The sequence below is a fragment of the Ambystoma mexicanum genome, chromosome 3q (assembly GCF_040938575.1).
Source record: "Ambystoma mexicanum isolate Mex_15411 chromosome 3q, UKY_AmexF1_1, whole genome shotgun sequence".
In the NCBI taxonomy this organism is placed as follows: Eukaryota; Metazoa; Chordata; class Amphibia; order Caudata; family Ambystomatidae; genus Ambystoma; species Ambystoma mexicanum.
The window spans coordinates 419730007-419874185 of record NC_090926.1 but is presented as its reverse complement, the minus strand read 5'-3'; positions in this window follow the sequence as shown (position 1 = coordinate 419874185).

Here is a 144179-nt window from a genome sequence, read left to right as displayed (position 1 = left end):
AGTGATATCAGTCAATCTGTACCCTTTCCCAATGGCAAACACTGTTCTCCATGGCCTGTCCTCGTCATCAAATCCTTCGAGAATTTTCAATTCCCCTCATACTATGGCTGCTTGTAATTCTAGGGGAAAAACCTGTGCCCCATCTTCGCCCATAGGTATCTGTGGCCCAAACAAAAATTCATCAGGGATTCTCATAATCTTGCCCACTAAACCGGGTAGCCATGTCAACATAAATGCATACCCCATAGTGAAAAAACATCTGGCTGTAACGGTATTCCTCGCAGAGCTATTTGTCCTGTATATGCCATGATAAATTTGCCCACATTTAAATAATGTATTCCTGGCTTGGAACACGCTATGCATTTGTCAGTGAAGGAAATCATCATAGTTAGCTTTGTCATTAAATCTCGGCCCAGAATATTAACGGTGTCTGTCTTGAATACAATAATGGGACAGACATAATGCTCTCCTATAGAAACTGGTAATTTCTCAGTGAAAGGAACTCTACTTGTTGCACCAGAGACCCCTTGAGCATACATGGCATTTCCTGATAACCAAAATGTTCCCTCTTGTATACATGAGCGAGTTGCCCCAGTGTCTACTAAAAAAGAAAAAGATGTGCCTCCTATGGTAACATCAACCCTTGGTTCCTCTTGAGGATTTGATGCCACCGATAGTATTGAACACATCAAGTTACCCTGTGAGATGTGGGTACCTGTAAAAGGATTCCCTCCCACGAAAGTGCCCCCCCTACTCTAGGAATCAATAACTGTCCTATGTTTGCACTTTGCTGTTTCTGCATGGGTGCGTGCTGTGATTGCCCGTGTGGTGGATTCAATGGTACTTTCTGTAGTTGTAAAAGCCTGTAGCAATGGCTGTGCTTGCCCCTGATACACTGTCTGATCTTGGGAAAACCCATCCCTACTTTGTGAGCTATATGCTGGAGGATAGATAAATTGGCCATTGTGTGCATACTCTTGGCTCCCACATGTTAATTCAATGTGCCCTGTCATTCCACATGTCCAACACACATTAGGGAGTCTTCAATTCTGTCCTCCCTGCATGCCTTGATTATCATTCTGCACATTCTGAAAACCACCATGGTTACTCTGGAAGCTTCCCTGATTATTCTGAAAGACTCCTCTTCCTCTAAAACCAGTTCCCCTGCCTCTCGGCATGAATCTTTTCCCTCCTCGATCCGACTGCGGTTGATTATCCGCCTGTGGCATCCTCGCTACTTGCTGTGTCCCCAGCCCCTCTCCGCTGGTCAACATCGCCCCTTCTATAGCATATTTCATCAGTTTCTACTGTACTTGCTTAGCTTCCTTGAGTTTCCTAGCATCTTCCCTTTTTTTATTTTTCTCCTGCAACAATCGGCAATGGTGCGCAATGGTATGCTGTATTTCTGGCCATGGCTTTGCTTCCATACCCACCAGCTTCTTGAGCTGTCTCTGTACTTGTTCTAGCAAACCCTGACTCAAAATATTATAGAATATAGGTATTTATTTCCCCCAAGGCTCTCGAGTTTTCAAACACCATTGTTCCTGAAAATTCGGAATGTAAGCACATGGATCTTTGACTTCCTGCATCTTGCATGCCATAATTGAACCCATATCTGATGTATCAGGCTATTTTACTCTAAGCGCTTCCCAGACTGTGGCTATGCAATCATTAAACAGCGCTCCATCATGTGCTGTGTTCTGTGCTGTGACACTTGCGTATCCTGCTCTTGTCCAAATGTTGTCAGTCCTTTCCCCAAGTATAGCTGCTAGAAGACACTTAATGTCCCCTATAGATAAAGTATTTCCTCTTGTCATTTTTTCCAATTCGTAGATTCATTTCCCACAGCCCGGCTGTTAAGATGGGCAATTTGCATCTTAGATTGCCCTTGTCCATCTGGGGCCATAGCATATACTGCGGTCTGGACCCTCCTTTTTCTAACAAGGGGAATTGTGTAATCCCAAAATCGCAATCAGCTCCCATCGTCTGCCTTTCCATAGTAGGGACAATGGTTCCTGATTGCCCCCTTCCTGGTAATGACCTCAGTCTGCTCACATATGGTGGCGATTCCCCCCTCTCCCTATGGGATCGTCTTTTAGGTCGCTCTGGGTATGCCATAGGTTCTGGCGTCCTTTCTTTAGGCTGGTCTAAATCTGACCACCTTACTTCGTTGTCAGTCTGAAAACATCCCTCAGGACGGCATGCACTCACTCCCTCCTCCTCAGGGAAGGTTTCCCTGTCTTCGTCTGACATATCTTGTCCCCAACTATTATGGCTACCATATTTCTCATCTCTGTTTAGAGTCAGCCTGTCCAAAGACATGGCTTTGTGTTCGAGACTAAACAAGCTTCCCTCCTTTCCTCGCAACTGGGCAATTACAGATCAATCATCTTTCCCTCTGTTTCTTGATTCAATTCTTGTCCTCTTCTCCTGATAAGCCTTCTCGATTCTGTCTCCGATACTTCCTGTCTCGAAATTCACCTCTAGGTTTACCCTGGAGGGTCCTGGCATCGCTTCTTGCAATGGGAGAAACTCCTCTATGTCTTCCCATTATACTACTGGACTTGGTTCCATTAGCTCTTTCTTGATGCAATCAATGTTGCATGCCCTCTGTCTTCTTTTTCGTTCTATTTCTTCAACAAATTCCCTTTGATTCCTTGCTTCCTCTATAACCCTTTCTTCCTGTTTTTTTCACTTCTCTCCTTTCATTTGCCCTACGCACCTCTTCGTCTCTTTGTATTTGCATTATTTATCCCTAATGTTATGTTCTTCCTCCTCTTCTCTCTTCTTTTCTAGCCTATCTCATTCTTCGATTGCATTTTGTCTATTGTCCTATCTTATTTGCTCTTCTGCTCTTTCTTCCTTTCTTAGCTGTACTTCCTGATACATCTGTTCTCGTTATTGTCTACTCTTTATTTTACACTCATCTTCTTTCAATCATTTCTCTCGTTCCCTGTCTTTTTTATCTTGCTCATCTGGATCTTTCCCTTGCCTTACTTCCTCAGTGCTCTTCCCATCAAGTTTGAGCAGTATCTGACCACCCATTTATTTGTTCTGTATGAGCGCTATCTCTTCAGCTTTGTCTATTTCTCCTTTCCATCTCTTAATTTCTGGTTCTAAGTCTAGGGCCGTACACTTCTCTCTTTGTCTCATAAGACTTTAGAGAGCACATCCTTTTCTGGAGTTCTTTCTGGGCTCTCGTCACTGCTATACACAGGTGGCTCATGAATCAGATTACTATATTCAGTTGCTGCTTTAAGTTCCCTTAATGGATTCAATCATTCATCTTTTGTACTATCACCATAGTACATATCACTTTAGGCACGGTAGGGGGAGCAGAAGGCTCAACACCCCTCTCTTTACACTGGTTAAGCAGACAGTCTTCAGGAGGTGGGTCTTCCCATTCCTCCTGGTAAATTTTCCAAAGCGCATGGCTAACTAACCTTTTCTCTAATTTCTTTCCTTTGTACGCAGAGTGCAAGTATGTGGTCATATGTTGCAAAACTGCTTTTGACAGTGATCCACCTTGTGGCCATGGAATGAACATTTTATCTGTTGTGCCCTTAACCCATTCTGCACTATATTGTTTATGCTCGGGTGCGTGTTTTGGCAGCTGTTTGCATTGGTGCATGAGCGGAGTAACATCCTCCATTGTGACAAGTCTCAATCAACTGTCAATACTTACCGTGATTTTGCAGAGATACTTCTCAGAAAAACAATGAAATATGAGCTTGCACCAATCGTCACCCCTCTAAACCTCTATGCCTCACTTTACTTCAATCTACCTATTCCATCAATGACTAAACAAATAAACATTTTCCTCTCAACCTCTTAACACAATTTATCATTTGTCGCTCTTCGACATCCCATTGTTTCCTCTATTCATAAAATGCATACAATACACAAATAGACAAACTGGTCGGCCCCAACATATATCTCTTCTCAGCGCACCATCCCATTTACTCCAATGGGAGTGTAAATTATTCCCTTTAGCAAACCTTGTTCGCTTATCACCTATTTATCCACTTGGATTTTGAAATAACTTCTTCTAAAAATCACTTGAATGTAGGATTGCGGGCTTAATCTGTGACACTCCTCATCATATATACCTCTAACTGGCGCTCTTCGTTGTTAACTAAATACCTCACCAAACCTCTGTTACTTTCTTCCCATTATCATTTTCTGCAATCAATGCTCATTCATTTTTTGTCACCTTTCTCAATCTACTCAACATTCGCTTTTCAGCTCCTGATGCTGGGATTGTCTCCTCAACCGGCCACCGTCCCCTTCGGTCCGCTCAGATCCTTGTGGAAACCAGGAGGGGATTTTATGAAAGAGGGACCCGTTCCCCCTATCTCTTTATGTCTTACAAGTACTTTTTCAGACGCTATACACAGGAAGCCTCATGGTCCTCCAGCTAAATGGCAGAGGACATCCGATATTCTGAGACCATTAAAAGCCTACTGGGTCGACAGATCTTTAACCATCCTACCTCTGCTACCACGTGAACCCTGGGATCTGGGGCCCTTTAAGACGAGGTAGCAATACTTAGAGATGGATGGGATGCAGAACTTACTCATACATCAATAATCAAACCGATTTAGGAAGTTGGCAGAGCGTAGTAATGTTTTATTAACAATTATTTAAAACAGGGAGTTACAACGGACGTTTGCTCAATTTCTCTCAACGTGTTACATTGACGTCACACTACGTGGCAAACTAAGAAAACCTACTTGGGGATTTGATAGGCTTAACAGGAACATCTAAGTATACGTTCCATACTGACAGGGGATGTGATTGGGTCTCTAAGATCAGGTGGACAACTAAGCCCTTCCCAAGTGCAAGTCATCTTCCGTGTCATACTAATATTCGACACTCTGTTGGTTACACAAACTATAGGGCTCTCTAATACGTGGCCTTCTATAATTGGTGGGCACGCTTGTACCCTTCTGGAATATTCCATTTGCTAGCAGCATGCAAGCTAGTTACCCCAGGTGCTGGTAGGGCTGGTCTGGTCATGCCTCCCCACCCAATTAGCCCAACATATATCATCACTCCTGAGGTCTGGTATTCAAATAGGCTTTGAATTTGGCCTTGCAGAGGCTCACTGAGCCTGAGAATAAAAGGGTGTGTGGCATGGTCCTATTTTCTGGTTTTGGTGTAGCTCGACCCCAAAGTCTATTTCAATCTGACCATGTGACTAGAGACAACATTTTCTAGCTCTTTCTTGCATTTAATACTATTAAATAATGAACTCTTGACTCCTTCAGGGTTTTCCATCCCACCTCACACAGAAGTTTGTTTCTTTCTCAGGTTCATGTAGCTTCTTGACAGAAAACCAGGCTCATGGTGACCTTGGCCTCGACTCTTGGTGCTAGGCCAGCCAGCCTTTCTTGAATTCTCCTTCGCCACCAGCTATTTTCCAACTGCGCCTCACTCAAGCCCTTTCTCATCACAGGGTATTAAGTTTGCTAAAGTGCATTGTGGAACATGCAGATTCTAAACATTCCTATGTATATAAATTGGTGCATCGCTGCAATCTATTCACTATGTAGCCAGCTTCAGGATTACTTTGTCTACTTGCGTTACAGCATCTGTATAAGTGTAAAATGACTTTGCATTTTCTTCAGTGTGTCTTCGCACAAGCAACTTCATTTCGATCCCGAAATGTTGCTTAACTTTGACACCCCCTCTTTAGATCTTATAGAATGCTTATATTCCTTTTTCATTTGTGTCTTTATCTAGGTGCATCGGTTCTTCTTTACGTGATGTCACCAGTCCTTTTTCTCATTCATGTTCATACTTCTTCCGGAACTCTGTCCAGAAGACCATTATTTCTTGGTGAATGCATGTAGGGTTTTCTCAATGGACACCTTGCCTCAAGAATTCTTTGCAGTATGGGAATCCTGACTGGTACAGCACGTGTTGCAATTTCCGGTTCCCAACATATAGGAAAAATGGGGGCGGAGCTTCAGGTAGGGGTATTTGGATCGTCCTCTACACTTTTTTGCCACTGCACTCTCACTGTAGCAAGCAAGATAGTGATCAATGCTATTACTGATAGTGCACATGAGATTTTGTACTGCGTAGGGAATACCTCCTGTCAGAACGCAGCATTGCGAGGTAGATCAGAGCAATGGCCTCAAGGTGCAGGGGAGGCTCAGGGCAGGGAAGGCTAATGTGTGCGTAGGCACACATACATTCCACTCACACTGCAGACAAGGCAGAGAGTGTGCCAGGAGTTTTATGCCAAAGCACACTTCCCACGGGTACTGGAAGCCATTGATTGCATGCATGTTGTGCTAAAGCCCGCCCAAGTGACTGAGTACATATACCGGAAGCATTGGTATTCAATCAATTTCCAGGTATCTGCAAAACAAAGGCTGTCATAATGCATGTCAATCGAGAACCTTTGGCAACACGTAGCTCATTAGTGACTATCAACTGTCACGAACATGCATGCAGTCACGTGACACACTGAATAGCAGATCATGACAATCAATGCTAACAACAACGATTTACACCATTTGCAGTCGACAGTGCCTATCCGCTCTCACCATTCCTACTCACTCCATTAGGGAAATATGCCACACCCACTGTGGTAAGGTAAAACACAGCAAACATAGCCACTAGGGGCATAGTGGAGCATACATTCAGGATGCTCAAGTCACGTTTCCGCTCCCTTGACCACTCTGACAGTGTATTGCTATATAACCCACGAGCAGTATGCAAAATCCTCATGGCAGATTGTGTCCTGCACAATGTTGCCACATGGCGTGGTATGACAGTAGCGATGCAGGAGGGACAACACCCTCAGCCACAGGCACCACCCATGCCCTTGGCCGGCCAATGGGCACAGGGACAGGATGCACATAATCAGCTTGTGCAAACCTACTTCACATGAATACCAGCCCCTGTGGAGCACACACATTGAAGTCATATCCATGGTGCCCTTCAATAATGAATTGGGGCCAATCCATCTTGCCCATAACAACACCCTGACAATGTGTGTCTGGGAGAGGCAAACGTCCTGTGTCCATAGCCATAAAATAAACGGCACCAACCACTGACACAGCAAAGCAAGTGGAAACAACAGTATACATGTCTCTCACACAAAAGCACACAACACAATCAACGGAATCCCCTACCACTGCCACATGCTCAACTCTAACAATTGTGCATGCAGACCCCCAGCAACACACAGGAGAACACAAGTACGAAGGAACAGCATATAATTTAAGCAGTAACTAACACGTGTGCAGACTACCTTGCCCACCGTAGGGGTGTTCCACAACAATATACAGTTGGAATGTCCACCCCATTTCCTGACAACAATTTAGCTCACAATAAACATCTACATCTAAATATTCAGACAAACTGAGAAAATGTCAAGTTCAGTTCAAGAAAGATGCCCATCTCACCTCACATATTTCCCCTTGTGAACTTGCTCCAGCTGTACCCAGGCATGTATCCTTGCTCCCCTCTGTAGGCATCCAAACCAGTTTACACTGTGAAGGTGTTACATACAGGCATACCACAGTCCTGTGTCCTTGCATAGCAGCAACCATCTCACAAGGCAGAATGCCTCAGAAAAATAATAACACAAGGTCAGAGCAGGTAACACATCTATGGACCCATTGGCATCCCACTCTGTGTCCCCTGAGTGCCATGCAACAACTGCAAGCAATGACTTGCCAATCTCCCACCACCATGTCGCCCCTGCACCCATGCAGCCGGACCTGCTCACCTCAGGTTAATGCAATGTAAAACACCCCACACAGTGACAGCATCCCCAAACACAACACCTCCACTGCCTGCCCCACTGAGTGCAATTCTGTGAAGGACCAGGTCTCGCTTACCCCTTTTACCTCTTGTTCCGATGAGGGGGCTTTGTGATCCTTCAGATCTGGCTGTTATCAGAATGACAATGACAACACTCCTGAATAGAGATCACTGAGAGCTGGGAAACATTGGATCTCCTTGGAAGCCCTCCCAATGCTACAATTCAGCTTCCCCTGATTAACGTGGCATCAGGACAGTGTAGGAAAACCTGGCAGAGAGTCGATGATGGAATGATCAAGATGAAGGAAGGCAAACTTCTCAGCAATAGCAGTGAAGACAGAGTTCTGCAAAAGGCAGCTAGGCAAACAGCCTGACACAATGTAAAACCTCCCACACAGGGAAAGCATCCCTACCCACCACACCTCCACTTCATGCACCCTGAGGGCTATTAAACAACTGCAAGCATTGACTCACCAGCCTCCCATCACCATGTCTCCCTTGCACCCATGCAGCCGGATCTGCTCACCTCAGGCCAATGCAATGAAAACACCACACACAGTGACAGCATCCCCACCCACAACAACTCCACATCATGCCCCCCTGAGTGCCATACAAAAACTGCAAGGAATGACTTGCCAGGCTCCCATCACTATGTCTCCACGACACCCATGCAGCTGGACCTACTCACCTCAGGCCAACACAAAGAAAAACACCCCACACAGTGACAGATTCCCTGGCATTAATTACACCACACCCTGTGTCCCTCTCAGTGCCTTGAACTAACCTGCACACGGTACACAACTGGCTCACATCCACAGCATTTCATCAGCAATCACATTCTCAGCGTTGAAAAGACATGTAGTGCATGAAAGTAAATAAACAGGACAGCTTTTAAATGTCCCGTATGGAACAAGGTAACCTAACAGCCATGGTCCACCCAATGTCAACAACAGGAAAGCCACATCAAAGAGGGTGAGGATCAATGAATCCAATAAAATCTGAATTCATTTACAGAGTAATCACTGAAAGTGAAGTAAAATAATTCTCACCACAGCATGTTATGCGCTCTCACTCTAGACACGGGTTAGTCTATCCTGGGATGCAGACACAAGCCTGGACATTGAATGCAGGCATGCAATTCGGGCACATCCACCATCATGTTTCCTGGGTACCTTTGGTGTACCTTTGGATGCAGGGGAGTGGAAGTACAAGTGGGGGAGCTGATGGAAGGGTGAAAGAGGGCAAGAGGGAGAGAGGAAACAGAGTGAAGAATGTGCAGCTGCGGAGCAGAGAGAGAGAGACAGATAGAGGGAGACAGAGAGAGAGACAGAGAGAAATAAAGAGAGAGAGCGAGAGAGAGAGAGCGGGAGAGAGGGGGCTTTGGGGAACAAGGAGAAGTATGCTGGTGTGGAGATGAGGAGAGATATGGGTCTGTCATAGTGGGTGAGGGCTGAGAGAAGGGGGTGAAGAGAGGAGGCTATAGACAGAAGGATAGGACAAGAAGGAAGCATGGACAGAGAGATCAGGAAGCACATTGATGTAAAAATAGCACAGGTTGGGGTGAAGAAGGACATTATTGGGTGAGCGTGAAGGGCAGACATTGAAATGAAGGCCACCTACTAAAGGGAACTCCTCAGCTTCTCATCAACAAAACAAAATGGTCAATGCATCATGGCATGCAACCCAGAAAGCGACCCAGGCCCAAAAATATCCATGAGACCCGTGTCCATTAATATCCTTGCCAATGAGGATGTAACACCCACACTCCGGACTCTACAATACACACCAATCCCCCCATTAGATTGCATGGTCCATGGGCAGATCAAAACTCTCTAGATGTTGCTTCCCCCTCAAACAGATCACACACCCTAGATGAGCCAATTCCAGAATGGCGGCAGGGATCATAGGGTATAGTGCAAAAACGTGCAGCGACAACAGCTGAAAAGAAGTTGTGTGGAGGGGATGATATTCCTCATACATGTGCCCACAATGTACAGACACATACAGTACAGTCACTCACAGTGCTGTAATTGAACAACAACTTATGGAAACAAAAGCCTGGCAATATATTGTAGATTAGAGAACATACAAAAAAACAATAATAAAAAAGTGACTTATATGGGGAACACAGGTAAAGGATATCAGGGTGCCCATGTGTAAACCAATACAGACCTAGATGTTCCAAGTGCATTAATATGGTCAGTCTGCAAGTGAGCTGATATACAGCCATTGGCTAGGATGCCCTGTCAGCCTAAACAATTCAGATTCCTGAAAAACCAACACAGCCATGACATGCAGTGCAACACTCCTAAGGGCCAGCAGGGAGACCCCAGGATGGCAACCTTGATTGGAACATTGCATGGGGTGTGACCTATGTCTTGCCTGGGGGGAGGAAAGAGCCAGGTTCCCTGTGCCTTTCAGAATTAAAGTAAGCCCATCACATGGCCGATTCTGAGTTGAGGGACTATCAGAATGCGGGAGAATTGATGGAGGAAGAGGCATTTTAAATATAACTTGAATTGAGGGAAGGAAAGTGTCTCCGGACACATGGTCTCTGTGCTCTCCTCTTTCCCTTCTTGACAATTAATGGTGGAGTCTGATGGGAAATACTCTTTGCATATTTCCCATCCTCTAGGGGCATCATTAATGTCTATCAGAATATCACTGTCATGGTCCAGGGCTCTCAACCCAACCTCCTCCTTCTTGATTGATGCCTTCCATCTCTGATGAACTTCCTCTCTTCTCCTGCAACTCCTTCTTCAGCCATCCCTCTCAGCCCGTTGCCATAACCGACAGGTGTACCACATTCCTGTATCCCTCCTCAGAAGAACTTGGCAACCAGTCCACTTAGTTACCCTCAACTCTCGCTTTGCTGTTAAAAGCTCCTCTCACATCTGCCACAACCTTGAAGAATTCAACCTTGACATCCTCTCTCTCACCATGACATGGTTCACGGCCAGCTCTATGGCTACTTTTGAAACACTCCTCCTGAAGGGCTACAAGTTCCCCTCTAAGCCAAGGCCTAACTGATCTGGGGGTGCAGTGGTCCTGATCTTCCCTGAATAGGTCCCTGCTACTATCATACCCACTCAGTCCTACTCTTCCTTCAAATGCCTCATCTGCAGGCTTGGTGTCTCTTCAATCATCTTGCTGACTCTTGCCACCAACTTCAGGACCCCTGGTACAGTCTCCTTTCTCCACTCAGAGACATCTGACCTGACATCTTCTCTCCTGGTACCCACCTTTAAGCTTCTCTTCCTCTGAGACATCAATATTCACTTTGGCTACCCTGATGCGTCCTCTGGACTCTTCAGCAGCCTCTGTGACACTATTTCCCTCACCATTATTTCCTCAGCCGGACACACCTTGGAGGCTCTCATACCAACATGAATGCCAATCTCCAACCCTGTAGCTACACCTCTCTCCTGATCTGACCATGCTCTTCTCACCTGGATATCTTGGGTCCCCCGACTAAGCCTCCGCATGCACTGACAATCTCTGTCTCTGTCATTCCACCTATGAAGTGAATGTCAGTTGCTGCTTTTGCCACCACTTTCAATCCCCCTCCCACTCTGGCCACTGACTCTAACACTAACACAGCCCTTGCTAACCTTCGCCTCTCCATCTCCAACACTCTGGACACCATTACCCCTGTCTTGAGGATGTGCATGAAGCCTCCCTCCAAGCACAACACCTGGTATGATTCTGAACTAGCTCTCTGAAAGGTAAGTGCAGAGTTGCTGAGTGGAAGTGGCAGGCTTCGAGCACCTCCTCTGAAAGACTGGCCTGCCACCTCCTCCAAAGGCAATATAGACTGTCCATCCACTCGAAGAAGAAGGCCTATATCCAAGCCCGCATTTCTGGGACCACTAGCAACATGTCTGAGCTTTTCAAAATCTGCAAGGAACACACCAATCCTATTGCAGTCTCCAATTCTCCTCTGCTATTCCTGACCCTCTGCATTGCACTGGCCTCTCACTTCATAGACAAAACTCTGGACAGCCTGTCCTCAATCTCCTCTAAACCCCTGGCTTCTCCCTCATCCGCTCTAAGGCCTCTCTTTGAATGTCTCCCCCTTCCCTCCTACTCTCCTCTTTCTCGCTGATATCATGGGACATAATCTCTAGATAAGTCCTCTCTATGAAAGCTCATCCAAAGATGGACACCTGCTCCTCCAGAACAACCAGGGACAGAATTGCCTCCCTTGCTCCAGCCTTGACTGATTTCTGCAATCACTCCTTTGCCACTGGCTCCTTCCTGACACTCCTCAAGCCCACCCTTGTGCGCCGTCTCCTCAAAAAGCCTTCTGCCGACCTCTCCTGCCTGGCTAACTACTGCTCTAGCTCCATAACCCCCTTACCAGACAAACCCTTGGAGATGATGGTCATCTCCCTGCTGATCCACCACAGTGAATCTGTAGGTTGTCTCCATGACCACCCGTTCAGGGCAGCGAAAGGCATGGAAACAGCACTCCTGAGCACTCGTGAAGACTTGCTCTCTAATATCAATGCCAACTCTCCTTCCATTCTCATCCTTTTTTACCTTTCCTCTGCCTTTGATACAGTCAGTCATGCCACCCTTTTAAACTGGCTCTGTGATACTAATGGCATCATGGACCTGGCACTGCACTAGTTGACCTCCTTCCTCTCTGACTGACCATCCCAGGTTCAACTGGGCGCCTTTCTCTCCTCCATAACACTTGGGTCACACCTGCAACTTCCCTCAGGAAGGTATCGTCTCGCTATGGCTCTTCAACAGCTACCTTGCACATCTAGCCCATTTGATTTCCGCCTTCTCTTCACACTTCTATCAAATGGAAATGGTATCTGCAACAGCATGTTAAGGATGATTGTACAGGAGTATTCAAAATGCAAGAACAAATGCTGAAAGCTGTGAATTTTGAAGAAATGCCTGAATCGAGCACTCCTGTAGCCCTGCCAGAATATCCCTTCAAAGTCAGACCTGCTTATGATACATTGTCAGATGAAGCATAGATACATGCTTGGTTCACGGACATCATTGCTCAGTAAAAAAAGGACAGAGACGCTCGCAAGCAGTTGCATTCCAACTCCATCGAGGGACACTGCTAATGAGAGAAGTAGTAGGGGGTTCAAGTCAAGATGCTAAACTGCAAAAGGTGGCTGCCGTGATTGAGCAGGTGAAAGACACAGAGACTGCATACATATACACAGACAGTTGAGCAAACTACCAAGGTCTGATTCATTGTGCACCAGCATCGCAGCAAGACGAGTGAATGATCAAAAACACTCCACTATAAGAAGGGCAAGAATTCTGGGAATAAATTTGGTGCAAGCACCCTCTGAGACTTTGCTGGCTGTGTTGCTTAATAATGAAGCAGATCAAATAGCAAAGCTGTGCTGAGTGACAACTCCTGAAGAAAATGAAGTGTTAGAAGCAATGGTAGAATGGGCACATCAATCATCAGGACATTTGGGGCAACTGGAAACTTATGAGTGGGCAAAGCAGAGACAACTACCCATTACATTGGATAATGCCAAGCAAGCTCCAGCCCAGTGCACCATGTTCTCTGAAGTAAAGCACTATAAACCAGAAAGAAAACCACAAGGCACTTTGAAGAGAGTTGAAAAAGCAGGCAGCATCTGGCAGGTCAATTACATCGGTCCTCTCTCACCAGAAAATGGAAACAACAATGTGTTGACGATGGTAGCCACATATTCATGATTGCTGTTGGCCCATCCAACCACTCATGCAGATCAGCAGGTTACGTTGCAAGGGATGGAGTATTTTAGAAAACATAATGACGTTCCAGATGAAATCCAATCTGACCAAGGTAGCCATTTTGCAGGATGCAATTTGCAAAACTGGGCTTTGTTACAAGGAATAAAATGGACACCACACATTAGCCATTATCTAGAAGCCTTTGGAATTATTGAAAAAAATGAATGGCTTAACAAAGCAACCAATAAAGAAACTGAATCAGACACAAACTCTCAAGGGGTGGTTCAAGAATCTAATACAAGTCTTGATCGAATTGAATAATTAGCCCTTAGGAAAAAAAAAAAAAAAAACAGACACCCTTTGTTAGACTGATAATTGAAAAGCAAGAGACTCAAAAATTACTGGTTGTATGCAAGACTGAAAGAGGCAGAACTTTGTGTGTTAGCCTCAGCAGGCAGTATTGCACTAGTACTCTTTACATTTGAAGATGATGTAATCCCAGCACGGCAAACCAAATCTATATTGATAGGCATTGGAATCAAGTTGCCAGCTGGCACTTAGGGACACATCGCTGCACGATCCAGTGTAGCGAAGGAATGCATTGATGTACTGGGAGGTGTCCCTGATCCTGATTACTGGGATACTGTTTATCTGCTCTTTCACAACACAGGGGCATCTGAGGTACCATTAACCAAATATGACCACATTGTACAAATGATTTGTGAAGCGGCAGTTACACCCCAGGTGAATGAAAACAAACACACTGTTAATATCACAGAGAGAAGTGAGAGTGGTTTTGATAGCACTGGCAAAACAATGGGCCCCATTACAACCCTGGCGGTCCCGTAATGAAGGGTGCCGGTAAAGGACCGGCACCCTTCATTACGGGAGCACCTATTACGAGGTTCCCTTTGAGGGACCCGGAACAGACGTCTGGTAAAATCAGACGTCCTTTCCGGATCCCGCGATGGGAAGAGGGAGCTAATAACGGGCCATTTGTAATGTGCCCATTATTACCTCCCTCCCCATTCCCATTGAGCCCTATAGGGGCTCAATGGGAATGGGGAATGGTTCCTTCAAGGAGGAATTACCGGGTCCTCCAATGTTGGAATGACCCGGTAATTTCCCATTGAAGGAACCCGGTGTTGGAGCACGGTATGGAAGCAGCCATGGCGCTAACAGCACCATTGCTACCTTCATACTCATAATGAGGCCCAATGTGTGCTCACCATCCTAATAAGAAACCTGGAGCAGGGGAAGTGTTGAGCAAAGGGGTGGGAAGACCTTATGTTGTACTTTTGCAAAATTCTCACATTCCTGTTTATATTCCTGCTACTAGGCTAACACCAAAAAAGAAACATTACTTGATGGGGATAAATGTAATCTTGCTCTGGGTGCTCCTGGCAAGCCAAGCAGATGCATTCTTAGGAAAGAACGGGTTGATGCAGGACGCTACATGGACCCTGAGAATCGCATGCACCACACCCATTGCCACAGTCTGCGCAATGATAAAAATCGCACCATAACATGTTAAAAGAGTGCAAAAGAACAATATCCATTCAGAACTGCCAGGGTGTTGATTGGCATATCATCGCACACTTGTTATTGCCGATGCACATTTCTGGAGTCTATGAAATCTTGGGTGAAAATGTGTCTGTTAATGGCTCTAACGATCTGTTTGATGTTTCATGTTTTTTTTTTTTGTCAAAAGGACTGCGGAGAATGTGACTGTCTAGACTTTGTATTATATAACCTGACTAAATCTAAAAGGAATAATTCTTTGGAGAATAAAGCACTATCTGATGTTAGCATAGTATCTGTATCCAAAACTAATAATATATATGGCAGATATGCCACTTGGAGATTGGTGTTCTTTAAAAGAAGGAGAACAGAAACAATACACATATTAGACTTTCCAGAAGTCAGACACCATTTGAATTGCAGAAATGTGGTGCATGCTTCCATTACTACTGGAGTGCAATTAGAGATAGATTGATCAAAAGACAATGTTTCACTTTTTCAACCAGCTTCTTCAAATAGAGTCATTTCTTGTGGCCAATTACTAAACTCTGTATAGCCAGGGAGCTACATTCAATATGTGCTGGGGTTTCCGGGTGGGGGAAGGGAGCACTATCGAGTGCACAATAAATGATCTAATTTGGTTTCTGACACCAGTGCTGCAATAACACACCTTTATTATAGAATGTCTGAACTACAGAAGCGTTTGGTAGGCTTGCAGCATACCATATAAGATTCCATATTGTGGAGATGTTCCAGCATTCCCTCCACACTTGGAAAAGGGGTGGAATGTAGTGTAATGAGCAAAAACATGCTTAGGTGCATAAAACCACTGAGCTAACCATACTGCATATTAGGCCTATAGCTTGCTCCTCTGCAGGATCTGTTGTAGCTTACTGAGATGGTAGACAAGGCTATACACATGAATGGAATAAGAACAGTCTCGATGGGAGAGGATAATTGCCAACATTGATGTGACTCTGTGAAGGTAGGATAGCCAAGGGAAAGATCATTCAAGCATATGGAGGTGTACATGAAAGTATCTACGAGCAGTGTCTGTAGTGTAATGAGCAAAAACATGCATTGTTGCATAAAGCCGCTAAGCTAACCATACTGCATATTAGGAATACAGCCTGCTGCATTAGGAAATAGGACTGATAGCTTATCCAAGGAGTATACTGCATGCCGGCTATCTATGAAAATGATTCCTCATAAAGTAGCTTAGTAGTGCTTAGGCACCTATTTGAGTGAGCTACCTTTAAACAGAGAATCCAAAGATGCTCATTAAGGGTTTATTGCAATAATGCTTTCAGATTACCTGACAACATTCTGTTTTCACAAGCACTACTCTGACACTCACTGAACCAGGTACACAATCGCATGACAAAAGCGGCCTTGACCCATGCATTGCTAATAAGGTACATTCCAGAGCAGCATTTCCCAAATTGTCAAGATGGGAGGGGAAAGAGCTACTGGCATCAATACAGAATTTGGGTTTTTCCAGCAGTAAACATGTTCTGGCACTGAAAGTTTAAGAACATGTACATCGCCTTAGGTGACAGACACACCCGATAAAAGATCTCCACCCCTGAAAGAGAGGGGCACTCGTCCGAAATCTTTGCTTTGTGCATGTGCAAAGCGCCCAGCATTAACAGTATTGAGGTTCCTAACCAGACACAATCCACCTCTGTGCCAGCTCCATAGAGGGGAGAGGCCAGTCCCAGGGAGAAGGGGTAGCAGGCACGAGCGTGACTTGAGTCCTTGATGTTACATTATTCCAGTGTACCTAGGAATGTAAGACTTTGTGCTCTAAGTATTTGTGATTTATAACCTATAGCCTTCCCATTGTTCTAAAATAACTGTTCATTTATATAGTCTGCTTATTGTCAAATAAATGCAAGCAAATACAATTTTTGTTTGAGTTTCTTCCAGAATGAGTTCATCATGTGTCGCATTAAGTTCGAACCTGAGAGGGGAAGGAGTGAGTCATATTGTATTTGGGCTGGTCCCAAAAGTGAGTTCACACTCTTCATAGTATAGTCTCCATGTGGTAACAGAGTGTTCATACATAGTCCATGGTGCATCACAGTTACTTCACTGAGTATAATGCCTTGGGAGTGTGGACTCGGGAGCACAGCTTGGAGGTGGCTTAGTGGAAGAGTGCAGTGTGAATGTAAACGTGATTCCGCTCCCAACAATATACATGAGGAGGTGGCTAGTAGCTGCCAGGCAGTGTTTGGAAATCTGCCTTTCCTTAGGCAAGGTTATGATGGAGAACAGCCGAGGTCTTGTTGATCTGTGAATGGATATGTGTGATATGTGTAGTTGTAGCAGGGAAGGACATGTGAGTCGATAAGGGTGGGGGGGCTCAGGCACAGGTAGAATAGAAGAGTAGACAGGGAGTATATCTCTAGAAGCCCGTAGGAGACATGGGGGAGAAGAGAAGGGTGGTAGGAAGAAGACTTGAGAATGGTCAGCGAGGCAAGAGGTAAACAATCAGATTGCAGAGTCCATGATTTACAGAGATTGGAGTCTGAAGATGAGGATGCGTTTGTTGAATGTGTCAAAGACCGCCAATAGCTCAAGGGGAATGAGTAACACACAGCCTTCTGAGTCTGCTGTCCTTTGCGGCATTGCAACCAGAAAACAAACAAACATGCGGGATGATCAAGCAGACATGCACACACAGATATGTGGGCAAACTCACATCTGCACTGACAGCCCCCATCCCAAAATGAAATCCCCCATGCAATCCCTACGTGTGCCATTGCATGCCAATATTGTGGTGCACGCTTAACCAGCCATTGACATAGTTGACAGTGCATATCCTTTAATGTCAGAAGAGCTGGCCTAATGTGATTCATTCATCACCTCCACAGAACATTTTACTTCACATTTGTGAATAGAGGGCCAGTGTCCGACGCAGTGCATGGGAACTAGGGAGGTGAAAGCATGCTGGGTGGACCTCTCTTGGAGTGTAGTTACTTGATGAGTCCGGATGCCTGCAACAACACACAACATGTGAAATTGTATTCCACCAGTTATAGGAGTAATTCATACAGACTTCACATATGTACATCAATGGTGTGTGAGCTGTATATGTAATCCTGTTGCAGTCAAGTGAACCATGGCAGTTGACACCACTGTGCATGACTGCATGTCCAGTTATTCACTCATAAAGGCCACAAAAGGACAACAACACTTCTCATACAGGTTTAATTAAAAAATAGAAAATGTCCATCTTGGACAGGGGGGAAACATGTTGTCCCTGGAGGGGTGCTGGGAGGGTCTTGTCCACATAAGTGCATACAAAATAAATCAACATTAAATCCCCCAAGAAAAAGAAAAATCATCCATGGGCTCATGGACATCAGTGCACAAATGGTAGAGTTGGCGTGGGTGGACTGGAACTGCCAATGTTTAGAGGACATTAACGACAAGCTATTTGAATCTCTGGGAGCTGCTACAGAGTCCCTAGCTCCGGTTAAGGAAAAATGCCAGGTGAAATGCAAAAGTAATCGCTGGTTCAAGGACAATCTTATGGAGCTTAAGGCTACAAAAATGTAATCTTCCTATGCATGGCAACAGTCTCGTGATTCGCCCAGTCTGCACACCTTTAAAAAAGCACCAACCACATACAAAACGGCGATTCTCGCAGCAAAAAAGGAATCACTGAATTGTAGAATAACAAATGCAATGTCTGAGAGCAAAGAGCTTTTCAAAATGTTAAAAGAACAGGAACTGACAAAGGGTCCTGAACATTATCCCATTATGAAAGATGATATTTGGTGTACAAAAATTCAGTCAGTTATGTTAAAAAAATCAGATAAGTTTAAAGAGATCATTAAATAGAAAACATTTTCCTTCAATAAAAAAGATCTTGAAGTGAATTTCTTCACCTCACCCCAAAAGGATGAATAGGTTCATACATTCAACTTCTCCCCCATTTCAGAAACAGATCTATCCATAATCATTGCTCAACTTAAAACCACCAGCTGCAAGGGAGATCCCTGCTCTGCCGTGATTATAAAGGAATGTTCTCCCATACTCATCACAGCCCTCAGGAAATTTGTCAATACCTCCTTTGCCCAAAACTGTGTCCCAAATGATCTTAAAAATGCTTGGATTACTCCATTATTGAAGAAAACAAATCTTTGCCCTCTGACCCACACTAATTATAGACCTATTTCCAATACTCCTTTTCTGCTGAAAATCCTGGACAGGGTCGCGCACAATTAGATTTCACATTATCTTAACAGCACCCAGATCCTTCATAAATATAAATCCGGATTTCGTCAAAATCATGAGACTGAGACCACCCTTTTAACCTTAAACTCCTAGATGCTCCAAATTTTGGATGGCGGTGAAACATCCCTACTTATTATTTTAGACCTCTCAGCAGCCTTTGACCTGGTGGATCATTCCATCTTGACCACCAGGTTAAAGGATACTGCCCACTTCTCAGCTCATGCCATCCAACGGGTTACATTGTTCCTGAGCGGTAGATTGGTGGGAGGGGCAAGTCAGGTAGCGGAAAAAAAAACAGCCCCTTTGCTGTATGGAGTACCTCAGGGCGCTTGCGTGTCACCATGCTTCTATAATATCTTTATGGTGCCATTCTTCCATATGCTAGAACAAGAAAGGATCATATTCGCCAACTATGTAGATGACACACAATATGTCATCCCTATCACAGGATCACATGGCGTTGATGAAATAATTAACAAAGTATATCACGCCATACCAAGCTGGATGTTTCTGAACGGCCTGGCATTGAAAAGCACAAAAAACAGAGCTCATTATTGTCGGCACTGACACCAGGTTTTTCAAACTAGATCCGATGTATAACAGTTTAAACATAGATAACTGCAAAATCAAGGACCAAAACAAAGTAAGTACCCTCGGCATTATTCGGGATAAAAACTTGAATATGAAGGTGCAAGTGAGCAGCTTGGTCTCCTCATCATCTTACTTCATCAAGCTGCTGCGCCATCTTCGCCCCCCTGATATCGGAGGAAAACTCAGAAAGGTTAGCTAGAGCCATCATTGGATCTAAAATAGATTATTGTTGCAGCCTTCTAGTTGATATTACCCAAGGTGATTTTCAACGTCTCCAGATCATCCAGAACAGGGCAGTGAGGGTTGTGAAATGCCTCAATCAGAGGGACCATGTCTCCGATTCAAGATAGAGCCTGCATTGGCTCCCCATTCAGGCTAGAGTATGCTTTAGGATGCTTCTCATTACTCATAAATGTCTTAAAGGTCTCATGCCAACATACCTAGTGGAAGCCACGGTAAAAAAGCAAAGTACTAGATCCCTAAGATCTGACAACACAAACCTTATAAAAAACACCCACAGCAAGACCAATAAAGCCTGCAATGGAGCCTTCAACATAGCAGCTTCCTTGGCTTGGAACGCCTTGCCTCCGGCCCTCAGAACCATTGATTCTATTTCTATTTTTCTATTTCTATTTTCTATTTCTATGTGTTTATAATGCGCCGACAGCCCGCAGGCATCAGGGAGCAGAGAAAACCTGAGAAGAAAGTAGCATAGAGGAACAGAAAAAACTGAGGATAGTTCAAGACGGACAGGTAGTCATATGTATACCTAGGGAAGACCCTGGAATGTCAGGAGGCTATTGAAATAGGTGAGTTTTCAGTAATTTCCTGAACTTGCTTTAATTTCCTTCGAGTCTTAGCTTCCCTGGGAGGCTATTTCAAAAGTTAGCTGCTCTGAACGGAAAAGCTCTGCCACCACCTGCTGCTCGTTTCACCCTAGGGATAACCAGGAGGCCTATGTCGGCTGATCTCAGGTTTCTCCTAGGTATGTAGAGTGAGAATTTCTCTTTAAAGTATCTTGGCGCCTTGCCATGTAGGCATCTGTGGACAATCGTCATGGCCTTGAAGTAGACTCTCTCTTCAATTCTGAGCCAATGAAGATCTTTCCTTGCAGCCGATATGTGTTTTCCATATTTAATTTTTTTAACAATGCGAACGGCCTCATTTTGCATGACCTGGCATTGTTGCAACTCTTTCTTGGTGGCATCCACCAGTAGCGCATTGCCATAATCCAGACGGGATAAGATGATCGCTCTTGCGATGTTTGCAGCGTTTGTTTCACTTATGTAAGGTCTGATGGCTCTCAACATGCGCAAGTAGTATGTGTTGTTTTTATGTAGATAATTTACTTGTGCTTCGGCCCCCACTGATGCTTCTACCAACATCCCTAGTGTTTTGACTTGGGGTAGGACTGGGATTTTGGCTTCTTTTATCATGAAATCCCTATATTGATCTCTTAGTTTAGATCTTGCATACTGAAATCCAAAGATCATGAGCTCAGTCTTGCTATTGTTGAGACACATCCAGTGCTTCTGCATCCAGATGTCAATGATTTTATAGACTTCTTCTATTTTCGCATCTATAGTGTAGTCTCCCGTCATTTCAAAAACCATCTGAGTATCATCGGCGTAGTTAGTGAAAAACACACTGATGCTTTCCAATAGTTCACATAGGCTACGCATGTAAATGTTGAAAAGCAGAGGAGACAGGCTGGCTCCCTGCGGTACTCCAAATAGGATGAGAGCTGCTTCTGAGAATGTATCTCCCCAATGGATACGTGCCTTCCTATCACTTAGGAAAGACGCTATCCAAGCCAGTGCTGTAGGAGAGCACCCTATGGTTTTATCTAGAGCCTCTTGTAGTAGTTGATGGTCCACTAGATCGAACGCTGCACTGAGATCCAGCAGCATAAGCATCCCTGACTTGCCCTGTTCTATCAGCTCTAGCATGTGGGATTGTAGGTCAAGCATAGCTGACTCCATGCTATGGGCTGTTCTAAAGCCCGATTGCTGTGTGTGCAACATCTCCAGCCTTTCCACATGTTGTTGTAGCTGATTCGTGGAATTTTGTACAGAATCCTCAGTACAAAATTGGAGTTTGTTAATGGGCGTAGGTTGCTGGGGTCTTTTGGATCTAAGCCTGGCTTTTTGACCAGAGGAGTTATAGTTACTTTTTTAATGGTATTAGATATTTTCCCTTCGGAAAACGAGGCGTTGATTATTTTGGTGAGGGTTGGTGCAAAGAGCTCTTTATTATCCAGGATAATTTTTGTGGGCAGGATGTTCTCTGCACAAGATGTTGGTTTCATTTTAGACAATACCTGGCAGAAATCATCCTCTGGTATGGCTTTGAACTGGAATCTATCACTATATCCTGGTCTGGGCTCTTCTGTGGTACAAGTTTCTACACTGGTTGACTCCCTTGCCAGTATTATATTAGTTCTGGCTTTTAAAATTTTAGCAGCAAAGGCTTCTTGTACTCTCTCGCAATCTTCTTTAGAAGGGTTATGTGGTAATGAGAGTGCTTTTGGTTTTTCGATTGACTTGAGATTTCAAAAAGTTTACTCGTTGAGTTAGCAGCTGACTCTATTTCTCTGTTATAATAATTAAGTTTCGACCAATGACATGTTCAAGAAGAAATTAAAGACGCTATTGTTCTGCTAGTTTTTTCATATAGCCTATCACTTGACAGTATGGCCCCGGACCCCCTGAGTCTATGTAACGTTTGTTCATTTTGTGCTTTGTCATGTCTTTGCACCCATAAGCCTTCGGTTACCTAGAGCGCGGTACAAATCAACAAATCAATAAACATAAACATCCTGTGGTGAATCCTCAGTTGGTGGCTGGGGTGGCAGTGCATCCTGTCCATGCAGTGCCAAACCCTGGTCTTCATTGGTCTAGGGCCACCCGTGATACAAATCAATGCACTAGCATCCCAATGGCAGATAGGTCTCTATGAACTCTCCCAAGTGGCCACAGAGTCTGCATGTGCACTCACTCGTGATGCATTAATTTTCAGGGGTAGCATCTGCCTCAAGTTGTCCATCTTCGTATGGAGTTGGGACCTTGTACCGGAAAGGTCCTCATGCAGTGAAGTCCTCAAGCTCTGCATGTCATGGCGAGTGGAGTCTCTACATGCCAACATCTCCTGCTTCAGGGCTCCTCTATGTGCCAATGCATCTTGATGCATGAAGTCCTGCAGTGACTTCAGATCAGCCAGTTGGCCCTTGAGGTTGGCCTCTACATCCAGTTTGTGGGAGAGCCTTGAGGACTGCATCTCAGCATGCATTGTCTTTGCCAGGCTGACCAACAGTCATTGCTGATGTTCCAGAGGGGCCAAATGCTGCTCATACGGATTGTCGCACGCAGCATCTGCTCCTCCCACTCCAACTCAGATACATCTGGGGGGCCGATGGTGGTGGTATGCCGCGGTCCAGACCTGTCACATTGGGACCCCTGTTCTTGGCTGCAGGTCTTCAACCCTCCATTGGAAATCAGTCGCAGAACCTGAACCCAACTCAGGTGAGGGTTATCTTGCAGCCATAACCACTGTGGATGCAGGGCTTACCACTGACCAGACCAGTGACTCCTGGCTCATCGCCTCGGATTCAATGGCCCCATCCAGACTGCCCATTGGGGCACCCTCCATGTCCCTAACGGTGTCCTCTACATCTGGTTTGGAATCTTCATTTGCAGAGTACGAAGAGTCAGAAGAGTCGGAAACCCTACTGAGGATTGTCTGCAGCACTGGTTGACTTATGGTGTATGATACTCGGGCCTACGTTGGTGGTCGGTTGTATGACCACCTCCTCTCACTCCTCCACCTATGCATCCTCTGCATCATCACCTGCACAGAGACAGACAACAATATTTCGAGGCATGAGCACTTTGCTGAACATGCATATGTGCATAGCAATGCCTACAGATTCAAAATGGCCAGACACACATGCATCACAGATTGTGAATGCACACACTGTGAGGTTACGTCAATAATGAATGGCATTCACTCACTTGTGCAGTCATGGCTGGTCATATCAGGTTGTGCAACATGGCATGGTCTGCGGGTCCCTGGGTACATACATACACCCGTAGATGAGTGGCAATGATACACATCAGTGGAAAGAGGGAGGTCAGTGCATCATCAGTGATCCCATACCCAACTCTGACATTTACGCATCGCAACATGTGAAAGTGTGACCTGCACATCTGATGACCCAAAATGTCATGCAGGCATATGTGTTGCCATGATATCCCTAACCACCTGGCAAGATACGTGGCTGGTCACAGTCCCGTACCTTGAAGACATGCGTGAGGACACTGAGATATGGAACTGACAAAGGCACACTTGCATGGCCACTGTTATATTGACACTCCATATGTGGAATGTACTGCACAGGGACAACTATTGACCATTCATTGGGAAGATGGCCTCATGCGTCTAGGAACAGAGATTGTTGCTCAATCATGTCCAGTGGCCGCCAGGGGCAGGTAATGGGTGACTGTGAAAACATGCACACAATTGCGTGTGTCATAATTGTTACACCCACTGGATGATACACATGCAAGAAACTATGAATGTGTCATATGTGTGTTGCATGCCACTGTCACACGAACAAGCTGCACCATTTAATGGGCAAGTTGGAGGTGGTGACTCCCCCAGCGAGTAGAGCTCAAGGCACACTGGGGTGGCACAGGAAGGTTCAGACCCAGACTGCTGACTGAGTACACTGCCGGTATTGAGAATACACCCACTGAGATGCTCTTGAAACACACACCCTCTGCCCTGCACCCCCCACCTGTGTCCAACCCATGTTCTTAGTGTTGACAGAGGTTTTACATCAGGAACAATTCATGACTGATGTCTCATGTAAGCAACTTTTGCTTTTAAAACCCAGGGATAAGTAATGAACATGGGGAATTTCCATTTTGAAGGCCAACACAAAGCATCAGTTAGCTGACCAAATCTACACATTCTGACAATACAACACAGTATAATCACTAAACAATGTACTTCATTTCCATGTCTTGTCATTTCACGCACACAATCTTTTCATGAATACCACTTTAATAACTACCCATGGCACATGTCTGAGAAGGTTAACTCAGATATCCTTGCCAAAGTGCTCTAGTGGCTGCTTTAGGACATGGAGTACATGCATCCCCTCTCCATTAATGTATTCTCCATTTCCTCAGCATGCCAACCACCGGCAGATGGCTCCTCAATGTGACTTTGCCTCTTGATTTGGATGGCAGGGTTCATTGAGTCACCATGCAGACTGTAGATCAATGCCATGGTATGTGTGCAGCAATGATTAGTGTGCTGCCCAAGTCATGACCCATTGTGTCAATTCCTCCATGTTCTGTTCCTATACGTAATGGCATATATGAGTGTTTCTGTCTGATTCGTCACATCAGTGGTGGCCCCACATCTACTAGCACCCTGTGTGAGATTTCTAAGGCTCGTTGGTCCCCTGCTGTTTGCTCAGCACAATTAATGAATAGGCAGTGTCGCTTTGCATTGTGTGAGTTGACAGCACCCTGTACATGACACTGTCATGTAACGTGTCTGTCAATGACTGCCTATAAGTGACTGATTGACAGTCATTGACTGACGCTTTACATAACAGTGTCATGTAATGGGTGCTGCCAGCTCACACAGTGTAAAGTGACATATTACATTGTGCGATCTGGCTGTGCCCTATATTTGCGGTGGCCCTGTTTGATCGCACCACTTGATCATCCCTTGAGCGGCTCTGTTTCACTTGTCCATACAATAGCACACTGGAATAGTTGACATATGCAGCTAGAATGAGTGTGCCATACTGTCCCCACACTTAAACATTTGAATCAATCACATATGTTCATTCAAATTGAACCTACCCTGGGCTAAACACCCTTACTACACCGCCAAACCATGATATTCACTGGCTGCAGGCCAGCACTATTAAGAGATACCAATCCCAGCTCTGTCAGACAAAGCATGGTCCTGCTCTTTTGTGTAAGAATGGCCCCTGAGGCATGCACAATGGTGAGGAGGCAGTGGCTGGGGAAATGTGGACCAAATACGGCATGTCAGAAGCTGCTTTTGTTCAAAACGCTTTATCGGCTCAATATTGGTCAGGCTAATGTTCGCAAATAGAACAAACATTCTGTACATTTGTATCTCCTGTTTGGGTTTCTATTGAGGTGCGTCAGTTTCTGGCTATGAACATTATTCACAAAACATGTTTCTGTATTGGTGAGAGGGCATGCCTAGACTGAGACTTAGCCCATCCTGATTTGCAAGTCTCCTAAAGCAAGGAGCAACAGAGCCCTTATGCCCCATCTTTCTCATAGGGTTCTACTGTTACCCCTGGCAATATTCAAGTGTGGTCATTTGAACATATTGCCTGCAACACAGGGCAGTGGTCCACGGGCACACAGACCCTTTAGGCTGGTCACACCACAGTACATCAGTACAGGCAGCTTGGAAATGCATCCTAGAAGGCCTCCCCTTAGAGCATGTGACAGAAGAAACATTCACTACAGCAGCAACAACTGTGTTTCCACATCAGTTTGTTTTCAAGTACTTTATGTACAATGCAAAGAGACTGGCTCAATTAGTTAGGAATGATTCATTGATAGAGGGGATGTTTTTTTTTTGCATGACACAGAGGAGTGGCTTGAGAGTGATATGTGCCAGTCAAGGGGGGCACATTATAGGGTTTTGCACTTGGCACCAAGTTTGCTAGAAACTGCCCTGCATACAAGTACTGGCACAGCTATAAAGGCCAGCCTATAGTGATGTGCACTGTGACACCAATATGTACCACGCATGGAAACCACACAACCACCTCCCAGAATGCAGGTCATGAGGCTGAAGTGCACACGGTAGCAAACATGCATTGGCCTTGGATGGCTGCCAGCTGCAGTCAAATGTATTACAACACATACATGGTCATGCCACCCCTTACTGTCTACATATACGACACACAAATGCCACTGACCCGAAGTGTCCACATAGGCGTCCATGCCTCCCACACCCTGCACCTGCTCACTGCTGATGAGTCCACTTGCTGCCTTTTCGAAAGGAGTTAGCTCCTCCTCCTATGGTCCCCCCACCCTCCAGTGTCATGGGCAGAGGCCACAATATCATTAATCTACTGCTTGGTCCTTCGAATTAGGTTATTCATCTGCTTTTAGACCTCTTTAGCAGTGCACCTCTCCACACTACAGTCATTAATGATTTGCGTGACCGGCTAACACTTCTCCATTCACTGGTAGGGATATTGGGTGCTGCCCACTGAGGGGTAGTGCTCAACATGGTATTCCATCACATATGTCTGAGGATTTCAAGCTCCCCATTGGTGAAGCTCTTCTTCCTTGGTGCACCCTTATCCTTTGCCTGTGTATGATCTTGGGTTGGAGCCTCTTCCTGCTCTGCAGGGTGTCCCCTCTTAAGCATAGTGGCCCTTGGTAGTGCTGGGACATCTGTAGGCTTCCCACCATGTCCACCTCCAGGTGCCAGGTCACTTGTAGGCTGAGGCCCACTATGTCCTTGTGGGGCTGGGGAACATTTGTCCTCACCAAGTCCCCGTCTTCTCCTTTTCCCTTTTGTAGCCTTCCAACTCATGGTGCTGGAAAAATGAAAGGCACACTCAAAAATATCTCACAAAAATGAATTAAACATAGATGAGGGGTTCTGCAGGGCTCCAAGGCACATCAAAACAAAAACATGTGTTACGTGATACACACAGGCACCCTAAACACAAAACAAATGCGTACGCGATACGATACTCAGATAGCTTTCAAAAAAGAAAAAAGCTTTACAACATTATGTACAGGCACCCCAAAACCAGAATAATGTGTATGTGATACTCAGAAAGCCTCACAATTAGAAAAACATACATATATGAGCAGAGGCAACCCCCACAAATATAAAATGTGGTACGCATTCCGTGAAGGCAACGGCTTGCAAAGCACCCCCAAATGCATTTCAGCAACACTCAATCTGTCTTTGTGCCTACTCGCACCCAACTAGTGATGCACTTCGCACCTCTTAAATATCCCTGTCGTTGCTGTTTACCACGTACGCCGTGTAGGCATGCTGCATGCATCATGTAGCATGTAGGTTATGTGCTAAGGCCCTTTACTCTGTTTTCCATGCTGCCTCATGTATGGATGTGACATGGCATTGCTCCTGCCTCTGTGCCATATTGTTTGCTTCCTCCTACCCTGCCTCCCACCTCAGCATCTGCTGCTGCCTGGTCGAGTGCAAGTGACTGCTGCCCACCAGCACTGTTTTGGAGTGCCAGCTGTTTTACCATTGCTCGTTCTCCTGTGTCATCCCTCGGATCATCTCATTTTACTTGTTAGAACTTCCACCTCGCCGTACCATCTCCAATACAGCTCCACAACACACTTCCATTACCCAGCTATGCCACACCTGTCTTAGCGATTGCCATGTCTGCACCATTTCCCTCATCTACATCAAGCGGCACCCCACGTCAGCGAGGCTGGGGGCTGCCAACTTTAATAGCATGGAAGTTAGCATCCTGGTGGATCAGGTCGTGGATACTTATGACACCCTCTTCAACCCAACAATGAAGCTGGGACACGATGGACATCACCGGATCTGGGAACTGATCACAGTTGCCATTCACGTGGAGGGGGTGGCAGTCCATTCGATGAAGACCATCAGGAAGTGCTGGAAGGACATCAAGACCCAGAGCCATTCCAAGGTGGTGGCAGCCTTTGAGGCGAAACCAACATGGAGGTGCACTATGTGGGATGCCACCAGATGTGACCTACTCAGCTGCGGATCCTCAAGAGGTTCTACCCACCACTTTGCACCCAGATCTGTGAGTGGCAAGGGCGTCTGGAAGCTGCAGGTGAGTACCCATGTGGTGCACTGCTCTATAGTGTATGTGTGTTGTGCATGGGCACGCAAGTAATGTAAACTGGTCTCTGGTAACGTTCCTCTCCCCGGTTGTGGTAGAGCGTGTTTGCAGCAATGTGGAGGCCTTAATAGAGCAAGGCTTTGAAATGTATGTGTTTTCCCCAGCTACCCAAAGCTGTATGCAGTATAATCCACCCATTTGGCGTTATGTAATAAGAGGTGATTTGCAAAGGAAGGCAAACCGGCACCAGCGTGCCAAGAGGGCCAATGGCAGCGGGTGTCTCGGAGGCCACGTTGAGCAGCTGCGTGGGGTAATCAGGATTCCCTGAGTTTCCAGTCTTGGAATAGTAGGGGCCACAATTCTTTACAAATAATGGCCCATTGCTTCTGCATACAGGAAAGGTGGCTTAATAAATCTTTCGAGCTTGATGGTTATTCGTTGCTATTGCATCAGGCCTCCCGGCCAGAGAGAGGGCGGCCTAAAGGCGGTCTATGCTTTGTAGTAAAAGCGGTATATAATGCATGCGAACACCGCTCACACAAAAAGGCCACATAGTAATTTCCTGGCTGTCAGCATAAAGAACGTATGGGCAGGATCATTGAGACAATTGTTAGCAACCCTGTACGACCCTCTGGGGGGTGATCTGATGTCAGAACTGACAGAAATACTGGTGGAATCTTTCAGAGAATGGCAATTCCAGTTTCCTAGGGGAACGATCATCCTGGCTGGTGACTTCAACGCGGACTGCATACAAATTCAACCAAAACAGGGAATGGTTAAGGGAAGCGGAAGTGGGGGTGAGGCTAGTGCATGATGGAGGGCCTTGGCAGAATTCAAACTTGTTGTGATGTGTCTATCTTTCCTATCTCCATGGCATGCTGTTCTGGATGTTTGTTTTCATGTATGAGGTAATTAGTGCCCAGAGTACGGGAAGCTGTGTGAGTGCGCTGCTTTCCCTGTGTTACTCTAAATTCTTTAATACACAGTTATGGACCCTACCAATGGTATCTATTATGCTAACCTCTGAATGCTGAAATGTAAATACACTCAGGCTTGACCTGTGGCCAACTTTGCACCAGACCTGCAGATGAACTGGCCTGCTTTTAAATCTCAGGTACCATTTTAACAGTTTAGTTTAGTTTAGTTTAGTTTGTTTATTTATAAAGCGCATCCGAACCCTCAGGTAACTGGGCGCATAATCATGTGTACAGCAGGGTTACATATAGTTGCACGAACATCATATAACAACAGACAGAGCGTACATTAGTCCAGGCTCTGAGTGCTTACATACAAGAGTAGAATATACCAAGAAAAGAAAAGTATGTACAGAGAATATGGGATGAGGAATAAAAGTTACAGTGGCTAATGCGGACCGGGTTACAGTAGGTAGAATAAACATTACTACAGGTGGAGAGTGGCGGCTAGCAGGTCATGACGGTGAGAATCTGGGTGTTTAGGCTAATAGCCATGATTTTACCATGGCTCTGAATGGCCAGAATGCGGCTTCCGATCTAATTGTAGTGGGGAGGGTGTTCCAATATTGTGCTGCGAGCACTGGAAAACTGGAGCCCCCTGCTGATTTTAGGTTATAATTCGGGATCTTTAGTTGGTGTAGGTAAGGTGTTCTGGTGGGTCTAATGGGGCAGTGTCTAGAAAATTTGTCAGAAAGGTACCGTGGGGCAGTGTGTGATAGGCACTTGTGGGTGATGACCAGTGTTCTTAGCTTAATTCTGTCACGGATCGGGAGCCAGTGGACTTCTTTTCTAGCCGTAGATATGTGCACCTTGCGCGGGAGGTTGAGGGCACATTTTAGTGCATTATTTTGCAGGATCTGGAGTCTATTCAAATTTTTAGTGGTAGTGCCTAAGTAGAGTGTGTTGCAATAGTCTAATTTAGACAATATCAGCGCTCTAGATAGGGTGAGGCAGCTAGAGGTAGAGATAAAAGGCCTGCAGGCATTGATCAATTTATTGGTGTATGAGGTAGCTGCGATGGTAGAGTTTATTTGTTTCTTTAGTGATAGGGTAGAGTCGAGGTATACACCTAGTGTTTTAACCTCTTTTGAGACTTTTATGATGTTGCCATCAATAGTAAAGGAATGGTACCTTTGGTCCAGTTTATTGAGGCTCGCCTGGGAGCCTACGGTAAGCAATTCTGTCTTATCGTCGTTAAGGCAAAGGCTGTGTGTGGCCATCCAGGCTTGGATTTCTAAGTAGATATCGTTAAGCTTTGCAACATCTTCCTCATAGCTACCAGTGAGCGTGATGAGGACCTGGGTGTCGTCAGCATAATTGGTGTAGCTGACACCCAAATCGTCAAGACGGTCAGTATCCACTACAGAGTGCAATTTGCTTTCTGTCTTTGAGAACATTCAGACATGTAATTCCTCTGTTTACTTTAGACAGTGAGATAGCTCAGTGTGTTGAGTGTGCGCTGCTGCAATGTGTGTGTGTGTGATTTGCAGGTTTGAATCCCGGCAAGGCCAATTCAGCCTTACATCCTTCTGAGGTTGATAAATGAGTACCAATACAGGTTGGATGATATTGTTTGTTTATTTGTTCTATATAAAGTGCTTAAGAACAAGTGCTATATAATAACACATCATTATCATTTGGCCATCTGCCTACGTGCACAGTCATGTGGTAATATGGGCACACACTGATATTATACATATAGTGATCCATTCTTGTATGACATGTATATCACATTACAGTGATATTGTGAGCATATTTTTGTAGCTTACTTAGGTACAATGCTATGTGATGCAACTTCCTGTTTTGTTAAGGGGTTGAAAGGTTGTGTGTCATCACTTCCTATGTGGTGGGGTCAACTGACATCACATGTTGTGATGACATGAGAGGTCAAAGGTTGTGCAATGTCACTTCGGCTAGGCCTGACATTTCAGTGAAATGACGTCCCTGCCATAGAGGCAAACAAACAAATAAAACAAAAAAACGACACGTTTTGGGTTATTTTATGCAAAAAACAGGACTGACTCAAAATCTCGTAGAGCTCCAGGATTGTCACTGGCCACTTACCAGCAGTGCCTACAGCGACCTAGCTTGACTTATAAACATATAGCCAGCTAGAAAGCGAATTGGACTGTGCTATGATGGTTGTGCCCTTTTGGGGAGATTAATAGTTGGGCGAAGGCGTCATGAGTGAATAAAGATCCCCTAATCCACATCTGCACACATTGAATCACAGCTGAAAGAAACCCATCCAGCAGCATACAAAACAGCCTAATATGTTTTTCAATTTACCTTCAGAAATAAATGTACTTGTACATTACAAACAATGCTTTACTTGTAATTTAAGATCCCTCTTGAGCCGTAAATGCATTCCAGGTGCCAAACCTGTGGCAGGCCTTTGGAACGTGATTTTTATTTTGGATCCGCCATTAAGGTAATTGATAGGCAAGAGGCAGTCAAAAACACAAAACAAAATTGTGGAAATGGAAAATCGGAGTGCTGGATCACACAGCGCAAGCGTCGGCCAAAGGGTGCTGTAACATTTTGTGTCAAATGACTGGCGAGGTTCTGGGAATGGTTTCAGCTCTTGACAGCTTAAAAGAGTCTGTGGGATTTACACTTTGGGTGGGTTAAGAGGATACGGCAATATTGTTCGTAATTAATCCTCGATAATACAGGAAGCCTGTCCAGGAACCGAATCAAAACTCTGAAAACGTTGTATCCAGGCAATGGAAAGAAAATTGATGAAATACACATTTTCGCCACATTTCCCTCTGGGCTCCGGAGGGCACTGAAGCTGGCCAGGCAAATGCAAAATAAGGTGCTGCCTGTCAAAATCTCCTGAATAAATTAAAAGCAGTAGAGTGGTTGGGTGGGCGGAGATCCAGGGGAGAAGTCACCTGTGAGGCCATTATTATTATTATTATTATTATTATTATTATTATTATTATTATTATTATTATTATTATTATTATTATTATGATGTGTGGAACTAGCTTTGAGAAGCAAGGCCACACTTTATAAAGATATACAACAGTGCAGATGCATAACAGAGAGCTTTTCAGAGGTAACAACAGAAGAGATCTACAGAGGGTGGGGTAGGATACAGAGGGGCACAGTGGAGGGGTACAGCTGTACCAGATGGCGGGGAGGAGAGCGATGGGAGGCGATTAGCAAGTCAGATGGCGCGAGGGGCGACATGATGACCTAGGTGTTGAGGGGGATAGATTCCTTGAAGAGGTGGGTCTTGAGTTCTTTTCTGAATTGTAGGAGCGTGGGGCGAGTCTGATGCTGATGGGGAGGAGGTTCCATAGTCTTGGGGCATAGCAGAGAAGGCTTGTTTTCTGATCCTTTCCTTTTTGCAGTGGCAGATTTCAAGTCTGCACATCTTCTGATTTCTGATGGTGCGCTGTCCACCGGATATGCTGGTTTCTCTGCGAGGTAGCTCAGTGACTTGAGGGTGACTGCTTTATAGATGATGCAGCAAGACTTGAATGTGATGTGTGCGTGCATAGGGAGCCAGTGAAGGTTGTTGAGGGCTGGGGTGATGTGGTTGTATCTGCTTAGACCCTTGATGAGGAGTGCAGCCGCATGTAGGACACTTGTAAGGTGCACAAGAGAGGATGACATTTCCCCGTCCAGTTTGGAAAGAACTAGTACTTGAACAGTGGATCTAAAGCTGTCTGGAGGGAGAAAGGGATTGACTTTCTGCAGGAGGAAGAGCTAATACCAAGCTATCTGATTTTTCTTAGCTATGTGGGTCTTGAAAGAGAGATTTTTGTCAATGTGGAACTTGAGTGACTTGGCATAGGAGGTGAGCTTAGGTGTGAAGCCCTCATTGTTCATGGTTGATAGCCAGATCTGTATGTCTGTGTGTTCTGTGTTGTTGGTGAGGAATAGGAAATTGGTCTTGCAGGGGTTGAGCTTCAAATATGCACTGAGCCTATGGATGTCCTTTATGAAGTCGATCTTGAGGTATAGCTGTGTGCCGTCATCGTATTGGTGGATGTGGATGTTGTGTGTAGCTAGGAGGGCACCCAGTGGCTCCATGTATAGATGAAAGATCACTGGGAAGAGGATGGAACCCTGCAGGACTCAACAGGTGATGGGTAGCATTGGCAATCTAGAGGAGTCCATCTGAACAAACTGCTGGTGGTTGCTGAGGTAGGACTTGAACCAGCGTAGGACAAGGTATCTGATCCCCATGCTCCATTTTACAGTGTCCATACGTGGTTGGTGGTCTACTGTGTCAATAGTAGCCGAGAGATCGAGTAGAACCAGGAGGCAGGGGTGGCCATTGTCAAGGATTTTGAGGGCATCATCGACCACCTGTATGATTGCTGTCTCCATGCTGCATCTGGGTCTGAATCCGGATTGGTAGGTTTGGAGGAGATTGTTGATGTTGATGTGTTGCAGCAGTTATGCGGCTAATGCTATATCGATGATCTTACCTAGGAAGGGAAGATGGGTGATGAGGAGATAGTTCAGTTTAGTTTTAGTTCATTTGTATAGCACAGTATCGGCCGGTGGGGATAAGAGGGCTAACAAAGATAACAAACAAGTACTGCAATACACAACAATAATTCAGAAGCCACGTAACAATGACAACAAGACATACATCACATAAAGTACAAGCACCATCCACTGACAATCAATGTCTACCAAAAAATCTGATACAAATACAATCATCCGTCAGCAACATAGTGTAAGCAGGAAACAGGACAAGTGAAAGTAAGGAGACTATTCTCAATAGTTTAAAATGTCTTAATATAAAACATCATATTCTCAAAAGAGAAATTATATCGTGAATCCTATTGCAATAAATATATGAATATTGGCCTACGCCAAGCTGCTTGAAAAGTCGCTTGCGAAAGAATCCGTGTTGCATGGTCCTGACCTTAAATCAATATAAGCCGCCATTTTAGGTCAATCCGCCATTTTAGGATTCGCTTTGTAAAAGTCACCCTGTGAGTTAAAATGGTGGACAATGTCATTCCAAAATACAAAATGGCCGTCTTTACCTCTGTACATAGCTAATTGTAACTTGCCTGCAGGCCACTTGTTGAGGTTGTGAACTGAGACCTTTTCCTTCGTTGACCTGTGTGTAAAAGGATTACTCGTGCAACGAAACTAATCCATGAGCATATGTTGAAACAATGTATTCAAATACTGAACGTAGAACACTTGTTTAACTACATTGTATTAATGTTTGAGAAGGCCTGCATGGAAAATCTTAGAATACACAGTTATTGCATAGGCTTGTTGATACATGTATTATAGGCAAACCAGTTATATGCGGTTGTTCGAGACTTGGCACAAACCCTAGATCGGTGATGTATTACATGGAATATTGACCCGAAGTGGGGCTGGACATCGTGCCCACCAAGTGAATAAAAAGTGAATGCATTCTAATGTACAACGTCTCTCACTGAACACACTGAACCACGCTGGAGTTCGTTGTGTTGTACTGAGGGCCGATAGCTATCTGATTTTGCTCTGTTTTTGTAACTGTACTCAGTATAAAATAAAGTGCTTTGTATGTTCCTTTGTAACCCGTGTTCGGTGTATTTCCTTTTGGGGTACTCAGCCTCGATATTTTGATTTCTGTTTTCACAGTTGGCGCCCGAATAGGGGCCCTCAAGATTGATGCCGGATTGTTGAAGGTTGACGCAGGCTATCGGACCGGGATTGGACGGTGTGACAAAAAGGGGCCCCACTGAATGAGATGCAACACCTCAGCAGCGCTACACGACCCGATCCCTGGACGATTAGCTTGTGGTCTGAGACGGCATCTTGACGAGGGTCCACTTATAGAGGCGGGCAGAGTTGCCAAAATCACCATACACAATCTAAGATAAGTTAGGTAAAATTCTTTGAAATCCGATTGGACCTCCTTAGGTTTGTTCAGGTGAGTCGTGACCCGACTTTTAATTCAACCCTGAAAATTTGCATTTGGCGCATTTTATCTGCAGACACAATTATTGACCAGGTAACACCAATAATTTGATATGCCTGGGAAATTGTCTACCAGCTTCAGGGCATTGTTCCGCACCAATAGACAATCTTTGGAATTTAGCTGTCCGGCACCACAGGAGGGGTCGTCGGCATGTACTATGTACTGTAAGCATGGCATTGGAAGTATAGTATTTAATGACATTTGGCACAGACAAACCAGACATGCCTCCGAACTTCAGTGGCCAATCAATGGTAGTTTCGAAATCCCTCGTATTGAGTATTTAGAGTAAATTCTATTAAAGAAAAAGGCTAGGCCTGCAGCATTTGATGTTTTGCAGAATTGGAAAAAAGAAGCGTTGCAACAACTTAAAAGTAGGTAGAAGCATGCGCGCCGTCATAAGACGAACGCCGAAAAAGCATTATTGTATGACCAAGATAAACATTCTGAATCGACTAGAAATATGGACAGGGCTTTCTCACTTGGAATTCAAAAAATATATCCGTCCAAAGACCTCCATGCTTCCGATGAATTTATAGATAAATTATTAAATTAACGAAGGCCTGGTGCCTCTGCGCCACCTCCGTATGTTCCCCGTCCTGCTGCTTTGCCTCTTCCTCCTGTTATTCCTGCTCTACCTGCTGTTGTTCCTGTTGTTCTTGCTCCTCCTAATGTTCCCCTTCCTTCAGCTCCTACACCTCTTGTTATCGCACCAGTTACAGTACCTCCATTGAATTTGCCTGCTCCGATCGAGGCGCAGGGTTAAAGGTTGTCACTCATAATACTGTACCACCGGAGAAGAAACGTGATTTAATTGCATGGGCTAAGTATTGTACGGGGAAGGATGATGAAGTTAGTGTTTTTGCCACACTTTGTAATATGGATAAATTTCCTGAGAAAAATGTTTTTATTGAAGGTTTAGGGATTCAGTTATGTGTAAAGTGGGGAAAAATTAAATAATGCAGATCTCCCGCAAGGGTTATGGGATCTAAATACTCTAGCGTTTTCTAGAGACACTGTGGAGAAGGCAAATGAGCATGTCGAGAGGTTATTTGGGTATAGAAAGGAGTTTGAAAAGTTACAGAATGAGGATGATGAGGAGGAAAGTATGTATGTACAGAAACGGTTCCTTCCTTGTCGTAAATCGATATCTGAGGAAGCACGAATTTGTATGAAGGATGCACTTAGATGGATTTCGGATATGTCGATAACTCCAGTTGAAGTATATGACACGTATAGTCAGTATACGCCAGAAATTCAGAGGAAAGTGATACAGGTAATGATAGAGTACCTACAGGATGATTGTGTAAAAATAAAGATTAGTTGTCCCACAGAGTTATTGAGTATAGAGTTATTGAGTATTTACAAGAGAGCTTTTTCACTTGACACTTCTTCGACTGCTTTAGCGCTCGATTTGGCTCTGTTGCTTAATAAGCTTATGGAGTCACCTACTTCTCAGTTGCCTATGAGAGAGGTTCCCCCGACATTTGTCCCAAAGTTTGAGGTTGCGGCCGATGCTGCATGAAATATAGTTGCTGTGAACATTCCTGCACATTAAGTATCACAGTTCGTTCACGTCCCGTTCTCAAGACAGGAAGTGAATACTATTAGGCAATCCATTCCTGATATTAGGAAAAATCCGACAGGATTCTATAAAGAAATAGAGTCCGTCTTGCAATCCTCAGTATTTACCTTAGACAATATTGATTTGATTTGTAGTTAGAACTATAGAACTATATATGACATACCAGAGTTGTGAGATACATGGGTGAATATAACTAGACTCGATGGAGAAAGGCCAGCTGGTGAAAGAGCGCCTCAGGTGATACTAACTTTGCCTGATATAATTATTGCAAAATTAAAAACTATAATTTCAGAAAAAAGAATTATATGGGACAAACTTACGGCCTGTGTCCAAGGAAAGTCTGAGGGTGCTACCGAGTTCTTTAATCGGTTCTAACAGGTTTTCTCGTATTTCAGTGGACAAGACCTAGGCACAGAGTTTGGGAAAAGGTTGTTCATGGACAAATTTGTGCGTGGATTGCTGCCTGACATCCAGTCACAAATTACATCTTCTGAGAGCGCTTGGCAGGCGAAATCACAATCAGAAGTACTGCACATGGCTCAGTACTACGAGAACCGTGTCAATAATGAAAAAGATAGGGTTGAAAAACGAAAAGGCGATTTGAAAACTAAAGTGCTACTGCAGCAAATTGTTAGAGGCCCAGGAGGGGGTAGTTCTCAGGTTAGAGGTAAGTATGTCCCGCAGGGGAATGTGCCCTTGGGTCCTGTGAACATTAACCAGTGCGCTTATTGACGTTGAGAGGGTCATTGGTGAGCAAAATGCCCCGTCCTTCAACAAAGGTCAAATAATACATTTGGAAATATGGGTAGGCGATCCAGAGGTCGCCCGTGTATGGGGGCCCTGGTAGAGGTCAGTTTGCACAGGACCCTCAGCAACCTTTCTCGCAGGACAATCAGACTCTGAGTGTGGACACCAGGAACATATTTGATCATCCTTCCGCTGCATATTTATCTGAAGAGCTTCCTTTTGATGACATTCTGTTTCGTTAGGATTGCCTGAAGCAGGGTCTGGAACCTACACCTATTCCCGTCAATCAGAAAGGTCCCTACGTTGAAATGGTGGTGGGAAATAGGAAACATCACTTTTTGATAGACACTGGAGCACAGAAGTGTTCCATTGATCATTCACAGGTTCGAAACATTCCACTGTCAGGGCAAACCAATGTTTCTGTAGGGTTTTCTGGCACACCAATTGTTTGTCCGGTTTCTATGCCAGTACCTATTTCTTTGGGTCCCTTTATGGACCACTGTCCATTTCTGTTGACTTCGGATTGCGTAGAGAACTTGCTGGGGTTGAATCTGTTAAAATAATTAGATGCAGTGATTTATTGTTCTTCTGATGGAGTACGCTTGACGATTTCACCACAGCAATTTTCTGTCTCGCAATTCTCGACTAGACCTTTGCCTCCAGTATTCAATAATGTACCAGAGAGCTTGTGGGCTGTCGACGACAATGATGTCGGTGTTTTACAGATTGAACCTGTCAAGATAGTTTTGAAACATGGAATTGAGCTGCCACGCATTCCCCAGTATAAGATTTCAGTTGAGGGCGAGAGAGCTTTGAAATGCATTGTTTCCGATTTTGTGCATCGCGGGGTGAATGAAGAAATTTCAGGAAGTTTGTGTAATAGTCCGATTTTACCCGTGTACAAAAAAGGCGATAATGCATTTCCATTCCGTTTCATAATTGATTTACGTGCCATTAATAAAGTTGTGGCTCCACAATTTCCAATTGTGCCTGATGTAATGACAATCCTAACAATGATTCCAGCTAAAGCTACTTACTTTAGTGTGGTGGATCTAAAGAATGCTTTCTTTAGTATTCGTATACACAAGGATAGTAGGTACTTGTTCGTGTTCACCTTAGGGGGACGCTCGTTCACATTTACTCGTGCACCTCAAGGGTACACAGAGAGTCCTAGCATTTATAGTAGGGCTTTGAAAGAACAACTTGATACCCTTGAATTGCCCTCTACCTGTACTTTGCTTCAGTACGTTGATGATTTGCTTTTAGCTGCTGACTCTGAGAGTGCCTGTAAGAAGGGCACTGTGTTATTGCTTATCCATCTAGCTAAGCATGGTCACAAAGCTTCACTTAAAAAATGTCAATATTGTTGTCAGGAGGTTGCCTATTTAGGCTATCTCCTGTCAAAGGAGGGAAGAAGATTGACACCTGAAAGAATAAAACACATTTCTGGCATGTCTGTCCCAAATACACAGAAGGAAGTTAGAGCCTTGATAGGTATGGCTTCTTACTGTAGGTTGTGGATCCCACATTTTTCACTAGTGATCAAACCGATGTTGGCTTTGACGAAGAAGGACATTTCTTCGCCATTGCCATGGAACGCGGAACACCAGCAATCGTTTGACTTGCTTAAGACTGCATTATGCTATGCACCAGTTTTGGGCACACCAAACTATGAAAAGGCCTTTGTGTTGTTTGTGCATGAATGTGATGGATGTGCTTTGTCTGTATTAACGCAGGAACATGGAGGGAAGAATAGGCCGTGCGGTTCCTTTTCTTCCGCCCTTGATCCTGTAGCATGCACTTTGCCAAGATGTTTGCGAGCTGTCACTGCTGCTGCGTCTGTAAAACAGAGTGAGGGAATGGTCCTAGGCCATGATCTATCCCACATGGTGCCTCATTCTGTACATTTTCTACTGAGCCGAACTCAAACGCAACACCTCACTTCTGCACGGTTGACAAGATATGAATTGATCGTGTTTGCTCCTTACATTCAAATAAGGAGGTGTTGTGTTCTTAATCCGGCTGAACTCCTACCTTTCCCGCAAGATACTGCTTGCGGTGATGAAGTGCCACATGATTGTTTGTATACGACCGAACAAGAGATAAAGGGTAGAATTGATTTGAAAGATACTCCTTTGGATAATCCGCAAGGAGAGCTGTTTTGTGATGGCTCCTGCTTCAAACTTCCGGATGGTACTTCCACAGCTGCTTATGCAATCACTACATTAAGCACGGTTGTGGAAACTAAGAGAATCACGCATAATTCTGCGCAGGCCGCCGAGATTATAGCAGTGACCCGAGCTTGTGAACTTTCCGAAGGGCTTGCAGTAAATATATATACTGATAGTCAGTATGCCTTTGGGGTGGTTCACAACTTTTGGAGACTTTGGTCAGAGAGAGGGTTCCTAACTTCACATGGCACCAAAATCCAACATGGCTCCCTAATAGTACAACTACTCTCAGCGCTTGCGCTCCCTACTCAGTTAGCAGTTATGAAATGTGCACCACATTGAAAGATTACAGATGATATAGGGAAAGGGAATGCTTTTGCTGATCAGATAGCTAGACAAACTGCTACCAATCTCCTTACGGAGATGTATGTTTCAAGGGAGACTGTAAATGCTTATGCAATGGATGAGGGTGTTGGGTCTGTACGGGATATCCAAGCTGATGCCACATTAGAAGAATGAAAAAGGTGGGCTGAAGGCTTGGGGAAACTTGATGATGATGGGTGTTGGGTGGATATAGTGGAAGGGAAATGGCTACTCCCTGATGCGTATATAATGAAGATGGTCATTATGGCTCATGGTCCTACGCATGTATGTGCCCAGAAGATGACAAAAATGTTAGAGAAAGTTTGGGTAAATGACAAGATTTCGAAAATGTTCTAGCGCTATGTCCAGGATTGCATAATTTGCCTACAACACAATGTGGGAAAGGGGACAGTAACTCCAAGGGGAAGTTTTGGCCCACCCTCTGTCCCCTTCAAAGTGATCCACTTTGACTTTATTGAAATGGAACGATGTGATAATAAGAAATAAGTGCTGGTGGTTATCTGCGCCTTTAGTAAATGGGTTGAGGCTTTCCCTGTTAAAGATGCTACAGCTATGACTACTGCAAAAATCATGTTAAGGGAATACATCCCGTGGTTCGGGCTACCAAGAGTTATCTGGTCGGACAATGGTCCACATTTTGTCGCTGCTGTAATTCTGGAGATATGTACGGCATTACGAATTGACAAACGGTTCCATTCGGCCAGACATGCTCAGAGCGGCGGACTAGTAGAAAGACACAACGGTATTATTAAGAACAAACTCGCTAAGACGTGTACCGGCACCAAACTAAAATGGCCGGACGCCTTACCGATCGTGTTGTTATCCATGCGTACAACCCCTCAAACTAAGACTGGGCTCTCTCCATTTGAGATGGTAATGGGAAGGCCTGCCAATATTTGGAACCTTCCTAAATGCAATTCATTGAGAAATGTTGAAAATGTATTACTTTCAGATTATTGTAGTCAGTTGACTAAAAACCTGTATTTGATTTATCACCAGGTACGAGAAGCTTTACCTGAGTGATACGAGGGCCCGTACAGCATACGGCCTGGAAGCTGGGTACTCGTCAAATCGTTCGAGCGCTCCTCTTGCCTCGCGCCTCGCTGGCGTGGGCCATTCCAAGTCCTGTTGGTCACCCAGACAGCGGTGCCGGTCGCTGGGAGAAAGAACTGGATACACACGTCCCACATCAAGAAACTTCCTCACCCTGTGCCACACGTTACAGAAGAAACAGAACCCCTCACTGTTATTGCAACCAACGATCCCAAAGCAGTAAGTAGCACTGAGAGTGTGTCGGAGAATCTCTCTGAGCCTGTGAGGCTTGGAGAAGCTGCCATTTTGTCTCCACACTCTCCAAAAGTTTTGCATCCGGAAACTGTTATTTCAAATTCGGCACCTTCACTTGCTTCCGCCACGTTGCTTCCAGCAGGTAGTGACAACATATTGTTTCCGGATCAATCAGTACCAGGAAAAGTAAGGTACAATCTACGTCCAAGAAAATAGACCTACGGCACGGTTTTTTTTGTGCATCTGACAGACTTACGCCACGGTTCTGCTGTGCATCTGATAAACTTACGGCACGATTCGGCTGTGCATTTGAAGAAGAAAAGGATCATCAAGGGCTTGTTGTTGCCCACATTTGAGAAAGGGGATTCTGTTGGCTAGGGTTGTGGAAGGACTAAGAAGTCGCTCGACCGGGAGGTCGCCAGCAACGAACTTTGGAGTATCCGTTTGAAGACTACAATGCCTGCTACCGCTACCGCTTGTATGGGACTTGTAAATAAGGGGGTGATCAACCGGGACAATGGACAAAATGCCTGGGCCCCGAAAATGTATTGCTGTATTTTTATAATGATATTTGGGTTTTTAATAGTCGCTGCCTTAGGATTGTGGTACCTCGAGGAAACTCATTCTTTAGAACTTTTGTTGCCTACTGAAAGTACACCTATTGTTCCTACTCCCTTTGTACATTTGCATACTCTATCCCCTAGGGATTCTCAGCACAGACAAAGGTACCACAATAACACTGTACTGCTTATCATGAATGCTACGCATGCCATTTTTAATAAATCTAACTGTTGGGTCTGCTCACATTTACCGCAACACGGGGATAAGGGGCTAGGTTGGTATATTCATACTTTACCTTTGACAACTGCTTGCTATGCTTCTCTTAGAGCACCGTTCTTTGGCCGGTGGAATGATAGCATCTCAGGGAACTTTGATGGCACCAATTTGAATAGTTTTGAGAAACGTGTTTTAACTCCCCTGGGATGCTCGCTTTTCGCAAACAGGAGTAAACCGAATGTTGCTTCTATTAGGCCTTCTGATAAATTGTCTCATCCTTTCCAATATTTAATTTCCTTTGAAATGGCTCCAATAGGCAATAAGGATGCCGTGCCTCCTTCTTACACTGTTAATCATAGCCCCGAATCAGTTTATTTTTGCATTCAAAGGAATGGAACTCAGTCAATGGGAAGTTTTCTTGGTTGTGCCAACGTTGCAAATTTGACTGGGGAAAACAGACCTTTGTACATAGGCGAACCTGTCCACTTTGTCTGCGGTATTGTAGCATTCCCATGGTTGCCCAGGGATTGGCAGGGAACCTGTTATTTAGGGATCCTGTTACCTGGGGTGTTTATAGCTAGTACAAGAGAAGTTTCAAAGGCTCGCCCACGGCGGGACGAGAATGTTGACACCCCAGCACAAATCTTGGGAGATATAGCTAAATCAGTTGTGCCATTTTGGGGGCAGATAGTGAATTCAGAAGATATCAGAAAACTAGCGAGAGTACTGGAGAGAACCATCAACCGGACCACGGACATACTCTATAATATGACGTTAGAACAAAAGGCGATAAGATTAGTAGTACTTCAAAACCGAATGGCATTAGATGTCATTCTGGCTGAGCGTCATGGAGTGTGTAAATTAGTGGGGTCCGTTTGCTGTGTTTTTGTACCAGATTCCTCCCCAACTATCTTCAAGGCAATACAGAATCTGCACGTCCTTAGTTCCGTAGTGCATGTTCCAGAGGGAAAAGTGGGATCTAAGCGCTTGGTTCTGGGACTTCTTGCGATCTTGGGGTTTGAAGGTACTTTCGGTCTTGCTAATTATTTTGGGAATCCTGTTGTTTCTTTGTTGCTGTATTCAGTGTCTACGTGGTATGTGTTCGATGCTAGGGGGATGTTGCGCACAAGCAGTAGGTTCGATAGGACATAAAGTGTATGCCCCAGATAAAATATCCAAAGAATATGTGTTGAAAGAAATTTTAGCAAATGACCTAATGGCAATAGATATTTCCGACAGTGATTCAGGGTGCATGGACGATGATGCATGGAGTTATTTGCAAGGAGATCCAAAGTAGTTTTTAGCACTTGGCATAGGCCAAAAGGAGGGTTTGTCAAAAGAGAAATGATATCGTGCCTCCTATTGTAATAAATAAATGAATATTGGCCTACGCCAAGCTGCTGGAAAAGTCGCTTGCGAAAGAATCCGTGTTGCAAGGTCCTGACCTTAAATCAATGTAAGCCACCATTTTAGGTCAATCCACCATTTTAGGATTCGCTTTGTAAAAGTCACCCTGTGAGTTAAAATGGTGGACGATGTCATTCCAAAATACAACATGGCTGTCTTGACCTAACTAATATGTAACTTGCCTGCAGGCCACTTGTTGAGGTCGTGAACGGAGACCTTGTCCTTCGTTGACCTGTGTGTAAAAGGATTACTCGTGCAACCAAAATAATCCACGAGCATAAGTTGTAACAATGTATTCAAGTACTGAACGTAGAACACTTGTTTAACTACATTGTATTAATGTTTGAGAAGACCTGCATGGAAAATCTTACAATACACAGTTATTGCATAGGCTTTATACATATATTAAAGGAAAACCAGTTATATGCAGTTGTTCGAGACTTGGCACGAACCCTAGATCGGTGATGTATTACATGGAATATTAACCCGAAGTGGGGCTGGACATCGTGCCCACCAAGTGTATAAAAAGCAAATGCATTCTAATGTACAACGTCTCTCACTGAACACACTGAACCACGCTGGAGTTCGTTGTGTTGTACTGAGGGCTGATAGGTATCTGATTTTGCTCTGTTTTTGTAACTGGATACAGTATAAAATGAAGTACTTTTTATGTTCCTTTGTAACCCGTGTTCGGTGTATTTCCTTTTGGGGTACTCAGCCTCGATATTTTGACTCTGTTTTCACAATTTAATGGTGTTTACAATCAACTTCAGTTTGGATTGGCACATTAATGTCGTTGTTACAATTATTTAAGAACAGTGGAAGGTTGCTACAACCACAGCCAACCAATATGCAGTCCCTATTTGCATGTGAACACCAGTGATTAATATTAATTATCTGCAAGACTTTGAAGTCCAAAGTTCTAATAACTTATGGATCAGTCCTTTGGCTAAGTCATGCCATAACCTTGTTCCTGAGGGATTCCTTGGGTTCAAACCCTACTGGTGCCGTAACATTAGAAATAATTACATTTATTCGATCCAAATCAGCTTCTCTCAGAGACTTATCGGATATGGGGGGCATCTGTATTTTACCAATTTGTAGACTCGTAATGGGCCTAGGTTTAGTTTAAGAATCATCACATTGGACACACAGTTTCGATATTAGGCTTGGAATCTTGGCTACACTGGGGGGTCCAGCTGTAAGGGATTTAGCTTGCCATTGTGCTACAGCAATCATCGCTGGAACTTTAGGGAGGGGGTGCTGCTGATTAGCATTTGCAACTTTTAGAAGTTTAGCCATGTTCACGGCACCCAGTTCAGTCTGAAATATTTTGTCCTCTGTGCCTATACAGTGCTTAATTGGGTCCACTGTCTGATATTGAGTATTAGGTTTGGATGCCAGATCCCCACCATCCAGCTGCAAAGTTTGGCAACTCGTATTGTCCATGTCCACATTCAGATACGGGTCAGTTTGACATGAATTATCTATCTTAACAGGGGCAGCTTCGTGGTGCGTCTGTCCCTTCGTCCGTGTCCATGAACAGATTCAGGTCAGGCTCTTCAGCCCTACTGGTGCCCGGACCCGGGAAGACCAGCATTTAGCCCTAGTCAGAGCTCACCCTACTACCAAATTGCACTGAAAAAGACTTAGGTCGAAACTTGTGAAGTTGCATTAGCAACAATTAAACAATAAGTTTTAATGCACAATTAAGAGTTTTTTCAATCTAACAATGAAACCAATCCTTAATGCAATGGCTACAAGCATGGGCCAGTGAAGCCCCCCAGCGCCCATCATCATCCACAGTTTGTCATTCCATTCATGTTACTAGCATATCTAATATTTATTGAAATCCAGGTTTTTAATATTTTCTTGAATTGTTGGCTGCAGGGTTTGTTTCTAGTATTTGCGGGCAATGTGTTCCATATTTTAGGGGCCAGTACAGGGAAGCTGTATGCCCCAGCCCTATTGAGTTGGTATTGTGGGATGAAGAGTAAAGTGTTGGTGCTAGATCTAAGGGATTTTGAATTCATCTTGCAGGCAATAACGTTGTTGAGGTGTAAAGGAGCTGTTTTCTTAAGACACTTGTGGGTGATATAAAGCGTTTTTAAGATGACTCTGGCTTTGATTGGGAGCCAGTGGGCTTCCCTTCTAATCTGTGTGATGTGCTTGGATGTTTTTATGCCCAGAGCAGCTTGCAGTGCCTTGTTATGCAAGAGTTGTAGTTTAGCAAGGTTAGTGTTTGAGGTGCCTAGCAATAGTACATTGCAGTAGTCTAATTTAGACAGTATGAGGGCCCGGGCTAGGGTTGTACAGTTTTGTGGAGTCAGGAATTGCCGGCTTAGTGCAATAAGCTTGGTAGTGTACTAAGTGGCTGATGACAGTGCATTCACATGTTTGGTCAGTGTGAGGTTGGTATCTAGGTGGACTCCTAGTGTTTTAGCCTGATTGAGTATCGGGATAGGTGTACCATTGATTGTGATAGTGGAATAATCAGAGGGGAGATATTTGATTTTGGCTGGCGAGCAAACAATGAGGATTTCTGTGTTTTCATTGTTGAGACAAAGACTATTATTTGTCATCCAGTTTTGAATAATGGCATAGATTTTATTTACTGCGATTGTGTCTTGCTCATGGTTAACAGGGATGGGGATGAGTATCTGTGTGTCATCAGCAAAATGTGTGTACATCACACCCATTGCATCTAAGGCTGCAAAGAGTAGCTTTGTGTATGTGTTATAGAAAGTGGGCAAGAGGCAAGAGCCTTGTGGCACTCATATAGGGACTGGTATGGGGTCAGCAGCATCCTTGACAATGACAACTCTTGAGGTGCGTTCTGAGAGAAACAATTTGACCCAGAGTGTGGCTTCCTGTGAAAGTTTTAAGTTGGAATGCAATGTATTACATGGTTTATCATGGTCTACCTGGTCAAAAGCGGCTGAACAGTAGTAGAATACAAAGGTTCCCCGAGTCTCTTGAGGAGTCCATTTGGATTTTTAAATCTAACAGTGCTTTTTCTGTGCAGTGATTTGGGTGGAATCCGGATTGTCTAGCGCCTAAGAGTTGGTTATGCTCCAGATACCTTTGTATTTGGGCATAGGCGATTTTGTCGATTATTTTAAGCAGGAACGTAACAGTGGTTATAGCACGGTTATTTGTGGGTACCACAGGGTCTATTGATGGTTTTTTGAGTAGTGGTGTAACCCATCCTTCTTTAATCCTGGCTGGTACGTTGCTAGAATGGAAGCAGACATTGACAAAATTGGTGATAATAGGAGTTAGTGCAGGCATGCATAGCTTTTGTCCGGAAAGCAATCTCCTTTACAGTTAGATGCTTTAAGTTTAGTAATGGTGTCTAAGACCTGTTCTTGGCTAACCTGAGAGAATGTGAATAGTGTTTCTATTTTTCCATGTTCTATGTTCTGCAGTGGTAGGGGAGAGTTTTTGCTATCTAGTGATTTTCTTTTGGCAAGTATTTTATTTTGGAGCATGTCCATTTTTGACAGCCTTGGTTGGCCAAAATCATATGTGTCAAACTGCAATAATTATTCGGACAACCTCTAGCATGCATGAAAACACATCCTACACTCTAAATCCACACACTTCAAACTCACATAACCCCACGCACATCCCACTTATCACCATCAACTTCATGCTCATTAACATGCTCTGTGCAGCTGCCCTTAAAGGTCTCTTCATTGCATGGACCTGGTTCTCCCCCTCACGACACATATCCTCATTATTCTCATTTTCAACGATTTAATTCTGTGAAGTTACAATACATAAGATGTCAACTTCTCTGGAACAACCAACTGGAGTAGGCTATGCAATCATTTGCAAGGCCACGTGGTCCACACCCACAGGAACGTTCACAATTTTACTCCTTCAAACTCCACACCTGCAACTTCCTGCTCTCACAAAAAGAGACAGCCACATTCAATATGATCTACAGATCATCCTAGAGAATCCAGAGCCAACCCGATGAGATTACTTATCTCTGGCAGATCAGATAAAGGCTTAGTTGCTGACCCGAAAATAAAAAAAAAGGGCTGCAGAATCAGCAAATACATGAATACACAGAAACAAGGCGATATCTGTGGTGTGAAGAGAAGAAACACCCTCAAATGTTATTTTATTTATTTTATGTGAATGTTTTTTAGAGCTTGAATTTCCAGATGGTCTCATATGTTACTTATGTTAAATTCTGTTATGTTATGTTACCTTGCATTTGTATAAAGACTCCAGCCATGAGTTAAAAGCAATTCCAGCAGTTACCTCCCCATTCTCGCAAAAGACTCTCTGGAAATTCAGGGCAAGCCTGGTTTGTGGACTGGACTTAATGGCTCAATGCAGGGTGTAGCTGCATGTACAACATGAAAACATTCTGTTCACTTAGGTTGAAGGCACAATCAGACAATGTACATCTGTTGACAGCCCTGAAGATGCTGCATGGTATCAAGAAAGGTGTCTTCTTAAAGGCTGACGATAGCAGAGGAGCCAAAAGGGCCATGTTCGAGAGGTTCTACGCTGGAATGAAATAGAAACAGGTTTGTGACAGGTATGCCTGAACTGTGGAGCGAAATTGCGTGGAAAACACCCCACGCACCCCTCAGAATATGCATAGCCCGCTCGCGCCAGAGAAAACGCATGGAAAACTCCCTGCGCACTCCTAGGAATATGCATAACATGCTTGCGCCAGCGAAATCGTGTATAAAACCCCCTGCACACCCCTCGGGAATACACGTACCCCGCTTGTGCCAGCGAAATCGCGTGTAAAGCTCCCCGCACACCCCTCGGAATATGCGAAACACGCTCGTGCCAGCGAAAACATTTGGAAAAAGTCCCCCCTGTGGTGCGGGCTGCCTGCGGAGCATACCCAGGGCAGATGGGCTGCCTGCGGGGCATGGTCAGGGTGGATGGGCTGCCTGTGGGGCATGCCCAGGGTGGATGGGCTGCCTGCAGGGCATGGTCAGGGTGGATGGACTGCTTGCGTGTATACTGGGGGTGCGTGGGAAGTTTTACATGTGATTTCGCTTGCGCGAGCGGGGTACGCGTATTCTGAGGGGTGCGCAGGGTGTTTTACATGCGATTTCGCTGGCGCGGGCGGCGTATGCGTATTCCGAGGGGTGGCGGGTGTTTTCCATGTGATTTCACTGGCGCGAGCGGGGTACGCATATTTTGAGAGGGGCACAGGGAGTTTTACACGCGTTTTTGCTGGCGCAAGCGTGGTACGCGTATTCCGAGGGATGCGCGGGGAGTTTGGCAGTTTGGGCCCTGCCCATACCCGCAGGCAGCCCTTCACCCCTGACCATGCCCTGCAGACAGGCCACATGTCACCATGTACTTGGGAAGCCTGACTCATGTCCCCCCAAGCCCCCACCCACCCCCATTGACGGGCACCTGCCAGCAGGCCCGACTCATAACCCCCCACCCCCTCACCCACACTCATTAACGGGCACCTGTCAGCAGTCCCCGACTCATGTACCCCCACCCCCCCACTGACCCCCATTGATGGGCACCTGCCATCAGGCCCCGACACATGGGCCACCAAACAACATGTCCTAACAAAACAGACCCATGACCCTAATGCCAACCCAAAACCCCCCTCCTCCCAGTACAAGCACGCAACCATCCACTGCACCCACTCCAAAATTATCCATGCGATGAGAGTCTTAAAAGAACCACCATGGCCATGCATAAATGCACAATAGAGCCACACAGTGGCAACACATGACTGAGGCAATGTTCATTGAGGCATGCGCAAAACCAATGATAGTACACAACACCAAACATGAAGTAAAAAGAAATGTATTAAAAAACATAATGAAATAACATAATCAAAATCAAACTTGCAAATTAAGAAATAATGAAAGCAATTCCAAAAAAAAGTAAAATCCAATGAAAAACAAAAATCCATGACATTAAAAAAGAAAAGAGGTCCATCACCAATGTCAATATGAATTAAATAATCCAAAAAAATAAAACCATTGATCCATGGGAATTGTAAAAAAAGAAAGTATGTACAAGTCTTGAACTATATACAATGCAAGTCCAAAGGGTCCATGAAACCTACAAAAAGGTCGTATGAATAAAAAACTATATACATAAAGTGGAGCAAAGTCCATGAACTCCAAAGAAATATATAAAACAAAGGAAACCTAAGCCTAAAGAACTGCGTACAAAGGTGGCGGGCAAGTCCTACGGCTCACTTTTTGATGTTCCGGGCCAGGGCATCATCGAACTCCACGTTGATGTTCCGGAGGTGGGCCTCTTCCCTGGCCTTGAGGTCTCGTAGGGATGCGTCCATGGCCTCCTTCAACTCCCTGCGAGTTGCCTCGAGCCACTCAGCCCACCTCAATGGCCTGCGCATGGAGTTCTCCGCCCTGACCATAGTGAGCTGTGCCCTCACTGCCCGCTGCCTCTCCGCATCTATTTGCCGGCCCAACCGCTGCCATATGGACGACACTCCCAGTCAGGGGTCCTCTTGACCCTCGGCCGATGCCTGCCCCCCGGGGTGTTGATGGTGTCGAGCCATGATGCCTCCCACACTGAGCCTGCTACTGCCTCCGACGCAACTGCCTCTGCCACCACGACGGCCTGCGAGCTGATGGAATCCCCCGGCACCATTGTGCACGTGCCCTGCCCGATGATGCCGGCCCCTCCTCCATCTGCTGGGGTCCAGTTGGTGGGGTGGCCACCCCTGCTGGACCTCCGACTCCCGACTGTGGCAGGGATGGGATCTCCACCAGGCTGGCTGCGTTGGTTGGGGTAGGTCCACAGGGGCCCCTGGTGGCATCTGGGCCGGAAGACGGTACAGAGAACGACTGGGATATAGTGAGCACAGAGGAGGAGAGGGCCGTAAGACTGGCCGACACATGGAGGAAACCCCCGACCATGGTCCCTCCCAACTTGGCCATGTTGGCACACAGCTCTTCGTGATGACTTGCGTGCTCCCCCCAGGAAGCACGCACGTCATCACGAATGTCACGTGTGCGCAACATGACACCAATCAGGACGGACTCAATCCAGTCACGGGTCCCAATGTCTGCAGGTAGAGGAGTGCCAGATGACGTGGACCTCCCCCCTACCTGTGGACGGGCCTGGGACGAGGCATCCCTGCTGGTGCATGGTGATGCAGTCACAGTGTCAGGGACAGTGACATGCACTGGCCCCTCAGCGGCGACCTGTGCTACCTCCTGCCCCTGGACTACACCACTTGCACCATTGGTACCACCCCTACAAGGCCCCATGTGCAGCTCTGTAGCGGCCTCCTCCTCCTCCTCCGTACACACCACCAACCTGGATGGCTCTGCACCGTCTTCCGCCGTTGAAAGCCCCTGTGGGGGTTCACCTGCCCCTTCCACTGCAGCCGTAGTGGCAGACGCGGCACCAGTCCCCTCGCTCCCGGATGATGGAATGTCCTGTGATGGTGACTGGGCCTGGTGTCGCCGGCCGGTGGAGGCATCCCTGCCGCTTTCCTCCACAACACTGCCTCCGCCCTCTTATTCACTCGCTGCTGTGTAAAGGGAGACATTGAACACAAGCATCAAGGTACTGTACAATAGTCCCCTAGACACAAAGCAATAGCACATGAGTGGCACTGTCAAACGTCACTTCAATCATTTCCCTCCATAACACATGGGTCAGTGCAGGCAACACACATGCAGGAACAGGCATGGCACATGCAACAAACATTTTCATCCATGCCCAAGGCACCGTAGAAACATCCAATGGTGGGCTGAAACTCACCTGCATCATGGGACATGCTGATCACATGCACACATATCACCGGAGGGTCATGCATCTGGCCCCGTATACCCCAAGACACAGTGGATACAAGGATGACTAGGCTGTATCAGTGGATAAACACATCACTGACATGTGTCATGCATCCATGGCATTTACCAGTCACTCACACACTACTCAGACTCACGGACATGTACACCATGCATGTCCATGACAGCAGCACCCATCTCTCATGCCCCAAACATGTCCAAGTACAGACACAGGCATGCATACACGCGTACATTCGGCATGCTGCTCCGCAAGATGCATTGTGACACATACACCATCCATGTGGGTCACGCCTGACTGCACTCACATGCAGCAACAAAATTTCCCTGCACACACACATCCATACATGACCCATGTCACACATACAGCCAAGTCGCTAACTACCACCACACTGCAACATGCACTGTTTTAAACAGGAATGCATGGGCACTTACCACTCGACTCCAGACAGGACTGCATCCTGAGAATATGGTGATGAAGCACTGGGCGAATGCACTGCAGGACCCTCACCTGCTGGGTGGTAAACAGGCCCCGGTGCCCCACTGCATCTTGAGGGTCCTGGACTTGTAGTCCTCCCAGCGCTTCTGGACGCGTTTGATGTATGATGGTGCCACCCCCTCCGCGTTGATGGAATCCACTATGTCCGTCCAGATCCTCCTCCCTCCTTCCTTGTTGGCACGCGATGGTGTGAAGAGGGCATCATAATGCCCCAGGACTTGCTCCACCAGGATGCCAACTTCATTGGCAGTGAAGCTGACAGCCCTCTGCCTCTCTGCTGGGGGGTTGCCACTGGTGCCAGATGGTCTTGCGTCGGACATGGCAACCCCCCGAGGCAGGTGTGGGTGGGCAACTGGGTCCTGAGGCTGGGCTGTGGAGTGATGAAACACCAATCAGGAGTCTTCTGTTCCAGCAGGGGTGGTCACAGCAACTGGACCCCTGCAGATGGCAGATGTGCAGGCACCAAGTGGCAGGGCACGGTGGCAGCAGGCAGGCAGGCAGGCAGGCAGCAGCAGATGGCTCGTGGGAGGCTGCTTGAGGCTCTGGAGGGCAGTAATTTGGCCTTCTGGGCAGAAGTGTGGTCCTCCGTGTGTTGTCACGTGTCTAGCTTGATATGAGTGATTTGGCACGTGAAAAACAGCATGTGAATTCCGAGGAAAGGCCCTGAGCGCGTAAGCGCGTAGGTGACGTAACATGCGCGTGGGCATTTCCCTCTGCATGGGTTAAAGTACCACGTGGGTTTTCATCGCTCTGTACATGCTTTTCGTGGAGAGCAGTGCGTGTGTTTTCCAAACGTTGGGGTTCACATGCGATTACTTCACAGTGGCTACAGTGCGCACTTCTTCTTTTGGCGTGGGTGTTGGCTACGCGTTCTTCTTCTACACGCAAGGCAGACGGTCAGTCACACCTACTATTTTTCCAAATGCGGGTGTGCCTGTTTATCGCGTACCTCTTGCTAGCCTGTGTGTTGATCACGCACGCATTTTTTGTGTTCTTGGCTGCCACATCGTACTATGTGTGTTTTTTTACATGCACATGGGCTACAGGGGTCGCGTATCTCTTTTTCTTGCTTTTTTGGAATGCCTTAGCGTTGAGTGACCTGTCATTTTACCTAAGGGGCCACAGGCAGCCTTGCAGGAGCACAGGAGTGCTGTTTGCATCACGTACCTTGCCCCCCTCACCCAAGTTGCCCAGGACAATTGTTGTGTGCAGTTCCCATTGGTACTAGTACATCTGTGCCATGGTTGGGAGGCCACAAAAGGTGATAGCGCTTCAGTTGGGCAGCCTCCACATGCCCTTTCCCCTCCCATGCGCAGCGCCTGTGCGTGTGGTTGGGGATGTGGGGGCACCACCATGTCCACCGGTACACCCCGCCGAGTTGCAACATTGCGCAGGACACATGCTGCCACAATGATCCTGCACACTACTCGGGGTGCATAGAGTAGCTTCCCGCCAGAGCGGTCAAGGGAGAAGAAGTGTGACTTGAGCACTCCAAATGTGCGCTCCACTATGGCCCAGGTTGCAATATGGGCTGCGCTGTATCTTACCTGGGGTGGGGTGGTGGGGTTCTGTATTGGCGTCATCATGTGGGTACTCAGGGGGTAGGCACTGTTCCCTGGGCAGGTGATAATGGTTGTCATTAGTTTGGTAAGTGTATTTGTCTGTGTGTGACATGCATGCATATGCACAGGCATTTGTACTCACCAATGATCCATGTGTCGCCATGCTTATCAGCTTCAAGGTCCCGGCTCAGGGCAGACATTCTGCATATGAAACTGTCATGGGTGGACCGTGGATAGTTAGCATTGACAGAGGTGATGATCCCCTGTGCATCACATACTACCTGCATGTTGATGGTATGCCAGTGCTTGCGGTTGCGGTGGATATTCTCTTTGGCCCTAGGTGGACGTAGGGCCACATGGGTGCAATCTAGGGCACCGGGCACTTTAGGGAAGTGTGCCACCCTGTTAAAGTCCTGGACCATGGCCTGCCTTTCTGAGGGTGTTCTGGGCATGTATATGTGCCTGCGCACTGAGGGTCGCGCAGTCATGATTGCCAACACCTGGTGTAGGCAGCGTGACTGCGTGCGCTGAGAGACCACCCCCACTATGGCAGTGGTCCGCTGAAATGACCCAGTGGCCAAGAAATGCAGTACATTGAGCCCCCTTTCCAAGGGGCTCAGCGCTTGGGAGCACAAGGTGGGTCATGTGAGGTCATCCTCCCACTCCTGGACCAGGTATAGGATGATATGAGGTGGAAACCTATACCTGCCATAGACCTGGTCATCACGCATCCCAAAAAGGACTGTCCTGGGCAAAAGAATGCGAGGCCTGGCTATTCTCCTCCTCCTGCGGTGTCCCATGATCAGTGCTGCGAAAAATGGGACATTCAGCGTAGCTGCATGTACGTGTTTGTTGTTTGCTTGCATTTTTATACTGTGCAGGGACGCTTCCGTCTGCCATCGTGTGGCGGACGTGTTTAGGCCTGTGCTTGTCTTTTAGCGTGCGCCATGTTTCCCCTATTTGATTCCAAGCATACGTGTAGTTCATGTGCGTGTGGGCATTCCGTGTACTTCCCAGCAGTATTTCCCCAGTTACGCCCTTATTTTCACGCATTGTTCCCCATTCCGCGTGTTCCGCCCCGTGTTCCGCCCCCTTTTTCGTGTGTGCGCTGACATTGTGCGCCTATGCAATACGAGTCACGCACAGTGTTCGGGATGTTGCAGTGAAGTGTGCCCATGTGTGCGCCACCCGCGGATTTGGCACACATCCCGGGGAAAACACGCACAGGGTCTTCCATGAATCGCACGTGTGCGCTTGCTTTTTCACGCTTGCGCCATAAATTTTGGCGCACATTTGTTCCATGAATCGCCCCCTTAATACATTGTGCGAAGGGCCTACCCTGTTTCACCCCCCACCTTTACCCAATAACGGAAAGGGATAAGGGCAGTTGGCTCCCCACGCAATTGATGGCTTTGGGGTATCTACTTACATGGGATCTCTTTGCTCAGGAGGCCAGTCAGGTTCTTAGGACCCTCGTTTGGTAGGCAGCTCACACCAGCCGTTTCCCACAGCAATGTTCCTCTCAGGTAGGACTCCCAAGTTTCCAGGCAAAGTTTACCCTGATGGTCTCGGTAGCTCTTCTTGCCTCTCTACTAGTTGTTCCTCGCTAGATTCCAGCAGCAGGCTATCTCCTCGAATAAAGTCAAAACCCATATTATGATTCAAACCTGCCTCTTATAGAGTGCATGAAACTCCAACCTTGTCATAATTCCCAAGGTCAGAAATGGCTTTCTCGCTCCCTTCACCTACTCTCACTACAACCCCTGCCTGTTGATAGGACCAGGTATTGAGAGGAGTGTATGATGTAGGCTGAGGGAGGAGAAAAAATACATCATTTCAAAAATGACAGGGATTTTTACATTTTGTTTTCTGAAACTCTATGAACCTATCAACTACCTTAACTTTTCAGATAACCAACTGAATATATGGATATTTGGCCTCTACATTTTATGGCGAGTCAGACAATACTAATTTTATTTTGGCACGCCCTTCCTCGGCAGAGCTACTTTTTTCACGATTTGCTGCTGTGCCAAAATAGCTATAAATGTGACGATTTCCAATTCAAACCTTACTTTCATGATCTATCCCTTTGCCAACTTTCCGATTTCTCAGGTGTATGGAAATGGCAGAATCATAATTGTAATCAGAATTTAAATTACATACAACACCAAAAACATTTTTTACATGACCCCGACTGGCTTTTCATCCAATTTAATTTAAACCAGGGTGGGCTCGATATGACACACAATGCTCTTTTTATTTAAGAAAAATGTGTGCAATATTTAATCAATGGCAGGGCATAGGCAGGGCATAACGTGGCCCCCAGTTTCCTTTAGATCAGACGCAAACAGTTTCCATTTCCCTTAAAACCTGTGACTAGCCATCTGATTTAGCCATGTTTATCTTAACTTTTTCTCCTGGGCTTCAAAAGGGCCATGCTCGGAGCTTAATGCACTTTGTATGTGCAGCCTGACCTTAAGGTCACTTCTGCAGAACATGTTATCAGCAACTCCCATACTTTCAATCTATTTCTTTGTATATTTTAGCATTTAACTTGACAACCAGACATTCTTCTCCTGGGGTCCTTAGCCAAAGGTTTTGTGTTCAGATTTTCAAAGGGTCTTTTGTTCAGAGCAAATGCACTTTTTATGTGAAGGTTTAACCTTAAGGTCACATCTGCTGGTTGGATTTATCTATATCACCCACAGTTTAGATCTCGGTTTTAGGCAGAATCCTGTGCAGTGCCCTTAGGGACCACTACACACAATTAAGACTACAGGTGGCAATACAAGTTTTACCTTTGGTACTATCCTGTACTACTAAGTTATAGTGGTAGCAGTAACAGAGCAGCCAGGCTTATTTCAAGAGTATATGAGCAGTAGCAGAGATTACAGAAAGGGACCACAATTACTGTGACTCATGCAAACACTGACTCAAGGTTTCAGGTAGAAAAATATAAGTACATTTATTTTTAAACCATCAGTTATAAACACAACACTTCTATTAAACTTTAAACAAAACCATGCGTTAAATATACTATAACTAACCAATTCACTGTGTACAGTATGTCTCAAGGTAAGTACCCTGTGTTTGCATGAACCGGTGTTATGAACAAAACACGATACCGCGGATACGGTTGCAATATCTTTTTGACAGTTCGGTCTACTCAATAAACGCGTATCCGTGACATGAAATGCTACCGGGGCAAAAACACACTTAGGACCTGAGATACTCAGAGGGAGTTGGAGGCAGAAATCACAGGCAATATTTAGGTTAGGCAGACAGGATCGAGAAACACTCAGAAACAGGAGTTCAAAAGTCAAAGGGTCGGAGCCAGGATTAAGTGACACCAGAGACCTGTTGCCGAAGATCACACCGTTAGACAGTTCACAATTCAACGTAGCCCAAAAGTACTTTGATATTGTCAATGTTCGGATGCAAAAGTTATAAGAAGGAGGGAAGACAAGGACAAACCTTGAGGATGAAGAAAAGGGATTCACCCAGTTTCGAGTAGAGCACAGTACCTTAATTCAACGATGCAGCTGGTGCCCTGGCAGTTGTTCCTGTTGGTTTCCCGCAGACCCACGTTTCCTAGAGCTTCGTTGGGAAGGAGGACATCTGAAGGGGGTCTGCACCACACAGGGATGAAGCCGGCAGTAGGGACAACGAATAAAAGGTGCGCTCCTTAAAAACAGGAGCGACTCAGCAGGTGGCTATCCAGACCACTACAACAGTGTGCAGCGATTTTGACCACGGCGGAGATCTCTGGTTGACGAAGATGAGCTGGTTATCCCCACCAGGCTCAAGGGAAGAAGACTCCAGACTGGATCTCCTCTTAGTCGTCAAAGGATAGATAGCTCAGGACTGCAGCAGGGCTTCACCGGGACGGGGTAGTTACAGCAGCCGTCATTCTCTCTGCTTCTCTTCGGTTCCTTGTAGTTCCAGAGGCGACTCTGACTTGAAGCCCAAGAGACCTGCCTTTTATGCGCAAAACCCCCATTCACACAGCCTGGCTGTCAATCACGCAGCAGGGGAGTTGTTCAGCCAGGACAACCACCTCAGCCAATCATGGAAAAGTGCAACTTGGGTTTCCTAGGATACCCTGCACAGAGGGTGAATACACCCCTCCCTCACATTCAGCCCACCTAGACACCAGGCGCCTTGAGGAGGGCTTCTCTGCAGAAGCCCGCCAAAATACGGTGAACAAAGAAGGCAAACCTAGTTTGCCGTGCAAAGTAAAACACAAGAAGGACTTTAACAAAAAGAAATGGCGAATAAACCCAACCGGAGCCAAAAGAAAGACAATTGGGTCAAGCGGGTTTATGTTCGAGGCTAATATAATAGCCAAGAACGGTACCAGGTTTATCTAATATAATCGCGGTAGAAAAGTTAGGGTAGATACCAGTGCCACCAGCCAAGTCTAAATGTTAAAAGAGCGAAACAATGCTCAGGGAGGTACAGACAGAAAAGGGGTACAGATTAGCCCTTTCCAGTACTCCATGTAAGATGGGATGTAATGGGTCTGTGGTAAAAAAGACTATGTAAAGTAAATGGCAACTTTACCTTTCTCTGGGGGACAGTAGTCAGCCCCAGCAAAATGGAGTCAGAGTGAAGTCTTAAAGACAACCCTGGGTTACTATACTGAGGGTGTGGTGTAACTCATACAAGAACAGGGGCACCTGGAGTGGTGTGCTCCAGTGCCTAAGTTCACACAAGGAGGAAAAACACAGGTAAGAGTGGAAAAAGGATGTACACTCTTACCAGGTGGAAAAAATAAACTCCAGAAATCCAGCAAAGCCGCTGAGGGACTCACTAGGTGAGGGAAATTAGCCCTAGAAGGAGAATTGTCCCTAACACTCGGGATTTGTATTTCTTTATATTTTTACTGAACTTACAGGCCGGTTACCTTGGTGAACCCAGCCCCAAAGGTCGGGGTCACCATTCCAGATACCCAGCATCTCAGTGGAGAAAAACAACAGCAGCAAGTTACCTGCATGGTCCTAAAGTAATAACAGTTTCCATTGGCACTGTATGTTTAACATGTTGCATTGTGGATTACATTTAGGCCGGTTGTTCATACATACAATCTTTCTTTACAAACTGTATAAACAGAAATAGGTTCACTCTATCCACACAGGTAGGCCATAGTTACACAAGGAAGCAGTATTCAAATCTACAACAAATTAAATAGGCCCTTCTTTGTCCATGATGTCATTTTATATGATGAAATGAAGTCTCATTCTTCCTGATGAATGCAATCTGTCCTTCAACTTTATTTCTTAAATGAAAAGGCATTATTCCTCCTTTTTAGCTTATAAATGAGCAACTATTTATTTTCATCCCATGTAAACTGCTGCAGTTTTTAAATCTGTCCATGTGCAATTAATTTCTTTAATATTACAGTTGAAACAACGTGAGTATCCCTTAGGTATTGTCCACGCATGGGCCATTATTTACCATGGGAAACCGATGTCCCCTTTTATACTCCAAGTAGGCCTTTCCATTTAAATGTCAGTTCATTTGTGAAAAGTAAATGTCTTTCTCCACTCTCGCACTTGTCCATTTTAGTAAATTTCAACTAAGCTCATTTCTTTCCATGTCACTAGGCCTTAAGTCGGAAAAAGAAGTATTTTGGACCGGCCTGCATTTTCTAATGGATAGCACCAGCCTGTTTCACTCTTAAAAATCAGCCTGCGCTGGCCTCTTTATTTCTGATATTCAGGGGCTATATTTTACCCTACACACAGTATAAATCAAAATATCATATTCTTAAAGCTGATCTCAAAGGATTTTAGTGCATCACATCCATTCACATTGGCTGCCACAAATAAAGAGGCAGAAAAGGGCACCATATTGTCTCTAATAATATCAGCTCTGAAACCATTGTAATGTATTTGACACAGATATGGATTACACCTGGGTTGGCTCAAATCTTTGCACTGTTATCTGGAAAAGGACTTCCAGAACGATCAGCCTAGGTTGAATCCAAGATTCATCAATCGCTGTCTCCAAACCATGGAAAACACAGATAAGAGGTCATATACCTGGATTGAATGGAGATGACAAATTTCTTCAACATGCCTCAGTCATTTGAGAATCACAGGGCCTTGCAGCAGTTCTACCTACAACTCGCTCTTCCCAACTGAAGCACAAGAAGGCTCCAATATTCTTGACACCTTCATGATTACACACAATCTCAACCGCCCAATCAGTGAGAAAAGAAGCAGCAGCCACATGAGGGTAAGTCACTTGGTGTGCGGCGCCAATACCCCAGCCCTCTGTACAATGTTTAGGTCACTTGGACAGGCTGGGTTTGATCTTTATTTTAAAGCAGCCAAGTAAGAGCGCATGCTGAGTGGAATGGGTCCTCTTTTTGCGCTCTAATGTGGCTTATGAATTTGATCCTCAGACCAATCTTGTGGCTAAGGGGGTTTGGCACATTACTCACCCTGTCCCACATGTGTGGTGTGCACATATGGAATTCTGCCTAGGTCTTTTGACCTGTTTGAGGAGACGGTGGTCTTAAAAACATTCACTCTGCTTTGCCATGGGGTAGGGGGTGAACACTTCCTGTGGGCTAGCACAACTTAAACTGGCCTCACTATGGTCCAGTAGGTGACAGATGTGGATTATCTCTGAGCTATTGCTGGTGAGGCGAATTGTCCCTAGATGGACTGTTGCTTGGATGATGCCCCATGTATTGCTGCCACCAAGCCATTCCCGGTGACTCGTGGTATGGGCAACCACCCTAGATTTAAAAGTTGCAGCACCTCTACTGCAAAATTGATGGTAAAGTTGGGGAACGCCATAGGCCAGGCAGCCACTGTGCCATGCCTAGGTCACCTTGAATGTTAGTTCAACACATATGCCTCTGTACCCCCCGCCCATGGAGAAGATGGCTATAGTTCTATGATATCACCGAAGGGTTGCAACCAAGACCCAAGGCACAGGTGTGGTGGGTCTAAGGGTCTGTAGTGGTGCTTTCTCTCATCAAAGAATTGTTCCCCCACTGTCTCTGAATGGAGTTACTCATACATCTACCTCCTTTACTCCCTCCCACTGATTAATCCACTAATTATTTTATGTATGTTAGTATTCATCTATATATCTATTTGAATGCATATTTATTCTTCATCCATAAAGTCCGTCTTCCCTGAAGTCCTTTTAATAATTCGTCATAAATCCTGTCATTGCATCCCTTGTTCATTCATTAATAACATTTAAACATTCTTGATAGAAGAACTTACATTTTGTTTGGTTTGACATTAGTGTTTTGAGAGGCAAAGAACGTCGGGGCGCTGGAACCTGTTATTCACACATGGCTTCTCTATTTGTACGACTCAAAAATACAGCCATTCTTTGTTCTGGTCTGCTGTGGCTACACTTATGAATGCCTTTCATCATGGACACATACTTTCCATCATTCCTCCAGCAAACTGGTAAAAGGCCATGATGGATTATCCAATCTCACGAGACTTCAGACTGGTGAAAAGAAAAGCAGGGAGTGACAGGCAAGTCAAATGGAGCAGAAGTCAGTACATTCCATCATTCTAAGGTCGTCTGAATAGCATTAAGCATGCAATTGTTAAAACATCCGGTAGCGAGGGCGCAGAAGTTAAATCTATAAGCATAATCAAGTGCATCAGTGATTGGCGAGTTCAATTATAAACAGAAGAAACTGAAACCTCATAATGTGCCGTTCTGCATGCAAGCCGGACTCACAACTGAAATTATGGGAACGCTTTTCAGACTCTAAAAAACGACATGGAAACTGTCTGTACACATTTAGGTGCAATGCAAGTTCTTAAAGGCAAGCACCCTCAGTACCAGCACTATTGGTGATAGTTCTGCCAATTTGGGATTCTGAATTCTGTGTAGAAGAGGGATGCAAGTCAGAAAGCCTCTGTGGATGCACGTCAATCCTGAGAAATGGTCAGAGAGGTGACTCACATTTCACAACAGTGATTCGCCAGAGTGAAGGGTGCATAGGTGGCTCTCTTGAAGGAAATACTGCTGGTTGTGATCCAGACACTAATTTATTATACCCTCCCAATGGCAATTTGAACAGATTTCAAGAAGAAGTGCCGCAAGGAGCATGTCAACCTAAAAGGTATAACCACTAAAAAAGCATTTCTATTCCTGTCTAAAGATGAACCATTGATATCCTGGTTTGAAGAACATGTACACATGGGTAACCATGATCCTTCTATGCATTGCACATCCGCGTGCACCTGTTCCAAATACTGTATGCATGGGAAAATGCTCCTGTTGGCCACACATTCCAAATCAGATCCCACAAAGTGAGCACAATGATGTGTTTCTGGCAAAGGGTTTACACAAGTAGACTGATAGTGTGAAAAACCACCAGTATCGCCCACACAAATGGATGCATTGTGCCAGTGCAGTGATACTGCAGACAAGTACGAACTACATTGAGCTGGCAGCAGAGTAAAGACACGTTTAGTGTAACGGAACTTGAAATACTGAATGTTGAAATCCCCAATGACCAGGTGGACATTTTTGTTTCTGTGCGTTAAAATACTATTTTAGAGAACAAAATGCCAAATGTAAGGTTGTTGTGGTATTATATTAAAGACAGTGTCAGTGGAAACGAGAAACATCCTAGGAAAAAGGTAGAATATCGAAAATATACAAATAAGGGACACTGTCGTTAGCTACAGCAGGGAAGTTGGGTCTAGATGAGAACCATAGAAACGAATGTTTGCTGCCCCAGTGCAGCAAAAGGCCTATGAACGCATGAATTTGCATAGCAGGAAATGAACAGAGTGACACGGTCATGGCGGATGATATTTTTTTTCCCTAACTGTGTCTGATGTTCTTCTACTTGAAATACATCAATGCCAGCGAACACACTTGTTAACAAACTCATATTAGCATCAACCCAAACAACCTCACCCAGGAGGGATTATATTTCAAATCTGGCGCCACACAGAAATTGGGCAGACATACAATGAGCTCTTTTAAGGACCACAAGCATGGAAGCAGACAGACATTTAACTACACCAAGCCTATCCAGCGTTGGCACGGTGCCAACTAGGGCCCCAACACACCATCTTGGATGTAGGAATACCACTGCCATTGTTAGGTAGGCAGCCACCAAACACAGACCCACTTTACTGTTATCTCATAGTGTGTTAAATATTTAATGTGCCGATTTTCTCTGTAATTATGTTTTTCTTCTCTTTATTTTTTAATAGTTTCCAGTTCTTTCTTTAATTCACACATGTGTTAGCATTACAATGAATATCATCAGTTTTCTTGATTGCTCTTTTATTGTGGGCATCACACTTGTGCATGCCTCCTGGCTGTTCTTTGGGAGCAATGTGCTCTTTCATAGGCAGGCATCCTACTTCTCCAAGGTGATGCATAATTCAGTAGATTTCAGCCTGGAAAGCCTTGCTGAGGCATGCCGAAGCAGGAAGCTCGCTGCAGGTTCCAGAACCGTGCTGTCGCTGTCCCACAAGTTTCACATTAGCATGTATTTCAGCTCAGCACTAGCAGCCAGTGGGGTTCTTTCTCCAACATTTAGACCGCCCCTGCTCAGGAAATCAAAACGTGTCTCAGGCATGGGGACTTTAAAAGGGGAGCTTTAAGGAGTCAACACAGCTCTGTTTGTTCTGAATACGACAGGCAATGAAAACACACAAGCGTTCTGCAGAATCAGCGAGCATTTATTTATTTATTTATTTATTTATTTATTTCATTTATAAAGCGCACAAACAACCCAGGGGCATCAAGGAACTCTTACAGTTGGAAGTTACCAGTTTAGTAAAACAGCTGTGTTTTTAGTGTTGTTCGTAATACCCAGTATAATTTTTCAGCTCTTAACTTAGTGGGGAGGGAGTTCCATTTTTGACTGCGATGTGGGGGAAACCTCTGGCTTTAGCACGTCTGACTTTAGGTAAAAGCAGGCAGTGAGCATTTGGTGTCCTGGTAGGTCTTGGTGAGTTGTCTTTGGCTATTGTCTGGGAGAAGTAGTGGGGGCTGCATTGGACAGGCACTTATGAGTGATAGACAAGGTTTTGAAAATGATGCTTTCTCAGACAGGCAGCCAACGAGCATCTCTTCTTGCCTCTGAGATGTGCTTTTTTTTTTTAGAAATGTAAAGTGCTTCTCGAAGGGCATTATTTTGTATTACTTGAAGATTCTCTATTGTTTTGGAAGAGGTGCCTGTGAAGAGGAAATTGCAGTGGTCAAGCCGCAAGCCGATGCCTGGTCGAGTGATTGTTAGGCAGTTGTCTTTGGATAGGAAAGGTCTTGCAGCTGAGGAGACAATAACATTCACTTGGCGGGGCATGGAGAGTGCAGCATTGAGATACACCCCCATGGTTTTTACAGACACAGAGACTGGGACCAAGATGTTATTAATATAGATGGTAATGTATTGTTCATGTATTGTTCATTAAGATTTTTTAGAATTGCTGGGGTTCGGACAGGCAATATTTCGGTCTTGTCCCCCTTTAGGCACAGGCGGTTTGGTGCCTTCCACGACTTAATCGTTGAGATAACTGTTGGAATCATCTGAATAGTTGCCTGTGAATGAGAGTAACATTTGGGTTTCGTAGGCATAGTTACTGCAGGCTATGCCGATAGAGTCCAGGATTTCAAAACGGTGCCTAGTCAATATGTTGTATTGGGTCAGGGATTTGCACAGGCCTTGAGGTACCGTAGATAGAATAGCGGATGGTGAGGAATTGGCATTCTCTGCAAATACTCTCATGACTCTTCCTTCAAGAAAGGAGGTGAACCAGGCGGTAACCTCAGGGGAGAAGTTGGCTGAGGTAGTGAGGTGGTGGCATAAGATTTTGTGATTGACCAGGTCGAATGCAGCAGATAGATCCAAAAAGAGGAGAAGTGCAGGCTTTCCCTTGTCCCTGATTTTGTCCAACTGTTTTTTTTACATCCAGCAAGACAGACTCTGTGCCACAGACTGGGCGGATTGCCACATAACAAGGACGTGGTTGGCTTCAAGGAGGTGCTGGACTTGCAAGTAGGCTGCTCGATCTAGGATTTTTAGCAGGAAGGGCACAGTTATGATGGGCCTGTAGTTCGTAGGAATGTTGGGGTCTAAGGAACTTCTTTCAGGAGGGCGAGTATCCGGGTTTCCTATAGGATGACAGGCACTATGCTTGTCAAGAAGGAGGAGTTTATTAATGTAGTAATGAATGGTGTTAGGGTTTCTGCGCAGTCTTTGATGTAGAGGCAGGACATATATCTCCTTTGCACCTCAATGGTTTTGGTCTTTTGATTATTGCTAGTTCTTCTATCCTTGAGATCCCTTTAAAGTGAAACTGGGGCATTACAGGGTTAGGGCAGACTGGGGAGGTAGTTGTGGCTGAGTATGGAAGTTGGCTTGATTGCTTTGATTTTTTTTTTCTCCAGGGTGTTGATTTTATTGAGCATTTCCATTTGGATGCTTGTGCACCAGGCTTCATCCTTGGTAACAGTAGAGAGAGGTGGGGTGGAGGTCTCCAATTCCCTAAAGTTCTGAAGATCTCTCTGGTATCTGACTTAGAGTTGGAAATGGTGGCATTGAAGGCAGTGGTTTTTGCAGAGACGATTGCTACCATATAGAGCTTAGTTGTTTTGGTCAATTTTCCTCTTAGGGTGTCCGATGTTTTTTTTTTTTTTGCCACATTAATTGTGCCTAGGGTTTTTTGTTGCACAGTTCCAAGAGATCAGAGGTAAAGCAGGAGTTAGCGCGTCTGACAGGTTTGGCTTTGCGAGGAGCTAGGGCAACAATGGAGTTAACAGCTATATATAGAGTTGAGGCATATACTATGGCTAATAAATTGGGGTTGTTTGAGAATGGAGGCTTAAGGCTGGGTGTGTCCAGCCACGGCAGGATGCTTTCTTTTGTGAGCTTCTGTGAGCTGTATGCGATTTCCAAAGGTACTGGTATGGCAGTGAGTTTAGGGTTCATGGGGGGAGGCATGCAGAAATAGATAATATGGTGGTCAGACCATGGGCAGGAGGAGTTTGAGCTGATCAAGACCTGGTAGTTAAGTTTGGCGATCCAGTCCAGTGTGCGGCCCTTAGCGTGGGTGGGTTTAGTGATGCAGTGTCTAAAGCCTAGGGTTGTGAGGGCATTAGAGATTGAGGAGGCTTGATCAGGTGGCACTGAGCAGGTTTTCATCTTTCAAAAATTCTTTAGAAAAGGGGTCAAGATCAACCTCAGTAGTAACAGGTGACTCAGAAAGCATACATACACGTGAGTGTATAGTGGCAGTATGCAAGTCTACATCTTTGAAAACATCTTTAGAAGGGGGTTTCACATCAACCTCCGCAGTAACAGGTGACTCAGAAGTTATACATACATGTGAGTGTATAGTGGCACTGAGCAGGTTTACATCTTTGAAAACATCTTTAGAAAGGGGGTCAACATCAACCTCTGCAGTAACAGGTGACTCACAAGGTATACATATATGTGACTGTATAGTGGAATTGAGCAGGTCTAAATATTTCAAAACATCTTTAGAAGGGGGATCAACATCAACCTCAGCAGTAACAGGTGACTCGGAAGGCATACATACATACATACACATGTATAGTGGAAGTGAGCACGTCAACAACTGTGAGGCAGGGAACATGAGTGCTGTACAATGGGAAAGATGCAAAAAGACCAAATATAAAAGAGTGAATGGGACATTTGGTTGAAAACTTCAGCCGAACGAAAATTTATAATGGCTGTAAAATGTGTCCAAATGCCCCATTTGGTGGCATAACAGTGAACAAAGGGGAGCGGGGGCTGTGCCGTTTCCCGATCACGTAAGTGGATGGGAACAAGTTTTGCAGGTACAGGGCGAGACGGCAGCACGCAGCGTAGTGTGCCACCAACTGGTACGTAGGTGGGTAGGATCGGGTTATCCGAAATGGCTGCAGGAGGAAAGACTAAATGTTCTTTTCGAACAAATAACATTCAGTCATTTCTTTCTCAGTCATTTCCGATGCAGACAATTCACCCACATTTGTAAAATGCATTAGTGGACTGGCTAGGAATGTCATTACTAAACCAGGCAGTGCTAGGTGCTTAGCGTTTACAAGCCTCACCAAAGGTGGTGTTGTCACAGTTAGCGAGGCTGTAGATACCGGCAATAGGCTATGTGCAGGTGAAGGGATTGGATGAGAAACTTGCCTTCATGCGTGCAAGGATTGAGACGCCGGCATAGTGAGCGTAGGGCCCTTTGGGTATCGTGCAGATTGAGACACCGGCATAGGGAGCGTAGGGTCCTTTGGGCATTTTGCATGCAATGGATGGGGATGCAGAATAACTCTGACACAAAATAATCAAACCAACTCAGGAAGATGGCAAAGGTTGCTGTTTTATTAACAAGTATCTAAAACAGTGAGTTACAACGGACACCAACGGATGTTTGCTCAAGCTCTTCAAAATCAAATCAAAAGCAGTTCTCATAGTGGGGAGAACCATAGTGGCCTCTGCCTGAGTGGAAGTATTAGTATGACTGAGACTGTGATTGTGAAAAGGAGGAATAGAAAGACAAAGAGAGTAATCATACAGGTGTATACTATGCACAAAAATATAGGCATCCACTTTTTACGCAATCCTGGTACTTGTTGCACTTTTTCATTCTCTAGAACCAAGCCCACCTCTACATTTCTCATTTTTAATGCAATCATCAAATATCTTTATACTTGCTACTGTAACATTTGCTCAATTATTGCAATGAGAAGCCTTCTGATCACAGGGCCATTCTTAGGATCCTGCAAAAAAGTGTGAATATCACTATCTCTTCTGACAAGAGCAGGATAAGCTTGAAGTACAAATATAAAAACAGCAAGCACAAGCCAATGCACATCACTATCAGTAAGTACCATATGTTTAACTGTTTAGAAAAACTATGCACCACAAAATGAATCTGGATACTGATCTTGTTTCCAATTTCTGATCAAGAAATGATGTTTAGGCATAACTTTGATATGTCAATGTGTTTCCAAGGTTCATTTTTGGCCTACGAAAATTCTCAGCAGGTCTTTGCACTCCTGCTAAAGTATCTTTAAGGAGTGTCCACCAAATTCAAGTCCAAGCTAAATCAGCATCAGCCACTCGTCATTGCTTTATCATCCTTCTTCTTTGTCATCAATCGAGTCTGCACACGCTGAAATTCTTCTTCATGTCTTGCTTCTGGATCATCAATGGTGGGAAGGCGGGTCTCACCTTAATAGTTTTTTCCATCCCCTAAGTGAAGCCCTTGGAATTTCACAGCTGTAGGGGTTATATTCTCAACGCTAAAGGACCATTAAGGTGATGTTCATGCCACTTTCTAGTACATTTTTTAATGAGGACTAGGTCTCCAACATATAACTTAGGTGCTGAGTTTATTGTTGAATTATCTTCTTCTGTGTTCTGAGACCAAACTCCTTTGTGCTCAACTTGATCTGATATGAGAGAAATGCTAGAGGTCATACATGTCAAATAGTTGTGTAATTCATCAAGTTTTAGCTACACACTGGGCATCACTTCTACTTCTAGATGGAGGAGGGGCGGCGTCCTCATATGCCGCCCTGTCACTAGTGGATGAGGGGTGAGGTGATGGTCTGATCCTGGCTTATTCTGAAGCGCATATAAAGTTAAAGGTAGCCAATACATCCATCCCTTCTTCAAAGTCAGTTTAATATTGGCAATTCTTTCTTTGAGGAGGCTGTTGAGTCTCTCACATATCCCGATCGCTTGCGTGTGATAAGCAGAAGAAAACTTGTGCTTTATATTCAATAGAAGCCCTATTTGCTCAAATGGCTCATTAACAAAATGTGGCCCATTGTCGGATCTCAGCAAGTCTCACACACCCCTTCTGGGGAAGACTTTTCACGCTAAAAACGTTGCTGCACAAGTGGCATCAGGGTGTGCACACGGACCTGTCTCGATCTACTTAGAGAAGGGACACACCACCACTAATAGATTCCTATTTTCTTAACAAACCTGCAGCATATCAACATAGTCAACATGTAAATGCTGAAACATACCATTGGGTCGAGGTATCACGCCTCAAATTGTTCTCAGTGTATGCCCAGCAGTAAACCTTTGACACGCAATGCCATAAATAGTGCAACATATTCCAACACATTCAGAATGAACTAGTCTTTCGCATTTGTTGCGGCAAAGCTCTCCCAAGTTAAATGCGCGGGGTAATGTAGCTATTCAAACATGATCTTTAATAACGATACTGGCATCACCGGCTTTCTAATGCTATCTTGTTGCCATAATGCTTCTGTGGGGGATAAAGAACATCCACTTAGTTTCGATAATTCCTGCACCTCCCATGAATCTCCATAGTTGTGTTATCAACAACTTATTAAACCCTTATTGCATTAACATGGTTGTAACTACTTTTTCTTTAATATTGTCAGTATCAAAACTCAAAATATCTGGGGGATATCCAAACCTTTTGACTTCTGCATCTGCAGCTACGTTCCTGCAAGAGATAAAATCTGTTTGTGTAGTGTGTGCTGTGCATTTAACAACCAGCATGGCAACTGGGAGTTGTAGTGTCTTAATAAGCCTGTCCAAAAAGGATGCCTGTTGCACTGGAGTGCTGTCCGCACAGAGGTAGCCTCTCCTTTTCCAATGTGCTAATCCTGCGTCTAGGGTTGACTTCACATCGGGGGAGTCATTGTACACTGTCACTTCCTGTCCTTTATGCTTCTCGAGCGTGACAATATGCGCTAATTCTATTACTTGTGATGAAAAGTAAGACGGTAGTCTGGCACTTGCTACAACTTCAAATTCTCCATTTAAACTGTGTCTCACTTCGGTTGCAACTTAATGCATTTCCCCACTAATCTGGTCAAACTTCGAAGAACCATCAATAAAGAGAATTTCCCCTCCCCTCTATGCATTTTCCTTCATATGGGGGATATCATCAACATAATTAGCACAGTCATGCACGTGATCACCTTCTTCTATTGGCTCAGCTACAAACGTGGCAGGATTCACTATTTTATATCTCACAATTTTAATTGTTGGGTTTGAAATCATTACCTCATAAACTGAAGCTCTTTGAGATGTAAATGTGCCTTTGGGTATCTCACAAAATAGCAAGTAGAGCATACTCCAGAAAGAGAGTCATAGAGCAGCCCATAACCATACTTGCATTCTTCTAAATTGCTAACGCCGCAGCTGCTAATGACTGTTCACAAGGAAAGTGTCCTCTCATAATTTTTACTTTACTTTACTTTACTTTATTAAATGTGTAACACGCACACATTGACCCACAGGCTTTAGGGCGCAGACTAACTCATAACAAAAACACAAAAAGAGTGCTGACTCAGTCAAAAATATAGGAAAGAACAGTGCAATTATCAGAATACATGAAAGAGATCTAAGCAAACATTAGAGTATTTAGCCTCTTTTTGAACGTATATGTAGACTCTATGCTTCTCACATCCCTGGGCCGATCATTCCATAGCCTGGGAGCGATCGCATAGAAGGCTCCCTTTAGAGCCTTCTCATATCTGCATCTAGGAGTCAACAACACATCCTGATTATTTGACCTCAGCAATCTACCGTGACTTTTTTTGGTAAGTGGGGTTTGCAGGTATGCCGGCATCTTACGCTGCCTGCACTTTTGGGTTATAAGTAAGACTCGAAACTGAATTCTGGATTCCACCGGAAGCCAACGAAGTGACCGTCTCGCCGTAGTTACATGGTCTCTGCCAAAGAGTCCTAATAAAACCCTTACTGATCCATTTTGGATTACCTGCAATTTCTTACAGATAGACTAATTGATTGCCATCAGGGGACACAAGCAATAATCAATCTTGGCTCCTATTATTGCCCTTGCTATCGTCTCTGCATTGGCCTGCGAAGTCAGGGGCCTAAGTTGGGCCAGGAGTCTAATGTAATAAGCACATGATGATACAATAGTGAGACATGAGGCTTCATGGTAAGATGCTGGTCTAGCATGACCCCCAACATATTTACTTTATTAAGAGAACCGATTTTTACATCTCCTAGATGGAAGCATTTGTATGATGTACCCATTTTTTGTAACATATTAGATGAACCAACAACTGCCCTGGCTTTTCAACCAATACCTGGCCCACTGCTTTGCCACTTTCTGCTCAAATTTCCAGTGCTATGCTGATGACACTCAACTCATTTTCAGGGTGCCCTCGGCCACCTCCTCTTCCTCTCTCATCTCTGATTGCCTAACTGCCATTAAAGATTGGTGTGCCGCCAATGATCTTTGTCTGAATGCCAGCAAGACGGAGATCCTTCGCATCAGCACTCCTCCATGATCCTGTCCCCTCACTCTCTGGCCGGCCGGCCTCCCTTGGCTCTCCTCCTACCCCCACCTGCAAGGCGAAGAACCTCGGGGTCATCCTTGACTCCACACTTTCCTTCTCTGCCCACATCTCTGCTGTCTCTAAAAAGTCAAACTTTCTACTGCACCTCCTCAGAGGTACTCTTCCTTTCCTCTCCTTCACCCAGAAGCTCATGGTCATCCAAGCTCTGGTTCTCTCTGGGTTGGACTATTGTACCAGCCTCTTTCTAAATCTTGCTGTCTATTCTCCGCCACCTGCAACTAATCCAGAACAGGACTGCAAGACTTGTCCTTGCCCTCAAGCTTTGGGATCGTATCTCTGAGCTCTGAAATCTCTCCATTGGCTCCCAGTGGATGCAAGGATTAAATTCAAAACCCTCTGCATTGTCCACAAGGCTTTCTGGGGCATGGGCCAAAATACGTTCAGCTATCCCTCCACAAATACCTCCCCTCTCGTGTTCTTTGCTCCTCTACCTCTATCTCCCTCAGGGTCAGTCGTTTCTCAAAGAAACAAGCTGGGGGTAGATCTCTGTCCTCGGCTGGGTCCTCCCTCTGGAACAGCCTCCCTACCACTCTGAAACTTGAGGAAAACCATCTCCGGTTCCGAAAGCACATCAAGACCTTCCTCTTTGCTTCTGCCTTCCCTCCCCTCTCCCCCGCTGATCTGTTCCCTCTTGGCACCGTGCACCTGGCCACCCTCTGTCCTCCTGGCCCAGGTACCTGCTCACCCTGCCCCGCCCTCACTGCCTCTGGGCTACCCCTTGCACTGGGGTCTGTATCTGTACCCATACAGCCCCCCCTTTGTTTCTTTTTCAGATCTACCCTGTCCACTGCCTTAAACCCAGCACTTGCCAATTGCTGCTGCCCTACCACTGTTTGTTGCCTTTATTTATTTATTAATTATTATGTATATTTTCTCCTTTGCTCCAAACTTTCCACTTCTCCACCCTTCCATGCACTTCTCCCCTCCCCCTCTCCCACATGTGCGTTCTCAATGTCACTGGGCCTAGTAAGAGCGTTGTTTTGTTCTCCCCTGTTCCCCTCCCTTGCCTTGTCCCGCTCTGAAACACTTGTGCATGAGCATGATAGAAATAAAATATCATATCTTATCATAACTAAAAGCTCATTCTTCCCTCTGATCAAGGCTAGTTTGGTTTGGTCTGAACCATCCATGACTCAATAAGCTGGTCATTTCTTTTTAATCAATACTTCGTCCAGGTCATGATTCACAGAGAGAGGGATGATACACTGTGTATCATCCGCGTAGTTCGTAAAAAGAACCCCCTTATGTGCTAACATTGCAAATAACTGAACAGTAGAGGAGGTTATATAAGCAAGGTGAGGTGAAAGATCCCTGAGACACCCCAAAGCTGACAATGGGGGCAGCCTCTGATTTCAGACCGAATACACAACTCTCTCAGTTGCTAAGAAAAGACAGAATCCACTGAGTCGGCTCAGGGGAGAAGTTAGCAACCTCACCCAACCTGGTGGCTAAGATGTGATGATCCACCAGGTCGAATGCTGCTGACAAATCCAACAGCATAAGAAGGGAGGCCTCCCCTTTGTCCATACAATAAAGGAGTTTAGATTTAAGTTCTAGGAGTGCTGATTCTGTGACAAATCCGGTCCTAAAACCTGACTCAAGGTCATTAAGAATGGGATATTCCTTCAAATGCTTCGATATCTGTTGATAGGCCACCTGATCTAAGATTCTCAGGAGGAACTGTGTGTTCACGATAGACCTAAAGTTATTAGGAATATAAGAGGAAAGACCTGTTTATTTTTAAATATTTGTGTGACCCAAGACCTTTTTAAATTGATGGGATGACTCCCGTCTCCAAGGAAGTATTAATAAATGTACAGATAGATGCCAATAGAGTAGGAGAACAGGTTTTGATAATCATGGTCACCGACGTATTCTTGCATTTAGTGGCCTTTAATTGATTTATAATCAGTTCCTATTCATCAACTGAGATGGTATTAAAATTAAAGATGGGAATAGAAGGGCATTTCTCAAAAACCCAATCTAAGTTCGGATTGCCGGCACCAGATAAAGTAGATGATTTCATGTCATGCATAGCCTGCTGGATACCTGAACACCAGGTCTTATCCTTGACCAATTGTTTGGAGTCCACCGTATTCATTGTTTCATGATCTTTTAAGATTTTAAATATCTCCCTAGTATCAGACTGGGCATTCCTGATCCTATTGTTAAAAAAGTTATTTTTTGTTTACAAAATGGCAGCATTATAATATCTGGCTGCCGTCTTATAGGCAGATAATGTTGACCCAGTTGGTTTTGCTTTCCAAATTTAGATGATTTTCAGAGTAGTACTCTTAAGGGATTTTAACTCTGGGGAAAACCAAAGATTATATTTGGTATTCTGTTTGTATGATTTCCTCTTTAACAGTGCAAGCATATATGCCACTGTTCGATTCTTGCAAGAATAGAGTCTGCCATGTCCTTGGGAGAGGTCAAATCCAACCATGACCCCTGAGAGGCCAGCATGGGTTCGACTCTATCCACTGAGATATGTTTGAGATCTCTGATTAAATCCCCAACTGTATTCATAACCTTCATTTTCAAGGGTAAATTTGCCAATACTGTGAATACCACAAATTAATGATCCGACCCGGGACATGGTGAAACAAGTAAATCAGTTGTATGAACCTAATGACAGGCAACCCAGTCTAGTGTATGTCCCAAACGATGGGTGGGCACATCAACAAATTGTTTCAACCCAAGATCTAGTAGTGCAGATTCTAGCTCAAGTGCGGCTGCATCACTTTTTGCCCCAACCACAAGTTAATATCCACCATAATGAGGAACTTGGAGTTGGGTTTCAACAACGGTAGAAGAAAACTGGTGAGTCCTGCCTGGAAGTCTGCGGCCATACTAGGTGGCCTATAAACCACAAGAATGTTATTGATCGCCTCAGCATTCAAACCAATTTTAATCAGAATAGATTCCACCCCGTCCACAATAAAGCCCTTAGACTCACAGATCGACAGGGACAGTATATAGATAATCGCTACTCCCCCCCTACCCTCCACCCTATCACATCTGAACATCCCATATCCAGGGGGATGGCCAGATGCAAAGATGGCACTGCAGCTGCGTGCGCCCAGCTTTCAGTAATGGCACAAATATCAGTGGAGTTAGCCTCAATATGTGTGGCTACTTCCACTCCGTGCTTCAAAAAGGATATGGTATTCCGCATGAGTATTTTCAGTTTGGGGATGGGGTTATCATAGGTCTGCTCACTAGAGTCACTGCATCCTTATCCATCACAGACTAAGGGGAATGTGAAGTTATTAACTCCGGTAAGCTTGCATCCAATGACCAAGTTTCCTCCTCCATGTGCAGATTTCCTTCAGTCTTTGCCCCATCAGTCTCAGAATTCTGCATGATGGGGATCAAGACCGGGCTGACAGGTAATAATATTTTGATCACACAACCAGCCTCATCATGTGCGGAGGGGGTCACACATTTGGGCAATACAACAGAACAGACAGTACCTTTGAATGGAATCTTGGGCGACTGGCATCCTACAATAGACATGTTGTTTCTGAAGATTCCTCTTGCTGACTCATTTGCAGCAAGCACCTCCACAATACCATCTGACAAAGGGTTCAGCTTCCAGCCCTTCCTGCCCAGCACGGACCGGTACAGACCGGCTTGCAAACACAGGCTTGTTTGCTCTGCCGGGTTTTAATGGAAGAGCGTGCTGAAACTACAGCTCCTGATGGGAGTTGTAGTTTAGAAGTATGTGCTTAATATACAATGAGACTCTGATTCAAACCGCACTTTTCTTAAAAAATACAGAAGTCTGACATAAAGCCAAATAAGAGGTATGTCAGTTAAAATGAGGCAACAACAAAGTTAAAAAGAAAATAAGGGTGCAAACATAGAAATAAGCACAGTAGCAGCAATCAAACTAAAATCCAGGGGGTGGAGCGGAGGAGGGAACGAGGCCCTTAAATGCCTTGCACAGACTGGATTAACCCGGTTTGAATGGAAGAGTGCGCTGAAACTACAGCTCCTGATGGGAGTTGTAGTTTAGAAGTGTGTGCAGAGTATACATTGAGACTCTGATTCAAACCACACCTTTCTTATAAAATAGAGAAGTCTGACAGTAATAACAGTTCAATAAGAGGTCTGTCAGTTAAAATGAGGCAACAACAAAGTTAAAACAAAATAAGCTAAAAGTGTCTGACTGGGTAACTAAAGTAATACGCTAAAGGCTTGTACCCAAAAGTAGTTCTCTGCATAAGCACTGCGGTCATGAATGTCCCATTTGTGTATGAAAACAAATAAAATTCCTTGGCATAATTGGAATGTGTACAAATTGATTTTTTCAATTCCTCAAACCCTTCCTCCATTTCTTCAGTACTATCTATTTTTATTTTATCCACTTGCGCTTTCATTAAAGCTTGCAAAAGCAGTCTTGTGTATGTACTGTAATCAAACACCCAGGCTCTAACATAGTTGCATAACCCCAAAAACTGTTGCATCTGTTTCACTGTATTTGGCTTCAAGATTTTCATAATTGCCTCAGCTCTTTATGGTGTCACCTCCTTTCCTTCATGTGATATCAACTGCCTTACATATAACACCTGTTCTTGGCAGTATTGTAACTTCTCCTTGTCTACCTTATATCCCTTGTCTGCTAGAATAGTAATCAACTGAATACAATATTGTCTGCACTCATCTTCTTTCGTGCTTCAAATTAAAATGTCATCCACATATGTATCACAGCACTCTTAAGATCAATATTGCCTAAATTCATCTGTAGGATTCTGTTAAAATTCGATGGAGACTCACAGTATCCGTGGGGCAAACAAGTCTGTTTCAGTCAAGTTTGGCAGAATGTAAAGGAAGTCAAGTCTTGTGAGTCCTTGTGCAACAGGATCGATAAAAGTGCATCCTTCAAATCGATCAACGTGAAATATCGAGCTTCCACTAGGATACTGCATTGTATGATCGCCAGATTAGGAATTACAGCAAACTCTGCATCTACAATCTGGTTAATCAGTCTCATATCTTGTATAAATCTCCACGACCCTCCTTTAGATTTTTTAATTGGATACACAGCAGTATTACACAACGATTCTGATGGTACCAGAATCCCTTGTTTCATCAGTGCTGAAATCGTCTGAAATATACCTTCATCATCCTCTTGAGACAAGGGGTACTATTTTGCTCACAGTAAAATCGCTCCTGGCTTCAGTTTTATTTTAACTTCTGCTATTCCCTTTGATAAATCTACATCATAAGGGCCTGTGGTCCAAAGCACGCTTGGCACATTTTCCAACTCTTCCTGAAAAATGCTGGACGCTGCCGCATTATCACCATTCACTGTGGGACTTCCGTCTTCTATATTCTTATCCAATATGTGATGCTCATAAAGAACACCGCTTCATCTTCTATTTTGTCTTTTTCTGAACATTTTATTGATTTATTTATTTAATTTCCATTTTTAAAGCGCTCACACAGCCCGCGGGCATCAAGATGCTGTTACAGGAAATGTTTGTTTGTTGCATAATAGTTTTTTTTGTTGTTTTTTGCTTTAGTTGCATATTTATAACGCACTTAAATACCCAGAGGTTTCTAAGCGCGGACCCGGGGATCGAACCTGTGTCGCTTCGTGTCGTCTTGCTTCCAAGGCGAACACTTTGCCGCTGAGCTATCCTCCCGGGACAACATATCGTCATCAGTGATGTCAGTCAATCTGTAGCCTTCCTCGAGAGCTATTACTGTCCTCGATGGTCTACCCTCATCATCTACTCCTTTGAGCATTGCCATTTCCATTTGTACTATGGCTGCGTCTCATTATATAGGATTAGTCTGTCCTCCCTCTTCGTCCAGAGGCGTTCGTGGTCTAAAAAAAAACTCACTATGTAGCCTTACAATTGTTCTCACTAAACCAGGTAGCCATGTCAGGAGAAAGCTCTCTCCATACAGAGAAATCTCTGGATCTACTCGAACGCCTCACAGCGCCACTTGCCCTGTGAACGCCAGTATACATTTGCACATGTTTAAATAGTATATTCCTGGAGTGGAGTGGAGCACACTATCCCTTGATCAGTAAATGAAATTGTCATGTTATGTTTTGTCATTAAATCTCTTCCCAAAGGTTAACTCTTGTCTGTCATGAATATGACAAAAAAACAGGCATGTCACACTCTCCTGTAGAGACTGGCAATTCATTAGTAAAAGGAACTTGACTCGCAGCTCCAGAGAACCCTTGAGCATTCGTGGCAATTCCCGAAATTGGATATTTTCCCTCTCGTATGCATGAACAAGTAGCTCAAGTTTCTACTAGAAAAGAAAAAGATGTGCCTCCTATCGTCACATCAAACCCTGGTTCCTCTTAGAGGTCTGGTGTCACAGATAGTACTGAACACATCAAGTCACCCTGTGAGCTATCCTATTGTGGGTACAGCCTCATCCCGTCCCTGTGAAAGGATTTCCTCCTACCACAGTGACACCCCCTATTCTGGGTGTCAGCACTTGTCCTGTGTTTGCATACTGCTGTGTCTGCACAGCGGCTTGTTGCGACTGAACTTGTGGTGGATTCATTTGTACTCACTCTTGCTGCTGTACCTGCTGTACTTGCAGTGCTTGTGTCTGATCCTGGACAAACCTTGCTTTAGTCTGTGTGCTATATGGTGGAGGATGAACTGTACCCCTTCTTGAAAATGGGAAATTCTGTCCATTACCTTGGCTTCCACATACGCGTGCAAAATGACCTGTCATCCACAGGTCCAACATACTGGGGGTGCCCGCCTGAAAAGTTCCCCTTGGTTATAACCTCCCTGGATACAATGAATCTCACTCTGTGTATTCTGAAACCCACCTTGAATATTTTGGAATCCTCCTCCTCTTCCTCTATATCCCATAGCTTTGCCTCGTGGCACAAACCCATATTTACCTTGGTCCATTGGGTGCTGATTACTTGCCTGTGATGTACTCACTGCTTCCTGCATTCCCAATCCGTCTCTGCTGTCAATACCACCCCTTCTATTAAAAATGTTGACATTTTTTTCTGAATTAACTTGGCTTCCTCAATTTTCCTAGCCTCATCCTTCTTCATATTTTTCTCCTGTAGCAACCAACAGTGATTCATTATCGGCAGCTGTATCTCAGCCCACGGTTTCACTTCCATTCCCACTTGTTTCTTCATCTGCCTCTGTACTGGCTCAGGTAACCCCTGGCATAAGATGTGGTAAAATAATGCCACAGTTTTTCCCCATGTGTTGCGAGTTTCAAGTTGCCCTTTTTCTTGAATATCCTGCATGTAATCAATAGGGTCTTCATGTTCCTTCATCTTCATCTTATGTGTCATAATTGCGACCATTTCTGATGTATCGGGATACTGTAAACTGAGTGCCTCTAAAAGTCTGCTCTGCAATTATGAAACAGCTCTCCGTCATGTGCTGTGTTTCGTGCTGTCACACTTCAATATCCTGCTCTCCTACATATGTCATTAGCCCTTTCCACACAAATAGCTGCCAGGAGACCTTGTATGTCTCCTATGGCCAATGTGTTTCCTCCTGGCATTTTTTCGAACTCCTATATCCATTTCCCAGTACCCAAAGTCAAACTTGGGAGCTTAAACCTTAAATTATCTGTGTCCATCTGCAGCCATGGAATATACTGTGATCCTGCTCCCCCCCTTTTACAATAAGGGAAACTGCGTAAACACCAACCCACAGTCAGCCCCCATTGTTAGTCTATTGATAGTAAGGACGATCGTCTCTGTCCGCCTGCTTGTCAGTAGCAACCTTAACGTGCTCACATATGGTGGTGATTCTCCTTTCTCACTATACGATCGTCCTCTGGGATGCTATGGATATGCTATGGGATACAGCATCCTATCCTTAGGTTGTTCCAGATCCGACAATCTTACTTCTTTATCTATTTCCATGCTTCCTTTGGAGATACACGCGCTCCCTCCTCCTACCTCGAGGATGGACTCTCTTTCCTCATCTGACATGTGGAGTCCTCAACTAGTGTGACTATCATCCCCTTCACCTTTGTCTAAGTTCAGTCTGATTAAGGACAGTGCTCTATGTTCATGACTGTACGGAATTTCTTCTGAGACTCTAGGGACTGATCCCTCCTCCCTCGACTTCCATACTTGCTACCGTCCTTTAATTCTTGATAGGCCTTATCAATCTTATCTCCGATGCTCTCTGCATCAAAGTTTTCTTCTTCCAATGCTACTGTATGTGCCCCCGATGTTGCTTGCTTTATCGGAAGGAATTCTTCTTCTCTATCCCATGATATTTCTGGGCTTGGCCCTACTGGTTCCTTATGAATAAGACTGATATCAAAATCCTGCTATCTTCTTCTTCATTCTAGTTCTTCATCTACTTCTCTTTGTTTTTTTGCATCCCTAATTCTGCCTTCTTGTTGCCTTTGTTCTTCTCTCCTTACTCCTTCCCTTCTTTCCTCTTCTTCCCTTCATCTCTGTATCCTTTTGTCCCATAGTTGTTGCACTTCCTTCTTTTCTATTTTCCTTTCTCTTCTATTTCTGTCTTCTATCACTCTCTCTCTATGGTCATACTGTCTTTGTTCTTCTGTCTGTTCTTTTTTCTCTTGCTCCTCCTGATACAGCTGTTCTCGTTGCACCCTGTTCTTCCTTTTCTGCTCGTCTTCTTTCAATCTCTTCTCTCGTTCCTTGTCTCTTTTATCTTGTCTCTTCTATCTTGACCCCCTGGCCCCCTTTAGCTGACTCACACCCTGACACGGCCCTCTCCATGTTCCACTCTGCCATATCTGATACCCTTGATGTTCTTGCCCATGTCATAAGGATCCGCTGGAAGCCCAAAGCCAAGTGCAATTGCTGGTACAATTCAGACCTCACCACCCTAAAATGCAAGTGCAGGGTGTCTGAGAGGAAATTGGGTGCTTCCGGTACATACTCTGACAAACTGGCCTGTCACCTGCTCCATAGGCAATACAGGCTCTCTGACCAAACCAAGAAGAGAGCCCACATCCAAGTCTGCGTCTCTGCAGCATCTAACAACTCGGCCGAGCTCTTTAAAATCTGAAAGGAGCTGGCCAATCCTGCTGCAGTCTCTACCTCTCCTGTCCCCTCCTAGGCCCTCTGCACGGCCATGGCCTCTAATTTTATCTCTAAAGCTCAGGACATATTGTCCTCTCTCTCTCTTCCTCTCCCCCTGCCCCCTCTACTCCCTGCTCTTCCTTCGCCCCTTCTTCAGCTGCCTCTCCTCCCTCCTTCTCTGTCTTTCCCTTGTTCTCTATTGATGAAGTTTCTAGACAAATCTGATCTATGAAAGTCTCGTCAAAGCAGGTTCACTCCTGACCCTCCAAAACCATCAAGGACCACATTGACATTTTGGCCCCTGCTCTGGCTGACTTCTGCAACCACTAGTTTGCCACTGGTGTCTTCCCTTCCCTTCCAAAGCACTCACTTGTGCTCCCTTTTCTTAAAAAACCCACAGCTCTCCCCTCCTGCCCAGCTAACTAACACCCAATCTCCATCACTCCTTTCCTGGGCCATCTCCCAGCTATATCTTCACATTGAATCTGTTGGTTGTTTCCATGACCATCAGTCTGGCTTCAGAGCTGTCAGAAGCAAGGAAACTGTTCCCCTGAACATCCGTGAAGACCTGCTCTACAACCTTGATTCTAATACCCCTTGTGTCCTCATCTTATTTGATCTCTCTTCTGCCTTTGACATGGTCAACCATGCTATCCTGCTCAACCGTTTCTGTGATAACCTGGGTATTACCAATCAGGTCCTAGTTTTGCTGACCTCTTTCCTCTCTGATCGACCCTCCCAGGTCCAACTTGGGACCTTCCTCTCCTCTATCTCTATCTCTACCTGTGGTGTTCCCCAGGGGTCTAACCTCTCTCCTTGGCTGTTCAATCAATACCTGGCCTTCTTGACCTATGCATTGCTGCTCTCTGCCCCAACTTTCAGTGCTATGCGGATGGCACTCAACTCATTTTCAGTCTCCCTTCTGCCACTTCTTCTCCTTCTCTCATCTGACTGTATGCTATCCAGGAGTGGTGTTCTGCCAATGATCTCTGCCTTACTGCCAGTAAGACTGAGATTCTCCTCATTTCCTGACACTCACTGGCAGGCCTCTCTAGGCCCTCTTCCTGCTCCCACCTGTGAGGCTAAAAACCTCAGATTTATTTTCAACTCCACACTCTCCTTCTCTCCTCACATCTCTGACATCACTAAGAAGTCACACTACCAGCTTCACCTCCTCTGAGGTATTCTTCTTTTCTTCTCCTTCCCCCAGAAGCTCACTGTCGTCAGACCTCTGGTTCTCTCTAGGCTGTACTACTGCAACAGCCTCTTTCTAAATCTGCCTTATTCTACTCTCCACCCTCTGCAACTCATCCAGAACAGGAATGCGAGACATGCTCAAGCCCAGGGATCTCTGCACTGGCTCCCAGTGGCTGTGAGGATTAAGTTAAAAACCTTCTGCATTGTCCAAATGGCCTTCTGGGGCCTGGGGCTTTCATACCTTCGAATCTCTCTCTTCCTAAGTATCTTCCCTCTTGAGCTCTTCGCTCATCCGCCTCAAACTCCCTCAGGGTCAGTCTCTTCTCCAAGCAACGGGTTGGTGGTAGATCTCCTTCTTCAGCTGGGGCCTCCCTCTGGAACAGCCTCCCTGTCTCCCTGAAACATGAGGAGAACCATCTCCGGTTCCGGTAGCACCTCAAAACCTTCGTCTATGCTTTAGCTTTCTCTCCTCCTCTCCCCTGCTGAACTCCTGGCTGAAACTGCTCTGGTTACTTGGCTACCCTCTTATCTCGGGCCGGGTCCCCTCCCCCGCCAGTTGCACCCCTGCACTGCCTCTCTGGCATCCCCCACACTTGTGTCTGTTTTCTGTATCCCTACAGCGCCTTATCAGCACTTGACATCTGATGTCTGCACTTACCCTTGCACTTGCCATCAGCTGGCCGCACTTTTTACTTCTTGCTTTATTTATTCTATTTATTTTACTGTTGTTCCCATCTACTGCACTATCCACTCCCCCTTCCCCTCACACTTTCCTACTCCTCCCCTCCCCTGCACTTGCACAATCTCAATGTCACCTGGCTTAGTAAGATTGTTGTCTCTGTCTTCCCTCTGTTGCGCCTCCCTTGCCTCGTTGTGCCATGCAACACTTGTGTATTGGCCTGTTATAGATGCCATATCATATCATATCATTATCTTCACTTTGTCTAACTTCCTCAATGCTTGTCCCATCATTTGATTAAGTAATATCAGTCCTCCCATCCATTCGTTCTGCATGAGCACTAGCTCGTCAGCTTTATCCTTCTCTCCTTTCCATCTCTTAATCTCCCTGTCTATTTCTGTCGAAATATTCGACCACTCACTCTTTTCTTCTTTGTCTTGTAGGTTCTTATATATCTCTTTGTTTCTCTTATTTTCCTCTGGACTATCATCATTGCTATAAGTGGGAGGTTCGTATATTGGATTACTTTACCCTATAAACACTTTCAACTCCTTTAAAGTATATAACCCTACTTCTTTCGTTCTAGCACCCTTTTATTCAGGTGAGGTAAGGGGAGCCAAAGGCTCAACACCTTCCTTCTTACACTGTTTAAGCATCCACTCCTTAGGAGCTCTAGGATCTTTTCTCTAATTTCTTCCCTGTGTACGCAGCTTGCAAGCATGTTGTCATGTGTTGCAATAATGCTTTTGACAACGTTTCCCTTTGTGGCCACGGCATCAACATTTTTTCTGCTGTGCCTTTAACCCATTCCACACTATTCTGTTTGAGCTTGGGCATGTGCTTTGGTAATGTCTTACATAAGTGCATCAGAGGAGTATCTCCCATTATGACACATCTCAATTGACTGTCAATACTTACCCATCTTATGAAATAACCTTCATACTTTTGCTTAAATCACCACTTTTTCAATGTGTTTAAAACATCAAATATGAACATGCACTATCAATTGCTGATCAAGCCTCTAATTTCTCAATGAGCTATCTCTACCTTTGGATTGGTACCAACCACTTTGCTAGGTTTGATCACTATTGCTCCTCAACTGTTTCTCAATTACTTCACAAGTTCTTATCACTCTTCAATATTTTTACTCAACAAACAACATACAGACTAGTCGACTTTTCACAGTAATAAACACTGTAATCACCTTTTGGTCTCTCACCTTTACTCTGTACCCTGTACAGGATTTAAGACGTCACCTTACACAAACCTGTTCACGGGTATATATTTCTGTTCTACCCCTGCTGGGAAATGAAACATCTTCTTCTGAAACTCCCTTGAGCCAGGACTCTAGGCGCTATCTCTTGTTCACACACTATTTCATGTTACTCAAAAACGATCACATCCCCATCCCCTTGATTTGACATTCCCCTTAGTCTACTTCGGTATTGAGTCCTCCACCAATCTGACCACTTTGCCTTTCATCCACAGAACCCCCGTGGAAACTGGGCAGGGATTTCATCAAAGGGGGACCTGCCCTCCATCTTGGTTCTTCTTGCAAGGTTATTTCTATCAGCTGCTCTCTTCAGGAAAACCTGTGATCTTCCAACTAATGGTGGATGATACTCAATCATCCAAAACTCTGGAGACAAACTAGTTTGGATCTTTTCCAACCATACACAGTGCTACCACATGAGCATAGAGCCCTTGCACTATCTTTCATGCAATGGATGGGGATGCAGAATAACTCCAATACCAAATAATGGAACCAACTCAGGAAGTTGGCAAACGTTGCTGTTGTATAAACAGTTATCTAAAACAGGGAGTAACAACTGATGTTCGCTCTAGCTCTCAGTGAATTTCTCATAAAAACATCCTTTTATATAATAAATACATCAGACGTCATGTCACACTGTGTGGCAAATAAGAAAAATATACAAGGGGTTGTGAAAGGTTCCAGGGGAACATCTAAGTATATTTTCAATAAACAGTGGGATTGTGATCAGTTATCTACTGTCATGTGGACAATTTATGCCTACCTCTCAAATATGTCATCTTCAACACAATTAAGTTCATGGTTTATCATTGGCTCTCAAACTATAAAGCCCTTCGTTATATGGCCCTTTACAATTGGTTGGCATGCTTGTGTCATGTCTGGAACATTTGGTTCATTTAGCAGCATGCAAGCTCAGACCCAGGTGCTAGGAGGTGGACTTGACTTTATCTCTCCACCCAATTAGACCATCATATCTCATCACCCATGCCTTCTGCCATGAAGATTGCCTTTGAACTTGGCCTTGAAAGTATCCTTCCCTCTGGAAATATAAGGATTACAAGTTTTCACTATTGCTGTTCTAGAAATCCAATCTCAACTCTATTTCCATCCTTGGCTCACGTGACTGGAGACCACGATTTGGCCTATTTTGCAGCATTTAAATGGCTTAAATTAATAAAACTTGGCACGCTTGGTGTTCTTTCCTTGCACCTTAACAAGGGATGATTCAGCTTCTCATGTTCACCCCCTTCAAGCATAGGCAACCGACCTTGGCTGCTTCAGCTTTGACGCCACGCCAGACAGCCTCGCCATTTGGGTCTGCGATCTCGGCTTATTCTTGCTGCGACACAGCTCTCTGCCTTTCTCTCGATGGGACTGGTTTTACTAAATTCATAACACTGATGTCCAGTTTCCATACAATGGTGGATTTGCCTGCAGTATAATCACTATGTAAAGGCAGCTTCTAAGATTACTTAATCTGACTCTGTTACAGCATCTGTACAGTTATTGAATGGCTTGTCTTTTCTGCAGTGCTTCTCACATGTGCAATCTTCTTTTTGCATATAAAAGTTTACTCAATTCTTAACTTTGTCATAATTATCTGTAAGATCCATGCATTTTCTTCAAGCAGCATTCTCTGGGTGTCACACTTGTCTATTGTGACGTCACCAACTCCTCTTTCACTCTTTTTCATATTGTTTCGGGAGTTGCACCTTCAGATTGTCGTCTCCTCAGGGATACATTTTAGAGGGCTTTCTTAGAGGGTTCCTTCTTTCGACTCTTCGCCATTGTATGGTCACAGCTGCTGGTTTCAAGCATGGCACAATCTCAGGCTTCCAACATACAGTCAGTAGGGGAGCCGGATTTCCTGCAGAGGCATGCAGCTGCTCCTCTACAGCAGGCTTCAGCAGAAGGTCAATATCCAGTTGGTGGCAGACGTGGGTGCCAGGAGGCATAGCTCTCAGTTCTGCTGTGTTCGCAGCGGCTGAGGTGGCTGCCACGAGGGAGGGGCAGTGTTAGAACTCGGGGGCACCATGTTGTTGTGGTGGGTGCTCGGAAAGGGACTCAGTGCAAAATCGTAGGCGGGAATACAAACACTGGATGGGAGGGGGTATACAGAATACAGCATAGCCCAGGTGCGCACCCTGAGCCTGTGGTTCAGAGATTTGTGCAGCAGAGAGGGTAGTGAGTAGGAAGGTTGACAGATGACCAAGGAGGTCCGCTTAAGGACGGGGAATAGCATAGTGTCTTTATCAGAAGCTTGACTCACTTGGTGAAATTGAATCTTTAAGAGAGACGTCACATCAGCGTGCAGACAGACTGCAGGCGTTGGTGTGCGCCGCAGTAATCAGATGAATGAATGCCACCTCGAAGAAGCGGTATCTGAATAATGCACTATTTGCACTGCTCGAACCTTTACTGTGCTGGAGTGTATCAGTTCAGTGTAAGGCTGATGTTTTACAAGCTGTGCATGCAGTCCAGGTGGGTCTGCTGGGAGATAAAGTTTATTAGCCTCAACAGGATGCAGATAGTAGGGGTCGAATGATTAAGTGGATATTGCAGGCGTGTGGATTGGGGAGGGGGTGGAATAGATATGATTACCACACATGTTAGGTTTACTGATCCAGGTGGATCATATGATTACGGTAATTGGAGATTTTTGGGGCGATGCCAAGCAATAGGCATACCTGCATCCTGTGATATTGTATTAAGGGAAGATTGAAGTGCTGCAGAGTGAACTGTGAGGTTGGCTGCATCACGGCTTCGCCGGCTGGGACCGGCAAAGACAAATGGCTGTGGCCTTAAACATAGTTCTTGATAACAGGCGGCTTCGCCTACCTGGTTTGAAGGGGGGGGGGGTGACCAGGGCACCAGCCAATCAGCTCCAATCAGCTTCTAGCATGGAGGGCATATATGAGTATCTTGCATGCTGCAGTCAGAGGTGGACTGGGAACCAAAAGAGGCCCTAGAAATAATTAAGTGCCCCATATTACACATTTTCAGAAAGTCCAGTCCTTTTCCTATGAGAACAGGGTGCAGCGGCCTACCGGGAAATCTCCAGAGTTCCCTATAGGCCAATTCACCCCTGGCTGCAGCTAAAGGCATTGCATGGCCAGGAGATAACCCATCAATATACACAAATGTAAAGTCACTGGCTGAATGCCTATATGAAGTCAAGACCTACCTCCTTGCTCTCTCTCCTCAAGCCCTCTGTTCAACATGTTTCCCTTTATATAAGCACTGCTCCCTTTGACAGCCATTACCTTCAGTCCCACACTCCTGATCTCCATATCTACAGTAAGTAGCCCCTTGGTGTATCACCACAGCAATTGACTATGCCAATTCCACATTAAACAACTATTTGATCTCATCATCCCTCTTGACTTGCACTTGCACAAGCTCTCCTTTAGACTCCAAATCATGCCCTTCCTTCCTCATACCCAATGCTCTCCTCTCTCTCTAGGAATGCCTGTACACCTTTATTTGTCTACTAAACACTCTGACTTCCGTACTAAAGCTCCATTCCACCACTTTCCTCTAAGTACCCTCTGCTATCCCTACTTCTTTCTGTCCTCAGGTCCCATTACTGGACCTCAGAAATGGAGTTCACACCCCATTGGCAGGTAATAAACCTGGACCTCCTTTTGATTCCTTTGCACCTAGGTCAATCAAAGACCTTGCCACCATCACTTCTTTCTGCTACTCATCTCTCTTCAAATGTTTTCCTACCATTTCCCCAAAAGCCCTCTGCTGATCCAACAACCCTCCCAACTATCAGTCTGTCACTCTCCTCCCTCATAACTCCAAAAGCTTTGAGCACATTGTGTTCAACAGAGTCACTGACCACCTGGAGACTATGACACTCCCTCCAATCTGTATTTTCACAATAGCCACATCACAAAGTAAGGACTGACACATTTCCTGCTTTACTCACTTCTCTCAACATTCACAACTCTCCTTTACACCCATCCACTTTGATCTTTTGAATCTTTGAGGTCATGGGTGTTAGTCCTTGCAGTGCACAGTGGTAGCACGAATTATGGTTGCATGCGTTACCATAACTGGCAAATTTCTGGTGTTTTTCGGTTTTACCTGTAACTATAACGTCGCTGTAAGAACGTTTTTCCAATGAATTTCATAGGTTTTTTAATAGTGCAACTTAACCATAACTTCCCTTTAACAATGTTTTTTGTTGGTGAATTTCATAGGTTTTTAGCAGGGCACTGTAAGGGAAACATTGCTTAAGCATAGTGGTTTCAGTAAAAGTGATATGTTTGTAGTACCCCACCTTCACCATAAGCAATATTTGTTGTTACTTATTTGCATATGTTTTTAGTAGGACATTGTAACCGGAACATTCCTTTTTCATATTGTTCTCTATAAATGTAATATGTATTCGGTGCCACAATTAAACCATAACGTCCGTTAAAAACGTTTTGTCACTGATAGCTTGGCTGGCATCCTCACAAACCTTTCGAAAGGCCAAATTGCCCTGTGTATTTATTCATTTGTGCTACCCCTTCCCTTGCCTAATAGTGTCGGTGTATCATACAAATAAAAGTTGTGCATGTTAAGTGTTGGTGACACTGAGAGTGGTGGTTTTCTTTGTATTAACATAGCATGGTGAATGTGTGCCGTACATTACTAGCCGAGATAGCTGCATGTAATTAATGTGGAGGTTTCCTATGCACACTGCACATGGCCGGAGTATATGCAATCACAATGCAGGTATCCGTAGGACTGCAGTACTAGACACATGGCTGCATGTTAAAAAGCTCTTTTATGTACATATGGGAGCGCACGACTATCTGTTTTAGAACTATGTTCATGCTTTGGGCATCTTCTGAGTGCTGGTAAGAGCTCCTCTGTTGCCAGCCCTATGGATTGATATGGTAGGCTACCTAATTTCAACCTCTAGTCACAACTATGTGGGTTGCTCTACCAACCTACCAATTTGTTGTTGCACCACGCCTGCCTGTATAAGGCCCACTGGAAAACAGGGAACAGCAACCTCAAATGCACAGTGGGTGTGCTAATGTCACAATGGTTTAATGAATATGCGGCTGGCCTTTTCATGACCCGTAAAACAGACACACTGTCTCTGCAATGAGAACTATGCCGGAAAGTATGAAGGGTTCCCCTGTGGGTCGTAGAGTTGGAGACAACATTTCACTGCAGGTGTGACATTTTGTAGCGAGTCTGTGAAAAGCCAAAGTTGGTGCAGCTTCGTCGCTAACATAGAGCAAACAACAGAATCTTTGGAGAGTAAATAATAGCACTGGTGGTTAGAACAATACTATAGCCGCATGGGTCGCGCTTAATAAATATCTTCCTGCTGCACATACTGAAGCTGCGTTTCTCCTTGCTGTAAGCATTGTTGCATTTCACAATTCATTCAGTTCCGTGCATGCTAGTCCTACGGCTAATGGCGCACTATGAACGGTCCATACCACATGTGAGGAGAACAGCAATGCAAGGATAAGGGACCAGTTGGCAGGGTATTACATTGACAAAAATGCAGTAGGATAATTTCACGTACAGCATTCTCCACATAGACTGGGCACTCCTGTACGGCACCGGAGCGATAAAAGACCCTTGTACACCATATGCTGCGCTAATGATCCTTGCCTGCCAAAGGGCATCGTAGTGCGCATGTACTGCAACCCAGTACTCTACAGAGGGAAGCTACTTTAAAGTGCTTGTGAAAAGTCAGTCTGGCAGCATGACAATGAGTGCCGGTTATTTAAGTGAGGGCCACCCAACATTACCCTCTCTGTGCATGTCCCCTACGATGTCCCTGTAGGTGGTGGCCCTTCCGTACCGGCCCTTGCCCATCGGTGGCATGTGTTACAAGACCAAAAGAAATGCTAATGAACTGGAAAAGAAGAAAAGGTAAGTAAAGAAACCTCCTTTCAGAGTGCAACAATGTAAGTGCCAATGAAGGGAGCCAGGGAGGCAAGCATCATATACCCTCCACAGATTGTGTGCTAAATAGAAGGAACCCTGCTACCGTGGAAAACACTACAGTCAAAACAGGAAGAAATGGGTGACTATTGAAAGAGATGGTTTTACGTGGTGCAGTATGTATTCACAACCGCAAGTGTGCAATACCTACCACAAACATTATTCTTATACTCCCAAAAAGGGCAGCAAAGCAATTTGTGTAGGGTGAGCAGAAAAAAGAAAGGCAGTAATGTTAAGAGCAACACTATTTGTGGGGAAAACTCTTCGTGCTGTGAACTGTCAGATTCCCAAGTACGACATTGGCACAAATACACTTCTTCATAATGTGCCGCGCTCTCTCCATTTCCGGACCAAATGAAAAATAACGCGCCGACATGGGTGTCTGCGTACTGGGATAAAAAATTATGCAGGAGATCAGAAAGAGACGCATGATCTGGCCAAGTGCCTCCTATATAGCAAACGGCACTGAAAATCATGTTAGATGTTGTAAAATTTTCCCTCCACAGTGAACAACAACAATATCACCAAGATCGCGCGTCACCAATGTGTCACACAGACAAACCAAAATCAATCACTTCATTGTAGGTACTTCATACTCATAAAAATCCACATGATACACATGATACAATTCGCAATCAGCTCCCACTGGACTCTCCCACAAAGCATACACTGTGGCTCATGCAACACACAGCCATAAGCTCACCCTCTGCATTCTACACCACAAATATACTGTGTACCACAGTTTGTGCAGGCACTTCACACCCAGAAATCTTATTGACCAATCCCATGGCCTCCAGAGGCCCAACTGTATGGCAGCCATGTACAAAAGAGGCGTATGTCACACGTGCAACCCTGCAACTGTTGCAATGTCCGACGACTTTTCCAAAGTGTGCTCACGTGAGGTTCGGGGAATAAATGTCAACCATGGTTATGGATGTCGCTTGAAGTGGTGGCTCTCAAAAAGAGCCTTTTTTTTTTAAAGGTGCTTCCATAGAAACATTTTATTTTCAGGTTTTTATAAGTGTTTTTGTTTGTTGTACTTCGCCTCACATTCTTCCAATAGCGTCTTCACTGCAGCCTGTAGATTGGAAAACAAAATGTCATTGCCACTGGGCGACAATGAAATGCCATTTCCATTGAGATGGTGCACATATTGGTAACCAATGTTGTCATTCTCACAGGAGTACAACCAGCCAGCAGCACGCAAGAAGTTACACATGCATCTGTTGATAAGACGATTTCCGACCTCTGGCTGATGACAACATTCATTGGAATAGTTGTATGCTGGACTTGGTGGTATACATGAGAAAAGCACCTTCGCAGTGGGAAAAATGTGCTGCACTACTTTCATCATCTTTTTGAGTCGACGGTACACAGTTGAACAAGGTATGGAACCCAAAATCAGTGCTCCATAGTGCAGGACCACAACGTGCACAGAAGCAAAAGTGACCACTCATCGACATTCTGCAAGCAAATGCTCCAAAGTACAGACAGCAACACTGCAACACAAAGCGACCACTTCCTCCAAACTGAAATTGCCATTAAAGTCTCTTTCCACAGCATACTGGAGCAGATCTTCCACAAAGGCATCACTCACTATGAAAACTGTGTGCCATCTCCGCCAGCCTCTCTACAGAGTAATGAAACAAAATATGGCCGCCCTTTCCTGTGATGCACACTCTGACCACCTCATTGGACAATTTGCACAGTTGCATTTCCATTGGCCAGCATGCTGAGAAATGCAGATTGTGGCATGTGCGCTCTCCATGTAACAATAGCACGTCTGTACAACAGTCCCCTGCGTACACACCACATACAGAAACATTGTTGCGCAATCCCTCCACCTACACTGTTCCATTTCCATGGCCACTGGTCTGAAAATTGATGGATGAGGCTTTTGTGCTGCATGCGTGTGTGGGGGAAGAAATGTCAACCAGGGTAAGGGCTTTCGTTTGTAGGGGTGACTCTGAATGGAGCCGTTCTGTTTTTTTTATTTTTTTTAAATATTATCTGCTTCCACACAAATAGCGGGTTTTGGGTTTCATACAGTTGTGTGTTTTCTTTTTGTCTTCAGAGTCTGACAGGAACCTTTTGAGTGCATCTTGGAGATGAGCGAACAAAACTGCATTACCTATGGACGACAACGAAATGCCATTTGCATTTTGCATTTGCAGAACTGATGATGTCATTGTTACAAAAAAACATGTCACGAGCGGACAAACAATCAGACATGCTTTTGTAGTAACAAAAAATATGGAGACTTGCCGTTTTCGCCGGCCTTCAGTGGCTAAGTACAATTTATATACCCGACAAATCGGAGAACACTAGAAGTAAATGGGCCCAATCCTTATTCAGGGATTGGGCCCCTTTATTTCCTTTAGTTCTAGTGTTCTCCGATTTGTCAAATCAAACCAAAGGAAATCACTTTTAAGGTTAGCAACCTGGCTGCTTGTTTTGTATGCACACAAACACCACCATCACCGTTTTTATCATGTTTGAGTAAAACAATTTTTTTCTATCTTTTTAGGTCACCACACTGACACATAGGCGCCATGTTGCCAGTGTAACGTGTTTCTTTAATCTATCGCGTCCTGAAGACGGGGCGTTGGACTTTACTGATGAGCTTTAAACTGCAATAGTGTTGTCCTTCTCCCTAGAAACATATTCAAATGTTGACGCTATTATACCATGTTGTTGTATAATTGAAAATGCGATCAAAATACACCATTACTAACATCACACAAATTGTACATTGCAAATGTTTTGGTGTCTGCTTCTTCCGCCCATTTGTGTTTCTACAAATAACGAACGCTGGAAATAGGTTTTTTATGTTGTTTTACCATGTTGTTTGATATAATAATTAAAATATGCTAAACACATTTCTTTGTCTATGGTGGGAGATATAATCCTATGAAATTCCTACTGTGAGGTACATTTCTGACAAGTAGCCACCTTTCGGTGTGTTAGAGGTGGGTAGCTAGTGGTATATGTATGTTTTCTTCTGCTAATATCGCCATGGCTACCTCCAACCTCATAATGAGGCCCATTCTGGCCTTCAAGACAATAATGGGCCTCATTACGCGGTAGGTGGTAAGGGATTACCGGCACCAGTAAGGTCACCGGTGCCGGTAATCCCTTACCACCCTATTCCAAGGTCCCTTTGCGGGTCCCTTCCTCAATGCCTGGTTTTACCAGGCGTTATGGATGGGACCCGTTAAGGAACTTCATAGCTAATAACGGTACCGCAAATTGCGGTACCGTTATTAGCTCCATCCCCATTCCCATTGAGCCCTATGGGGGTTCGAATGTGAATGGGGAATGGTTCCCGGAATGGGGATTTACCGGGTCCTCCAAGGTTGGAATGACCTGGTAAGTCCCTATTTTGGGAACCCGGAATGCGGTAAGGGGGTAGCTAATAGCGCCATGGCTACCTCCTACCGCGTATTGAGGCTGTGGATAGTCTTATACTATGACAACATTCATAGGTCATTGAATGATTACTAATGTGACTTGGGCGAGTCTCTCCCACCCACTACCAATCTTTTGCCTGTTATAAGTGTCTCGGCACACAATGGGCTTCATTACATAGACGGCGGTAACCATGGCGCTAATATCCGGTATTTTACCGAGTCCGCCATGGTGAATGGCGGAATTACCGCCCTATTCCAAGGTAAGGGGGCGGTAATTCCCCATTCACCACGGCACTTCCCCATTCCCATTTTTGCCCCATAGGGCTCAATGGGAATGGGGAAGGCGGTAATTACGGTACCGCAAATTGAGGTACCATAATTACCTTCAAGGTCCCTTTGTGGGTCCCATCCTTAACGGCTGGTAAAACCAGCCGTTAAGGTAGGGTCCCACAAAGGGACCTCGTAGTAAGGCAGTAAGGGTTTACCGGCACTGGTACCCTTACCGGTACCGGTAAACCCTTACCGCCATCCATGTAATGAGGCCCAATATTTGCCTCTAAGCGTCCATTAGTTGTTTGAAAAGCATACTGGTTTTCCTCCTAACTCCTACCATGAAGTGGCAATTTAATGGTATTTGCTTGCAACATTTTCATTTACCCATATCATGCAGTGTATTAGCAAAATAGGAACTCTCTTCTTTCCTTCCAACAATGCTACAACATGTGTTCCCCACTAACCCACCTCCTACATAAATTGTACGCAGTTGGCACCAAAGCCACCACTGAATGTATCTTACCAACCTAAAGTCAGTTACCAAAAGGTCAGCGTGTGCACAACTGTGGTTCTTTGTACGCTGCACTATTGCAACAGCCTCTTTTTAAATCTGCCAACTTCCACTTTCCGCCCTCGGCAACTCATCCCTGAGAGGACTGGGCAACTTTTCCTTGACCTGAATGCCAGGAATCGCATCTCTGCTGGACTAAAATGTCTGCAACAGCTCCCAGTGGCTGTAAAGATTACAATAAAAGCCCTGTGCATTATGCAGAAGGCCTTCTGGTCCCTGGGACCTAAATACCTTGAACTATGACTTCCTAGATATCTGCTTGCTCCTCCTCTTTCCTCATCTGCCTCCAACACCCTCATGGTCAGTTAGTTTGCATGCAACCAGTTGGTGGTAGATGTCTTTCTTCTCTTGGGTCCTCCCTCTGGAACAGGCTCTCTGCCTCCCTGGAACTTGAGGAGAACCATCTTAGGGTCTGATATGATAGCACCTCAAAACCTTTCCAAGTGCTTCTTCTTTTCCCCTCCTCTACCCTGCTCACTTCCTGCCTAAAAATGATTGTGCACTGGTTTCCTCTCCACCCTATAATCTGTGCCCCAGGCCATCTCCGTCCCAGCAGTTCCAACCCTGCACTGGCTTTCTGCCAACCCACGCATTTGGGGGCTGTTTTCTGCAACATTAACAGTCCACCCACCACTTCATGTCTACACTTATCCTTCCACTTCCCACCACCGACAGTAGTTGCACGTATTGCTATTTTGTGTTGTTCCCATGTACTCCACTTTGCCCTACCCCTTCCCATTCACTTGCACACTCTCAGTGTCACCTGACCTAGTGGGATCAATGTCTCTGTGTGGCCTCTGTTCCGCCTCTCTTTCCTCGCCACGCCTTCATACACTTGTTTGTAGGCGCCGTACAGATGCCACAGAATACCATATTACATCATATCATATGACACACACATTGCTTTCATAACAGCAGGATGCCTGCCATGTACCTTGTAGAATGCACAAAATGGTCTTTCCACTATAATGCATGTGCTACAAACGTCAGAAAGCGATCCCACAAAAGCAGCACGGAATGTATGTTAGCAATGTTAACCAAGTGTGTGCAGTGTATGCATACAAACAGGATGCCTGCCCCTTACCTTGCACACATTCACCATAGCCTCCTAAATTTCTCTGTACAAACATACCTTCTGCCACAGTGCTTGTGTACACACCACAACCAGCAACCGCATTGCGCAATGGCTTAACCTCCACAGTGCCAATGCCATAGCTGCCATCCTAAAAAGAGCCGGATGTGGCACGTCTAATCCACAAAGTACTGCGGAATCCGCAGAGTTACCGTGCACGGAGGGGAAGGAGGAGTAGGAGGTGGGGGTTGAATGTAAAACACGGTATGGGATTGTGTCTTTAGTACTGTGTCTAAAAAACCTTTTTTTGTCGTGTTTTTGTTATGTACGTGCGTGCATACATTTGTTTGTATTTTCTTTTTTGCTGACTGTCTCTTTGCTTCTCCTCCTCACCTTTCCCTTGAGTGAATATGAATGCTTCTCTTCCATTTCTACCAGAATCTCGGCAACTTTTTGTGCAGAGTGGCAAACAAAACACCATTGCCAATGGAGGCAAAAAAAATGCTATTTTCTTTGAACCACTGGAAATCTTGCTGGTTATTAATGCTTTCATACTCGGTGCAGAACATCGCAGCATGGCACATAAAGTCACACATGCCTTTGTTTATCCAACATCTCCTGACCTCTGGCTGTGGACAAATGACACAGCCATGGTCCCTTGCTTCTTGTGGTGTTATCGATGAGAAAATCACCTTTGTAGTAGGAAACATCTGCATCACTGCTGTCATCAACTTCTTTATGTACGCGAGTAAATGTGAGCACGACATGTACTCCAAATGGAGTGCTCCAAAATGTACGACCACCACATCGACAGTACCGACATAGGCCACACATTTGCAAAGGATTTCCATACACCCGAAACCCCACTCATACACTGTTCCCCAAAAAGCCTGCACTCCTTCCAACTGAAAGTCAGTATCAAAGCCTCTTTCCAGGGCATACCTTTGCAGATTGCATACAAAGGTATTGCCCACTATCAGAACTCTGCATCTATCCATCTCTGCCAACGGCACTGCATCGAAGTTTGGGTAAATATGTCACTGCCCCTTCCTGTAAACCACACCCTCCACACCTCATTGGAGAATCCCTACAGTTCCACTTGCTAACACTAACACCCAGGACATGAAAGATGGCATCACAAATGTTAGTCTTAGCAGTGCACCATGGTGGCGCAAGTTATGGTTGCTTAGCTTAGCACAATATGTGATGTCATCGGTGATGTCATTAATGACATTTGTGATGCCATCTTTCATGTCCTCGGTGTTAGTGTTAGCAGAGCACAGTGGTGCGGGCAGTTATGGTAGCTTAGCCTACCATAACTGGCGAATTTCAGGGGTTTTTCGGTTTTACTTTGAACCATAATGGCACGTTTGAAAAGTTTTTTTAGTGAAGTGCACAGATTTTTAGTAGGGCACCTTAACCATAACGTCCCCTTAACAAAGTTTTTATTTAGTGAATTTTTTACGGGTTTTTAGTAGGCCAACTTAACCATAAGGTCCCTTTAACAAAGTTTTTTTTTTTACTGAATTTCACAGGTTTTCAGTAGAGCAACTTAACCATACCGTCCCTCTTGCAAAGGTTTTTTTCTAAAGATGATCGGTTTACAGTAGTGCCATGTAACCATAATGTAAAGCAATTTCTGACTTATTTAAACACCTTGCAGAGAATACCACTTGACAATATCCTGGTGTACAGCACGGTAACGTGTCCCAGAATCCATAAATACTTAACAGTAAGATGTTTGTGTCGTGGACAATGTGGAAACAGATTTCATATTGATATATGAACGCCAACACGTATTGGTTGTTATCCATGAACAATGTAGTGCACATTGCATACTTTCAGCAAAAGTTTTAGTTATCTGAAAATGACAGCAGCTAAGGCCATCCATCCTCCCCAAGAAACAACAGCACTACTGTAATGAAGGAGCATGACAAACACTGCCGCAACCTTAGAAATAACAAACGCACAATATTTGTATTTCCAACACGGTGGCATCACCGTTGCTTTACACCACCATAAATGATATTAAGTCGCTCCTTGTCGCTAGTTCAGCGTAAGGACAGAGCAGCCCTGGCCTGTCATCCCATAACATTATAATGGACAGGCACCCGGTCACCAGCAGTTGCATCTGGCGTGGAAAGAAGCCATCACTCGGCATCTGAAAACCGTGACACGCACAGTACGGCAAAATGTAGCTAGGCGGAAAACGTAAGAGAAAATCTGTGTCAATACCCAACCTTTAGGAAAAATTTCCAAAACAGACACAAAGATTGTGGAAAATACTACACAAATGTAAGTGGCCAAACATGACATTTTAAAGAAGTATTAGAGTTCACCATGGGGACATATAATGACACCCTACAAACGCAGATAAACAGCACTCGCCGTAAGGGTTAAAAAAAGGACAACTACACAGTGACATGGTAATTCAGTTATGAAGGCAGCATGAATGAACAAGCAAGAAAAAATGACATGTCGTACTGTTGCACAAGACCAAAAGAATGTACAAACTGATACATAAAGCTGTGTGGGCAAGCATAACATTTCAAAGTAAAAGAAATAATGTTCATCAATGGTGACTCTAGTCTTAGCTTGCAAACGCGAACAATGTACACTCTCTGGTATTGGAGGAAAAGTACAACTCCGCAAAAATATAATACTTCAGTTACATTGTCACAATTAGTGTGCAGTCGTCAAAATTAAACTTACATCATCTTCAGAGCCTCCATTATTTTTGGCAAAGTCAGACAACAAACTGTTCACATCAAAGAATATTTGTGAACTGATATTTCATGTTCCTTACAAGCGTTTTTAAACTATAACCTTATCAAATAGTATATTTTTTTTTACAAGCTTTGATTGCATAGCTTTTAAAGTTTCACTTTTGCACAACGTCAAAAAACAATAGCCCCTTGGGCCTACTGAGCTTGCAACCAAAAAAGCAAATCAACTGACCTTCACTCAGAAGGCAAATACATTCTCACTTTGCAACAACATATGAGCATCCTATCATGAGAACCGCTACTCCCACATGGCGCGTAAACCACTATTCCCATCAAACACTCCAGGTGGCCACCTCAGATTTCAAAACATAGGACGCCAGTCCAACTTCAATATTATTCTGAAAATATTACAACACAGACGCATTCATTGCTCGCCGTACATTGAGCACCAACTTCCACTTTACCGTATGAATTTGGTGGCAGGAAACCTGCCCACAACCACAATGCACCCAAGACTGCAGGCCCTCCCCACAACCACTTGAGTGATGTGCAGTAGTACAGGTGTATCTATAGGTGTGGTATGTTTCAGTGGTTGTGGCCAGAGGCTATACTCCTAGCTGTATGTCCACAGATATTACAATGTATGGGTGTGCAGTGGCTTATACCTCCAGTGCCCAAGACTCTACACACTCCCTACAACCATCTACAACCATCTGATCGATAAGCAATACTACAGGTGAATCCATTGCTGTGACATGCTACAGTGGTAGTGGCCAGGGTGTACAGTCTTGGAAGTATGGCCTTCGGCCTACAGCCATGCATCCAAGACTCTAGGCCCTGGCCACAACTACTGCAGCATGTCACACCCATGGCGGCGTACAAATGAATAGCACACCCATAGGAAAAAAATATTTTATTACAGCATGTACTCAATTTCAATGTTCGCTAACACCACGCGTGTTATTAGAATGGTTTCAAGTTGCCTGCGCACAGCACGGACTGAAATACTACCCTTATGAGTCCCCTCATTTTCTGTACTTACAAACATCCCAAACAAGGCGGGCACAAATAGGCTTCCAGATTCTTGAGGTTATACACCGATATGAACCTCATGAGAATCTCCAACAAAGACTAGACAGGGGAGAGTGTTTCTGGATAGACAGGCTTGGAACACTTGCCCCCAGAGGGCTTAACGAGGAAATTAACTGGTCCTGTTACGTGTAGGGTACAGACAGTATATGGCTACACACATTCCCATTGACATTGTGGACAATAACTATGTATCTACTCTCACTGTTTACTCTTTGTTATTTTATTTACCGCTCTATCCTTATTTTCACTTTTCATTTCTTCACTGTTCAGATTTTTCATCTAGCCATCACCGATTAAGTCCACACTTGTTCAATATATCTGGTCTGACTAATACTTTATTCCCTTAGTTGTTTTTTTCGTTGTTTAGTTATACTCAGCCTCACATTTTTTCTACTCTGAGTCCGCAACACAGTCATTTTTACCTTGACATATGACCTATCAGGCACGGACATTTAGTATTTGTTTATTTTCCACACCATACATTTACATCAGTAGCCAACTGGCACGTTTTAACACACACTACTGACATTGTACATCCTTATGTATCATACCAAGCAAGGTCTCGCCATGTAAAGTACATTACTACTATCACGTTTACCAGGTGGTTTTTTCCCTGGTTATCATCTTTTTTGAACTCATGGGTTTATTTATTACCGGCTACGCGGTATTTTTCTACGAATTCTCATTCCATACATCAAGGTGTTGCAGACATTCTGCTTCATTTTATTTAGTTTTAAACACACCACAGCCCATTCTCTCTTTCCGTTTCGTCACGTTTCTTTCATTTTTATTTTTATCTACATCACTACAACTGAGTTTTCCTTTTATGTAAATGCGCTCTTACCTTCCGATGCACATTACTGATTCAGACCAGTGAATGTTGCAGGAACTACATGGTGCAGGTGTTTATTAGAATGGTTATTCCCCATTCCCGTACTTCCCGTACTTCCCGTACTCCAGTCAAAAGGTAATCACATAGGAACGGATGGAAACTAGAAGTAGAACACTAGAGAACTTTTTTCCGAAATGACAAGGTTTTCTAGAGTCACGCGTGTATTCCATTTTTATGTATCCTTCTACTCAGCATTCAAGAGAGACATATTTACTCCCCGCACTCGATCTGGAAATAAGACGCATATTACATACAAGTTGAACTACAGGTACATTTGCTATCAGGATTTCGTTTGGACATGATTATTAGTTCATATAAGGATTATGTACACTTATTCCTTTCACTTATATGCATTCTTCTTATTTCTTATTTTTATGTTTGCTCTCCTGTTTTACTACGTCCTGTGTGCACGTGTGATGTGGTATGTATTGTCATATACATTTTCTTTGATATTACTGTGTGTGATTTACTGTGACAATGTTTCCTTTGTATTACATTATGCAACTGTTTTTTGATTATTAGAAAATAACTATTATGCTATGGTTTTAGCCCTGAGGAAGGAGCTAGACTCCGAAATCCATACGTTTTTGGCAGTCAACTTGGATGGTGTTTAGCTCATTATGCATATTAATAAATGAATAAGCAAGCTACATCTGAATACAAATTATATTGTGAAGTAACAATTTACCAATGGAATTTTGATTGACTCTACAAAGAAACTTACTAAACTGCTCAGTTCTCTGAACGGAAGCGTGAGCACCAGTCTTGGCTGGATGGCTTATCCAGCTTCTTTTACTTTGGGCATAGGGAATACATCATTAGCACCTACCGCCTGAACAAATACAGTTTTTCACCCATCTCTTACTGTCTGAACCTCCCCAAACACTCTGACACAGCAAAATAGTTTTTGAAATTGCATATTGCTACTGGTGGACGCTGGGCTGTCGGCGGATCCAAGATGTCGGCGCATCCAAACAATCTGACGCAGAACACGTTTCACTGCAAACAATTGACGGAGTTGTCGCGTGTCCATGGTCATGACGCCAGCCCCTTAGCCAATCAGTATCTTGTCCGCGGAGCGAACAGGGGAAAATGGGAAAAAATTTGTGATATCTGTGTTCGGTCCGCGGACACACTTTCCTGTTCGCTCCGCGGACAGTGTCCAGATTGGCCAATCGGCTTACATCATGTCCACGGACATGCAACGTGTTCGCTGATTGGACGGCGTAGTGGTGAAGTGCGTCAGATTTTCGGTAGTGCCCGCCTTCATAGATTTGCAGACGTCCGCGGACAGCGCAGTGGAACTTAGTTGAAAAATTGTATTTAGTAGAGTGTGTTGGTGTGTAAGAGTGTTTGGGGAGGGTGGAAGAGTATGAGATGGGTTAAATGTTGTATTTTTTTTATGTGGTAGACCCTCTTGTTGTGTTCGATTTGTCTGCAGACAACACGGCTGTTCTGAAATGTTCTAAATAAACTAAATGGGGGTGATCTGAGGACGCAATATGTGTCCGTGTTGTTCGCAATCAAGGTGAAAATGTTCTAAGAAAACTTGCAGTGTCCTGAAATGCCCTTAAGTAAAGAAGTTGGGGTGTCCTGAGGACGTTGTCCGTATTGTTCGCTGGTAAGTTGAAATTGTTCTAAGAACACTTGCGGTGTTCTGAAATGTTGTTAAATAAATAAAATGGGGGTGTCCTGAGAACACGGTGTCCTGAAATGTTCGTAAATAAATAAAATGGGGGTGTCTTTAGAACGGTATGTCTGTCCGGTTTGTTCGTAGATAAGTTGATAGTGTTCTAAGAACGCTTGCCGTGTCCTAAAATGTTCGTAAATAAACAAAATGGGGATGTCCTGAGAACGCTGTCCTTATTGTTCGCTGGCAAGTTGAAAGTGTTCTAAGAACACTCACCGTGTCCTAAAATGTTCGTAAATAAACAAAACGGGGGTGTCCTGAGTACGCTGTCCGTATTGTTCGCTGGAAAGTTGAAAGTGTTCTAAGAGCACTCGCGGTGTCCTGAAATGTTTGTAAATAAACAAAATGGGGGTGTCCTGAAGACACTGTCCGTATTGTTCACTGGCAAGTTGAAAGTGTTCTAAGAACACTCGCGGTGTCCTGAAATGTTCGTAAATAAACAAAATGGGAGTGTCCTGAGGACGGTGTCTGTATTGTTCGCTGGCAAGTTGAAAGTGTTCTAAGAACACTCGTTGTGTCCTGAAATGTTTGTAAATATACAAAATGGGGGTGTCCTGAGGACGCTGTCTGTATTGTTAGCTGGCAAGTTGAAAGTTTTCTAAGAACACTCGCGGTGTCCTGAAATGTTCGTAAATAAACAAAATGGGGGTGTCCTGAGGGCACTGTCCGTATTGTTCGCTGGCAACTTGAAAGTGTTCTAAGAGCACTCGCAGTGTCCTGAAATGTTCGTAAATAAACAAAACAGGGGTGTCTTGAGGACGCTGTCCGTATTGTTCCCTGGCAACTTGAAAGTGTTCTAAGAACACTCGCGGTGTCCTGAAATGTTCGTAAATAAACAAAATGGGGGTGTACTGAGGACGCTGTCCCAACTCGCTGGCAAGTTGAAAGTGTTCTAAGAACACTTGCAGTGTCCTGAAATATTCGTAAATAAACAAAATGGGGGTGTCCTGAGGAAGGTGTCTGTATTGTTCACTGGCAAGTTGATAGTGTTCTAAGAACACTCACGGTGTCCTGAAATGTTCGTAAATAAATGAAAAGGGTGTGTCCTGAGGACGCTGTCCGTGTTGTTCGGAAGCAACCTGAAACTGTTCTAAGAACACTCGTGGTGTCCTGAAATGTTTGTAAATAAACAAAATGGGGGTGTCCTGAGGACACTGTCCGTATTGTTCGCTGGCAAGTTGAAAGTGTTCTAAGAACACTTACGGTGTCCTGAAATGTTTGTAAATAAACAAAATGGGGGTGTCCTGAGGACGCTGTCCGTATTGTTCTCTGGCAACTTGAAAGTGTTCTAAGAGCACTCGCGGTTTCCTGAAATGTTCATAAATAAACAAAATGGGGGTGTCCTGAGGAAGGTGTCCGTATTGTTCACTGGCAAGTTGATAGTGTTCTAAGAACACTCAAGGTGTCCTGAAATGTTCGTAAATAAATGAAAAGGGTGTGTCCTGAGGACGCTGTCCGTGTTGTTCGGAAGCAAGCTGAAACTGTTCTAAGAACACTCGCAGTGTCCTGAAATGTTTGTAAATAAACAAAATGGGGGTGTCCTGAGGACACTGTCCGTATTGTTTGCTGGCAAGTTGAAAGTGTTCTAAGAACACTCGCGGTGTCCTGAAATGTTCGTAAATAAACAAAATGGGGGTGTCCTCAGGACGCTGTCCGTATTGTTCGCTGGCAAGTTGAAAGTGTTCTAAGAACACTCGCGATGTCCTGAAATGTTCGTAAGTAAACACAATGGGGGTGTCCTGAGGACGCTGTCTGTATTTGCTGGCAAGTTGAAAGTGTTCTAAGAACACTCGCGGTGTCCTGAAATGTTCGTAAATAAATAAAATGGGAGTGTCCTGAGGACGCTGTCCGTATTGTTTGCTGGCAACTTGAAAGTGTTCTAAGAACACTTGTGGTATCCTAAAATGTTCATAAATAAACAAAATGGGGGTGTCTTGAGGACGCTGTCCGTATTGTTCACTGGCAAGTTGAAAGTGTTCTAACCACAATCGCGGTATCCTGAAATCTTCGTAAATAAACAAAATGGGGGTGTCCTGAGGAGGCTGTCTGTATTGTTCACTGGCAAGTTGATAGTGTTCTAAGAACACTCAAGGTGTCCTGAAATGTTCGTAAATAAATGAAAAGGGTGTGTCCTGAGGACGCTGTCCGTGTTGTTCGGAAGCAAGCTGAAACTGTTCTAAGAACACTCGCAGTGTCCTGAAATGTTTGTAAATAAACAAAATGGGGGTGTCCTGAGGACACTGTCCGTATTGTTTGCTGGCAAGTTGAAAGTGTTCTAAGAACACTCGCGGTGTCCTGAAATGTTCGTAAATAAACAAAATGGGGGTGTCCTCAGGACGCTGTCCGTATTGTTCGCTGGCAAGTTGAAAGTGTTCTAAGAACACTCGCGATGTCCTGAAATGTTCGTAAATAAACACAATGGGGGTGTCCTGAGGACGCTGTCTGTATTTGCTGGCATGTTGAAAGTGTTCTAAGAACACTCGCGGTGTCCTGAAATGTTCGTAAATAAATGAAAAGGGTGTGTCCTGAGGACGCTGTCCATGTTGTTCGCAAGCAAGCTGAAACTGTTCTAAGAACACTTGTGGTGTTCTGAAATGTTCGTAAATAAACAAAATGGGGGTGTCCTGAGGACGCTGTCCGTATTGTTAGCTGGCAAGTTGAAAGTTTTCTAAGAACACTCGCGGTGTCCTGAAATGTTCGTAAATAAACAAAACGGGGGTGTCCTGAGTACGCTGTCCGTATTGTTCGCTGGAAAGTTGAAAGTGTTCTAAAAGCACTCGCGGTGTCCTGAAATGTTCGTAAATAAACAAAATGGAGGTGTCCTGAGGACGGTGTCTGTATTGTTCGCTGGCAAGTTGAAAGTGTTCTAAGAACACTCGTTGTGTCCTGAAATGTTCGTAAATAAACACAATGGGGGTGTCCTGAGGACGCTGTCTGTATTTGCTGGCAAGTTGAAAGTGTTCTAAGAACACTCGCGGTGTCCTGAAATGTTCGTAAATAAATGAAAAGGGTGTGTCCTGAGGACGCTGTCCATGTTGTTCGCAAGCAAGCTGAAACTGTTCTAAGAACACTTGTGGTGTTCTGAAATGTTCGTAAATAAACAAAATGGGGGTGTCCTGAGGACGCTGTCCGTATTGTTAGCTGGCAAGTTGAAAGTTTTCTAAGAACACTCGCGGTGTCCTGAAATGTTCGTAAATAAACAAAATGGAGGTGTCCTGAGGACGGTGTCTGTATTGTTCGCTGGCAAGTTGAAAGTGTTCTAAGAACACTCGTTGTGTCCTGAAATGTTTGTAAATATACAAAATGGGGGTGTCCTGAGGACGCTGTCCGTATTGTTAGCTGGCAAGTTGAAAGTTTTCTAAGAACACTCGCGGTGTCCTGAAATGTTCGTAAATAAACAAAATGGGGGTGTCCTGAAGACACTGTCCGTATTGTTCACTGGCAAGTTGATAGTGTTCTAAGAACACTCAAGGTGTCCTGAAATGTTCGTAAATAAATGAAAAGGGTGTGTCCTGAGGACGCTGTCCGTGTTGTTCGGAAGCAAGCTGAAACTGTTCTAAGAACACTCGCAGTGTCCTGAAATGTTTGTAAATAAACAAAATGGGGGTGTCCTGAGGACACTGTCCGTATTGTTTGCTGGCAAGTTGAAAGTGTTCTAAGAACACTCGCGGTGTCCTGAAATGTTCGTAAATAAACAAAATGGGGGTGTCCTCAGGACGCTGTCCGTATTGTTCGCTGGCAAGTTGAAAGTGTTCTAAGAACACTCGCGATGTCCTGAAATGTTCGTAAATAAAAACAATGGGGGTGTCCTGAGGACGCTGTCTGTATTTGCTGGCAAGTTGAAAGTGTTCTAAGAACACTCGCGGTGTCCTGAAATGTTCGTAAATAAATAAAATGGGAGTGTCCTGAGGACGCTGTCCGTATTGTTTGCTGGCAACTTGAAAGTGTTCTAAGAACACTTGTGGTATCCTAAAATGTTCATAAATAAACAAAATGGGGGTGTCTTGAGGACGCTGTCCGTATTGTTCACTGGCAAGTTGAAAGTGTTCTAACCACAATCGCGGTATCCTGAAATCTTCGTAAATAAACAAAATGGGGGTGTCCTGAGGAGGCTGTCTGTATTGTTCACTGGCAAGTTGATAGTGTTCTAAGAACACTCAAGGTGTCCTGAAATGTTCGTAAATAAATGAAAAGGGTGTGTCCTGAGGACGCTGTCCGTGTTGTTCGGAAGCAAGCTGAAACTGTTCTAAGAACACTCGCAGTGTCCTGAAATGTTTGTAAATAAACAAAATGGGGGTGTCCTGAGGACACTGTCCGTATTGTTTGCTGGCAAGTTGAAAGTGTTCTAAGAACACTCGCGGTGTCCTGAAATGTTCGTAAATAAACAAAATGGGGGTGTCCTCAGGACGCTGTCCGTATTGTTCGCTGGCAAGTTGAAAGTGTTCTAAGAACACTCGCGATGTCCTGAAATGTTCGTAAATAAACACAATGGGGGTGTCCTGAGGACGCTGTCTGTATTTGCTGGCAAGTTGAAAGTGTTCTAAGAACACTCGCGGTGTCCTGAAATGTTCGTAAATAAATGAAAAGGGTGTGTCCTGAGGACGCTGTCCATGTTGTTCGCAAGCAAGCTGAAACTGTTCTAAGAACACTTGTGGTGTTCTGAAATGTTCGTAAATAAACAAAATGGGGGTGTCCTGAGGACGCTGTCCGTATTGTTAGCTGGCAAGTTGAAAGTTTTCTAAGAACACTCGCGGTGTCCTGAAATGTTCGTAAATAAACAAAACGGGGGTGTCCTGAGTACGCTGTCCGTATTGTTCGCTGGAAAGTTGAAAGTGTTCTAAGAGCACTCGCGGTGTCCTGAAATGTTCGTAAATAAACAAAATGGAGGTGTCCTGAGGACGGTGTCTGTATTGTTCGCTGGCAAGTTGAAAGTGTTCTAAGAACACTCGTTGTGTCCTGAAATGTTCGTAAATAAACACAATGGGGGTGTCCTGAGGACGCTGTCTGTATTTGCTGGCAAGTTGAAAGTGTTCTAAGAACACTCGCGGTGTCCTGAAATGTTCGTAAATAAATGAAAAGGGTGTGTCCTGAGGACGCTGTCCATGTTGTTCGCAAGCAAGCTGAAACTGTTCTAAGAACACTTGTGGTGTTCTGAAATGTTCGTAAATAAACAAAATGGGGGTGTCCTGAGGACGCTGTCCGTATTGTTAGCTGGCAAGTTGAAAGTTTTCTAAGAACACTCGCGGTGTCCTGAAATGTTCGTAAATAAACAAAATGGGGGTGTCCTGAAGACACTGTCCGTATTGTTCACTGGCAAGTTGAAAGTGTTCTAAGAACACTCGCGGTGTCCTGAAATGTTCGTAAATAAACAAAATGGAGGTGTCCTGAGGACGGTGTCTGTATTGTTCGCTGGCAAGTTGAAAGTGTTCTAAGAACACTCGTTGTGTCCTGAAATGTTTGTAAATATACAAAATGGGGGTGTCCTGAGGACGCTGTCTGTATTGTTAGCTGGCAAGTTGAAAGTTTTCTAAGAACACTCGCGGTGTCCTGAAATGTTCGTAAATAAACAAAATGGGGGTGTCCTGAGGGCAATGTCCGTATTGTTCGCTGGCAACTTGAAAGTGTTCTAAGAGCACTCGCAGTGTCCTGAAATGTTCGTAAATAAACAAAACAGGGGTGTCTTGAGGACGCTCTCCGTATTGTTCACTGGCAACTTGAAAGTGTTCTAAGAACACTCGCGGTGTCCTGAAATGTTCGTAAATAAACAAAATGGGGGTGTACTGAGGACGCTGTCCCAACTCGCTGGCAAGTTGAAAGTGTTCTAAGAACACTTGCAGTGTCCTGAAATATTCGTAAATAAACAAAATGGGGGTGTCCTGAGGAAGGTGTCTGTATTGTTCACTGGCAAGTTGATAGTGTTCTAAGAACACTCACGGTGTCCTGAAATGTTCGTAAATAAATGAAAAGGGTGTGTCCTGAGGACGCTGTCCGTGTTGTTTGGAAGCAAGCTGAAACTGTTCTAAGAACACTCGCGGTGTCCTTAAATGTTTGTAAATAAACAAAATGGGGGTGTCCTGAGGACACTGTCCGTATTGTTCGCTGGCAAGTTGAAAGTGTTCTAAGAACACTTGCGGTGTCCTGAAATGTTTGTAAATAAACAAAATGGGGGTGTCCTGAGGACGCTGTCCGTATTGTTCTCTGGCAACTTGAAAGTGTTCTAAGAGCACTCGCGGTTTCCTGAAATGTTCATAAATAAACAAAATGGGGGTGTCCTGAAGAAGGTGTCCGTATTGTTCACTGGCAAGTTGATAGTGTTCTAAGAACACTCAAGGTGTCCTGAAATGTTCGTAAATAAATGAAAAGGGTGTGTCCTGAGGACGCTGTCCATGTTGTTCGGAAGCAAGCTGAAACTGTTCTAAGAACACTCGTGGTGTCCTGAAATGTTTGTAAATAAACAAAATGGGGGTGTCCTGAGGACACTGTCCGTATTGTTTGCTGGCAAGTTGAAAGTGTTCTAAGAACACTCGCGGTGTCCTGAAATGTTCGTAAATAAACAAAATGGGGGTGTCCTCAGGACGCTGTCCGTATTGTTCGCTGGCAAGTTGAAAGTGTTCTAAGAACACTCGCGATGTCCTGAAATGTTCGTAAATAAACACAATGGGGGTGTCCTGAGGACGCTGTCCGTATTTGCTGGCAAGTTGAAAGTGTTCTAAGAACACTCGCGGTGTCCTGAAATGTTCGTAAATAAATAAAATGGGAGTGTCCTGAGGACGCTGTCCGTATTGTTTGCTGGCAACTTGAAAGTGTTCTAAGAACACTTGTGGTATCCTAAAATGTTCATAAATAAACAAAATGGGGGTGTCTTGAGGACGCTGTCCGTATTGTTCACTGGCAAGTTGAAAGTGTTCTAACCACAATCGCGGTATCCTGAAATCTTCGTAAATAAACAAAATGGGGGTGTCCTGAGGAGGCTGTCTGTATTGTTCGCTGGCAAGTTGATAGTGTTCTAAGAACACTCTTCCTGAAATGTTCGTAAATAAATGAAAAGGGTGTGTCCTGAGGACGCTGTCCATGTTGTTCGCAAGCAAGCTGAAACTGTTCTAAGAACACTCGTGGTGTTCTGAAATGTTCGTAAATAAACAAAATGGGGGTGTCCTGAGGACGCTGTCCGTATTGTTAGCTGGCAAGTTGAAAGTTTTCTAAGAACACTCGCGGTGTCCTGAAATGTTTGTAAATAAACAAAATGGGGGTGTCCTGAGGACACTGTCCGTATTGTTCGCTGGCAACTTGAAAGTGTTCTAAGAGCACTCGCAGTGTCCTGAAATGTTCGTAAATAAACAAAACAGGGGTGTCTTGAGGACGCTGTCCGTATTGTTCACTGGCAACTTGAAAGTGTTCTAAGAACACTCGCGGTGTCCTGAAATGTTCGTAAATAAACAAAATGGGGGTGTACTGAGGACGCTGTCCCAACTCGCTGGCAAGTTGAAAGTGTTCTAAGAACACTTGCAGTGTCCTGAAATATTCGTAAATAAACAAAATGGGGGTGTCCTGAGGAAGGGGTCTGTATTGTTCACTGGCAAGTTGATAGTGTTCTAAGAACACTCACGGTGTCCTGAAATGTTCGTAAATAAATGAAAAGGGTGTGTCCTGAGGACGCTGTCGTGTTGTTCGGAAGCATGCTGAAACTGTTCTAAAAACACTCGCGGTGTCCTGAAATGTTTGTCAATAAACAAAATGGGGGTGTCCTGAGGACACTGTCCGTATTGTTCGCTGGCAAGTTGAAAGTGTTCTAAGAACACTCGCGGTGTCCTGAAATGTTTGTAAATAAACAAAATGGGGGTGTCCTGAGGACGCTGTCCGTATTGTTCTCTGGCAACTTGAAAGTGTTCTAAGAGCACTCGCGGTTTCCTGAAATGTTCATAAATAAACAAAATGGGGGTGTCCTGAGGAAGGTGTCCGTATTGTTCACTGGCAAGTTGATAGTGTTCTAAGAACACTCACGGTGTCCTGAAATGTTCGTAAATAAATGAAAAGGGTGTGTCCTGAGGACGCTGTCCGTGTTGTTCGGAAGCAAGCTGAAACTGTTCTAAGAACACTCGCAGTGTCCTGAAATGTTTGTAAATAAACAAAATGGGGGTGTCCTGAGGACACTGTCCGTATTGTTCGCTGGCAAGTTGAAAGTGTTCTAAGAACACTCGCGGTGTCCTGAAATGTTCGTAAATAAACAAAATGGGGGTGTCCTCAGGACGCTGTCCGTATTGTTCGCTGGCAAGTTGAAAGTGTTCTAAGAACACTCGCGGTGTCCTGAAATGTTCGTAAATAAACACAATGGGGGTGTCCTGAGGACGCTGTCCGTATTCGCTGGCAAGTTGAAAGTGTTCTAAGAACACTCGCGGTGTCCTGAAATGTTCGTAAATAAATAAAATGGGAGTGTCCTGAGGACGCTGTCCGTATTGTTTGCTGGCAACTTGAAAGTGTTCTAAGAACACTTGTGGTATCCTAAAATGTTCATAAATAAACAAAATGGGGGTGTCTTGAGGACGCTGTCCGTATTGTTCACTGGCAAGTTGAAAGTGTTCTAACCACAATCGCGGTATCCTGAAATCTTCGTAAATAAACAAAATGGGGGTGTCCTGAGGACGCTGTCCGTATTGTTTGCTGGCAACTTGAAAGTGTTCTAAGAACACTTGTGGTATCCTAAAATGTTCATAAATAAACAAAATGGGGGTGTCTTGAGGACGCTGTCTGTATTGTTCACTGGCAAGTTGAAAGTGTTCTAAGCACAATCGCGGTATCCTGAAATCTTCGTAAATAAACAAAATGGGGGTGTCCTGAGGAGGCTGTCTGTATTGTTCGCTGGCAAGTTGATAGTGTTCTAAGAACACTCACGGTGTCCTGAAATGTTTGTAAATAAATGAAAAGGGTGTGTCCTGAGGACGCTGTCCATGTTGTTCGCAAGCAAGCTGAAACTGTTCTAAGAACACTCGTGGTGTTCTGAAATGTTCGTAAATAAACAAAATGGGGGTGTCCTGAGGACGCTGTCCGTATTGTTCGCTGGCAAGCTGAAAGTGTTCTAAGAACACTCATTATGTCCGCGGACATTAAAAGTTCGCATAAGGCATAGTTAAAATGTTTGACTTTATGGGTGTGATATTCTGCAGCATATCACACTCATAGTGGCTTATAACTTTGGGATCCAAAAACAAATTTATAAGGAACAAAGTTATAAGCCACTATGGGTGTGATTTGCTGCGATGGTTGTACTTATTATAATATACTTACTGTTTGGTTTAGTAACTGGAGTACATGTATTTCCTGTTCATTTCTGTGATAAAAGAAAAGATCATGTTAGTATTGGTATTTTGTAACAACTTATAACATTGAATAATCAACATTTGTTTTTTTTTACCCTCATATTTTGTACATTACAAAACAGTGTACAGTGCAATTTGCTCAGTTTCTGTGTTTGTTGCTAAAATCATTGGGTATGTGGGAGAAAAACAAATCCATGTTGGATAACAAAAAACCTTTTTTTGTTATGCTACAGTCTATTTGTTTGTTTGTTTTCAGTGTTCACTTGTTGTTTCTGGCTAATTTTCTATATATTGGCTTGTTGCCGATTTTTGGAGCAGTTACATATCATTTATCAGTTTGGATATTGTAAAATTTTGTAGCAGTTAGCTACCAGTTGGTGAATTCTAACTGTCTATCTTTTTTATATATTTTAGTGGTATTGATTTATCTGTTTGGATATTGTAAAATGGGGCCGTTAGATACCAATTGGCGTATTCTAACTGTCTATTTTTTTATATAATTTAGTGGTATTGATTAATTAGTTTGGATATTGTAAAATGTTGAGTTAGTTAGATACCAGTTGGTGTATTCTGACTATTTATTTTTTGCTCTAATTTAGTGGTATTCATTTAACTGATTACTTGTTGTAGAATCTTTGGGCAGTTAGATACCTGTTGGAATATTCTAACAGTTTATATTTGTTTACTACAAGTTTAGTTAAGGTTTAAGTACAGTTTAGTTAATAAATGTTGGTTTTAAGAACATTAAATAAGCGTTTGAAAGATTTGCTGGTAATCTCTGCTTTAGAGTAATGGTACTATCATTACATTCAAACCATCCACATTTCTTTTTTATATAAGCAATGTAGTGACCTGAATTGGTTGTGGCTCCTGCCTGGTAGATTATACCTACTGTTGTGAAGGTTTTCTTACCAAGTGATACTTGACCATGTGTGAATCCAGTCAGCTTGCAGTTGTTTTTGGTACCATCTGCATTGTAACGTAGAAGCATTAGTATTACGTATTTACTATGTGTTTGTATTAATAAGGTGGAGCGATTATCCGAATTGCAGGTAGTACATAATCTACCATGGTTTGCATTTTGTACAAGTTGCTGAAATGGAATGGATTCACAATTAGGTATTGATATATATGTACATACAAAGCGTTCATTGGGGATTTGTTCTTGTGTCACATTGTTGCAGAGCGTGCATGTATGTCTCCATATGTATGAAATCTGGAAGATTTCATTTATAGGTATGCTTTTATTTTTCAGTACTTGTAGTAAGTACATTAGACATTCTTGTGGATCTTCCAGTGAGTTGATAGTGAATTTAACCATTCCAGCACAGTAGTCCAATTGTTGACTTATTCCATAAACACTATATGTGTTGTCAGGATTGTTTGTTGCGTTTCTATGAAGTACTAACATTTGCAGACACAATTGGTCTGTACCGTGTAAGTAAATGTTGTCAACAATTGGTGGCAATTGAAATAGAATATTCATTGCTACATTTGCATACCAACTTACTCCAACTATATTTGAGAGTTTAAATGGACCAGGTAGTTCTGTATCTGATTGTTTTTTTTTTAGTTTGTCTTCCTTCTTTGACAAAGTACCTGGTTTACTTTCCCTGATTCGTTATTTTATATTTGTGGTACTTGATGAAGTTTTAGTTTCTTTTACTCTCTTTGAAGGATTTGCAGTGACATCCTGTTGCATTTCTGTTTGATTTAGATTTCTATTACAACGTTTTACTTTTTGTGGAACAGAATATGTGTTTAGATGGGGGGTGTATAGTGAGCGAAGTCTATTGTATTCTAAAATGCAAGGAATATCAGCGTTTACTTTATTTGCATCAAAGTTGATTAGAAATAGACCGTCAAGTGTACATAAGCGTGATAGTGCTACGTAGCTCATGCCTTCTTTAAAGACCGGGTTACCAATGTCTATCATTGCTTTGTCTAGGGTAAGACCTTGTGATTTATGAATGGTGACTGCGTATGCAAGAGTTAGAGAAAATTGTTCTCTGTGTACATACATGTCTTTGAAGAGAAGGAATCGAGCTGTTGAGCCTCCTATCCTTTTTACTTCGGAAAGTTTGTCAAAGAGAATATTGACAAACTGAATGTTGTTGTCACGTGGGCATGTTTGAAAGCCAACAACTGTACCCAGTGCTCCATTAACTAGTCCTTGGTCCACGTCAAGGTTATGTTTAAGCATTACTCTGCAATTTAAGAATATTTTTTACATCTTTTCCAACCCAGCTGTGTTGGAGATTGAATTTTCTAAACTATTTAGTCTTGTTGTGGCTTGCTCACACATGGGTAGTGTCATAACATGTACATCTAGTTTGTGTGTGGCGCTAATTTCCATTATTGGTTGCATTTCTTTATTTAACATTATTTCATTGAATTTGAAACAGCTTGCAAGAGTTGGCATTAAGGCCATACAGTTGACATTTTTATGGGCTAATTGTTCCATAACATCTGTAGCACATGCATTATCGCCATAAAGTGCATGAATGTGCCGCTTTTTAGATATTGCTTGTGTTTCTTTAGATAGTATACCAACTCTTATACTTTTTATGATGTTGGCATAAGGGAGATCTGCAGATTGCCGCATGTTTTCTGTTAATTCTCTGTATTGGAAATGTTGCCAAAGGTTGACATTTCCAATGCTGCCAACAGTTTTACGACAGAGTTTGTGTCCTAATGTTTTAAAAATAGGCTCACCTTTTACAGGTGTCAATTGAAGATCTCCAAAAACAATAATGTGTTTTCCTGCAAAGAGCTCTTCATAGTTTGTTTTGAGTACTTCTTGTAATCTGAGGTGAATCAAAGCCAACATTAGGTTGGACACCATGTTCACTTCATCTATTAGTAGAATGTTCATTTGTTTTAATACTCTGCGTAGTTCCTTTGCAGCTTCTGTAGAAAGTTTGTAATAGTCTAATTTGTTTTGGTGTTCTACCGGCAGGAGTAGTAATCGTTGTAAAGTGACACCACCTATGTTGTAGGCAGCTAAACCTGTGGGGGCAGTGATAACAGCTGACAGTTTGTTGTTTGTCAATTGTTGAAGGAACTTACTGATGATTTTGATTGGGAATGTTTTACCAGAACCAGCTTCACCACTGACGTACAGTAGTATAGGTTTGTAATTTTGGCAGGTGCATTCTTTGTTTTCATTTTGTACACCATGTGCAATTTCTTTTGTTACTTCTTGAAAAATGCTACATTGCTCATTATTTAGTTTTGATTGTAGTTTAGTCAAGTCTTCTTTATCTTCACACTGACACATGGTGTTTTCTACTTCTGTCATAGCTAATTCTGCCTCATTTGTTATTAGTGGTTCTCCCAGTGGTTCTTGGCTTCCTGTTACAGAAGGTTGACTAATGTCAGGAGTGTCCTTAACTAGTTGGGCCTGCAGTTCTTCTTCATGTTGCTGTTCATTGTGCAACATTGTTTTGTACTGTGTAAAGTTTACATCAGTTATAGTGCTTTCTTTTGCTTTGAAAGCGTCTTCATATGAGTCAAAGTTATCTAGTATTTCGTCTTCTTTTCTCCATGGTTTAAAGAGTTGTAGCAGGGACATGTAATATAGTTCTTTATGTTGAGGAGTCTTTAATGACAATTTGATATGATTAATAAAATTTGGTTTGGTGAGTTTTACTAAGCTGCCTTCACAGTTTGTCACTCTGTATTTACCTTTTTTTTCATCAGGTTTAATATTATTTTTGTATTTGAAGTTTTGGGCAATTTGGTATAGACACATGCAGGCCGATTCATGGAATTAATGTGTGCTGACATTTTCGGCACAAGCGTGCGAAAGCGTGCGAATCGCAGTGCCAGTACGAAAATCTCAGCGAAACCCGCGCTCAGCGATTCATGGAAGTCCCAAGATGTGCGCCAAAATTCTGCATGGCGCACGCTGGCGCACACCTCTCCAAACAGCGTGCGCTACGCGCACAGCGAAATCGCACATAGCGCGGCGCACACAACAAAAGTAGGAGGAACAGGGGGCGTGACACGTGGAATGTGGAAAAATGCGTGAAAATGTGGGCGTCACGGGGGAAGTACAGAAGGCAAATGCGCGGAACGCCCACACGCACATTCAAAACACATATTCATAGAATGGAACGGGGCTAACGCGTGCGCCAAAAAAGACGCGCTAATCCGCAAACATGTACTCCAGCTGGAAGCAGACGTATGTGGACATGCGCAGCATAAAAGTGCGCGCAACCAAAATTCAAGCTCAGATGCCAGGATGAATATACCGTTCCTAGCAGCTGTGGTCGTGGGATACCGCAGGAGGAGGAGGAGGATAGTCAGGCCCAGAATTTTCACACCCAGAACCAGCCTTTTTGGGATGCCTGATGACCAGGTGTATGGGAGGTACATGTTTCCACCTCACATAATACACGCCCTGGTGAGTGAGTGGGAGGATGACCTCACATCACCCACCCTGTGCTCCCAAGCACTCAGCCCCCTGGAGAAGGTCCTCAATGTACTGCACTTCTTGGCCACTGGATAATTTCAGCGGACAAGTGCAATAGTGGGGGTTGGGAGTGTCACAGGCCACGCAGTCACGCTGCCTACACCAGGTCTTGGCCATCATGACTGCACGCCCATTAGTCCGCAGACACATATACCTGCCCAGAACACCTGCAGAAAGGCAGGCTGCCGTCCAGGATTTCTACAGGGTGGCACAATTCCCCAAAGTCCTAGGTGCCATTGATTGCACCCATGTGGCTCTACGTCCCCCCAGGGAATCAGAGCACATCTATAGAAACAACAAGCAATGGCATTCCATCAACGTGCAGGTAGTATGTGATGACAAGGGAATCATCACCTCAGTATATGCCAACTATCCAGGGTCCACCCACAACAGTTTTATTTACAGAATTTCAACCTTAAACCGGGACCTAGAAGCTGGGCAGCATGGCGATGCATGGCTGCTCGGTGAGTATAAATGCCACAGCACATGCATGCATGTCACATACTGAGTAATGTTAAAACCCCACTAATGATACCCAGGAGACAGTGCCTACCCTCTGAGCACCCACATGATGACGCCAATTCGGAACCCCACCACGTCACCCGAGGTAAGATACAACACAGCCCACATTGCAACCCGGGGCATAGTGGAGCGCACATTCAGAGTGCTCAAATCACGCTTTCGCTCCCTTGACCGTTCTGGCGGGCAGCTGTTATACGCTCCCCCAGTAGTGTGCAGGATCATAGTGGCAGCATGTGTCCTGCACAACGTTGCAACACACCGGGGCCTGCTGGTGGACATGGTGGTGCCCCCACATCCCCAACCACATGCACGCCCGCTGCGCATGGGAGGCGAAAGGGCACAGGGTGAGGCAGCCCGTACGCAGCTGGTGGCTAATTACTCTACCTAAAATCACACCCCTGTGGAGTGCACACAGCCCTGGCACATACCAGCTGACAATCAATGATGATGACATAAGGGACAGTCAACTGTCACAACCATACCAGCCTGAGATTGTTCACCTGGAAGTGTTACATTGGGCCTCATTACACGGTAGGCGGTGTGCCATGGCGCTATTAGCGCCATGGCTCATGCCGGTAAAATACCGGCACCGCCTTGGCGGAAAGGGGATTTACCGCCCCATTCCAAGGTTGGAGGGGCGGTAAATCCCCCTTCCGCCATTGCCCTTCCCCATTCCCATTTCTGCCCCATAGGGCTCTATGGGAATGGGGAAGGCGCTAATTACGGCACCGCAATTTTGCGGTGCCGTAATTAGCTCCGAGGTCCCTTAGCGGGTTGGATTTTAACGCCTGCAAAAAGCAGGCGTTAAATCCCCCAACCCGCAAAGGGACCTCGTAGTAAGGCGGTAGGGATTTACTGGTACCGGTATTTTACCGGTACTTGTAAATCCCTACCGCCATCCGTGTAATGAGGCCCATTGTGTGCATCCCTACCTACACAAACACCACCAATGTTGTGTCATCAAAAGACACACTTCTATGCTGCTAAATTCATTACCCCCTTGCAAAATACAACATGACAACAGTGCCATGTCACCCAACCCCTCCCCAGCACCGCAACCCAACACACCATGGCATGTCATGCTATGTGAGAGCAAACAAAGCAATCCCCTAAACCTGACACAAGTGTCGCAAAGTACAGTGTCCCTAATGGAAACTGGCCACACACAATATGCTCCCAGTAATGTAGAACTAACAACACACATGACCAGATACTTACCAACAATACAATGCAGCTACCCAAACTCAAACATAGCAGAAAATGACAGTACTAAGTTAAAGTAGTGGTAGTCTTACAACCTGATTATGCCAGCACATCGACCCCTTCCAACTATACAGTGTTGCTGCCCCACAAATGTGTAAGTGCACTGCTTACAACATGAACTCCATCTCCAAAGTAGAAGGCCTTGTGAAGAAATTAGGAATGAACCTGCAAATTAGGAGGAAGACATGGATGCACAAGCACATATCAATAAACCATGCAGTGTACAATACAACAACAATATCCACTAGGATTGTATACACAGTATTGACTACAGACTGCCCACACAGCTCATGGGAGTCCAACGTCACTGTGTAATTCACTGTCACTTGGGCACACCCTTTGCAAGCCCATGGAAACGAGAAGCAGGAGGGGTGTGTGTCTCACGAACCCAAGCATCTAACCCAAACTCAGGACAAGCCTGCATGTGCCCAGCCGGAATACAGTGGATTCCACCGGGAACCACACAAGGCAACACACTGTAAAAAAAAAAAAAAAAAATCAAAAATGAAAAATGAAAAATGGCCATGTGGGGACTGGGGGGAGTTGGCACCCAGGAGGTCAGAGGACAGGGTGCGCACCAACAGCCACCTGTGTGGAAGTTGGGAAAAAAAAACACCTCCATGGGCTCATGGCCTGCACGGCTATGCCATTGTGGGAGAACTGCTGCTGTCACTCGCATCACCCTGTGCTGCTGCATCAGGAGGTGGTGGTGCTATGGGAGGCAGCCCACGCAAAGCCCTGGTGTGGTCCTCCATGGCAGCAAGCATGCGGGTGTGGAAGGTCTCGTTCTGGAGGATTATAGTGCGGAGATCCCCATGCAGCACCTGACGTGATGCCCGGATCTCCTCCCAAGTTGCCTGCATCTCAGCTGAGAGCGAACGTGTGAGCCGCTCCAGCTGCTCTTCTGTCTTCAAGTTAGTGGAAGCCTCAAGGTCAACAAGAGTCTCCCTGAGGTGATGGAGTTCTACCCTCAGGGCTTCCTTGTGGCCCTGGGACTCTATTGATATCGATTGGCGTAGAGTCGCCAGTGCCGCCCGTCGGTCCCTGTTGGACACCAACATGTCTTCCCTGTGTGATTGGCAAATGGAGTCTGTTGCTTGCTGTAGTTGCTCCATCTGCCTTTCAGGGGGGACAATGGAAGTGGCCACCCTCTCCATTGCTTGAGCCATCATCTCAACTGATGCTGCCTGTTGGGTTGCCATACCGTACATTGATTGTTCCCATACGGTATTGCCTGGTGGCGTACGGCCACCGCGTCGGCGGGCACCACACCTGTTTGGTGCAAGGCGATCTGTGCCTTGCTGTGCCGGCACTGCCTGAGGCTGCAGGACTGCATTCCCCCTCTGATCTGCTGGCCCAGGAACAGGATCAGATGTTGTGGAGTGTGACCCTGCATCCGTAACCGCCAAAGGCAGACTTACCAACACTGACATCCCCGTAGAGGGTTCTAACCCTGGTGCAGGTGGGTTGGACAGAACAGAATCCCTGGTGGAAACACTTACCTGCGACGGCACATAGGTCTCATCATCCGAATCAGCACCTGAATAGAGGTCTGGGGAGGTGCACCCAGGGACACCCCTGGACAGAATGGTCTGCAGCAAGATTGGGTTCTCACCCACCACCACACCACGTCCCCCACTGGTGCCCGGGCGTGCCTGAGATTCCTCCTTGGTCTGCACTATCTCCTCAACCTCAACAGCATCAAGTGCGTCATCCCCTGCAAAAACATGAAAAATGGAAACAGGCATGAGCATCATAGCACACAAATAGGCCTGACAAGCAACAGAACCTGTACATGATTTACACATGTCCCACATGACTATAACCCTCCCATGCATGCACTGTCACTGAGTTGGAAGGGGAAGCAAAAGGCAGACACTGATGACACCAAGATGGAAGAGCAACACATTTGCTGCATGCTGGGTAGCACGGCCATCACACATTGGCCTGTGAGTGGCATGTCCAATACACATACATGACACATGCCATCACACAGATGGCATGTACCATAGCCATGGTACATTCCGCAAGTACATCCATATGTCAGTGAATAAGTACTGTCAGCCATCCATGTGAGATGGACATGATGACATGAAAAATGCTACATAGTGTGACAAAATACGCATGTGCCACACACTGCAACACATCCAGTGTACAAAAATACAGTGATTGCAGGCCGATGTACACATCAATGGTTGTGCACTTCAATCTGACAGGAAACAACTATCATGTTCCACATTCAAACAGGCCCCAAAAATGTATGTGATCAGGCCAATACTCAATCAGCCTGAATGGTCAAATCATTCACCTAACAAGGTAACACATGAGGTCCAATATGTGGTTCATCAATGTCAGAAGCATGTAACAAATGTGACAATAGGGCTGAGAAATGTGTAGCAAAAGTGGGAGAATTGAAACAATCAGCCTGAACGAACACTGAAAAATACAAACAATGTTGTTGCAAGATGCCACTTCAAGGGCAACTGCCGTAATGTTGCGCTAAATTACTACTGTGGACAGAAGGGATACTGTCACATCCAAATCCAAGGCCGCTGAATGTTTTGGATGAGGCACATGGGTGACCCATACCACTCAGGCACACACACCCTCACCTGGCATTCAATCAGAACCCGTCACCCAAACAACATACACATGCATTACACACACATGCATGGGCACTCACCGGACAATGCATCATAATCAGGTAGTTCTCCCACACCTTGGATCTGTTCCTCTGTGGCCCCAGCAACAGACTCATGTTCAGTGAGTTTGTTGTCCTCTTGTGGAGACCCACCGCCAGTCACCAGAGTAGCGACATGATTTGAGGCCAGCTTGTTCTTTGCTCTGCGTTTCAGGTCATCCCACCGCTTGTAGTAATCTTCAGCTGTGCGCCTCACAAATCCAAGGGCACCCTTGCGGTCGGCGATGATCTGCCAGTGTGCCTTACGTTGACCAGTTGTGGTCTTGGACCCTGCAGTCACCAGCATTTTGTGGCTATGTGCCGACATATAGGACACAAGTGCATCAAGTTCCGCGTCATTAAAGCAAGGCTTCCTTGTCCTGCTGGAGTGTGTAACCGTGTCTGGGGTCTCAGCCTGTCATGCCAGAGCACCCTTCTTCCTCTTCTTTAAAGGTGGAGCGGAGCCAGAGTGGCTTACGCTGCTCTGGTCAGTAGGGGCAGAATCACCGGTGGACTGGGTAGTAGGAGTGTGGGATTGCACAATGACCATAGGTCTTGATGCAGGCTTTGGTTGCAGGGTAATGTTGGCAGGGGGAACGTCAGTTTGACGGACCATGACTGACACTGTCCTGGCTGGGAGAGTCAGAGCTGGGGCGGATGGAGCTGCAGCTGCCCCTGCAGCCTCCCCACCCTGCATACTTGGGGCAGCAGATGACATAGCTGCCCCAGATCCACGTGGCTTGGTGACAACAACTTGCACTGCCACACGTGGCCTAGACTTGCTGACCTGGAAGTCAGCCTGGGTGTCATCCTGTGCCAGGTCAGGTGCCACAATGGGCTGGTCCAACAGGGGCTGAGCTGGGATTGTGTCAGCCACGTTTCCCTCAACCATGGGGGGGGCATGGGTGTCCCTGATTGTTCCTCCAAACATGGGGGTATAGGGGCACCCTGCAAATCCCGGCCACGTCCCCTACCGCACCCACCACGCCCACCTTTTGAAGGTCGGCCACCTTTGCCTCCCTTACCGCTTGGTCGCCTCCCAACCATAGCACTGATGTTGTTGTGCATATGGGAGTTGCAGTAAACTATTGTCCTGGGCAATTGGGGGTCAAAGGGGTAGGATACTAGATGGAATTCGTACACTAGTGCTCTAACAAGGCTGTCTGTGACCCCTGGGGGAAGATGACGGGTCACGTAACGCACAGTCAGCCCAAAATCAAAAATTAACGTGCACGCAACCCCTCGTAGACCACGTGCGTGAAAAAATGAACCCGCACTACGCTGTGGCACACAGAAACACAAAAATAAGCGTAATACACGCAGCCTACAATGACCTCTGAAGGGGAACGCGACACACGTGGCAAGCACAGTTGCTAAGTATGTGCGGAACTCACCGTCTGCCTGGAAAAAGAATGTGAAAAATACACACGTGTGTGCGTTGGCAACACCACCGTGAAAGAAGAATTTACGCTGTCTGAGGAGACAGGACAAAAGGAGAAGTGAACTCTGTTTGAGGAAACAGGCCCAACAAAAAATCAGAAAAGAGCTGTCAGAGGTAACAGGGAGTACGAACTAGAAAAGCTGTGAAGTAATCGCGTGTGAACCGACAAGAAGTACAGAGTTCACCCACTCGCTCTCCACGAAAAGCACGTACAAGGAAATGGCGTCCTACACGTACCTTTTAAACTGGCCCACATGTACACATCAGATACGCGTGTACGCGGGCCCTTTCCTCCAATTACACGCGATGACACTCGGACGTGCAGTTTTTCCACATGTGCTCTGTTATCACGTGTAATGAGGGAAACGGCCACGGGCGTAATGTAACTTACACGCTTACGCGCTAAGGGCCTTTGGTCCAATGAAATCACGTACGTGTGCTGACGCGCTTACGCGCTAAGGCCCTTTCCTCAAATTACACGCTGACGTGCAATTTTTTCACATGCCAAATCACTCCGTATCAAGCTGGCCATGTGAAAATACACGGAAGACCATGCTTCTGCCCAGAAGGCCGAATTACTGCCCCCCAGAGCCCCGAGCACGCTCCAACCTGCCATCTGCTGCTGCCTCACTGCCTGCTGCCCACGTGCCCTGCCATTTGCTGCCTGCACGTCAGCCAGGGTTGTAGTTGTTGTGACTACCCCTGCTGGAACCGAAGACTCCCGACTGGGATTCCATCGCTCCACAGCCCAGCCCCAGGACCCAGTTGCCCACCCACTCCTGCCTCTGGGGTTGCCATGTCCAGCACAACACCCTCTAGCAGCACTGGCAACCCCCAGCCAGAGAGGCAGAGGGCCACCAGCTTCACTGCCACCGAAGTTGGTGTCCTAGTGGAGCAAGTCCTGGGGCAGTATGATGCCCTCTTTGGAAGTTTCCGTGCCGACAATGAAGGACGGACCAGGATCTGGATGGACATCGTGACTGCCATTAACACGGAGGGGGTGGCAGTCCGCGACTTACATCATGTCTAGAAGCGCTGGGAGGACTTCAGGTCAAGGACCCTCAACAAGGCCCGGCTCCTCGCTAAGGCAGCGGATGCCAAGGGGCGCAGGGGCCAGCTGTCGAACCATCAAATGAGGGTCCTGGAATGCATATGCCCAGTGCTCTACGTCCAGATCCTTGAGAGGCAGACACGCCTGGAGTCGAGCGGTAAGTGTACATGCATGTTGATAGTAAACTGTGCGTGTCGTGGTTTGCCAGTAGTGTGCAGGTTGCACATGTGTTTATGTAGGGCCATGTAGGGATGTGTATGAACATGGGCGTGAGGCTGCCACATGTGAGTCCTCTCAGTTGTGAGACACATTGATGGTGTATGTGTTGTAAGCATGCTGGGCAAATGCAGGTGTGGGAGCACACATGTTTGAATTTCTGTGTATGTACATTGGCATAGATGTGGCAAGGATGGTGGTTCAAAATGCATGTATCTGCACTCTGTACATGTGCATGTATGTGTATCTGACAAGTGTGCAACTGTGATGCAACATGGATGCACCTGACACTGATATGTAGACAGATGAATGGCAGATGTGACAAGTATGGCGATCTCATCACTGCAATAGTTGGAGGAGATGTAGACATGCATGTAAGTGTGGTGGCGTGTGTGCATGTCTAGTGCACTCCTTGTGTTTCATGTGATGTCAGGCTCACCTTTGGCTGTTCATGCTCTTGTATGTGTATGGATGGTGCTGCCTGGTGCAATATTGCTGTTGAAATGTTCATGTGTGTGAGTTAAAATGACATGTGTGTCGTGGAATGTGATGCCGTGTCTGTAGTTAAACAATGGCACTCATGTGCAACTGCAATGTGTGTATCAATCCATTGTACAGTGCCCTGATGCCTGTGTTTTATCTCTTCATCTGCAGGGTCAACTGAAGAAGAGGGTGGAGAGGGTGCTGTGGAGCACAGCGGCAGGGATCATCCTGACAGCCTGAGACGCAAGGCTCGGCTCCCCTCCCAGGTTGTCATCTTGTCGGGGAGTGAGGAGTCTGGTGCCGCGTCCCAGGCCGCAGCTGCCGAGGGAAGGTCCAAGAGGCGGAGGTCGGAGTTGGACTCCTCGGTATCAGAAGGGGCAGCTGAGACCCCACAGGGTCCGACGGAGGAAGATGGCATTGAGTCATCCAGGTTGGTGGGGGGTTTGGTGGAGGAGGAGGCCGTGCAAGGGACAGACACGGGGTCTGGAGGTGGGGATTCCACTGGTGCTAGTGGTGCAGTGCAGGGGCAGGGACAGGAGGCAGCACAGGCCACCGCGGAGGTGCCTGTGTGTAATCCTGTCCCCGATCCTGTGACTGCATCATCCCGCACCAGCAGGGATGCCTACGTCCAGACCCGTTTTCAGGGAGGGGATCCGCTTACAACAACTGGCCTTCCTCTCCCTGTGGACGTGGCTATCTGGGACCGGTTTGAGCCTGTCCTGGGTGGGGTGGCATTGCGTCAACGGGCCATGCGAGGTGACCTGCAGTCTTTTCATGAGGGGACTGCAAGTCATCTCGAATGACCGCGTTGACCTACTGGGACAGCTCACCAGGTTCCTCCGTTTGCTGGACCTTGTTCCGACCCCACTCCTCAACTGAAACCCCTATGCGCCAGTCATACTCCATGCCATCTTCCTACCCATGTATCTCCTGGGTACCCTGTGGAGCTGCCTCTGACCCTGCGGCCAGGCTGGTGGAGGACACATCCCTACCACAGTTGGGAGTTGGACGTCCAGCAGGGGTGGCCACATCAACAACTGCACCCCAGCCAGAGGAGGATGTGCAGGCAGAAAGAGCCAGGGCACAGGCATAGGCACAGCAGCAGCAGCAACAAGGTGGGAGCCATGATGGCTCGGGGCCTTCGTCATCGGAGGGGCAGGCATCGGCCAGTTTGCAGGAGGACCCACGACTGGTAGTGTCTTCCGTGTGGCAGTGGTTAGGCCATGCTATAGATGTGGAGCGGCAGCGGGCAGAAGAGGCACGGCTCACGATGGTCAGGGCAGAGAACTCCATGCGGAGGGCCCTGAGGCGGGCCGAGTGCCTCGAGGCAATTCGCAGGGAGTTGGAGGAGAACATGTCGTCGTCCATGCAAACCCTCGGGGCCATGGAGGAGGACCGCCTCCAGGACATTGAGCAGGAGTTCGATAATGCCCTGGCCCGGGACATCCAAAAGTGACCCGTCGGACTAGCCCGCTGCCATTGTAAATAGTTTTTAGAGTTAGGTTTCCTTTTCGTTTTCCTTTTATTTCTGGTCAATGGACAATGCCACACACATTTGTATATAGTTATATTTTTAGGTAGTTTCTTAGGTAGGTTTCATTTGTTTAGTTGGGCTCATGGACCCTTTACATCGTTGGACAATGGACTGATTTATTTTTGGGATTTTTGCACATGGATTAATGGATTTTTATTTTGGACAATGGATTGTATATAGTTACATCATGGATTCATTTGGATTTTTTTTTTAATTATGGACATGGAGTAATGTTTTTTTTTTCAGGACAATGTATTGTAAATAGTTGGACTATGGATTGATTTTGCATTTTTATTTATCATTATGAACATGAAACAATGGATATCTTTTTTTACCTTTTTTGGATTTGCGTTGGTGGAGGGAGAGTTTGGACTGTTTTTCTTTCAAATTTTTTTGCATTGCTTATCATTTTCATTCACTCATCTTTTTCACATGCTTTTCATTTCATGTTTGATATTTTGGTATGCTTTCATTTAATTTTTTTTATTTATGTACATAATACATTTTCATATTTTAGTTCCATGTGTGGGATTTGCTCATTGGATTGATGCATGTGAAATTGTGGGTTTACACAAGCAATGCCAACCAGTGTATGTGTGTGATGGACATGTGTTGATGTACATAGTTGAGTTTTGGTTTGTGTCTTGAGATAGGCATGTCAGTGTGGGGTGGATTGGGAAATCATTGCATCTCAAGAATGGGGTGGCGTGATGTGGTATTTTTTGGTGTAGAAGTGGGCCATGACTGTGCATCTTTATTTCATGTAGGGGGACACATGAGTGGGACATGAGTGGGGGCCTGCTGGCAGGTGTCCCTGACTGCTGGGGGGTGGGGGTGCAGGGGGACATGAGTGGGACATGAGTGGGGGCCTGCTGGCAGGTGCCCCTGACTGCTGGGGGGTGGGGGTGCAGGGAGACATGAGTGGGACATGAGTGAGGGCCTGCTGGCAGGTGCCCCTGACTGCTGGGGCATGGGGATGCAAAGGGACATGAGTGGGTGATCAGTAGTGTAAGCTGACATGTGGCTTGGCTGGGGGGCATGCCCATGGTAGATGGGCTGCCTGTGGGACATGACCAGGGGTGCAGGGTTGTCCTCTGTGGTGTGGGCTGCCTGCAGGGGCCATGGGGGGTGTAGAGGGAACACCTGGGAGGACCCACACTGCCAATTCACATGTAGGACTCCCTGCGCACCCCCGGAATTCAGTACACCACTGTGACAGCAAAATCGCGTGTGAAACTTCCTGCGCACCCCAGGAATACACATACCCCTCTCGCACAGGGCCAATATTCCTGTGGTTCGTGTGAAATTTTACACGTGAAAGGGCCCTGTGCGAGTGGGGTATGTGTATTCCTGGGGTTCGCGTGAAGTTTTACATGCGAAAGGGCCCTGTGCGAGTGGGGTACGTGTATTCCTGTGGATCGCGTGAAATTTTACACGCGAAATGGCCCTGTGCGAGTGGGGTACGTGTATTCCTGGGGTTCGCGTGAAGTTTTACACGTGAAAGGGCCCTGTGCGAGTGAGGTACGTGTATTCCTGGGGTTCGCGTGATGTTTTACACACGAAAGGGCCCTGTGTGAGTGGGGTACGTGTATTCCTGGGGTTCGCGTGAACTTTTACACGTGAAAGGGCAACGCCCATGTGCGATACGTCACAGACGCGCTTACCCGCTAAGGGCCTTTGGTCCAATGAAATCGCGTACGTGTGCTGATGGGCTTACGCGCTAAGGGCCTTTCCTCGAATTACACACTGACGTGCATTTTTTCATGTGCCAAATCACTCCGTATCAAGCTGGCCATGCGTACACACACGGAAGACCACGCTCCTGCCCTGAAGGCCATTTTCCTGCCCCCCAGAGCCCTGAGCACGCTCCCACCTGCCATCTGCTACTGCTTGACTGTCTGCTGCCCACGTGCCCTGCTATTTGGTGCCTGCACATCAGCCATCTGCAGGGGTCCAGTTGCTGTGTCCACCCCTGCTGAAACAGGAGACTCCCGACTGGGATACCATCGCTCCACAGCCCAGCCCCAGGACCCAGTTGCCCACCCACTCCTGTCTCTGGGGTTGCCATGTTGGCACATCTCCATCTGGCACCACTGGCAACCCCCAGCCAGAGAGGCAGAGGGCCACCAGCTTCACTGCCACCGAAGTTGGTGCCCTGGTGGAGCATGTCCTGAGGCATTATGATGCCCTCTTCGGAACACCATGCGCCAACAACGAAGGACGGAAAAGGATCTGGGACGACGTAGTGTTTGCCATCAACGCGGAGGGGGTGGCAACCCGCGACATCAAGCACGTCAAGAAGCGCTGGGAGGACTTCAGGTCCAGGACCCTCCACAAGCCCCGGCGCCTCGCACAGGGGGGCCGGGCACGCATGAGTAACATCCAGATGAGGGTCCTGGAATGCGTAGGCCCAGCGCTCCACACCCAGATCCTTCGGAGGCAGTCCCGTCTGGAGTTGAGTGGTAAGTGGCCAAGCATTGCTGTGTGAGACAGGGCATGTTGCAGTGTGCTGGTAGTCTGATGCTTGCCTGTATGTGTGACATAGGCCATGTATGGATGTGTGTGTGTAGGGACATCATGGTCATGCATGTGAGACCAGTTATGTGTGAACCACATGGTTGGTGCATGTGTTTTAATGCAACATGGGGAGCTCTATGCGGAATGCACACATGAAAGCATGGCTGTCTCTGTTCCTGGACATGGAGGGGGTGTGAGGAATGGGTGCTGATATCATGTACATGTATGGTGCACATGTGTGTGTGTGTGCCTGAGAAGTGTGTGTGTGACTTTGAAACGCCATGGATGCATGTGACATTGAAGGCAACATCTTGCTTTACAGGGGCCCTTCTACATGGATGTTGATGTTAATTGCAGGCGCCGGGACTGTTTCTGCATGTGTGTTGTGTGCATTCACCCATGTGTTGTGGAATGACCGGATGGAAGTGACATTTGACAGTGCCACTCATGTGTTATTGCTTCCTGTCTAGGGTATGTTGTACTGTACCCTGATGCTTGTGTTCTATGTCTCCCTCTACGCAGCGTCAAGTGAAGAAGAGGGCAGAGACGGCACTGTGGAGCCAAGCGGCGGGGATGCCTCCGCTGGGCGGTGACGCAAGGCCCAGCCACCCTCCCAGGAATTACCATCATCTGGGAGCGAGGGGGCTGATGCTGCGTCTGCCACAACGGATGTGGTGGAAAGGCCGCGTGAGCCCCCACAGGGGCTTCCAATGGCAGAAGACGGTAGGGAGACATCCAGGTTGGTGGTCTCCACAGAGGAGGAGGAGCCCGCTACTGAGCCGCACATGGGGCCTGGTGGGGGTAGTACCACTGGTGCAAGTGGTGAAGTCCAGGGCCAGGGTCAGGAGGCAGCACAGGTCACCGCGGAGGGGCCTGTGCATGTCGCTGTCCCTGACCCTGTGACTGCACCACCATGCACCAGCAGGGAGGCCTCGTCCCAGGCCCGTCCGCAGGTAGGGAAGAGTGCCATGTCATCTGCCTCTCCACTACCTGCGGATGATGGGTCCCACAAATGTATGGGCTCCGTCCTGGTTGGTGTTGCGTTGCGCACGCGTGTCATTCGTGATGATGTGCGTTCTTCCTGGGTGGAGAACGCACGCCATCACGGAGAGCAGCGTCGTGATGTGGCACTGCTGGGAGGGGCCCTGGTTGGTGGGTTCCTACATGTGTCGCGCACTCTGGCGGACCTCTCCTCCTCTGTGGAGACTATGCACCAGTCGTTCTCCACACCGTCTTCCGGCCCAGATTACACCAGGGCCCCCTGTGGATCTGGCCCGACCAACACAGCCAGCTTGGTGGAGCTCACATCCCTGCCACAGTCGGGAGTCGGCGGCCCAGCAGGGGTGGACACCACAACTGGAGACCAGCTGATGGAGGATGTGCAGGCACCATCAGACACGGCACATGGACAGCAACAGCAGGAGCAGGCTCTAGGTGGGAGCAATGATGGCTCGGGGCCATCAACATCGGAGGGGCAGGCATCGGCCAGAGGGCAGGAGGACCCAGGAATGGGAGTGTCTTCCGTGTGGCACCGGTTGGGCCAGCAGATAGGTGCGGTGCGGCGGCGGGCGGAAGAGGCGCGGCTCACCATGGTCAGGGAGACCTCGGGGCCAGGACAGAGGCCCGCCTCTGGCAAATAGACATGGAGGTCAATGATGCCCTGGCCCGGGACACCACAGAGTGAGCCGCTGGACTTGGGCGCCGCCATTGTATATAGTTAAATAGTGTTAGGTTTACTTTCGTTTTTTCTTTATTTTGGTTGCGCTTGGACAATGCACCACGTTTTTGTATATAGCTTTTTATTAGGTAGTATTTTTGATAGTATTATTTCATCAGTTGGGCTCATGGACCATGGATTGTTCATCTGTACATAGTTCACCATTGGATTATTATCTTTTTTTATTTTCACCATGGAGCAATGGTTTTCACTTTCTTTTTTCCCTTGGATTTGCTTTGTTGGACTGTGACTTTGAACAACATTTTTGTGGGATTATGATTTTTTGTTTTTTATTCTTTTACGGACATGCAGCTTTTCTTTTATTATTCCCATTGTTGTGTGTTGGATTTTAATTACATTCATGTTGTGTTTAATACATTTTTTTCTTCATACTTCGATGTGTGGTTTTATCTCATTGGTTTCATGAATGTCATGATATGGGTTTTCACATTCACTTACACCCATTGTGTGGGTGTGACAGACATGTGTTCATTTACATACTTGCCATTGGGTTTGTATCATGTAATTGCCTTTTCTATGTGGGTGGATGCAATACTTGGTTGGGTCTTTGGGCTGGGGAGGCTGGCCATAAGGGCCATGATTGAGAATCGTCATGACCTGGGGGCAGGGGGACATGAGTGGGACATGAGTGTGGGCCTGCTGGCAGGTGCCCTGCACTGCTGGGGGGTGGGGGTGCAGGGAGACATGAGTGGGGGCCTGCTGGCAGGTGCCCTGCACTGCTGGGGTGTGGGGTGCAGGGGGACATGAGTGGGACTTGAGTGGGGGCGTGCTGGCAGGTGCTCTGCACTGCTAGGGGTTGAGGGTGCAGGGAGACATGAGTGGGGGCCTGCTGGCAGGTGCCCTGCACTGCTGGGGGCTGGGGGTGCAGAGGGAAATGAGTTGGTGATCAGTAGTGCAAGCTGACATGTGGCTTGGCTGGGGGGCATGCCCATGGTGGATGGGCTGCCTGCGGGACATGACCAGGGGTGCAGGGTAGTCCCCTGTGGTGTGGGCTGCCTGCAGGGGCCATGGAGGGTGTAGAGGGAACACCTGGGAGGACCCACACTGCCAATTCACGTGTAGAACTCCCCGCGCACCCCCAAAATACACGTACCCTGCTGAAATTGCGTGTGAGACTTCCCGCGAACCCCAGTAATACACGTACCCCACTCGCACAGGCCCTTTCGCGTGTGAAACTTCCTGCGCACCCCCGAAATACACGTACCTTGCTGAAATCGCATGTGAAACTTCCCGCGAACCCCAGTAATACACGTACCCCGCTCGCACAGGGCCTATCGCGTGTGAAACTTCCAGCGAACCCCAGTAATACACGTACCCCACTCGCATAGGGCCTATCACGTGTGAACCTTCCTGCGAACACCAGTAATACACGTACCCCACTCGCACAGGTCCTATCGTGAGTGAAACTTCCCGTGAACCCCAGTAATACATGTACCCCACTCGCACAAGGCCTATCGCGTGTGAAATTTCCCACGCACCCCCGATATACACGTACCCTGCTGAAATTGCATGTGAAACTTCCCGCGAACCCCAGTAATACACGTACCCAGCTCGCACAGGGCCTATCGCATGTGAAACTTCCCGCGAACCCCAGTAATACACGTACCCCACTCGCACAGGCCCTTTCGCGTGTGAAACTTCCCGCGCACCCTTGAAATACACGTACCCTGCTGAAATCGCGTGTGAAACTTCCCGCGAACCCCAGTAATACACGTTCCCCGCTTGCCGTGCTGGTATAGGGTTAGCGCAGCCCTTTGCGCTGGATTGGGGATTTTGATGGCTTTTCCCTACACAAGGGGCGTTCTTGGGGGCATAACTGGTGCTGCTGCAGGGTCGCTGCGCCACTGTGCGCCACAGCTGGTTTTGGTAGCTGGAATCCATGAATACGCTGTGCGCGGAAATGGATTTTAGCGCACGTAGCTGGCGCAGAGATTCACAAGTGCACACTGTGCGACAGCCGCGTGCGCCACTTGTGCGCTAAATTCTATGAATTATGGTTTCCAAAGTATTACTTCTGTTTGGGTAGTATGTGTCCAATAAATTGTTTTTTAAAATGTCTTGGCTGTTGGGATCATGTTTGGCTAATGTTTCTATATCTTCTTATGATTTTAGAACTCTTTTTCTAGATTTAGCAGGACCAAGACTTAGCCATTCTATATTTTCAGATTTACCATACAATGCAGTGCCAGTTAAACAATCTGCTGCTTCATAGGATCCACATTCTCTATGGGCGAGCATTTTTATGCCCAAGCTGTATAATTTCTGAGACACTGTTTTATCTGATGACAGGTCATTCCAGAAGTCTTGGAGCTCTGTTTTTTCTGCTTTGGTTAAGTATGCTGTAACATATCGTGCAACTGCAGTGGAATTGTCTGCAATGTACTGCACATCTATGTTTGCATTCCATAAGTGGGCAATGATTGCATTGTAATCATTGATATATTTTTCTTCTTCTGTTCTTTTTATGTAATATGTATTTTTAGGTGACTTACCTTTATCACTATGTCTAATTGAAGACATGAGGTTGTTCACTTGACCTGTATTTGTAACCGGTCTAGGGAAACCAAAGCAGCATTTGGTGTAGTATTTCCCTTTGTTTTTGTATTTGTGACGACAATATTTGCCACATTTGTGTCTTTGAAATTGTAAAATGTGTACATGAAATCACTATTTGTGGCTTTTGATGGAATTTCACAAGTGACATATTTTTCAATAAACTGTAAAACAGTGGCATCACTGTCTTGACCAAATTTAGGAGTATCTTTAATCCATAAAAGCATGTGGATATGTGGTGCTCCTCTGGATTGGTATTCTTTTCTCCAAAAGAAGTGTTGCACTTCTCCAAGTGGAGGAACAGTTTTATTACAAATATAGTGTAGCATAGCAATGAAGCGATGGTGAAAATATCTTGAAACATTAATAGGATCCAGAGAACAAAGTTCTCCACGTGTTAGTATATCTATGTTTGTTTTGTTTTTGTTTGATATGCGTAGGAAATCATGTAAATCTTAATGTAACAAACCAAGTGGGTGGGCTAAGGTTTCTGATCATACAACGTACATCTCCATGACGTCGAAACCAGTAGTCTTTAGTACCACGCATATTTGCTAATAGATTTGTAATATTTGATTGTAAAACCTCATCTTTTTGTTTCACTTTTTGTAATAATTGTGTAGCTGACATACTTTGAAAGTGGGATCCTGATTTTAATGTGTGTGCAACTCCGTAACATAAAGTTACTAGTTCACTTTCAAAGAGTAGGTGGAATATGTATTCCACATTTTGTCTAAATCTGGGATCTTCAGAATACACCCGTAATGAGCGGTATTCCGATGCTGATATTTGAATAGGTCTATTATCGTATCTTCCTCCTTTGCAAGTAGGAAAGAGTAGAGGAAAAGCACGTGCTTCGATACTTTTTTCCCATATGCTAATTGGTGATCCTTTTGTTTGACGCATTTGGTAAGTTTCCAGTACATCTTCTACGGTGTCATTACAGTGCAAAGGATGAATTGTATAATGGTCTAATGTATTTGATATTGTAGCAGGATCTAGTAGCTCAAATTGACCAGCTTCTTGTGTTTCAAGAAATATTTCAGTTGTATCCTTCAAGTTTTCTTCAATATTAATTTCTTTGTAGTATTCATTATTTTCTTTAAGATATTGCAAGGCTTGTCTAACTTTATGTAAATCTACCAGCTGTTGCCATATTTTTTTTGTCTTTTGTAGGTACTCCATTTGCTAAGATAATTAAAGATTGCTGCATTGGACGTTGCAATCCTAGAGTGTGCACATTTTCTTTTAAATCTAATGGTAAATACACTACTTTTCCACAAATACCTTTCACTGATGGGTTGGGGTGTTCTGCAATGTATGTGTGCTGTGTGCATGAGTGTTTGAGTAAGATGATAAAGATGTATGTAATGATGTGTGATTGTGCATTGGGCAACTACAACTAGTAGGGATGGGTATTCTTGAATTAATGTGTTACTAAACTGGGGTTCATATGACAGAAAAAAGTAAGCTAGTGGTGTGGAGATGTACAAATAGTAAATCTAATGCTATACAATTAAAACAGTTGTTTGTTCTATAACATCAAAATTCTAGCGGCTGAGTTGGGTAATTTGTGTGTCAAAAAATAGGAATTTGTGGGCCATTCTGTTTAGGAAATGGGGATTTTTGGACAGAATGGTGCACAATCTCTATTTTTAAGCACAGAAATAGCATGAATTAACCTTACAGTGGGCCTCATTACGACCCTGGCGGAGTGGGTTTACGCCAGCGGTATTCGCGGCGGACCCGTCCGCCCTACTACGAGTTCCCGTAGCGCCATGGAGCGTTTTCCGCCTGGTTTTTCCGGGTGGAGAAATCCATGGCGCTAAGGGACCTTGTTGTTAATTACGCCACCGTATTTTACGGTGGCGTAATTAACGCCTTCCCCACTCCCATTATACCCTATGGGGCAAAAATGGGAATGGGGAAGGGTAAAATGGGGAATGGGGATTTACCGCCCCGCCAAGGTCGGAATGGGGCGGTAAATCCGCCAACCCCCATGGCGCTATCGGCAGCTTTCCGCCGTGCTCCATGGTGCATTTGGCGCCACGATTTCCGCCAGGGTCGTAATGAGGCCCAGTGTGTTTGAGTAATAAAACAAATATTATGCTGGTATTCAACTTACTTTTTTTCTAAAATGAGCAGGTTACTTCTTAGTTGTTCTTTGTACTTCAAATTCGGCTGCTTCTTTTCAGGAGAATGGTCTTCACTGGAATTGTAAAAGAAACAAATTAGTGATTTTGGTTGTATATAGCACTGTTTTTAATTTAGACATTGTTTTTTTTAATTGACATCCTCAGCGCCTTCCTCAAAACCATTAAAACTATCTTATTCACATAAGATATGTCGCACTAGTTGAATACATATCATATGTTCTTAATGAATAAACTGTATTGCAATGACTAACTGTAGCAAAGAAAATATCTTTACTATGCCTTGTGAAATTCATAATGTACCAGTGAATACCACTGTTCCTGTAACTTAGCTCTTGCAAGTAATAGTGCCTCAATGTCATGGGCTGCTAGTGCTATATAAATATAAGTAAGTAAATAAATAAATAAATAAAAAAATGTTTATGTTATTGTACAAGTATAGTTGTTTGAGATTTGAACATAGTGTGTGCATGCAATTTTGTTTGACTATATGCAGTCTATATATTTTATTTAAAACATGTTACTTCAACATGATTTGAATATGTGTGTGTAAAAAGAAATTAAATAGTATAAAGGTTTGTAAGTGACAGTTAATTTTAGGAGATGGAAAAAAGACAGTCAATTAATTTTACAGATTATACAAGGTAAAAGTCAGTTAATCTGTTTATATGAAACTAGAAGAATTGTACATGTACTTTACAGAAAATACGCATACCTGTAGTTTGTGTTCATGCATATGGATATGTATGGAGCTGTAAGTAGAAATCTTGGAGACTTGTACAGTATTTCTTGTAGAAGGTGCTTTCCAATGAAATGACACTTGTACTCAAGAGAGATTCACAGTACATTTGCAGTGCTGATCTATGGTGATGCAGTTAGATATAGAGGTCTTCTATGTGATTGGTAGATGGTCATGTGACTTCTTAGCTACATCCAATGAGGGAATGGCACAGAGAGTGAAGTGGAAATGGTAGAAGGGCTGTCCATGTTACGATATGTCCGCGGACATGGCGGTAGTTCGCGGACATCGGGTATTACATCCAGGGATTTTTGGGTTGGGAAGCCATGCAAATTAGAATGAGCATAGAAAGGGATTGGTCAGGAAAGTTTAGTGGGTGTGTTGTGCCAGTAGAGAGTTTCTCAGATACTCTTTTTGCTGAGAGTAGAACAGATAGCTATGGCTGTGTGTTTCAGAAAACAGATTGTTTGGATTCTGGGAGATTCGTGGATACATTGGTTGAAGGTGCAAGCAGAAAGCTGTGGTGTAGCTGTAGATCTTGGATTTCCACATGGGGAAGTACACTGGCATGGAGTACGTGGAATTAGTGGTTGGACTTGCTACCTCTCTGTGCTACTTTGGAGACAGAGCAACATCCAGATATAATTATAATTCATTGTGGAGGGAACAGTTTATGACATGTGTCTGGAATTTCTTTGCAATTTGCAATGAAAGAAGGACTTGTGAAGGTCATGGACATGTTTCCAAATTCTAAAGTAATTTTTTCACGGATTGCGCAGAAACAAATGTGGCTTTGTTCTTCTTCATTTGGTCCACAAATGGAGAAAGCAAGGCGCAATGTCAATAAGGCTGTTTGTGCCTTTCTAAGAGATTTTGGCATGTCCTCTTTTCACAATGAAAATATTATGTTTCGTAGTACATACATTTTTCGCAGAGATTGAGTCCATCTAACTTATGCTGGCAATCAGATTTTTCTGAGAAATATACAAAATGCTTTGCAACCTTTTTTTGAATTACAGCATCCATTTTGTAGTAGGCGTTGAGTATTTATAATTTTTCAAACACAAACACCACCAAAAGGCTCTTTTCAGAGCCACCACTTCCGCCCAGAGAAAATTGCAATGGTTATGATAGGGTAGCACCCCAACATTTTAGATGTCTGCGGACTGTCCGCGGACATTTAAAAAATGCAAAGGGTCCTGCTTCATTTATTTTCACTTCTATTTTTTTACTGTGAAAGGCGCTCTGAAAAGAGCCTTATTTTTTGATTTTTGTTGTTTTATATTTTTTTGTTTTTTTATACAAGACACACTAGGAGAGGAGGGGAAAGGAGGGTAAGGGGGGACGCCAACCACGGGGATAAGAAAGGCGTGCTGAGAGAGGAAGATGTAGAGTGGGTTTTATTTGGGTAGTGATCAGATCTTCTCGTGCTCTGAGACAATACTCTCAAAAGCACTGCAAAGTCGCTCCCTCCTGCAGAGTACTGCATCGCAGTACATACACACAACTGTAACCCTCGAAAGGTAAGGGTCATCAGCATTGTGTATGGCCTGTGAGGCAGCTTGAGGAATACGCTGTCCCACAGGAGTGTTCCTTGTGCTGACAGGATCAGAACTGGAGGATGAAGTAGAGGAAGTCAACCTGTTACGCTCCTCGCAAGGTACAACCCTGCGAATGGCCGCAGTGTGAAATGATCTTAGGTGTCGCTTCATGGTAGTGGTCCCAAATCTGTACGAGCCAAGCCTCCCGCAGCTGAGTACCATTTTGCACTTGTTGCAGGTGAGTTGGTTCGCACGAGCCCTAGGACCATTCACACGAATGGTAAATAAACACCACACCCAAGAACCACGCCGAGTGCGGGTAGTAGGGAGTTCAACTACCTCATCCTCGTCATCCTCTTCTTCGTCCTCTGCATCCTCACTTCTGTTCCCCTCTTCAGGCCTTTGGGGAGGTGGTGGTGGTGGAGGGGGTAGGGGTGGTGCAGAGGCAGATGCAGCACCAGGTGGCAGCAGTGCAGCCATGGATGCCATCAGTTTCAAAATGGAAATCAGCAGGTGGCAGTAAAATTCTCTGTGCTCTGTAGAATAGCCAGAAAGACAATGAGAATAAGCTCTAGGGTGTGGTCTTTTATAGGGGTGCGTGTACGCGGTTCACGGACATGCACCCTGTCTGCGGACAGATCGAACACAAAAAAAGGTTCAAAAAGTTTCAAAAAGTATGTAGAAACTCAGGATTAGTATGTGGGATTCTGCATACTAATTAAAAACAAAAGGAATGTCAAACAATACATCTGTGGACTGCACATAATGGTGTGAGACCTGGAGGTGCGAGGATGTGGTATGGAATGGCAGGATAAGGGTCTGGCCTAGAGGTTTTAAAATAATTATCAATCCTCATTACTGCCGACTGATTTAGACACTAACAAACCACTTAAAAGACAAAACTAATTGTGTCACAAAGTTCTGCTTATGAGCCAAACTAATCTTTGCACTAAAGCGCCACTTATTAGTAGAACGGTTATTTGAAGTGAATCGTTCCTGCTAGCTCTGGTGCCTGATCATACCCCACTCCCTAAATTGTTGAAGACGCCTTCATTGAACTTGAACATTGTTTCTAAAATTATTGATTGGCTGCCCTTGTCTTCAGATCCATGTTAAACCCTCTGCATTGTCCACAAGGCTTTCTGGGGCCTGGGTCCAAAATACCTTCAGCTATCCCTTTGTAAATACCTCCCCTCTCGAGCTCTTTGCTATTCTATCTCCAACTCACTCAGGGTCAGTCGTTTCTCTAAGAAACGAGCTGGGGGTAGATCTCTGTCTTCGGCTGGGGCCTCCCTCTGGAACAGCCTCCCTGCCACTCTAAAACCTGAGGAGAACCATCTCTGGTACTGGAAGCACCTCAAGACCTTCCTATTTTCTTCTGCCTTCACTCCCCCTCTCCCCTGCTGATCTGTTCTCTCTTGGCACCGAGCACCTGCCCACCCTCTGTCTTTTGGGCCCAGGTACCTGCTCATCCTGTCACCCTCCCGCACTGCCTCCGGGCCACCCCTTGCACTGGGGTCTGTATCTGTACCCATGCAGCCCGCCCCTTTTTCTTCCTGCACTTATCGGACCTACCCTGTCTGCTGCCTTATACCTAGCACTTGCAAATTGCTGGCTGCATTACCACTGTTTTTGCCTTTATTATTTATTTATTGTTATTTATCTGTTTCTCCTCTGCTTCGCACTTTCCACCTCTCCCCCCTTCCATGCACTTTTTCCCTCCCCCTCTCCCATGCACTTGCGCGTTCTCAATGTCACTGGGCCTAGTAAGATCGTTGTTTTGTTCTCCCCTGTTCCCCTCCCTTGCCTTGTCGCACTCTGAAACACTTGTGTACGAGCGTGATAGAAATAAAATATCAATCAATCAATCAATCAGAGTGCACCTTTCACTTCAAATTCTTCATTTCTTTGTCTTCTCCTAGAGGGTTGGATTATTAGTGGCACATTCACAAAAAAGTGCAAATTAATGGGGCACAGTGAATGCACCCATTTTATTTGCACAGTTTATAGAAATGTGCAGGTCACCTAATTCTCAAAGGTGACCTGCACATTTCAGGAGGGGCTGGAAAGTGGTGCAAATGTGTGCTGTCCAACCCCTCTGCATATATTAATGTGGATTAGCATACTTGATTGAAAAACATGTGACCTTTTCAATTCGATGACATTCTTTTGAACGTTTTTTCTGTCAAATTAAATAAAATAAATATATGGGGGGGTAAGGGAATAGGTGAAGGTGGGGGAAGTGAGGGGAGTTTGGGGGTTCTCTCCCCCACAATTTCAACCCAAAAAAAACTACCCAATACATTTGGTCAAATTGGAAAAGGACAAATATTTTCGATCAAGTAGACCTAAACCCATTAATGTTTGGGGTGCACTCCCAAAACTATTATATGAAAGCTCACAGCAACCATGTTGTTGCCGGGAGTACATTTCAACGAGACAGGGCGTTAAGGGTGGAACAAATAATTTCTGTCCCCGTTTGGTGTATGGAAATGCTAGTGTGATATTCATGGGTTAACACACGGCTGTCACATTTCAAAAACAAATCATGATAGGGTTAGAAATTACCCTGCTATGATTTTTGCCTCTTTTAAAGCCGCAGGGGATTACCGCCATCTTTGCACATTTTAAAGCGCATCATGTTTGAGAATTCAGGAAGCACTTTAAAATGCTCAGAAACACCCCCTTCTCTCTGCAAATGCACTAATGTTGAAACGGCATCTGAATGAGCGCATCTAAGATGCTAATTTTGATGCACTGCAAATGTCAGCAGCCGCTCACTTGCAAAATATGTTTTGAAAATATTGCACTTGGTGTTTTTTATTAGTTGTGAGAACTTTTAGTTTAATTAAAGACTCCTATATTTATAGAACCTTGATTGGACACTTCCTTTATTTTGGTAGCACAGTTCAAGTGTTAGGTGGATGCTTAATTGCTAGCTCCCACCAATCATAAAGAGTCTAACCTCCCCTCACTGCATGCCACCTTATAGTGGCAAAGGAGGTGTGCCATTGATGTTCAGGCGGTTTCACCTTCCTGATTGAGATCACTGCTGATTTAACAGTAATGTGAGGCTGAGTAGGAGTTTAAGTCACTACTCAACCTCGTACGTTTTCAGATCATGAGTCATTTCATCACACAAACCAAGGTTGTTATCTCTAAGCCCATAATTAATTGTGGCGATGTCATATACGACCCAAAGCTAATTGCTGTGCTAAGGCACCAGCTTTTAGCCAAAATCATGTACCATCTTTATGAGCCAAAACTAATTGTAGCATTAAAGGATCACAAATTTTCAGTAAAGTGCCACTTAAAACACAATATAAATGCGGAACCAAAGTGCCACCTCTCCGCAAGAGCAATTGAATTGATTGCTGTCAGATAGAAATAACCAGATACTAAAACTTGTACACGCTACAGGCATATGTGCTTACAAATTGTTTGGCAATCTCCGAGGTCGCAAAGAACCACACATGGGTTAAGTATCAATAGAAGTGTAGAAACTGTGTAGCAAGGGAGCGTAGTGGTACTGATGAGCCAGGACCCAGGTAACTGATAATTTATAGTGGGCCTCATCACGAGTTGGGCGGTAACGCCGGCGCTAATAGCGCTGTCGTTATTAGCTCTACCGCCAAACTCACTGGCGCTATTAGCGCTGGATCATGGGTTTGGCAGAACGGGTATTGGCCATTCCCCATTGAGCCCATTCGGGAATTCCCCATTCCCCATTGGGCTCAATGGGGAAATTTTACGCTTTTACCGCTAGCGGTTTTCCTGCCGGTGGTAAATGCTCCGAAAATCAGTAAAATCTCAGCGGATATCACCTGAAGCCGTGATTTGGAGGACCCTTAAATGCAGCGGTAACAGCGCTACCGCCGCATTTAAGGGCTACCGCCAAACTCATGATGAGGCCCAGTGTGCTTAATTGTCCTCCGATCCATCACACACGTTAGGTTTCTACGGGTAGGTAAGGCACAAAAAATACAATTTAACAGACACCGTTCACCCCACACCCTTACAACCAGCTCCTAGTGTAATATCTCGGTGTCTTTGTAGGTTGGTATGATGTCAGAGGTTCCAAGCCTTTGGAATGTTACGTTTCCCCAAGGTTCCAATAAGGACAGTTGGGAGTCAGTTGTAGAGAAGGAGCCAGTGTCGGTCACATTATGTCGTGTCTGCCTACCTTACCTAGCTGTATCACCCTATGTGTGTGACGGATTGGAGCACAATAAAGCACACAATAAGTTGTTATCCCTTATCAGAGTCCTGGCTCATCAGTACCACTAAACACCCTTGCTGCATTGGCCACAAGTTTCAAGGCAGGTACAGGGGCGGAAGCTGCGGGGGTGGGGGGGTATGCAGCAGGCGATGGACGCTGCCCCCTTCAAGGATTTCCCCACACCCAGTTGGCTGGAACCAGTGTGGTTGGCGTGGGATGCCAGCACCGTTGTAGCCGGTCCAGAAGGATTCTCTGAGTATTTCACCAAAGAAGGGTCTGAGACAGACATAGCCCAGCGTTGGCGCCGACATCTTGTGGGCCTTAGTGGCACTGTGCTGCAGTGCCTAGTGGTGTGTGTCCAGGTAGAAGGGGGCATGAATGCAGAACGGCGCAGGGAGCTACAGGCAGGGAGCTGGCACCAGTCGCTATTAAGGAATTGCTTTTCGGCTTGTTTAAATGCTTGCATTGGTGGTTTATATTCTCGCATTGGTGGGGAAATCACATGCATGTTCAGGGTTGGAACTGTGTGCTCGCATTTGAGGTCCAAAGACATGCAGGTGCTGGGTGGTGGTGCAGTTGAGTAATGCTTTTCGCACCATCTGCTATATGTTTCTGTACTGGTTGGTTGGGATTTAGCTATGGATTAACCATGGTCCTAAGCCATTGCCATGTTTTTGACTGTTTTGGCCTAGTTGTTGAGGATGGATTTCTGGTTGGTTGGAATTAGAGTTTTAATGTGTTTAGTTCATAGTGCGGGGATGTGCCATCTTTTGGCAGGTTTTTTTTTTTTTTTTTGGCCTTATTATGGGCCAATGTGGATGTTTGTGGTGCAAAGATGCACCCTGACTTTGGCGGGTGCAGTGGTGGTGGCATCGATCTTTAGCCCTGTTGCTTATTCTGCTTCTGGGAAATTGTTTTAAGGTTTGGCGTTTGCAGTGGTGAGGGCGTCCAGCTATGGCCCTTGTTTTTATTCTGCTTTTTAGGAGATTGTTTTAGGCCTTGATGGTTTGGTTTTGGGCATTCTTCTGAAGCTTTGGTTTGTGTGGGTGCAAATACAGAGTGTGGTTATCTGGGTTTTCATGATGCGTCCTGTGTTGGGCATTTTGGGAGCACTGGTGTGTGGTGGAATGAGTGGAGTGTGTATGTGGGCAATTTTGTTGGTTGGTCAGTTGTTTTGGTTGGGGATTCGTTGTGTGATGCCCAATGGGATTTGTGTGTGTTTGTGTAGTTTGTTCGCAGGTGAGCTTGATGGTGCTCATCTGTGGTAGGCCTGAGGCTCTTGGGGTAGAGCAGTAGGAGTTCACTGGTTATCTTGGTGGTCAGGTTTGTTGGTTGGTCTTTTGCTAAGAGGAAAGCAAGGCTGTGCTTGGTCGTGGCAGATCTGAGGCTCTGGGATGGCAGAAACAAATGGCTAGTGAAACATTCCCTAGACCTGGGGACACCTGGGTGTAGTAAATACTAATGCATGCTAATGCATACAATTCATTGTTTTGAAGCAAACACAATAAACACAAAGTGCTCATATGTCTTTCTGTGATGCTCTTCTCTTTTATTTTCATTATTTGTATGCAGAGACCCATGCCGGTGCATTTCGGACTGAAACCTCCATCTTTAAGGCCGGTTCTGTCTCATATTATAGAAGAGGACTGGTGCTCGGGCATGGCAGGCTTGAGGCTCTGGGGATGCAGCTCAGAGCAGAAGGATGTGTCCATTTTTCAGGTTGTGTGATCCTGTAGGTTTGTTGACGCAGTGGGTATCAGTGTCTTTTGTCCATGCCGGTGGGCATCATTCTGTTGTCCTGCATTTGGAATGTGTTAGGAGGGCGTGGAGTGTATGTTATGATCTGGTGTGGATTTCGGGATGATCACTGGTGGTATACTTGTTCTGCGTGGTGGGGTGTATTTTCCATCAGGTTGTCATCACTCTCTCGGTTATGTTTGTGTTCTGGCATTTTGTTAGGCTTGGGTTCTGGTTTGGGGTTTGGTATGCCTTTTGTTTTATTCCTACGGCCCTGGTGTTTCCTAGCTTGTTGGCCACGGTGTGGGAAGTGCTTGGCATGTGCGTGGTGCGAGGGATGTAATGGTTTAGCTGTGCAGGTCTCAGGGGTATTCGTCCTGTTTTTATGTTGTGTGCTGAGGGAGAAGTGTTATATTGTAGTGTCTGTGTAGGTGGACATGATGTTAGAGGTTCCATGCTTCATGGAATATTATGTTTGCCCAAGGATCCAATAAGGACGGCAGGGAGTCAGTTATGGGAAGGTGCTTTCTGGAAGGGCGTGGGGGGTCCAATGTCTGCTACGTCCTGTCTTGTGTGCCTAACTTACTTACCTGTATCCTGTATCAACCCTACGTGTGTGACGGACTGGAGGGCATAAAGCACACTATAAGTTATCACTTACCTAGGACCTGGGTCATCAGTACCACTACGCTCCCTTACTGCAACTGGTAGACGTCCCCAACTGAGTGCAATGGCATGAGTGTGCTCTCTGGCACCCACGCATGTGTACACCTCCTCACTGGCAGGAAAAGGTGGAGACAGAACATGCTAGAAGGTGAAGCTCAGGCAGTACCTCGACAACCACCAATGTCAGAAACCATACTGAGAGTTCAGGATCATCGCTCTGTCGCACACTGACCGTCTCTCTCACCCCCACACGCCCAACCACGAACGTGCTCCCCGCCTCCCCTCCGCCACGCATGCTCACACTCTACGGCTGATTATAATGGTAAAAGGCAGCAGGCAGACCCAGGCCCCGGGAGCATAGAGTGTCTTGCTGTCTGGATTGCCGCCCTAATGGATGCCTGTGAGCGCACGAATTGAAGTTTCTAATAACTCTGCATTAGACTCATTCTCTACGCTAGATTAATCGTCACTAGTGGCGCGCCGGCACAAGAGGCGAGGGAGGGCAGGAGGGTCACAGCTGATGGGTGGCACTGACCCGCCGTCCCTCCGAGTGGCATTCTGCATGTGCCAGTGGAACGGGCAGCAGTCTCTCTGAGCTCTTCTGTCAACCTGGTGTCACTGCTGCTGCACTCCCATATTGTAAGCGTATGACCTTTGGGCAAAGGCGTGGCTGTGGAAGTGCGGATGCACCAGCCTTGGAATAGGAAAAAAAAAAAAAAGTGCTGCGCCCCGGTTGGCGGTCCAGTGGTAATCTTATTTGCCACCTCCCTTTATCTGGTATTTTTCCACACCAATAGTCTAAAACTGAAGACTGTCACTTTAAATGTGCTTTTGCCAAAGACAGAAACCCTCTACAAGATGTTACCTTTTCACTGAAATTTCTTCAGCTCTTCGATGTTGGGCAGGGAATGTGCTCGTGGAATAATAAAGGTGGGGGTTGGGGATTCTGATTATTCAGCCTCCCTGATAATCGCAGGGAAATCACTCATTGGAGTTTGCATTTGTAGTCATCTCCATTACAATCTATGCACCAGACAGCTGCCTCAGATGGCCTGGGAGGGAGCGGCGGTCGGGCAAGGGTGCCCCCGGACAGCATTTGGAAATGGGCCTCCACGCATCTTCAGCCAACCCTCAAATCACAAATGAGAAACGGGGGAAGCAGGGACAAATAGCACAAGATAGTCTGGTGGCTGCTTTATATAAAAATCAAAGAGCATTTTGATAACAATTGGCATTTTGATATATTTCAGAAATGTGTCTGTGGCAGTGCATCCTTTCTGAGCATAGGATGCACACTGGCCTTGCTGCTCATTTCGTGTTTATGGTCCCACCCTTCTATTCTATTCATATTTTTGTCTATGAAGTGGCACTCGTTTGGACATCCTCAGGCGTGGGGCATGAGACAGTGGATGTCCTGCCGGATAAAAGCCTCCTTCTTGTTCCCCATCCCCCATTCTTTTTCCAGGTTGTCAGTGCTGGATCGTGCATGATTTTTACAGGCACTCTATTCCTTTCACGGGTTTTTAATGCTTAAGAGAGCTCAAAAGAAATACTGTTGAGTGTTTTTTGTGGAGGATTCAGGGACCCCGAGCAATTCCCCTACTTGAAAGCAGTTTTTAGAGACTGTCCGGACTCCACACCGGCAAGCCCTGGCTCACTTAACACATTGATTTTACAGACAACAAACTGCAATACCTACAGAGATAAAAGCTAATCACTAGCATGGCTAGATGGAGAGTGCTTGAGTTGGACCTAATTACTATGGGCAGAGGAAATTCTTCAGTCAAGCATCCATGTTCTACAACTCAGTATCAATCAGGGAAACACCAATGACATGAGATCAGATCGAGATCACGGAAACCAAGCCCAGGGACGTCATTTAGAGGTTTCCATGGGTCGCATCTGTGACCCCTGAGGTCTCCCTTGCTACCCCTGTGGACTCCCTTGCAACCTTGCAACCCCTGTGTTTATTTTTTTTATTTTTCTGTGCAAGCTCTTGGGCTGTGGCCAGCACCCTGTGGCTCTTTGCTTCTGGAGTGATTGGCTTCTTGTTCAGGCCTCTTAAAAAAACATACAAAAAAAAACACAGGGGTTCCACAAGTCTAACACTTTCAGCACTGACACTAAATAAGAAAGAATAGGTGGAAAAAATAATGTGTCTTTCTGGAATTCTATACAATAATTGCTAGACTCATTAACGGTTTATTTCAGGCACACTTCTGGGGGCGAGCGACTGATTTAGTCTGTTCTTAAACACCTCAACTCA